This window comes from Diceros bicornis, chromosome 25 (genome assembly GCF_020826845.1).
Source record: "Diceros bicornis minor isolate mBicDic1 chromosome 25, mDicBic1.mat.cur, whole genome shotgun sequence".
Lineage (NCBI taxonomy): Eukaryota > Metazoa > Chordata > Mammalia > Perissodactyla > Rhinocerotidae > Diceros > Diceros bicornis.
The window spans coordinates 46849230-46967517 of record NC_080764.1 but is presented as its reverse complement, the minus strand read 5'-3'; the positions used below and the strand labels follow the sequence as shown (position 1 = coordinate 46967517).

At 36.5% G+C, this 118288-nt stretch overlaps 1 protein-coding gene across 1 annotated transcript; it reads left to right on the top strand.

Moving 5' to 3' along the window:
- Positions 1 to 38505: 38505 nt before the first annotated feature.
- On the top strand, positions 38506 to 114369 carry TBC1D15 (TBC1 domain family member 15). The gene is made up of 17 exons (XM_058568775.1): positions 38506 to 38584; positions 59564 to 59662; positions 60091 to 60165; positions 71173 to 71311; positions 76728 to 76938; positions 84446 to 84548; positions 86704 to 86901; positions 87905 to 88033; positions 88546 to 88649; positions 89674 to 89768; positions 96520 to 96636; positions 102787 to 102887; positions 106633 to 106732; positions 107123 to 107220; positions 109248 to 109364; positions 110463 to 110549; positions 111464 to 114369. Exons 1-17 carry the CDS (start codon positions 38555 to 38557, stop codon positions 111683 to 111685), a joined length of 2025 nt encoding a protein of 674 aa, XP_058424758.1. The 5' UTR covers positions 38506 to 38554; the 3' UTR covers positions 111686 to 114369.
- Positions 114370 to 118288: the final 3919 nt, after the last annotated feature.

The following is a 118288-nucleotide window of genomic DNA, read 5'->3' as shown; positions in this document are numbered from 1 at the left end:
TTGACCTCTGGGTTGTGTGTGTTTGGGGAGGGTGGGTGGGAGGAGTCAAGGAGATAAGCTAATATTGTCTTTTGTTATGGGATGACTGTATTCTGTGCAGTCTCTCGGTTTCCTGTGAAGTTAGTGTTTATACAGGAGGTGGGGGGAGGCAGAGGGAATCTTGAGTACAGACACAGATACAGAAAATCTGTTTTTGCCCTCCTGGTTCTTTCAGAGATAGTAAAGAAAGCCTTGCCATTTCTACTGTTGTAGATGTAGTTGGAAAATAGCTCTTCTCCATTGGAGTGAAATATGTTTTTTAAACTAATTAGAGATGAAATGGAGCTTTATTCCAAAAAGTAAAGTCATAAAGCCTGATAATTGGCGAGTTGTACTTTCGATGTTGGACCCTGTATTAATGATATCAAGTCCAGATAGGAACCTCTGCTCAAGTAGCCAGATAATTATTGGTGGGGTATAACTGCTCTCTGTATTTTTTTCCTTTACGGTCCCTTGGTTTCTGAGTATCTTTCTTAACCTCAAGCATTTCATTCTTCTTTTTTTAACCTGTAATTTAAGCTAATTCAATAGCAAGAATAGGTAATATGGCATGCCTGTCCTTGCTCTAAGCCCAAAAGGTCTTGAGGTAGAAATAGAGTTAAAGGGTGATGACAGAGGACCAATCACTTGCAGTGTGTATACAAAGGGAAGATGCAGAGATGATAAACCAAGGCCGAGGGAATTTTTCTGATAAATTTCTTCACCTTTCTAATATCTTTTGTGTTCTTGCCCTTATAATTGTGCTGTTAGGAAGAAGACACAAGTTATGTTGTGTATTAAAAGTAGTAGGTAGGTAGGACCAATGTATTTTTCAGCTAGTAGTTGTATACACTTAGTAAATATAATTAAAAATTGATTTAAGATAGTCATAAAAAAATCTGAATATTATGTTAAAAGTATACAATCATTGTTTCTGTAATGGGTATTCTGCTTGTTTTGCTTTGTGATTATAGAGGAAGATTATTGTTTTCAAAAATGTATATTGCAACAATTTTGGGGTAAACAGTAATCTGAAAAGAAAAAAGCATCACATTATTGTAGGAAATATGAGTGTTTGAATTTGTTTTGTTCTGGGGATATCTCCTGAAAATACACCTAAAGCTATGGCTGTTACTGCTAAATTGAATTTTTTTAAAAATATTAGCCATATATTATTAGTGATTACTTTTTATTTGGCGTTAAAGAAAGAAGAATCATATTTTATTTTTAGATTTTCAATAAGAAAAGGTAAAATATGGAAAATAGGGAAGGAGGGTAGATATGGAACTCTACAACCTGACAGTTTCTAAATAAGGCAAGTTATGCATTGTGCCAAATATTTAAAAAAATGAATTGTGATACTATTTAATTTTTAATACATAATTTGCAATTTTCTATATTATAAATGCTACTAGGAGTCTAGATCATTGATCTTATATTATCTCCAGATGATATAAGTTACCCTTATAATTACCACTTGCATTATCTGTAGAAGTGGTTTGATCTGTGCCTTTAACTTTTGAAATTTATCTTTTGGTGTCTGCCATTGTGGTTTTCACAGTTTTCTTTATAGATATAGTGTGACGAAAAGGAAATACTTAATTTGTGACTGTTTAAGATGCTGAGATCTTCTAGAAAAGGGTGTAAATAGTAGTGACAAGCAGGAGCCTTACAATAATGTCTAAAGATGATATAGGTTGAGTAGATCCTTAAATGTTCTTTTCTAAATTACAAAATGCATTACCTGGATTTTAATAATTAAAAGCTAGGATTCATTAAACATACACGTTTACTTGATTTCATAATAAGCATTGATTCTGGTATGTAGCTGTTCTGTAATTTTTAATCAGCTAAAATGGTAATACGTTTGGTGTTGTGGACCAAATTCATGCTACACGTATGTCTGACCTTGACGGCTTTGTCCTTTTCAAGAAAGCAAGTTAATCACAATTATAAGCAAGTTTTCCTAAGTGTAAGTATTTTAGTATTAATCATATGTAATGAAAAAATTTAGAAATACTCTTAGGAGTTTCCAATTTTAAGCAAAAGTGCTTCGCTTCTAAACAAATATCACTTTAATTTGATAGACCTTTAACACTGCTTGTGCTATCTGAGATTTATATGTCATCTCATTTCTGAGAAGCGGCGTGTGCTTTTTGTTAACCTCTCTCCTGCAGCATTTTCTCTGCAGTAGATAGTGAACATGGCAAGTTAATGTTACATGGCATACCCAGCAAGAAGCTTCTTCTTAAAGTATCTTGTCCTCTTTAGAAGCCAGCACATGCTTTCAGATGCATCACATTAAAGCCAGAAGATGGGCCTGCCTACTTTATTCCTTTATTCCCACTGTATTGGTTGTCACCTTGATTTTGATACTTCCTGGTAACTGTATCATCTCTTTATTATCAAATACTCAAGATAAAGCTAATATGGTTTCTTTAAATTTGAGCTTGTGTAAAGCAATGAGAGAAAGGTGAGGGATAGCAGGGATAAAGTATGATAATGTCAAAAAATAAGTAACAGTGGTATTTGCTAAACTGTTATCTTCGGTAGCAAGCTGTTTTAAGGAACCGTCATATGTAGTACTTCCTAGAAGTGTGAAAGTTTCTCATTTTGTATTTATCTAAGTAAGAATATATTTTAGGAAAAAGAATAAAAAATATAGGCATTGTGAAAGTGCCCCTCGGGCACCCTGTCCCAAATGGTAACTATTGCTCTGAAGCATATACTCTGCAATTACCTTTTGCTATGCATTTATATACATATATGTTTACCTTTAGAAACACGTAGTTTTGTGGGTTTTAAATTTTGACAAATTGTGTCTTAGTATGCATGTGTTTTGCAGCTTGCATTTTTCTCCTCCCAACATGTTGAGCTCTTATGTCAGTGTAAACAGACTTGCATTTTATTTTCTCCCACCTCTCTTTGGGTGTGCTTTGCCTTTTTTTTTTTTTTTTTTTTTTGTGAGGAGATCAGCCCTGTGCTAACATCCGCCAATCCTACTCTTTTTTTGCTGAGGAAGACGGCCCTGGGCTAACATCTGTGCCCATCTTCCTCCACTTTATATGGGACGCCGCCACAGCATGGCTTGCCAAGCAGTGCGTCGGTGCGCGCCCGGGATCCGAACCAGCGAACCCCGGGCCGCCGCAGTGGAGCGCGCGCACTTAACCGCTTGCGCCACCGGGCCGACCCCTGTGCTTTGCTTTTTAAAATAACCTCTGACTCTCCGTGAAACCTTCCCAAAAGGAATCTGGTCTATTAGGTGGATTTCATTAGAATCAGAGTTTAAATGCAAACCAGTGCTTACTTTAGACAGAATCAGGGTCTCCCTTAAGCATGTGAATCAGGAAATTAGAAAGGCATCTGCTTACAGTTTCTTTGAAGTACATTACTTTGGGCCTGCTGTTGACTGATTAATATATAAAGTTCAGGAATTCACTTGAGCAGATTAGATAATCTAGAATAGGTTTTTGTTTGAGGGAAGAAGGTGTAGGTTGACAGGGAAGGAGTACAGAGTCCACTGATGCAAGTGTTTATACCACTCCAAGTAGTTACATAACACAGCACTTCATGCTACCAAAAATTAAAACTTGTTTGATCAGTGCCTTAAAAGAGTAAAAAATGAAGGTCCCTTTTCAGATCTCCCTTCCTCCACCATCCCACATCCCTCTTTAGAGGCAACCATTGTTAACAATTTGGTGTTTGTCTGTATCTCTATTTTATATAAATGTCTTAATTTATATTTGGCCTTTATAAATTTTCAGTTCCCTAGAAGCAACTTCTACCCTGAGTCAAATTCCATCCTCAGTCAACTGACCAATTTACCAAAAACAAACCTGAATCATAACTCCTTTAAAGAAAGTTAAATCCAGTAGTGACAGGTCTGGAACTAGAAGTTAACTACCTGACTCTTAAGATATTTTGTGTTTATCATAAATTAAGGTTAAAGAGTAACTGTAGCATTCTGGGGACGTCAAATCAAATCATTGGTTTCTGTCCCCTCTGGAAATAGGATTGGGAAAGAGGAGTGTGCAAGTCCAAGCTCCTTAATACCCGTGTAATTCTGGGTTGGGCTCATTCTCTTGGTGTATTTTCTTACTTGGGGGCATTGCGGTGTCCTCAACAATTACTTTATAGGTACTTCTCTGCACCATCAAGGCTATAGCTTAGTACCCGAGTGCTGTGACACAAAGTTAAATGTGTGTGCCCAAGAAGAACAGATTCATTCATATTCAACTTTTAATGGAAATAATTCAGAGAGCAAGTTAAGCACAAGTGTACATGATTTTGTTACTAATTGTTTCTGGAGGGGCTTTTAAATTTAAAATATGTTCGTTCATTATGACTGTCCTATCAGTTTCACTCATTTATTGAGTGCCTGTTCTGTGCCCAGTGCACATACGGTAGGGGAACCAGCCTCCCTTTATAGTTAAGAGCTTAGAGATGGGAAACTGATAACCATTGCCCACAGTCTAGGATTTAAGTAGTTTATCTGTGCATGTGACGTTAAGTAAGCACACATGATCATTCTGTATTTGATCAGATATGTACCAGTCAAACTTTTGGGGTGAGGTAATTAGAATGACAGTAGTTGAAGTTGATAGTGAATTTGAGGTAAAGCTGGACAGAATGATTTTGAGTCTTGCAAATAATACGTTTTCAAGCCCAATTAAAATAGAATAACTCTCGTTTTCTAGCTTCAAGGAGCAAGTAAGTGGCTCTCAAGCCCAAATTGCTTTTCCAAATTTTTTATAAGTGAAGAAACACATGCCTTTTGCTTATTTAGACAGCTGTTTGGTTTATTTTAACTTAGAAAAAATGCATTTTAAAAAGTAGTCATGGGGCTGGCCCCATGGCGTAGTGGTTAAGTTTGGTGCCCTCCACTTTGGCAGCCCAGGTTCTCGGGTTTGGATCCCCAGTGCAGACCTACACCACTCATCCATGGTGCTGTGGAGGCAACCCACATACAAAGTGAAGAAAGATTGATACGGATGTTAGCTCAGGGCTAATCTTCCTCAAGCAAAAAAAAAAAAAAGAAAAGATGCTTGGCAACAGTTGCTAGGGCAAATCTTCATCAGCAAGAAAAAAAAGCAATCATATTGTTTTCTTTGCCTTTGACATATGTTGCCTTGTAGCCAGACAGTAACCCAGGAGACAGTCCATTCCTGAGACATAATAGGCCCATTTGGAGATTGTAACACAGTATGATTTGTGTATTTCTAAATGGACTTGCCAATTTGAAAGTACAGGTTTCCTTTTTGCTACCTGGAATTGAAGACATAGGCCAGAAAAGTAGCTTAATGAGTCTTGTGAATTTTCTAATAATCTTTCCAGTGCCTTTTAAGGATATTTTTGAGGTTACAGTATATTATTAAAGTTAGCTCAAATTATCAAGGTCCCTACTTGTCCCTTTTGGAGAGAAAATAGAGTGAAGTCATGGGTTTTTAAAAAAACTATTCGTGAGCCAGTTATCAAGAAGTAACTTCTTTTCATCTGCAGTAATTCATCTGCACTAATTTACAACAGGTGAGTAATTTTAATGTTCTAGTGACAGTTTTTCAAAATGTAAAAGCCCTGTAGCAATAACAAGATATTCTGAGGACTTTTGGCTGTCCCCTGGGTAACAAGATTACTATTCTTATCCAAAAGCTATACAGTGTAAGCTCCCTCCCCCCATGTTGAATCCCATATGATATTTTTAAATCTGAAAATATTGTCTAACTGAAGAAGTGGCATGAGTAGTTCCTACCCCTCAAAGATTTTAAAGCCAACAGTAGTGGCACAAGAAATTTGTTTATGAAGAACATAATTTTGGGTGAATTTTATTGAAGATGGTCAGATAAGACATTGCTAGCTTACTGAGTCCTTACCTTTGGCATGTTGCCTTGAGGTTGACATTTGACAGTCCTTATCCTTCAGCATTTGGTTCATTGCTTTGCCAGAACTATAGCTATGCTGCTGCCTCTTCTAATCAAAAATTTTAAAAGTTATTAACTGCATATAGAATTATTTGCAAAGTAATCACCTTGTATAAGCAATTCTCATCTCTGGATTCTAAAAAATTAGAGGAATTTACTTAAATGCAGAACTAAGCTAAAGCTTAAGGGTGTGGTGTTGATTGAAAGCTTCATTCAATCTGATAAGTGACTTTCGTTTGTCCTTTTCTGTTGATAGTGACTTCTAGGTATATGGGTGGGTTTAATTAGAGAAATAAAAATTGCCAAGATTTATGACTCAGAATATTAAATGCCAAGAATCCAAAAATAGCCATTTAAAAATATATTGTCAAAGGATTACAGCATTTGTAGAGGTGCTTTTTTTTAAAAAAAAAAAAGCAGCTCTAAGCCAAGCACTGCTTTAAAAAAGAAAACAGCGTGTGTTTAATGATAATGGAGGGGGAAGTTTGGGGATGTCCCTAGCCTGGTAATGACTGAGGCTGACATTATTTAAAGTCAGTTTTAACATTAGGGAAGATTGAGATAGATTCTATGACCTTTAGTTAATATGGTTAACTAATATCTTTTTCAGAGTCAGACCCCCTCCCTCTCCAAAATGCTGCCTTTCTCTGTGATCAGTCAAGTACACAGAAGCTTCCAGCTACTTGGCATTTGTATGATGGATTCTAAACTTTGTGTGTGTGTGTGTGAGGAAGACTGGCCCTGAGCTAACATCCATGCCCATCTTCCTCCACTTCATATGGGACACCGCCACAGCATGGCTTGACAAGCGCTGCGTCGGTGCGCGCCCGGGATCCGAACCTGGGCCGCCGCAGCGGAGCACGCACTTAACCACTATGCCAGCGGCCTGGCTCCTCAAACTTTTCTTAATGCCACAATTTTTGCTAATGCTGTCCTTAAATTTCCTTACCGTCTTTGCTCTCTTTTTTTCCAAGCTGATTAGGGCACTGCCTGTTATCTTTTGGAAACCCTCGAACTAGAGAGCTTGAGCTGTTCAGCACCATTTTTGTGCTAATGTTGAAAAGTGGGTAAAAGTTAATGTCCCCAAATTCTTAATCTCTGATAGAAATTTTTAAAAAGTGAATATTAAGTTTTTATCATCTTTGGTTTTTCAAGATAATTCATCTGTTTTTCTGGTTGCTTTGCAATTAAAAATTGCACATGCCAGTTACTCGTAATCAATTTAATAAATTTAATAGGATATTCGAAGAAAATCCTTATACTTACCATATTAACTCAAATGAATGTTAATGTACAAACTCACCAAGCAATGCTAAAGAGAACACCTGCAAGTTCTGATGGGGCACCCCAACTGAGAATTAAGCAATGAATGGACAGGAAAAGAGGCAAAGAGTAAAATAACCTTGAGTCGTCATCTTAGGTTGTCACTTACACTGATTAGCCTTGTAGATGGACATTTATCTATTTATCCAAATAAGGAATACTTGAAACTAATTGCACTTATTTCATCTGAGTATTGTGGTCAAGATTCACATCCTGCTGTTATTATGAACTCATTGGTTAGACCTCCAAATCTGTTATCTGCCTCTGATGGTCTTTGATGGTAATCTTAAAATAATGGTAATCTTAAAATAATAGCACATTAGAAAATGTATGCCTCTTTTTTTTTTGAGAGTTGGGGGTGTGGTATGCACAGTCAGTATAAGATTCAAGGGATATAAGGTACAAGGAAGAATTAGTTTTTGTAGTGAAAGAACCTCATCATGAGGTTTGAGAGGAGCTTTAGGGTTAGGCTGGGAGATAATGTCTCATGGCTCTGTGAGGAAAATCTGCAAGTACCCATTTTGTTGGGCAGTTTTAAGAGCTACTTTCTGTCTGTACTTTCCTGAATTTTCATCTTACTTCACTGAATCACACTGTTGCTAGCTTTACTTCACCTTATGAAATTTTAATTTAGAAGTTAAAATTTTTACGACATTTGAAATGGCCTGGGAAAGAAACATGCTTTCTCAAGTAGAACTTCTGATTTGATGTTATTTTTAAGATAGACACATGACTGATTCATTCTTCCTGTTTAGGTAACTGGTGTACTTTAGAAATGTTTTAACATAAGATCCCTAGAAATAAAGTAAGAAGACTGATTTTCTTGTATGGTTTATAGAATTTAATCTTCTGTTTCATGCATGTAGACGTTTGGTTTGGATCTATTTGATTTTAAGCTTCAATGTCCATTTCCCCCCTCACACACCTAATATGTGTAGTTTTTAAATCATACATACCGTTAGGAACACTGCTATGGACAATGTATGAATATCACCAAGAATGTTTAAGCAAACCTGAGACTAAAAATTTTAGTCTTTGCCCGCAATTTCTTATGTAAATCCAAGGAAAAAACTTATAAGCTAAAAGGCCTTCTTTGTTGCAAATTATATATATGTGGCACTTTAAAAGGTTTTATTGTAAGAGGAGAAAAGAATTAGATGCTATGAATGGACAGAATTTATTAATCTCTTTTTAGAAGAAAATCAATTTTGGTTTCATTTGAGAGTGGGGCGTGACAACAGTGGTGTGAATATATGAATCAGGCAGATTCAGAATTATCAGGCCCTTTGTGTTTCTGTTTTTATAATAGGGGTTAGTCATAAACCATGCTACACAGAGCATTTTGCTGGTGCTCTGAGAGGTACACAAAATGTACTACTGTAATTCATGTCCTCAAGGAACTTAAAAACTTAGGGAAGAATTATCTAACAGATGTGAGAGAATTTAGAAACATTGAAAATGGAGGAGATAAAATTAGTAGTTGTAGACAATAGTGCAAAGCTTAAAGAGAGTCAAAGTATCCTAAAAAGTAATAAAGTCATTGGGTATAAAATTAGTCACAGAAAGTAAAAGCTTTCATTTGTATAAACAACAGCCGGTTAGAAGATATAAGGGAAGAAAAGGCCCCTTTTGAAGTAAGAACAAAGGAGAGAAAATTCCTAGGAAGAAACAATATGCAAGACAATTAAAAGAAAACTTTATATTTCTCCTGAAAAGAAAGCTCAAACATATGGAAAAGTATATCGTATTCTTGGATAGGAAGACTTACATCATATGCATTCCAGCTCTTTGTAATTTAATCTATATATGTAATGCAATCCCAATAAAATACAGGATTTTCTACAACTAGAAAGCTGATTCCAAAGTTCCTATGGAAAAAGAAGCAAGACTAGCCAGAAAAGCTCTGAAAAAACAATGAGGACAGGCTAGTCTTACAAAATATTAAAATAGAAAACTCCAATAATTAAGAGTGTGGTACTGGCATATGACTAGACAGATCATTAGAACGCAATAGAAAAGTCAAGGACCGAGGTATGGGAATTGCATACAGGATACAGACAATGTTTCAATTCAGGGGGAAAACATGGTTTCCTCATTAATAGGTGTTAGGACACCTGAGTAGCTATTTGCAGGAAAAAATAAAGTTGGATTCGTATTTCATATTATACCAAAATAGAATCCAGTTTTAAATGTGAGATTGTAAATCTTTAAAGGATTGAAGAAATCATGAGAGAATCTTAAAAGATTTTAGTGTGGTGAAGAGTTTTCTAAATTTGATATAAAATCCAGAAACAATAAAAAAGATAGATTTTCACTATAAATTTATAATGATAAATCATATCACTATATAAAATCTTCATGGCAAAAACCATCATAAGCAAAGTAAAGAAAAATGACAAATTTGGAAAAAATATTTGCAAGTCATATCATGCATTTCTTGGGATATAAAAACCTCCTAAAATTCAATAAGAAAAGTTCAACAGTCCAAAAGGAAAAAGATCCCAAACTATAAACAGAGTTTTCACAGAAAAGGATACAAATGACTTAAACTGAAAAAAAAATTCAACTTCACTATTAAGAGAAGTACAAAATAAAACTATACTGAAATACTAGTTTTTTAATCTATTTGATCAAGAAAGATTTTTTAAAAATTTGTAAAACACTGTTATATCCTAGATATTATTGGTAAGAATTGGGGAACAAGTATTTTTGGATTTACAAGTATGGATTTACTCACTCAACCAGCAATTTACCTTCCTAGTCAGAGAGGTTGGAAAATAAATACATTTCCCAGATTTTGTGCAGCTAGGGTTCTGGAAGCTAATTAGGTTTTCCCAATTATATGTTCTCCACATGATTTGAAAAAAGAAGTGAAGCAAAAGCCCTCTTCTTGAGGTTCTTGAATGTTGCAAGGTTGTGGGAAACATGTTTCTATGCAGCAGTAATCAAGTGTCCATCCTCCACCTTCCTGGATATGGAGAAGTAGTGGCAGAGGCAGCAACTTCTTAATCTACATTTTAATCCCTGGATTGTGGTACCCAATCTTCTTTCTCCATCTTCCCAGGAGTGAGAGGTTGTGGTGGTGGCCTCTGGCTTCCAGCATGGCTCCATGATGACCCCAGAGGTAGCAGCTCTCTCAATGAATTAGTTCTGTATCACAGTAGGATTCATTCTGGGAGGCTCAACCTCAATTCATATACCTACTCCTTCAGCCCTTCCAATGACTTTGTAAGTACCAAATTCCCTGTAACAAGTGCCTTCCTGTTTAAACTATCTAGAATGGTATGTGTTTCCTGTGTTGAAAACTGACTGATGGATTTGTCAATAGCAATGAAAATTGTAAATATATTTCCTTTTGACATAGCAATTTTACTTCTAGGAATATATCCTATAGATATGCTTGTATATGAAGGAACTGAGTTTGTACAAAGTTTTTCAATGCATTGTTTATAAATTGACATTAGTAGGTGAATTGTAAAATCAATTATAGTGCATGTATATAGTGGAATCCTAGGTAACTATAAAAAAGAATGAGAAAGCTTGGTGTATTTAAAAGAAACAATCAACAAGGCATATTAAGTTTAAAAAAAAAAAAAGCCAGGGGACAGAACTGTGTATATTGCTTGTTTTAAAAGTTTTCATAAGCTTTGTTGAAGTATAATAAAGTACACATATAAAGTGTACACTTTGACAAGTTCGACCCGTGGAATCATCACAGTCAAGATAAGGAACATATCCATCAGCCCCAAAAGTACCCTTATGCTCCTTTGTAATCCCGTCCCCCATTCTTGCTTTCCTTTACAATAGATTAGTTTGAATTTCCTAGAATCTTATATAAATGGAATTACACAATGTGTATACTTTTGAATCTGGCTTCTTTCACTCTACATAATTATGTTAAGACTCATCCATGTTGTTGTGTTTACTGATAGCTCATTTCTTTTTATTGCTAAGTAATATCCCTTTATATGGATATACTACTTTTTGTTTATTCGTTCACTTATGGATGGACATTTGGGTTGTTTTTCATTTGTGGCTATTACAAATAAAGCTTCTGTTAACATTTATGTACAAGTCTTTGTAAAGCAGGTGCTTTTCTTTCTCTTGGGTAACTACCAGGAGTAAAATGGCTGGAATATTTGGTAAGAGTATGTTTAACTTTTCAAGAAACTGCCCAAGTATTTTCCATAGTTGTACCATTTTACATTCCCACCAGCAGTATGAGCTTCTGTTCCTCCACGTCCTCCCAACACTTGATATGACCAGTCTTTCTAATTATAACCATTCTAATAGGTGTGTATATTATCAAGGTTTCAATTTGCATTTCCCTAATGAAAAATGACATTGAACATTTTTTTCATGTGTGTATTTAACTTCGGTATATCTTCTTGGTGACATCTGTTCAAATCTTTTGCTCGTATTTTATTGTTTTTTAAAAATTATTATTTAGTTTTGGGAGTTCTTTATATATTTTGGATACAAGCCCTTTATCAGAGACATGATTTGTAAACATTTCCTCCTACTTTGGCTTATCTTTTCGTTCTCTTAGTGTCTCAAAGAGCAGAAGTCTTAAACTCTGATAAAGTCCAGCAATCTTTTCCTTTATAGATTGTACTTTGCTGTTGTTTCTAAGAACTCTTTGCTTGGCTCATGGTCACAAAGATTTTCTTGTATGTATTCTTCTAAAAGTTTTATAGTTTTAGGTTTTACATTTAGGTCTATGATTCATTTGGAATTGTTTTTTGTATATGGTACAAGGTATGCATAGAAGTTAAGTCTTTTTTGCTGCAGCACCATATGTTGAAAAGACTCTTCTTTCCCCACTGAATTGCCTTTCCACCTTTGTTGGAAATCAGTTGTCCCCAGATGAGTCGTTCTATTTCTGAACACTATTTTATTTCATTGATTTATTTGTCTATCTTGATGCCAATACCATACTGTCCTGATTACTGTAGTTTTATAGTTGGTTTTGAGATCGAGTAGTGTTAGTCTTCCAACTTTGTTCTTTTCCAGAATTGTTTTTGGCTATTCTAGCTTCATTTACATTTAAATTTAAGAATCAGCTTGTTAATTTCTATAAAAGTAGTTTTTAAAAACTCTGCTAGAACTCTGATTGGGATTGCATTGAATCTATAGATTAATTTGGGAAGAGTTGACATCCAATAATTATTTTGTCTTTCGACCCATAAAAATAATATAGCACTCTATTTACTTAGGTCTTCTTTAAGCTCTTTTGGCAATGTTTTGTAGTTTTTTTTTTTTTGTTTTGAGGAAGATTGGCCCTGAGCTAACATCTGTTGCCAATCTTCCTCCTTTTTTCCTTTTTTTCTCCCCAAAGCCCCAGTAGCTAGTTGTATGTCATGGTTGTACATCCTTCTGGTTGCTTTCTGTGGGATGCCACCTCAGCATGGCTTGATGAGTGGTGCGTAGGTCTGCACCCAGGATCCAAACCAGCAAACCCCAGGCCGCTGAAGCAGAGTGCATAAACTTAACCACTATGCCACCAGGCCGGCCCCAACATTTTGTAGTTTTTAGTGTACAGGTTTTTTGTCAGATGTATTTCCAAGTATTTCATGGTTGTGATGTTATTGTAAATGATATTTTTTATTTCAATTTCTAATGGTTCATTGCTAACATATAGAAACACAAATGATTTTTGATCTTGCATTCTACAACTCTGCTGAACTCATTAGTTCAGCAGTTATTAGTTCTAATAACTTCTTTGTAGATTACGTAAATATTTTTACGTAGATATTATGTCATCAGTGAATAAAAACAATGAGGTTTCTTTCTTTCTAATTTGGATGTGTTTTCCTTCTTTTTCTTACCTTCCTGCACTAGCTATAGCCTCCAGTACAATGTTGAATAGAAGTTGTCAGAATTGATATCTTTGTCTTGTTAATGACCTTTCTTGTTGTTGAAAAAGAAAAAAAGAGTAACTATATGTACATATTTGCCTCTACAGACCTAGAATATCTCCAAAAAGATACATAAGAAACTGATAATATTAGTTGCCTCTAAGGAGAGAAATTGGGTTGAATGGGGGAAGGAGTGAAAAGCGAAGTTTCCACTGGATATGTTTTTGTATTTTCTTTAAGTAGGAGCCATGCAAATATATTGCCTATTCCAGAAAGCTAATAAATAAAACTTAAGAAAGAAAACTTAGGTGGTTTATAAACAGAGCATTTGCTAAAAAATAATATTTTTGCAAAGAAACAATAAGAATGAGACATAAGAAATCACAAAGTCAAAAATTAACAAAGGTAGATTTAATCATTCAAGAACACTTGGGAATAGGTAATATTTGCAGTAGACTTTGAAAGAAGGGAGACATGAGTTGAGAGTGAAGGAGACATTTTAAGAGGAAGATATACGCAAAGGCATGAAAATGGGAAATGGCAAATTTTAGCCAGCAAATTAACTTGACTGGGGCTTTGGGCCTGGTGAGAGAAATAAGAAGGAAAGGTAAGATGGGGGAGTGCTTTGCAGAAGAATTAAGACTAACATGAATGGCAATTTCATATGGTTCAACCCAATACCAACCCAACTCAAGGCACATATTTACCTTCATTATCTTAACTCAGCTAACAGATCTTTTGAATGAGGGCCTGCTATTCACCAGGTCCAGCGCTGGATGTTATATGGGTGTCCAGCCATGAACCAAATGGATGTGATTCCTATTCTGATAGAGCTTATAGTCTAGTGATCACCTCTGGGCCTCGACAAAATGAGCCACCTCCATGTTCCTTTTTGTTTCAGAATTCTGGCTACATATTCAATCTGACACTCTTTAAAAACCCCTAACCCTTTGACCATACTTAGACACCTCCATCTCCATAAAAATTCAAGTCATGGGGCCAGCCCCATGGCCTAGTGGTTAAGTTTGGTGTGCTCTGCTTCAGTGGCCCGGGTTGGGTTCCTGGGCATGGACCTACACTACTCATGGGCGGCCATGCCGTGGTGGCGACCCACATACAAAATAAAGGAAAATTAGTACAGATGTTAACTTAACTTGGGGCAAATCTTCCTCAAAAACAACAAAAAATCAAGTGGTGACTCAAACCTCTTGACCTCCACTCCTCTCCTTTCATACTTCTTGTCAGTGTATGATACAGACTGAGACTGAAGACTCTGAAGCCAGATGCCTGGGTTTGAAATTTTACTCTGCATTTCCCTGTGTGACTTGGGCTATTTAACTTTCTGTGCCCCAGCTTCCTCATTTATAAGATGGAGATATAAATTGTATACAGCTCATAAGTTGCTGAGAATATTAAATGAGTTATTACATATAAAGTGCTTAGAACACCCTGACACATGGTAAGTTTTTAATAAATACTAGTAATTATTACTATTAGCAGAAGATCTTGCTTGTGTCGTTTCACCCAAGGATAGCACTTCCCACCAATTGTATCCCCCCTTCTCCCACGTGGTGGTCTTTTTATAGATGACCTCATTTTTCCCACACCATATTGAACAACATTCTCTCTACTGGCCCTTTTCCTAGAATTATAGACTTGACAAGAACCTCCCACTTAAAACAAAATCCATCCTTAATTGTGAGCATCTCTTCTTCTTTCCTGTTTTATAATCAAATTTATTGAAAGCCCAGACTGGTACCTCCATGTTTTCCTATTTTCCCTTCATTTCTCAACCTACTGCAATTTTCCACCTGATGGAATCACTCCACAAAATTGCTTTTACCAAGGTCAAGTACAATGATTTTCAGGATGTCTTTCCTCTGTTTTCCCCTTGTACACCATGACTTCTCAAACACTTTAAAATTATAACTTTTTCAACACTTCCTAGCCCCTCTAACATAGAATAATTTTTACTTACTTATTTTGTTTATGTCTGTTTTCCCTGACTAGAATGTAAAATCAGAGACGACAGGGATTTTGTCTGCTTTGTTTGCTGCTGCATCTCTAGCACCTAGAATAACGCCAGAACATCATAGGAACTCACTAATTATGTGTTGAATGAATGACCCAGAATTGTGATTATCTGTTTTCCTGTCTTCTACATTAGACCAGGAGCTACTTTGAAGACTGGAACAGTTGTTCTTATCTCTTTATTAGCCTTGTTAGTTACTGTACACCACTGTAGACTTTATAAACACTGCTCAGATAGGATACACCAAATTGATAAAAAATGTTTTTCTTTCTTCAATAATAAATTAACTTTAGCTTACTGTAACTTTTTTACTTTGTAAACTTTTTAATTTTTTTAACTTTTTGACACTTTTTTAATAACACGTAGCTTAAAACATAAACATATTGCACAGCTGTACAAAAATATTTTCTTTCTTTATTTCTTTATTCTATAAGATTTTCTCTCTCTATATATATATATTTTTAGGAAGATTGGCCCTGAGCTAACATCTGTTGCCAATCTTCCTCTTTTTTTCCTTTTTTTCTCCCCAAAGATAGTTGTATGTTATAGTTGTACATCCTTCTAGTTGCTCCATATGGGATGCCACCTCAGCATGGCTTGATGAACGGTGCGTAAGTCTGAGTCCAGGATCAGAACCAGTGAACCAAGCCACCAAAGCAGAGAGTGTGAACTTAACCACTACACCACTGGGCTGGCCCCAGCTTTTTTCTATTTTTAAAATTTATTTTTATTTTACTTTTTAAACTTTTTTGTTGAAAATGAAGACATAAACACACGTTAGCCTAGGTGTACAGAGGATCAGGATCATCAATATCACCGTCTTCCAGCTCCACATCCTGTCCCACTGGAAGGTCTTCAGGGGCAATAACACACATGGAGCTGTCATCTCCTAGGATGACAGTGCCTTCTCCTGGAACGCCTCCTGAAGGACCTGCCTGAGCCTCTTCTTGAGGAGGTGTTGCTCTTTTCAGAAGTATGTCCATGTTGGTTTGCTTGGTTTCTTTTTTTCCATCATAGATTTGCTTGTAAGCAGATAATACACCATGAACATTCCTCTCAGTTAATGAAAGCTTTTTGGTGTTGGGGTCCATGTTTTCAAACTTTTTAAGGAGCTTGTTGAGGTCTGTAAAAGCTTCTGCTAAACCCTTCACTGCGAATTTTCTGGACGGATCTTCTTTATCTTCTCCTGCAATTTCCTTTTCTCTTGCCTCTTCTTCAGCTATGCATTCCCATTCCAGTTCCAACAACTTCTCATTAGTGAATTCCTCAGGGACCACATCTGGGAGCTCCTCAATGTCATCCTCATCCACACCCAGGTTAAAGTTGTTTGCCATCTCAACCACAGCCTTGTGGATTTTTGCAACCTCCTTATCCTTGGCAAATTCTTTGAAGTCATGGAAGAACCTCTTGAGTGTCTTCTTCCAAATGCCATTCTTACACTCCTTGGTGACATCACCCCAAGCCTGAACAAGGTTCTTGATGCAGTCGTAGAAGTTGTAATCCTTCCAGAATTGCATCAGTGTCTTCCTCAGTTGCAGCAATAGCCTGGGTAAAGGTCTTCCTCAGGTAGAAGGTCTTAAAAGCTGCTATAACTCCTTGATCCATTAGTTGGATCAAAGAGGTGGTGTTTGGAGGGAAAAACACCACTTTGGTATTGAGATAAAGATCACCAATAAAAGGAGGATGTTGGGGAGCATTATCAACAATGACCAAATCTTGAAAGGTATGTTGTTCTCTAAACAGTACTTCTCCATTTCACTGGTATAGCAATTCAGGAGGGCATCTTGGAAGAGGAGCTGGGTCATCCATGATTTCTTATTGCTCCTGTAGTACACTGGCAGTGTGTGCTTACTGATATGCTGGAACACCCTGGGGTTCTCACTGTGCCAGATCACAAAGGGTTTCAATTTGTAGCCTGCAACACTGCCCCCAAGTGAGACTGTTATGCTGTCCTTAAAAGCCTTATACCTGATATTGACTTGGCCTCCTTATGGATGAAAGTCTTTTTAGGTGTCCATTTTCAGAATAGGGAGGTTTCATCCATATTGAATATTTGCTCTGGCAAGTAATTTTCCTCCACAGTCAGCTTATCTAGAGTTTCCAAAAATTCTCCAGCTGCCTTCATATCAGCACTCACTGACTCACCACTCACTTTCACATTGTGTAATGAATAATGAATCGTTTAAATCACCAAGAACTAGCAGTAAATTCAATGTCATAGTCAGGTCCAGCCTTTTATTTCACCACGGCAAACAACATTTTTGCTTTGGCCATGAGCATCATGATGCTGAGAGGGAGATGCTTCTGTGTCTGGTCTTCAATCCAGGTCATTAGAAGCCTCTCCCTGTCTGATATAGGCACTTGTTGAATTTTTGTTAGTCTTGTTACCTTAAATGAAGCAAATCCTTTAACAGCTTCTGTCACTTTTTTATTGTTCTTCAAGATCATAGCTATGATAGAATGGGACATGCCTGACCAGCAAGCAATAACCATCAATGATTTGCCACCTTCGTAGTCCTTAATCACTTTTAATTTTTTTTCCAGTTCAATCACTTGACAAGGTCTCTGACTGGCAACATTAGCAGTGGATTTTTTATGCTTAGGGGCTATGACAAACAAAACAACATGAGATTAAATCAAGCACAAGAGAAAAGGATGCAATCAAGAGATGCAGTAAACACGAGATGTATGAGGCTGCTCCTCATGTAACATGACATACTGTTTTACAGTAAACTTTCTTTAGGTAGAAAGAGTACACTCTAAAATAACAATAAAAAGTATAGTGTAGTAAATACATAAACCAGTAACACAGTCATTTATTATCATTATCAAGTATTATGTACTGTCCATAATTGTATGTGCTGTACTTTTGTATGACTGGCAGCACAGTAAGTTTGTTTACACCAGCATCACCTCAAACACGAATAACACATTGTGCTACGACATTAGGATGGCTATGACGTCACTAGGCGATAGTAATTGTTCAGCTCCATTATAATCTTATGGGACCATCATCATATATGCAGTTCTTCATTGACCAAAATGTCTTTATGGGGTGCATGACTGTAATTCAATCCGAGTCTGAAGGCCTGAGAACCAGGGGAGCCAATTATATAAATCCCAGTCCCAGGGTAGAAGAAGATGAGACGAGAAGTACTACTTCACTCAATGAAGCTGGACAAAGGGACAAATTCTTCCTCCACCATTTGTTCTACTCAGGCCTTTAACAGATTGGATGATGCCTAACCATGCTGGAGAGGGAAATCTACTTTACTGAGTCCATCAATTCAAATGCAATCTTACCCAGAAACACTCTCACAGACACACCCAGAAACATTGTTTTCTCTGGTCACCTCGTGGCCTATGCAGGTGGATGCATAAAATTAAACATCACACTCTTGTCCCTTTAATTTGTATTACTTATTAAAATTCTTTGAAAATAGTTCTGCTGCTAAAATGTTTGAAAATGATAGGTTTAAACCAAAGACAGAGAAAGGAAAGAAGTACAAAGAAATAACAGAGGAGATAGTTCTCAACCCTGAGTGTACATTTGAATCACTTGGGGTGTTTCTACATTGACACCTAGACCCCACTCCCAGAAATATTGGTCAGGGCTAGGGACTGAGCATAGACATATTTTTTAATTATTCAGAAGATTCTAATGTACAGCTAGGGTTGAAAACCACTGGAATAGGTAATCCTTGATTACAAGGGAAGGCTATGAGGGAAGAGGAAAGTTAGTCTGTTGAGAGAGACAAAATATCTCCAATGATTGCTTAAGTTTCCCTTTAGTAATAGTGGGCCATAGACAGCCCCTGTGACAGGCTTTTTGTAGCTATGAGTAGTAATTGGACCCAGACACTTGAGGGGGCATAAGAATAAGACCAAGTACTCACTGGTTACTTTATAGGACACTAATAGCAACTAAAAAAAAATAAAAAATCCTTCTTCCTTGAAGCTTCCTAAAAGATTATCAACCGGTTCTTTCAACCCTTGCATTACTTTCTGAGAGTGAATTAGAAAGAGGAACATGAATTCTATTAGGAGATTGTGGTACTACTATAGGTTAATTTGTCCCATTAAATGGTACCCTGTTGTTCATTTTTCACCACAAAGAGGCTAACTCAGTCTTTACTTCAAGCTTGCATATTGAGCAATTCTGGATAATTGCAGGTGGGATGATAACTTTTATAACAGGTACAATTCAATACAGAGAAAACTTCATTCTTGGAATGCAACTTCAAATTCAAAAAATGAAACTTGTTATCTTAGAAAAAGAGTGTATGAGTTTCATGGTGTAGTAGTATTATTCCTAAGGGAAGCTTCCAATATTCATGATTCGATATAGGCTCAAGAAAAATATATGCTACTGGCACTACCTGAGGCATGCTAACGAGTTAGAATTTGACTTATTAGCAGATAAGTGGGGTTAATCAAAGGTTACATAAGTTTGGTCACAGGTACCTTGTTTTTGTTATTATTCTCTTTATGAAAATATATTTCAATAACAGAAAAACTCCATGTAAAGAAGGACATGTTATAATCCAGTTCTTGGTAAACAGGACATTATTTTCATAAGATATATTGGAAGTTTTTTTCCATTTAAATTAACTATTTCTTGTGAGTAAATTTGATGAAATTGTTTACCACAAAAATTGCCCTTTAAATTCTAAAACAAAAGCATTAAACAAAAGTTGACTTTAACAGAAATGGATATTGCATTATTTCTTCTGCAAGTGCCTGTACTTTTTATTTTGCATGATTTGTGTTCCCTGACATGCTTTATCTCATGCTTGACTGATTACAAGTTTGAAGGAGCTTAAATGTATTCGCTGTTGGCAATTTAACATTAATGGTAATACGCTGTAATCCAAATTAAAATTTGTCATTTCCAGTCAAATTGTGAAGCACCATGATCGTATTTTAGAGTTCCACTGCCATTGATTATAGCTACCTCATTTGTGTTTTAATATAACATGACAAATTTGTGCATAGAAATACAATCTTGTAACAACCCAAGAAACAAGTATTGTTCTTTCTATTATGACAGCAAGAAAATTATTTCTTAACAAATGAAAAAAGGAGATGGTAAGATGATAACAAGGATTCATTTAAGGATGAAAAAGACACAAAAAGTCTTCTATTTTCTAACAGTGCATAAATATATATAAGCCATAGATTTTTTTGAAAACACTTTTAAATCAAATATTACAAAAATAATTTTCAAATTAACATTATTTTTAAAATCTACCCATACTAATACAAATTGCTCTAGTTTATGTATTTGAGTTGCCATATAGTATTCCGCAGATTATATAACATTCTTTCTCTGGTGATCATTCCTGTTGTTTGTGAGTTTTCACTATTATGAATAATGCTGCAATGAATATTCTTCTACATCACTCTTCATACACGTGGAAGATTCACTAGAGAATATACTTAGAAGTGGGATTTCTGGGTTGCAGAGTATGCATATCCTTTATTTTACTTTTTATTTTTACTGTGGTAAGAACACAACATGAGATCTACCCTCTTGACAAGTTTTTAGGTATACATTATTGTCGACCATAAGTACAATGTTTTACTGCCAGATTGCTAGAGCTGATTTATCTTACTTGACTGAAACTTTATGCCCATTGATTAGTAACTCCTCATTTACCTCTCCAGCCCTGAGCAACCACTTTTCCACTCTTTGATTCTATGAATTTGACTATTTTAGATACCTCATGCAAGTGGAATCATGCAGTATTTTTCTGTGACTGACATTTCACTTAGCATAATGTCCTCAAGGTTCATCTATGTTGTCACGTATTTCAGATTTCCTTCTTTTTAAGGCGGGACAGTATTCATTGCGTGTATATGCCACATTTTCTTTATCCATTCATGTGTCAATGGAAATTAGGTTGTTTCCACATCTTGGCTATTGTGAATAGTGTTGCAATGAACATAGGAGTGCTAATATCTATTCAAGATCCTGATTGAAATTATTTGGCTAACTACCTAGAATGGGATTGCTAAACCACATGATAGCTCTATTTTTAATTTTCTGAGGACTCTCTGTACAGTTTTCCCATAGTAGCTGCACCATTTTGCATTTCCATCAACAGTGTGCAAGAGTTCCAGTTTTTCCATATCCTCACCAACATGTGCTGTCTTTTGTTTTTTGTTTTTTTTTTTTTTTTTTTGATAACAGCCATCCTGACAGGTGTGAGGTGATATCTCATTGTGGTTTTGATTTGCATTTCCCTGATGATTAGTAACAAGGAGCATTTTTTTTCATATACCTGTTGGCCTCTTCTATGTCTTCTTAGAAGTAATGTCTTTCAAGTCCTTAGCCCATTTTCTAATAGGGTTATTGGTATTTTTACTATTGAGTTCTAGAAGTTTCTTGTATATTTTGGATATTAACCCTTTTTCAGATATATAATTTGCAAATATTTTCTCCCATTCCATAAGTTGCCTTTTCACTCTATCATTTCCATTGCTGTTCAGAGGCTTTTTAGTTTGATGTAGTCCCACTTGTTTATCTTTTTTTTTTGCTGCCTGTGTTTTTGATGTTGTCTATGAAAGCATTGCCAAGACCGATCTCATGAAGCTCTTCCCCTATGTTCTTCTAGGAATTTTACAGTTTCAGATCTTATGTCTTAAGTCTTTAATCCATTTTACGTTTATTTTTGTATATGGTGTAAGATAAGAGTCCAATTTCATTCTTTTGCATGTGGATATCCAGTTTTCCCATCGCCATTTGTTTAAGAAACCATGCTTTCCCCATTGTGTATTCTTGGGACCCTTGTTGAAGATGAGTTTACTTTATTTGTGTGAATTTATTTCTGAGCTCTTTATTCTGTTCCCTTGGTCTATATGTCTATCTTTATGCCAATACTGTACTGTTTTGATTACTGCAGCTTCGTAATATATTTTGAAATCAGGAAGTGTGACGCTTCCATCTTTGTTCTTCTTTCTCAAAATTGATTTGGTTATTTGTGGTCTTTTGTGGTTCCATATAAATTTTAGAATTTGTTTCTATTCCTGTAAAAAAAAATGCCATTGGGATTTTAATAAGGATTGCATTGAATCTATAGATGGCTTTGGGCAGTATGGACATTTTAACAATATTAAGTGTTTCACCCCATGAACACGGATGTCTTTCCATTTGTTTGTGTCTTGCTTAATTTCTTTCATCAATGTTTTGTAGTTTTCAGTATACAGGTCTTTCACCTCCTTAGTTAAGTTTATTCCTCAGTATTTTATTTGTTTTGATGCTATTGTAAATGAGATTGTCTTCTTAATTTCTTTTTCAGATAGTTTGTTGTTAATGTGTAGAAATGCAACTGATTTTTGTGTGTTTATTTTGTATCTTGTAATTTTATTGAATTTATTTAATAGTTATAAGTGTTTTTATGGAGTGTTTAGGGTTTTCTACATATAAGATCATATTGTCTGCAAACAGGAAAATTTTTACTTTTTCCTTTCCAACTTGGATACCTTTTATTTCTTTTTCTTCCCTAATTGCTCTGGCTAGGACTTCCAGTAGTATATTAAATAAAAATGGGCATCCTTGCCTTGTTCCTGATCTTACAGGAAAAGCTTTAAGTTTTTTACCATTGAGTATGATGTTAGCTGTGGGCTTTTCATATATGGCCTTTATTATGTTGACGTAATTTCCTTCTAGTCCTAGGTTGTTGAGAGTTTTTATTATGAAAGGGTTTTGAATTTTGTTAAATGCTTTTTCTGCATCTATTGAGACAATTTTGTGATTTTTATCCTTTATTCTATTATTGTGGTGTTTCACACTAATTGTTTTTCATATGTTGAACCATCCTTACACCCGAGGGATAAATCCCACTTGACAATGATGTATGATCCTTTTAATGTGCTTTTGGGTTCAGTTGGATAGTATTTTGTTGGGGATTTTTCATTTATATTCATCAGGGATATTGGCTTGTAGTTTTTTTTTTTTTTTTTGTGGTATCTTTGTCTGGCTTTGGTGTCAGGGTAATGATGGCTTCATAAAATGAGTTTAGAAGTGCTCCCTCTTCCTCTATTTTTTGGAATTGTTTGAAATGAACTGATATTATTTCTTCTTTAAATATTGGTAGAAGTCACCAGTGAAGCCATATGGTTCTGGGCTTTTCTTTGTTGGAAGATTTTTGATTATTTATTTAATCTTCTTATTAGTTACATGTCTATTCAGGCTTTCAATTTCTTCATGATTTAATCTTTGTAAATCATGTTTCTAGGAATTTATCCATTTCTTCTAGGTTATCCAATTTGTTGGCATATAATTGTTCATAATTTTCTCTGATGACCCTTTTTATTTCTGTGGCATCAGTTGTAATGTCTTTTCTTTCATTTTTTATTTTATTTCTCTGTGTTTCCTTTCTTTTTTTCTTAGTCTAGCTAAGAGTTTGGCAATTTTGTTGGTCTTTTCAAAACGTTAGCTCCTAGTTTTACTGATTTTTTTCTATTTTCTATTTCATTTATTTCTGCTCTGATTTGTTATTTTCTTCCGTCTGCTAACTTGGGGCTTAGTTTGTTCTTCTACAAGACTTCAATGAAAGAAATTGAAGAAGACACAAATAAATGGAAAGATATTCCATGCTCTTGGATTGGAAGAATAAACATAGTTAAAATGTCCATACTTCCTGAAGCAATCTACAGATTCAATGCAATCCCTATCAAAGTGCCAATAACATTTTTCATGGAAATATAAAAAAGAATCCTAAAATTAATATAGAACAACAGAAGACCCCAAATAGCCAAAGAAATCCTGAGAAAAAAGAACAAAGCTGGAGGTATCACACTCCCCAATTTCAAAATATATTACAAAGTTATAGTAACCAAAATAGCATGGTACTGGCACAAAAAGAGACACACAGATCAATGAAACAGAATCAAGAGCCCAGAAATAAACCGACACATCTATGGACAGCTAATTTTTGACAAGTGAGCCAAGAACATACAATGGAGAAAGGATAGTATCTTCAATAAATGGTGTTGGGAAAACTGGACAGCCACATGCAAAAGAATGAAAGTAGACCATTATCTTACACCATACACAAAAATTAACTCAAAATGGATTAAAGACTTGAATGTAAGACCTGAAACCATGAAACTTCTAGAAGAAAACATAGGCAGTACACTCTTTGACATTGGTTTTAGCAGCATATTTTCAAGTACCATGTCTGACTGGGCAAGGGAAATATTAGAAAAAATAAACAAATGGGACTACATCAAACTAAAAAGCTTCTGCACAGCAAAGGAAACCATCAACAAAATGAAAAGACAACCTAAAAATTGGGAGAAAATATTTGCAAACCATACATCTGATAAGGGGGTTAATCTTCAAAATATATAAAGAAGTCATACATCTCAACAACAAAAACCAAATAACCCAATTAAAAAATAGGCAAAAGACCTGAACAGGCATTTCTCCAAAGAAGATATACAGATGGCCAACAGGCGCATGAAAAGGTGTTCAACATCACTAGTTATCAGGGAAATGCAAATCAAAACTACGATGAGATATCACCTCACTCCTGTCAGAATGTCTATAATTAAAAAGACAGGAGATAATAAGTGTTGGAGAGGATGTGGAGAAAAGAGAACTCATACACTGCTGGTGGGAGTGCAAAGTGGTGCAGCCACTATGGAAAACAGTATGGAGATTCCTCAAAATCTAAGAATAGAACTACCATATGATCCAGCTATTCCACTGCTGGGTATTTATCCAAAGAACATGAAAACATGCATGCATAAAGATATATGCACCCCTAGGGCCGGCCCCATGGCTTAGCGGTTAGGTGCACGCGCTCTGCTACCAGCGGCCCGGTTCGGATCCCGGGCGCGCACCGATGTACTGCTTGTCCCGCCATGCTGAGGCAGCATCCCACACACAGCAACTAGAAGGATGTGCACCTATGACGTACAACTATCTACTGGGGCTTTGGGGGAAAAAAAAATAGGAGGAGGCTTGGCAATAGATGTTAGCTCAGGGCCAGTCTTCCTCAGCAAAAAGAGGAGGATTAGCATGGATGTTAGCTCAGGGCTGATCTTCCTCACACACACACAAAAAAAACAGATATATGCACCCCTGTGTTCATTGCAGCATTAGTCACAATAGCCAATACTTGGAAGTAACCTAGGTGCCCATGAAGGGATGAATGGATAAAGAAGATGTGGTGTATATACACAATGGAATACTACTCAGCCATAAAGAAGGATGAAATCTGGCTATTTGTGACAACATGGATGGACCTTGAGGGTATTATGCAAAGTGAAATAAATAAGATGGTGAAAATCAAATACTGTATGATCTCACTCATAAATAGAAGATAAAAACAACAACAAATAAATGCATAGGTACAGAGATTGGATTGGTGGTTACCAGAGGGGAAGGGAGGAGGGAGGAGGGTGAAAGGGGTGATTAGGCACATGTGTGTGGTGATGGATTGCAATTATTCTTTGCATGGTGAACATGATGTAATCTACACAGAAATCGAAATATAATGATGTATACTCGAAATTTATGTAATGTTATAAAACAATGTTACCACAATAAAGAAAAATAAAAATAAAAGAAGAAAGTCTGAATAGTAATAAGATAAATGTTTAACTCAAGAAATTAGAAAAGAAACCACAGAATAAACCCTAAAGAAATTAGAAGGAAGGAGATAATAAAAATAAGAGCAGAATTCAATGAAAGAACTAAGATATAAAAAGAGAAAAAATAATTTCAGATACTGGTTCTGTGAAAATCTTAAAATAGAAATGACTTCTGGAAAATTTTTCAAAGAAAAAGGAAATCACATATAAGCAAAAAATATGAATGAGAAAGAAAACATAACTATAGTTACAATAGAAATGTAAAAGATAAAAATATTATCAATAATTTTATGCTCATAAAGTTGAAATGGGTTAAGAATTCAGAATATCTGCAACAATGTGACTTGGATAAGCCTGTAGACTACCTATGTCAACTTGACTGAGTTGTTTGTTCAAGGAAATTTTGCCTGGAATGAATACAATGAATAATTTCACCTCTTTAAAAAATTCTCACAGGGGCCGGCCCGGTGGCGCAAGCGGTTGGGTGTGTGCGCTCCGCTGCGGCGGCCCGGGGTTCGCTGGTTCGGATCCCGGGCACGCACCGACGCACTGCTTTGGCAAGCCATGCTGTGGCGGCGTCCCATATAAAGTGGAGGAGGATAGGCACGGATGTTAGCCCAGGGCCGTCTTCCTCGGCAAAAAAGAGGAGGATTGGCGGATGTTAGCACAGGGCTGATCTCCTCACAAAAAAAATAAAATAAAAATAAATAAATAAAAAATTCTCACAGATCAATTATCTGAGACAGTAGACTGCTCATTTCTGCAATTAGCTTGCAGATATCTACAGTACACACTTGTAACAAAAAGGGTCACTTCAAGATTCTCTCTTCTTTTTGTCTACCAAATCGTAAACAATTATGTCACAAATCTGCCTGATCCCAATCAGCTCCTTGCCTTGAGAGCCCCATCTTAAACCACTCAACTCAGGACCCAAAGCCCTGTAAGTATTTAATCTCTGACCCCCCTCTGACACACTGCCTAGACTCTGTCAGGTAGTGTTCTCCCTTCCTGAAGTCACTTCTAGTTATAGCTTTGCTTTAGTAATAGGTCTATTGATGTTTTGGGGCATTCAAAAGAATAAATTTCTTCTTTTTCTGGAATTCTCTATATAAAAATAAACTTCTAGTGCTCTTTGCTCTTTGCTCTTTGCCCAAGCAAGTCACAAACACAGCTCAGATTCAAGGAGTAAGGAAATATATTCCACTTCTTGATTCAAGAGCTGTAAGGTCCCCTGCATACAGGAAGGGATGGATCAGTGTGGCTGTTTTTGCAATCTACCACGTGGATCGAGAAATCATCTGACTCAGTCTTTGCATTTTACTGAAAGCCCTAATTTAGAGATTGGTTGCTATGTCAAAGGTTACACAACTGTTCAGTAGCAGCAGTTCTCTTGAGTCCTTTCCTAGACGTTCCTCTTCAGGGCTTCTCCTAGGTGTTCTTGACTCTCATAGTTCCTAGCACCATGTATTGACATAGTAGGCACTAAGAAAACGTAGGATTAGTGGATATCTACACTTTAAACAGAGACAACTAAATCAATTATTTAGAAATTCTTACTCTGATATCCCACTCTTCAAGTAAAATATTCAGATTTATTTATATAGAATAAATGGACTGAGGGTTTGGGAGATTGAATTCCTCGATTCTCCTCATAAAAGAAGATACAGACAGAATCACCAGACAAAATGTCTGTAAAATATTCTGATTATTTGATGATTTTTAAAGTAATATAGAGCCAGTATAATGGAGAGGGAGGCTTTCTCTGGATTTTCCCCATCCTCCAATGTTATGGGAGCCTGGTGGGGCTCCTAGAGGAAAAGTCAGTGTAAAGGTGGGAACTCCCTGCCCCCCACATGACTACAGCCTCCAGGGGCTTCACACTCTGGAGTTGGTCCATGCTTGGCCTCCAGCAATTCATCCAGATTTCTAGATTGTACTTCTTACTGGTTTGTTTTGCATTTGGTGACTCTGTCCCAGTTAAGCTGCCGGGCTTCTGACTCATAACACAAGTTCAGGAGCTTATATACCGTCACATTTGAAGATTAAACTACTGACAGGCTGAGGGAAGAAATTCCAGAAGATGAAATCACTTTCCCAGGGTCGTGTTGCTGTAAAGATTTACCCAAGATTGCCTCAAGATACCAACTCTTTACCACCCTCCACTGCCACCAGGGAATCCAATTTCAGTATAATACAAGAACTTTCTAATAACGGGGAAAAAACTATATAGACAGATTGTTAAAATTTCAAACAATACAATTTGTGTAAAGTCGAGGGTGGAATTCTTCTAACAATCCTAGAAGTTTGGTGTTTGGTGTAGAATCTACACTGTAGATTCTTAGGGCTTTTTATTTCTTCTCTTTTATTCTTTATGCCCTTAACAGAAAGGAAATCAAATAGTTCACTTAAATAGTTGGCTTAAAGCATTGTTAAATTCCAATAATAGGATTAGAAGGCATGATTCCTGAATCTATCAGCTAATTGAATCAGGTTCCATATATATTGTATGTCTTTTCTTAATGTCTAATATTGACTCAATGTTGGGGGCATGAAGTAGAGAAGGTATACTAATTTTGTATACACATGCTGCTATGTAGGTAATGTTCACAGAGAATGCTTACATAGCTTTTGTAGAGAAGCTCAAACTTTGGATGGAGTAGTTAGACTGCAACTACTGTTCTTTTTAAGGGTTCAACTTATGCAAATGTTTGAATTTGCTAGTTTTGTTTTTCATTAGCTTCATCAGAGTATGAAAGAGAAATGCTGTAGATTCATGCCAATATAATTTTAAGTGATTATTACATTGATATTTCTTTTTCTTCCCAAATAGCTTATAAATTTCCTGTTTTCTTTCTTCCTTTCATAAATAGTTTTTTTTAAAAAGTATTTAACATAAAGCTTCATGACATATTAAAGGAAAGAGAAATGTAAGTGAGTAAGCAATTAGGCTGAGAAGGAAGCATTTGATACTGGGTAATGTGTGCCTTGATAGAAGAAAACAAGAATGCATCTCAGCCTTCAACAATAGCTCCATTTCTCAATAGTTAGCTACATTATGATTCAGAGATAAATGGAAACATTTCATGAATAATCAGCAGTTTGGGAAACTATTTTTTATTATTTGCCTAACAGGTCTTTCATTTCAAAAGCATCATAGCATCAGAGAGAAAAAAATGTGGTATGTACAGGCTGTCACTGACATACCAACAATTGAAATTCAAAAACTCCCTACATAGAACCATGCCCCAGGTTTGAGTTTCTGTTTATCTGTTTTTCAACAGCTCTTCATTGCTTTTCCAGCTCATCCCTACAGTTCTATTAGTAGAGACTCTTTTGCTTATCATTACTACGATGAAGAATTGAGAAGCCTTCCAGGAGAAAGATTTGATGTCCTGGTTGACTGTGAAAGGATGAGGAGCCATTTCCTAGATGAAACGGGTAGGTTTGGGAATGGAAAGCAAGGGCGTGCCAGGCTGAGGGGACCTCATAAGCAAAGAGTTCAGAGAACCATAAACAGTTTGGGGTCATTAGAGTATAAAGTTCTTCGGGCAATAGTGGAAAATAGGCTGAAGGAGCCTGGATTTCATGCTGTCAATGCTGACAAAAAATTAGCTGTTGATTCTAGGGAGTTAATGACATTGTGATTTAGGAACGAAAAAGAAAAGGTAAAAAGATCAGTGTTCTTCATCGTGAAGAAGGGATTAGAAGGGAACAACATTTTAGGCAGGAGTATGAGGAAGTTGCTGCAGTCATTTATGGGGAGATGACAGTGGCCTTAGATATAACAGATACTACAGAGCTATGGCTTTTCAATTACATTAGGAGCTAAACAAATTTTTCAATTCCAGCTGTATATATGGTGTTGCAGACACATAGCCATTTTGAGACCAAGTAGACAGTTTTAGGGCAAAAGCCAACAATCTGGAAAAGAAAAAGCAGAAGTTTGATAAGAAGCAGGTATTTGATGACCATGTTGAGGTGGTGAATTAACCCTGAAACTGCCCTATCTCTTGAATTTTTGTTATGTGAGACAAAACAAAATCCACATATTTAACATATATTTATTCAGATTGTCTGCTACTTGCAGCCAAAGCCTTCCTAACTGATATGTATGTGAAAACATGTAATTGAATTAAAAAATTCCAATATGTATATATATAAACTTTGGAAATTTGCAAAAGAAAAAAATGGTACAGGGAGGTCCCACATACCTTTCACCTAGTTTTCCCCAATGGCAATATCTTATATAACTATAGTACAATACCAAAACCAAGAAATTGACATTGATAAAGTCCACAGAATTTACTCAGATTTCACCAGCTTTACAATGCACTTATTTGTATGTGTGTGTGGATAGTGTGTATAACATGCAATTTTATCCCACATGTGTAGATTCACATAACCATCACTACCATCAAGATACAGAACTGTTCCATTATCACAGGGCTTCCTTGTGCTATCCCTTTATAGTCACACCAACCCCTTTTTCCTTCCTCCCCAATCCCTAAGCCCTGGAAACACTAATCTGTTCTTCATGTCTATAATTTTGCCATTTCGAGAATGTCATATAAGTGGAATCATACAGCATGTAACCATTTGGGATTGGTTTTTTTTTCACTCAGCATCGTTCTCTTGAGATCCATCCAAGTTGTTGCATGTTTCAATAGTTCATTCTTTTTTATTGCTTTGTAGTATTCCATGGTATGGATGTACCACAGTTTGTTTAATCATTCATCTGTTAAAGGACATTTGGGGTGTTTTCAGCTTTGGCTGTTACAAATAAAACTTCTATAAATATTGATGCATAGGTTTTTGTGTGTACATAGTTTTCATTTCCCTTGAATAAATGCCCAACGTTACAATTGCTGGGTCATACAGTGAGTTTAGTTTAGTTTTAGTTTTATGAAAAACTGTCAAACTGTTCTCCAGAGTGGCTGTACAATTTTATATTCCCACCAACAATGTATTAGTGATTCAGTTTCTCCACATCCTTTCAAGGATTTAGTGTCACTGCTATTTTTTATGTTAGCCATTCTAATAAGTATGTAGTGATATCTCACTGTGGCTTTAATTTGCATTTCCCTAGTGACTAATAAAGTTGAACATCTTTTATGTGCTTCTTTTGCCATCTTTATATCTTCTTTAGTAAAATGTCTATTATAGGCAGAACAATGCTTTCCCAAAGATATCATGCCATAATCCCCAGAACTTCAGAATATGTTACCTTACAAAGCAAAGGTACTTTGCTGATGTGATTAAGATTATGGACCTTGAGATGGGGAGATTGTTGTGAATTGTTCAGGTGGGCCCAGTCTAATCCTATAAGTCCTTAAGTGGAGAATCTTTCTTGGGGAGTTGTGACTAATGAAGAAAAATTAGAGATGCAGTCATTGCAGAGAGATGGAATATTGCTAGCTTTGAAGATGGAGATGCGGGCCATATGCCAAGGCATGCAGATGACCTCTAGAAGCTAGAAAGGCAAGGAAACAGACTCTCCTCAAAGAGCCTCCAGAAAGGACTACAGCCCTGCTGACACCTTGATCTTAGGCCAGTGTCTTGACATGAGTACAGCCATGTTTGGCCGGTCCATGAACCTACAGCCACCAGCACACAAAGAAATATAAAGCGGCTTTCTGTGTGGTAGGAACTGGCCCTTGTCCCACAGAGATAGTTGCAATTTATAAGATTACAAGACCCTTTGGGCTTCATAGCCTGGGATGGACTGGCCATCTGTGCCAGGCTAGGGCGATAACCAAGGAGCTCAATGCACATACACAACTGATAACCATTTGTACATGAGAACACCAAATGCTTACTCTGGAGATCACTCATACTATATAAGCTGCTGGAAATTGGGGCCTGGTGAGAGTCTCACCTGTAGGGGAGACACCTTGCCCAGGACCTCTTTCAATCGGCACTTTCACCTAGCCGTGCCAGTTAAAGGGACTCTCTCCAGTGTAAGGGCGCGGATGTTGTAAGTACCCAGTCTGATGTTTCTCTCTCTTGATCAATCTGATGTTGTTTCCTCTTTTTATTGACGTATTTGGATGTTATAAGTACCCAGTCTGATGTTTCTTTGGATATAGCTACCTCCTGTATTCTCCATATCTATTTGCTAACTTTTGCCTTTACTCTTCCCTATATAATAAAGTGCACTCAGGGGCCAGCCCCATGGCTTAGCAGTTAAATGCTCGAGCTCCGCTGCTGGTGGCCTGGGTTCGGATCCCGGGCGCGCACTGACGTACCGCTTCTCCGGCCATGCTGAGGCTGCATCCCACATACAGCAACTAGAAGGATGTGCAGCTGTGACATACAACTATCTACTGGGGCTTTGGGGGAAAATAAATAAATAAATAAATAAAATCTTAAAAAAAATAAATAAATAAAGTGCACTCAGTCCATTCATTTGGGTTGGAAAGTTCCTTTTTAAGTCTCCGATCGAATCCATCGAACCTCTTACAACAGCCAGTGAGACCTGTGTTTGACTGTAAGAAAATAAAAATCTGTTTTATTTTTAGCAACTAAGTTTGTGGTAATTTGCTGTGGAAGTGATAGAGAATTAATGCAATGGTTTTTTTTACCCATTTTCTAATTCGATTATTTGTTTCTTTAATGTTGAGTTTTGAGAGATCTTTTGTATTCTAGGTATTAGTCCTTTGCTGAATATGCAGTTTGCAAACGTTTTACCCTAGTCTGTAGATTTTTTCATTCTTTTCACAGTCTTTTGGAAAACAAAAGTTTTTAATTTTGATAAAGCCCAATTTTATCAACTTTTCCTTTATGATCATGGTTTTGATGCCAAGTGTAAGAACTCTGCTTAACCCTAGATCCTGAATATTTTCTTCTATTTTTTTGTAATTATTTAAAAAATTGTAAAATACACATGACATAAATTTTACTATTTCAGCCATTTTTTGTTTTTTGGTGAGGAAGATTGCCTCTGAGCTAACATCTGCACCAATCCTCCTCTACTTTGTATATGAGACACCATCACAGCATGGCTTGATGAGCAGTGTGTAGGTCCACGCCCAGGATCTGAACCCACAAACCTCAGGCTGCCGAAGCGGAGCATGCGAACTTAACCACTATGCCACCAGGCTGGCCCTATTTTAGCTTTTTTTTTTTTTTTTTGGTGAGGAAGATCAGCCCTGAGCTAACATCTGATGCCAATCCTCCTCTTTTTTGCTGAGGAAGATCGGCCCTGGGCTAACATCCATGCCCATCTTCCTCTACTTTCTATGGGACGCTGCCACAGCATGGCTTGACAAGCAGTGTGTCTGTGCACACCTGGGATCCTAACCTGGGAAGCCCATGCTGCCGAAGTGGAGCGTGTGCACTTAACTGCTGCACCACTGGGCTGGCCCCTATTTCAGCCGTTTTTAAGTGTACAATTCAGTGGCATTAAGTACATTCACATTTTTGTGCAAACATCACCACTACCCATTTCCAGACTTTTTCATCATCCCAAACTGAAACTTAGACAATGATTCCTATTCTCCACCACCCCTCCGTGACCCTAGACCACTATTCTACTCTCTGTCTCTATGAATTTGACTGTTTTAGGTGCCTCAATAAGTAGAATCATACAATATTTGCCATTTTGTATCTGGCTTATTTCACTTGGCATAATATTTTCAAGGTTCATCCATGTTGTAGCATGTATCAGAATTTCATTTCTTTTTAAGGCTGAATAATACTCCATTTTATGTATTTTGTTTATCCACTCAGCTGTGATGGATTTTTGGGTTATTTTAACCTTTTGGCTATTGTGAATGATGTTGCTGTGAACATTGGTGTGCAAATATCTGTCTCTGCTTTAAATTCTTTTGGATATATACCTAGAAGTGAAATTGCTGGATCATATGGTAATTCTGCTTAGTTTTTTCAGGAATTGCCATACTGTTTTCCACAGTGGCTGCACCATTTCACAGTCCCACCAGGAATGCCCTCAAGATTCTCTTTTGCATTGTATCCCCTGTGTTTTTTTCCCATTTTCTAGATTCAATATGTTGCCCTCTCATAATTAACTGTCTCGTTTTGGTGTCACACAGCCTCCAGTTGCTTCCTGAGAAAGGGTGCATAAAAGATCACAATTTTTTTGAACTTGTGTGTCTGAAAATGAATTGTTTTACTTTCACACTTGATTGAGTATTTGGTTAGGTATGACATTCTAGGTTAAAAATATTTTCAAAGGCTTTACTACATTGTCTTACAGTTTCCAGTGTTTCTACTGTCAAGTTCAAAGAGATCTTTATTCTTGTCCTTTTCATATAACATGTTGGTTTTTTTCCTCTGAAAATTTTTATAACCTTCTTTCAATTTCCATTGTTCTGAAATTTCACAATTATTTCCCTTGTTGCTGGTCCTTTTCATCTACTCTGCTGGGCACTTGGTGGGCTGATTCAATTTGAAAATGCATGGCTGACAGTTCTGGGAAATTTTTTGGAATTATTTGTTTAATCATTTCCTTTCCTCAATATTCTCTGCTCTCTCTCCTTTATTTGGATATTCGATATCCTGTTCTAATGCGCTAATTTCTTAACTTTTCTCTCTTATTTCCATGGTTTTGTCTTTTTGTTTTAATTTCTGGGACATTTCCTCAGCTTATCTTCCAATCCATTTATGGATTTTTTTTCATTTGTTATCATATTTTTAATTTCTTAGGCCTCATTTTGGCTTTCTGAATATTCCTTTACATGGCCTTTTATTCTTGTTTTATGGACGCAAAATCTTCTCTCATTTCTATAAAGGTATTTTTTAGACTTAAAAAGTTTTATTCTGTTCTCTGCATTGTTTGTTTGTCTTCAATTGCTTTTTTGTTAGTTTGTTCATTTTGGTCTTTGCCTTTCAGCTTGCAAGTTTTCTTCAAATGTGGAGTGACCCATGGTTAGCTCTTCATATTTAAGAGACCAGAACCAAAAGCTGATTGGAAGTTTTAGAGATATAGGTGGAGTTTATTGATTTCTGTTCTTCACTGTAGGATGATGTGGTTGGGTCATTTCAATGGAGATCCCCAACTGTCAGTACCTATAGGTCTGATTTCTTCTGTTGTCAATTTATCCAGAGAGAAATCCTGCAGTCTCCTGGCTGTCAGCAAAGCATATGCTATCTTCATGCTACTATTTTGTATAGTTAGGCACTGAAACAAAGTTTTTAGTCTGACTGTTCAAGAGGTCAGGAAAGGTAGAGATCAATGAGTAGTGGTAAAGTTGGGGGAATCTTAATAGATGATGTGTGACGTCATCATAAATCTTGAAAGACAAATAGGTCAATCAGAAACTGAGGTGGACAGAATCAGATTGAACAGGTAATTAATCGCTGTAGTTTAGAGATGGGCGTGATCACTTTCAGCTGATAGTGTAGCACAGCTGACTAAGACACGTATCTGTAATGAAGTCTCTATTTAGCCATAAAGCAGCTCATGACTTTGGCAAATCATTAATGTCTAACAGACTCAATTTCTTCAACCGAAAAACCTGGGGAGACTATCTCTCAAGTCCCGCCTGAGTCTAAAGTTTCTTTAAGGTACTTATTAAGATTCTTTTGCATCATATGACTTTTTCAGTGATGTTCTAATTAGTGAATAACTATGTAGTTCATGGGAGTGAACTTAGAAACTATAAAACCACTCTCATGAAAACAGTAATTTAAGTTATAGGGAACTTGATGACTTTATTTACATTAAATTTATAGGCACACGGCTTTAAAAAACTTGTCCCCTTGTTATACGTAAGTGCACTATGATTTTTTTCTTTCTAATATAGTAAAAAACTAAAATATGAAACAAACTATGTTGAAATCCTGACCTAGTTCCTTCCTTTGCATATAGACAGAGAATATAACTAAAGAAGGAAAATGGTCTCTTTCCTCTTGAATGTAAAGTATAACTGTGCCATTTCTAAATGTGGAGTTGATTTAAATTAATTTGTTAAACAAACCCTTATCTAGTGTCTACTATGCATCAGGCATTTGTGCTAGGTTTGGTGGTCACAGAAATGAAAAGCACCCTCCCTGCCTTGAAAGCAGTTCAGTAAATCACCAAGTATTTTACACTATGATACCCTGGGCGTGCAGAAATGGAGCCTCTGTAATTGATGTCTGCTTTGGCTTGCTCAACAGCTACTTCCTTTTTTTCTGGAATGGTTCCGGGATTTTTCTCTGGGAAATACTCTTCCTCTCATTCCACGTACTTTGAACGGAGCTGTGGGCATATGATTCAAATCAGGCCAATCAGAACATCACATCCTTCGGGCCACGGGATTGGCTCAGGAATGGTCCCATGATGCAGGCCAAGTCAATCTGCCTCAGTCAGAAGCAATCTTGGGATGCAGCACGGCACATTCAGGGAACAGCAGATATTCGGCTATGGCTGGAGAACTGGGTCTGAGTGGGGAAAGTTGGGAGATAAAGCTAAAATGGTAGGCAGGAACAGTTTATGAAGGACCTTGTATGCTATGCTGGAGAATTTGGACTTTTTCTTCAAGAGATGGGGAGCCATTAAGGGATTTTAAGCAGGGAGTTCACAGGATCACATTTATGTTTTAGAAAGATCAATACAGCAGGGATATGAAAAATGGGTTAGGAGGTAGATGAAGTAGAAAGCAAGGGAATGAATTACAATGCCACAGTAGTTGTCCAAACCAGAGGTAATGAGAGACCTGAACCACGGAAGTGGTAGTGGGGACATGGAGGAGAGACATAGTGGGGATATCTCCCATGAGCTCTCCAGAAGACATATCAGAAAGGGGTAACATAATAGCAACCATTTCCTGGAGAAATTGCGCTCTGACTGCATTTCTAGTTCAGCAAATGCCAGTAATTTTCAGAGAACAAAAGCAAAATTTAAGTTTCATTTAAGGCTGTGCTTCTCAAAATTTAATGTGCACACAAATCACTTGGGGATCTTGTTACAGTGCAGATTTTGGTTCAGTAGTTTTGGGGTGGGACCCGAGATTCTGCATTTCTAACACACTCCCAGGTGATGCTGGTGCTACGTGTCTGCAGGCTACATTTTGAGTAGTGAAGGTTTAGGATTTTTTGAGTTGTGAGTGGGTCAAGTAACACCGTCCAGCAGGCAGTAGGTGTAGGCTCTAGAGTTTAGGAAAGAAAGAGAGACTCAGCCTGGAGCTATTTGAGAGTCATTAGCACATAGCAGGTGGTGATGCCAGAATATGAAGATAATGGCTCAGGAATGTGTTTGGAAAAAAAGTAAAAGAAGCCCAAGGATTGCCCATGGGTAGCACCAGCATTTAAGGGGCAGTTGGAGGGTGAGGCTTGAGAAGATCAGGAAGTAGCTGATGAATGTAGGATGCCAAATTTTCAATGAGAAGCCTTTAATTCCCAAACTTATACAAATACTAGCTACCATTTATTGAGTGTTCTATTCCTGACACTGTGGTAAGGGCTTCAACTTTTCTCCAGAACACTGGTGTAATAAATGTCACACTAAAAATTTTCTCTAACCACAACCCATTACTCTGAGCTGGTGGAAAATTTAATCTGGGTTATTAGGGCTTTATACACCACACCCAGGATTGTGTGAAGGTTCTAGGGGTCTTCCTCAGTCCAGTCCATTTAGGGAAGACCTTCAAGTCTTCACTCAATGCTGGTTCCCACTAATACAGTCATTTCCCAGCTCATTTATCCCTTGCAGGTGAACTGCTTTGCTGATTCAATGTCAAGTTCAGGCCTGCGGTCTTGGCCATGGTTGGGATCTCTCACGCCTAGTGCGCAGCTTCCCTAACGGTGCTACACATTCATTCCCATCTAAGGTCCTGCCACCTCTCTCACCCGTGACGTTCCCAATATTCACAGAACATGCAACCCTTTTTTTCTGTTATTCTCTTTGGTTGCCACTTAACCAACCTCAGAAGCCTCTAATCTCTCTCCACTCTGTGATGAGAGAAGTACCTCAATGGGCACAGGTGTTGGGGTACAAAAGGGACTTTTATTTTGCCCTGGGGCAAGGAAAGTCCCAGATCTTGTGCCAGAGCTAGGGTTGTATCCAACCATTCTCTGACATTCTTTTACAGCGCTGAGAACAAAGCAAGGTAATATCTTGATATCTCAACAAATCATCTAACCTCACATCATTGTCCCATAAGATCACTACAACCACTCTATGGGTAATTCTCATTTTACGTCCTGAAAGCTTGCGTGAATTTAAACTTGTTTTCAGCCACACAGTTATTAAGTAACTGCAAGAGCTATGAGCTAGGCAGCGAGGGCGTGGTATTATCAGTTCCTGCCAAAACACCACGCTGAGGGTCACGTGTGAGGGGCACTCAGCGAGTGACAGACGGGAAAGGTCTCTGCGCGTTTGTGCCTCTGATGGAGGGCTGGGATTCCCTAAATCTTCACCGCGGCCCCACGATCCCAATTCTACAGAGGAGAACCAGGCTGAAGGTGGAAGTGATTTGCCTGTGGCCGCAAAGCCAGGACCAGGTTTGCTAGCTCCTAATACGGTGTTTCCCTCATGCTGAACTGAAGCGGCCTGCCAACAACAAATCTCGCCCCCTGGCAAGCCCCAGGGCAAACACACGCCAACTCAGGCGGGGCCCGCCTAGGAAAAATAAATTGGCACACGCGCAGTATGCGTCAGAGCCTCTACCCCAGAGGCCTCCGAGCCCACTCAGCACGCATGCGCCAGGCCCTCCTCCCGCCCCGCCCCTTCCCTGGCGCCTTCCCGCCACTGCCCGCCCCGTTCCCGCCCGGATGTCAGCTCAGTTTCACCGGATGTTGTTGTGAGTCCAACAGACACGTGAGGCGCTGCTACGTCATCACAGGCACGCGCAGGAAACATGGCGGCAGCGGGTGTTGTGAGCGGGAAGGTGAGTAACGGCCCAGGGCCACCTCTGCTTTTCCCTGGGATGGGGGTGCTTTTGCTGCTTGGAGGCCGCGGCGGGGGCCTTTCCGTATCAGGAGCAGCCTGCGGCGGATGCGGGAGAAGAGGACTTGGTGGGGTCAGCCGTTCTCCCGGGGGCGCCGGCTCGGCCCGAGGGTAGAGAGCCGGCTCCTGCGCCCCCAGCCGGCCTCGGCGCGGGCCTGGCCGCCCTGCGCGGGGCGGTGGCTGCTGCTGTGCTGAGACCTTTCCTGAGGGCGAGTGGTGGCTTAGCTCTTTTCTTTTTCTGGCTCACCGTTTCTGACTCGAGTTATTTTGTCTGCTCTTCGGACTCCTTCGTCTTTTCCCTGTTCCTTTGAGGGTAATCTAACTTGCCCTGCCTTCCTCTGCTTCCCTCTGATGAGGGTTGAAAACAGGTGCTCCGCAGTTGTGCGCTTAGAAGAGTGTGTTGGAGCCATGTGGCCAGACTGCCGAGTCGGTTGTTGGTTGTTAGCAGGAGGGCATGTTTCCACTCAGGGAGTTGGAGATTTACACCATCCCACGCGTGTCTAGGAAGCGTTAGTTAAGGTACTTATTTCCTAAATGTTTCTCTGATGTTCCTGCGGCAGTGTCTGTGGTGCTGTCTTACGGAAGTGGGCAGTGATCCCCCTTCCGGTTCGCTAGGAACTAGGATTAGGGGCGGAGGAGGTTTCGTTGTACAGTGCCTGTTACCCTTCCGAGGGCACATCTTAATGCCCGTTGTCTAGGACTGTCGTGACATGCCACTGGTAGCATTTCCCATTGCGGGAGTACTTCCTAAACAGTGGCGTCTGGTAATGACTCATTCAACGCTAAGGACTATTTCCTTGTCGTAGTACTCCCTCTATTCCTTGAGTTGCACTTATTTTCTCCATACTCCTCTCCCTATCCCGTTTTGAATTATTTGACATCGTTTTGTGGTTTGGTGTATAGACCACTAGACTAGGCGGCAAAATAACAGTTGGTCTTTGTGTTGCTGTGAGTCTGACATGTAACCTTGGGAAATTGAGAAGCATGACTTCTTTGTCCTTCATATTCTTTATCTCCAGAATGGAGGGGATGCCAGTCATTATGTCTTGGATTTGAGTTGTTACGATTACATGAAATAATAAAAGCATCAAAAAAAGATTACATACTTCTACATGCTCGGTATTTGAAATAATAGGTTGGTCATCGTTTTGGGGTTATTCACGCTCTTTGGTTGTCTTGTCAGTTTTGGTGTTGAGAGTGGATGCTGATTGTCTGCTTGACTCACTACATATTTGAAGGTTATCCTGTTTGATATTCCATCTTGACTGATCCAATCCATGTCTTTGCAAGAATGGATCCTTTCCATTTGAACTACACTTCCCATTTTCAGATGTGGGTTGATTTTGAAAGAACTCTTAAGGTGATGACACAGAGTTGTGAAATGTAAGACTTCTTTCACCCTTTGCTTCAAGCCACTACCTTTCATAATCTGACTTAAAATTAGTCTTTTATTTCATAACTCTGCTTCATCACCTCATTTATTCTCACTAATTGCAAATTCACAACCATTTCTATCACTCCATGTAAACTATTTTTCCATGCCAAAAGCTGTCCTTCTTCCAGACAATACTATCATGAACACCAAAACCTACTTATTCTTCCCTCTGTAAGTTCAGATCTAGTTTAATGGCCTCATCATTCATTTGGTTGCTTGTAAAACAAATTTAGAGACGTGCGTTTCTATAATAACATCTAATCAATAACCAGGTCCTACCAGTTTAACCTTAAAGAGTTTTCTTAAATTTGCAGCATCCTCTTTAATGCTTAGTTTATTCAGGCCTTTAGTCAGCCTCTAATCTTGAGTTCTTGGCTGATTTTTCCCCTTGTCTCCAGTCTCTGCCCACAGTCCTCTCTACACCACCACTAGTTATTTTTTTAATGCATAAATCTGATTGTCTCTTGCTTTGAAAAAACAAACAAAAAATCTTTATATTATTACTCTTACCATGGAAATAATATTCGGGGCTGGTTAACATGACATAAAAAGCCATGTTACCTTTCTGGCTTTATCCTCTGCTTCCCGGCTTCCCAGTCTTATTTCTTTGGGAATGGGGAACAGGGAAGAATCTATATATTTCAGAGTGTGTCTGTATTTATTTATTTCCCCCCTAAAGGTTCAGCTAAGACCTGTCTAGTTTAGAAATGTAGGGCAGTGGATGTTAACCAAGGCTCACAAGGATCATATGTGGTACTTTTAAAAAATACTGATGCTGGGCCACAACCCAGCTCTGTTGAATTAGAATCTCTTTCTCACTGTTAAGATCTAGGATTTAGGGTAATTTTTCTAGTAAGTCTTCTTTGCTTACTTTGAACTCTGAGTGTAGGAAGTGATGGAAGGAGGAAGTTAATCTCTGTCATAGGGAGAAGCAGGGAAAGATTTAAGAGCTTGGACTCTGGAGCTAAACTGGTTTCAAAAACTAACTTGACACTTACTAGTGACTTCAGTCAAATTACTTAACCTATCTGTGCTTCAGTCTCCTTATCTGTAATGTGGGGATGATTATAATACCTACTTCATGGGATTGTTGGGAGGATTAATAAGTAAATATATTAGAACAAAGCCTGGCACATAACAGATGCTGTGTAGGTGTTATTCATCATCTTAAATTCCATGCAAATCATTCGTTGGGTATGGCAGAATTTTCAAGATTTAGAATGCAGTTTTTAGTATGGGTGTGAAATTTATTTTTGAGGTTGCTTCTAGTTTTAATTCTCATTGTTATTTTAAGAATTGAAAAATGCCTTGTTTTAGAAGTCATGCAGTTGTTTGTTTTTTTTTGCAGGGAAAGATTTGTCCTGAGCTAACATCTGTTGGCAGTCTTCCTAGTTGTAAGTCCTTCTAGGTCTTCTGTGTGAGCCGCTGCTACAGCATGGCAACTGACAGATGGGTGGTGTGGTTCTGTGACCGGGCAACAAACCGGGGCCACCAAGCTGGCTAGAAGTCATGTAGTTTTGATGACTGCAAAATCATCACAATAGGGCAGTGGTTAAGGAGATGGAGCCTCATTGCCCGGGTTCAAACCCTAGCTCTGCTTCTTTATAACTGTGTTACTTCTGACAGATTTCTTAATGTCCCCATGCTCCAATTTTCTCATTTGTAAAATAGGGGATGATGATTATATTTCCATCATGGAGTTGTAGAAAGGATTAAATGAGTTAATATTTGCAAAGTTTAGAATAGTGCCTTGTGTCAAGTAAGTGCTCAATAAATGTTAGCTGTTATTATTACTGTTGTTGAGGAAGGTCTTTCAGACTGTCTTAAGATTTAAGGTTATGATTCGTTTGGAAATAGTTGGATGTTTATTTTTGCTGCCTTTTTCCACAAAGAGATTAAGGCTGCCCACAAATATAAAAGCAGTATAGTCATGTAAAATGAATTAGGGGGAAAAAGGAAGCAAACGGAAAGTAAATAAAGGTAGGAAAGGTAGAAGGAATTGGAAGTACAATTATTAAATAAACTGTATGCTTTAGTGAGCTACGGTTTGGCTCTAAGTTTTCTAGCAGCCAAAGTAAAGAGGGGAACTTGATCAATTATAAGCATTATAGGATCCACGGGAAAGTAAAACCAAAAGCAGAAACCCAAAAGACTAGTTTCTGAAGATTACATCAAAGAGTAAAGTCCTGTAGTTTCTTTATAGTGTATAATATAGTGAATCTGATTATGTGGCATATTGTATCCTTCTGATAAAAAAAAGTACCCTATAATGCCCCTTAGTATGCTGATGGTTTTATGCCAGTGGGTAGTTCAGTAGTTCAGTAAATACGGGGTACCAATTTGATATATTCAGTTCTCTGATGCTTTGACTAAATTCAGGGGTAGATTTTTGTTGACATGTGTGATGGACTCAGTTTTGCATGTATATTGTTTTTTTAGCTGAGCTTTTGAAAGTGAGTTTGAGTTTGATTATAAACCTTAATTAGTTCTTAGAGTTCAGCTGTTCTTTGTTGCTATATATGTGTAGAACCATATGTTTTCATACTCAATCAAACAGGGGAAAGAGTGACATCCTCTTGTGAATACTGGGGGAGAAATAGGGACACTGCCTGTAAAGGCCATTCTACTTTTTCTCTAACGGGTGAACAGAGTTGAGTTAATAGAATGAGTTGAATTTACCAATTAGAGAAGGTGGGAGAGAGGAGGTTTTAGCCTTATACCCAGTGCCCCTGATAATGGTTACAGTTTACTTTCATTCACTTATTCAACAAATATTTATTAGGCATCTAGTTTTTTCCAGGTGCTGTATTAGGCATTGGGGATACATTAAATAGCCCTTTACCTTGAAGTGTGTAGACTTCATTTCTTCAGAAGGAAAACATGCACCAACAATCACCCCTTTACCTTGACTGAATAAGAAATGCAATATGAGTTTCAAGTCCTTGAAGTGGGTGATATTTTTAGTGATTGTGTTCTGAAGACCTGTAGACTGACTCATCATTGTGAGGTCAGGGCCTGAAATGTTTCACCTGCATCTAGCATAGGTTCTGGCACATAGTTGATATTCAGTGAAGAGGAATGAGCAAAAAGGTAGAGAAAATGAGGGGGACTGGAGTGAGAGAGAGGGGTTCATTAAAGCACTCTTGTTTTGGAGTTAAAAAGTCCTATTTTAGTACACTTGCATTTCACTCTAGGTCTTTGTTTTTATTATGATTATATTAGAATTTGGCTCTGTTGACAATAACTTGAAACAATTGGGAACTCAGCTATTTCCTGTTAGAGTCTGTTTTGATATCATTCTTAGTAAGAATTTGTTTTGTAGCTTAAATTTGGCCCCTTCCAGTTCCTTTTAGATTTGCTTGTAGTCCTGCAAAACCCTCGTCCTTAAGAAAGATAAAGAATATTCTTAATATCTAGTAGATTTTCCTGGAGAATTTTTCTTTTCCTGGACTAGATCTTGTAACATGGTAGTACCTTCCTCTTGTAGGATACAATATGAGTATGTCTTCTTTCTTTATTTTTCTGGCATTCTTTAGGTTAACAAACATTCGAGTACTTTCTGTGTGCTGAGTTCTTTGGACACAAGAATGATTAAACACAGACTGTATTCTTGACACAATACAATGGTTTGCAATTTTAACGAATTATTTCAATTTGTGAGTTAATAAAAACATGGCTTTTTTGGAAAAGAATTTAAATGTTAAGTCTGCTTTGATGTAACATAGCTCCTGGGACTAGATGAAAAATTGTAACCTAGCCTTTTTATTTTCACTTTCTGGTGGAAGAAAATGGTTATGAAATTTATTTACTGTCTGTTATTGTACAATACTATAATATGTAGTTGTTGGTATAGTGGTATAAGAGAAGTCATTCATTTAGTCCTTGTTGTACCTCCCCAGACTGCTAAATTATTCTTGCTCTCCTGTCTGACATTGTTTGGCACACTAATCCCCTTAAGAGGCAATAATAGTTCTGCTGGCTGCCCTTCATCAAGAATTGTACCATGCTTGCTATCTCAGTATCTTGGTTTGTTACCCTTAAAACCACCTACGTTATACATTTCTTTAAGAGCTCCATGGTCATTGCTGCGTAATATGTTACAAGTTGTTTCCTTGCCTCGTTCTGTATTCTCTGTCTCCCTGATTAATTTCATCCACTCAGTTTTGTTCTTGACTCCTCTCCCCTTCACCTCCAGCATCTAATCAGTCATGAAGTCCTGTCATGACTACCAGGTACATGCCATTTGACCTTCTACATATCTTTCTAAGCCATCTGCCTTTCCTTATTCCTACTGCCACTGCCTTAGTTCAAGCCACTATGAATCTCTCCTTCCCTGGATTATTGTAGCTGTTCATTCTTGGCGCTACAGCCAGTGTGTTGGCTTAGAAAAGTCAAGTATGACCATGGCATTCCCCTGCTAGGACTTTCTAATGACTTTTTAGTGGCAAAGATTGTCTTTAGGATAAATTCCAAACTCCCAAATTCTTGAGCATGGCTTATAAAACCCTTTTATGATCTGATCTGGTCCCTACTCTTGTCTCAAAACTCTTTAATTTCTACTGTCTGATCTGGGTTGCAGCCATGCACTGAACTACTGCTCTGTATAGAATGTATAACCTCTGCCACAAATATACACCCTCTTCTAGTTAAAATTGCCATTCTTCAGGTCCCAACTTGTAAGTCATTCTAGTTAAGTCTCATCCTCCTTGAGCCCCGTAAGTCTAGGTTAGATATTGTTTATTAGGGCCTGCTGTGACAGCCTATTCATACTTCTATCATATGTTGTAATTATCTGTTTTTTGTCCTAATCCCCAATTATATTGTAAGTGCTATTGAGGGCAGTGACTGACTCTTACTTATTTATACCTGGAAGCTTGCTCTGTGCCTGGCACATTGTAGGCATTCACCATGTATTTATTGAACAAATAACTGAAAATAACATCTCATTCAGGATCCTGTGCGTACTTCCATCACACTCTGCTGTGTGTGTAAAGTACGCACTTTACCATTGATTTATTGGTTTACATGACATTATTAGTTTAGTCAGACGCTTTTTTTGATGCGTGTTTTTCCACCAGCGCTTTTTATTCCCAGCATCTAGTTGGTGCTCAATAAATGTGTTGAGTGTATGAGTAAAGAAACTTCTAAATCAAATTAGGTGGAATGGGGGTGGTTGGAAGAGTTTCGCAGGCTCTTGTGCCTTTTTGAAGAACTTAGTAGAAGTTATTTGCAGAGAGAAGGTGTAAAATAGTGTTCCAGGTAGCGGGAATAGATTGCACACAAAAACAGGCACAAGGCTTTGAGGGAACAGGTGAGTTCAGAGTGGCCCAAGCAGGAAGTTTGTATGTATTGGGGAGTGTCAGATGTTGTGTAGCTGGAGAGGAAGAGGGTGGATCAGAAGGATTTTAAGCTCGGGCATGGCATGTCAGATGTACATTTTATAAAGTTCAGGTTGGGCAGTGGTTACTCATTACATACGTTACACAGATTATTGGAAGGTGACCAAATTGGGGGAAGAGGGACCAAAATGTTATTATTAACCCAGGCTAGAAGTGATGAGGAGTCAGTGTCAGAGGTGAAGATTTGAGAAATTAGGAGATAGGATGGGGATGGTGAAAGAATCATTTAGAATAACTGGGTGGATAGGTTGTCTTGGACTGAGTTAGAAATATCAGAAGAGCAGATTTAGGAAAAACATACCAAGTTTATGATGCCTGTGGATTTTTCAAATGGAGAGATCACGCAGGCGCTTAGGTATTTGGGTGTGGAGTTCATTAGAACTTCTGGGCTCACACTGACATTTCCTGGGGATACCTTCTCTAACCATAAGTTTGTTTAAATTATCTATATGCTGAGCCGGTCCCGTGGCTTAGTGGTTAAGTGCTCACGCTCCACTGCTGGCGGCCCGGGTTCGGATCCCGGGCTCGCGCTGATGCACCACTTCTCCGGCCATGCTGAGGCCGCGTCCCACGTACAGCAACTAGAAGGACGTACATCTATGACATACAACTATCTACTGGGGCTTTGGGGGAAAAAAAAAATTATCTATATGCTGAATGGTTTTAAAGAAATGGAATTTTTGTAACTTTTTGTTGTTAAAGTTAGGTTATAAAATTCACATAGTTGCTAAAGTTCAAAAGTGTGTTATTTATGGTGGGTATTGGATTTTCAGGTTTGGACAGAGATTTAGGGCAAGAATTTTATCCCTAAGCTTAATAGTAAATTTAATACATTGCAAACAAGGGTACACGTTGTACATTAGTAGTAAATTTAAAACATTTGGGTTGATTGTTGTCATTTCTCTTTAGTTTTTGAAAACAGAGATTATAATAATTGTAATGCAAATAAAAATCCTGTCCTACTTAAGTGTAGGAACAGTATAAAAAATTACTTGCTACTATGTTATACAACTTCCTCATCTTTTTCAGCTTTTTCTGTCGGGAAGTAGCATGGTGAGTTGAATTGTCCCAAGAACATCTCTTTTTATCTAGAAATTGAATTTATCTGTTTGCCTGCTTCTTTTTTGCCTTTTAATTCTAACTTTTGCTGAATTACGGGTCAGTAAGTTTATTCTAAAACATTTGCTGTGGTCCCCAGAGCTCTTGTAATAAGTTTTACCTGACTTAGTTCCTTTGCTGAAGGAAAACTGCGGTTTCTGTTGCTGTCAGCAGGACATCGTTGGAAGTTTTATAGATAATGCTTACCTGCCTAGGCATCTCAGCAGATATTTAAGAATAAACAAGAGCCTTACTTAAGAATAAACAAGAGCCTTACTTAAGAATAAACAAGAGCCTTCGACAGTCTTATTCCAAATAGAGAACTTTTCTGCTTTCTTTGGCACCCTTACATGTTGTTCCTGTGTAAAGATTTTACCTTTTTTTTAATAACGCCACCAGATACATAGTTTATTTTTCTGCTCTCAATGGTGTCTGGTGTATAAGTGCTTAATAAAAGCTTGTTGAATCGTTGATATAATTAGTTTAGTACTACCAAGTGACAAGTCTTTGAATGCCCTTTATAGTTTGTTGCTTCCTCTGGACACTTAATCCCCAATGAAGAACAGATAGGGTGTGATTTTTAATTTTTTTTTGAGGCAAATCAACTTATTTTTCTTCCTTTTTTGTTTTTTTACTGAAATATCTCTAGTTATGTATTTACTTTTATGTAGGGTTTTACAGTTTAAAACAATAGATTTAATAGACTTTCTTTGTAGGTTATTGTTTCTATAGCTTTATTGAGGTATAATTGAGGGACAGTAAGTTGCTATGAACCTATCAACACAATCAAGATAATGACGTTTCTACCACTCAGCTTCCTCTTGACTCGTAACCTATCACTGCCTTCACCCTGTCCATGGGCAGCCACTCAGCTGCTTTTTGTCACTATAGATTAGTACATTTTCTAGAATTTTATGTAAGTGGTATTATATAGCATGCACTCTATTTTTGGTCTTTCTTCGTTCAGCATAATTATTTCAAGATTCATTTTAGTTGTTGGATGTATCATTAGCTTGTTCCTTTTTATTGCCAAGTGATATCCCATTGTATGGGTAGACCACGATTTGTTTTTCCCTTTACCTTTTGATAGACATTTGGGTTTTTCCACTGCGGGCTGTTAACAGATCTACTGTGAACACTGGTAAATCTTTGTATGAAAATATGCTTTGTAGTTTCTTGGGCAAATACCTAGGAGTAGAATAGGTAGATCATACTGTTAGTAGCATGTTTAGCATTTTAAGACACTGTCAAACTATTTTCCAAAGTAGATGTACCATTTTACATTCCCACTGGTAGTGTATGAAAGTTCTATTTGCATGTTAGTGTTTTTAATTATAACCATTCTAATTGATGTGTAGTATTTCATTATGATTTGTTTGCTTTTCCCTAGTGACATTGAGCATCTTTTCGTGTGATTATATGCCATCTCTGTGTCTTCTTTGGTGAAGTGTCTTTTCAAACCTTTTGCCCATTTCATTTTAAACCGTGTTGTTCATTTTCTTGTTACTGAGTTTTGAGAGTTCTTTTTACGCTCTGAATACAGTTCGTTTAGTGGACATGTGATATGATTTGCAGATGTATTTTCCCTTCCTGACCCTTGGCTTTTCATTTGCTTAACAGTGTCTTGAAGAGCAGAAGTTTTCAATTTTGATGATTTCTCAGTTTTTTAATTTTATGCTTTTAGTGTCATTTCTAAAATATTTTTGCTGAATCCAAGGACACAAAGATTTTCCCTTATGTTTTCTTTTTAAAGTTTTGTAGTTTTAGGTTTTACATTTAAATGTATGACCCATTTTAATTTAGTTTGTATATGTAGAGCGACATATGGATTGAAGTTTATTTTTTGCACACGATATTCAGTTGTTCAAGCACTATTTGTTGAAAAGACTATCCTTTCTTTGCTGAATTGCTTTTGTACCTTTGTAAAAGATAAATCTATCATCTATGTATCTTTGTGTTTCTGAACTATTTAATCTGTACTGTCAATCTGTTTCTCTTTACGTCAGTCCAACACTTTCTTGATTACTGTAGATTTATACTGAGTCTCATCGTCAAGTATGTTAGTGCTCCACCATGACTCTTTTGTAAGGCTGATTTGGTTAACCTAGGTCATTTGAATTTCCTTACAAATTTTGGAATCAGCTTGTTAATATCTCCAAAAGAGCCTGCTGGGATTTTGATTGGCATTGTAGTCAATCTACAGATCAGTTTGGGGAGAATGGACGTCTTAACAATATTGATTCTTCTGAGCCATGAACATGGTATATTTCTTATTTAATTTAGGTCTTTTATTTCTCTTAGAAATGTCTTATAATTTTCAGTTTAGAAGTCTCGCACATTTTGTATCAGATTTATAGCTGAGTATTTGATATTCTTTGATGTTATTGGAAATGCTATATTTAAAAATTCTATTTTGATTGTTCATTGATATATATAGAAATGATTTTTTATATTGATCTGGATCTTTACTAAATAAATTCACTTAGTTTTAGTAGCTTTTTGTAGATTTCATTGGATTTTCTACATAGACAATCATGTCATTTGCAGATAAGTTGTTGTACTTCTTCCTTTCCAAACAAGATGCCTTCTATTTGTTTTTTCTCTATTTCAGTGTCTAAAACCTCAAGCAAAGTATTGAATAGAAGTGGTAAGAGTGGACATCCTTATCTTGTTCCTGATCTTAGGAGAAAGCATTCAGTCTCTTAAGTATGTGATATCAGCTATAGTAAGTGTTTCATAGATGCCCTTTATCAGACTGAGGAGATTTCCTTCTGTTCCTCATTTGCTAAGAGTTTTGATCAGAAATGGATGTTGGATTTTGTTAAATGCTTTTTCTGCATCTTTTGAGATGATCATATGGTTTTTCTTTTTAAAAATTTTCACTATGGTGAATTACAGCGATTTATTTTTGAATATTAAAGCAGCCCCTAGTAGGGTAAACCCCACTTGGTCATGAATTATTTTCCTTTTTACATGTTGATGGATTCAGTTTGCTAAACTTTTGTTTAAAGTTTTTGCATCTAAGTTTATGAGAGAAATTCATCTACAGTTTTATTTTCTTATAATGTTTTTGTCTGATTTTGGTGTTGGGGTAATGCTGGCCTCAGAATGAGTTGGGAAATATTTTTCCTCTTCAGTTTTCTGGAAGAGTTTGTGTAGATTGGTCTTACTTCTTTCTTAAATGTTTGGCAAAACTCACCAGTAAAACCATCTGGACCTGGAATTTTCCTTTTCGGAAGGTTTTAGACTACAAAATCAATTTTCTTAATCCTGTGCTACTCAAGTTATCTTTTTCATCTTGAGTGAGCTTTGGTAGCTCTGTCTCTTAAGGAATTTATCTATTTTGTCTCAGTCATCAAATTTATTAGTCTAAATTATTCATAAATTTTCTTAGTTTCTTCTTGTCTTGTGTTTTCCTCATCAGTGTGAGTAGAGTTACCAGTTTTATTCTTCTCAAGAAACTAGCTTTTGGTTTCATTGATTTTTTCCCCCTATTTTTCTTCTATTTAATTAATTTCTACTCTGCTCTTTATTTCTTTTTGCTTACTTTGGGTTTAATTTGCATTTCTTTTTCTAGTCTTTTAAGGTAGAAGTTGTGGTCATTAATTTGAGGCCTTTTTTCTTTTCTAATCAAGGCATGTAGTGCTATATATTTCCCACTCAGCACTGCTTTAGTGGCACTACACAAATTTTGATGTGGTATGTTTACATTTTCATTCAGCTCAAATGCTTTCTGATTTCCCTTTTGATTTCTTCTTTGGTCCTTGGGTTATACAGAAGTATGTTATTAATTTTCAGATATGTGGAATGTTCCAAAGATATTTCTGTTACTAATTTGTAGTTTAATTCCATTGTTGTCACAGAACATACTTAAATTCTTTTAAATTTACTGAGGTGTATTTCATGGCCCAAAGTATGATCTGTTTGGTAAATGTTTTGTGTACATTTGAGAAGAATGTGTATTCTCCTGTTGTTGGTTGGAGTGTTTTATAAAGTGCTAATTAGGTCAAGTTAATTGATAGTGTTCTTCGAGTCTTCTGTATTGTTCCTGATTTTCTGTCTATTCTTTCATCGGTTATTGGGAGAAGGGTACTGAAATCTCGAACTTAATTGTGGATTTGTCTGTTTCTTCTTAAGGTTCTATCAGCTTATGCTTCATATTTTTTGAAGGTCTGTTATTAGGTGCATAAACATTTAGGATTCTTAGGTCATCTTAATGTGTTGGCCATTTTATCATTATGACATTATCTTTGTACCTGATATTTTTTTGCTCTGAAATTTACTTTTGTCTAATATTAGTATAGCCATTCTAGCTTTCTTTTGATTAGTTTTAGTATATCTTTTCATCTTTTTGTTTTAAGCCTATTTGTGTCTTTATATTTAAATTGCTTTTCTTGTGGGTAGCATAGAGTTTGGTCTTAACTTTTCTATCCAATCTGACAATCTCTTTTTAGTTGGAGTCTTTAGATGATTTCCATTTAATGTGGTTACTGATGTGGTTAAGTTTGCGTCTGTCATCTTGCTGGTTGTTTTCAATTTGTTCTATCTCTTCTTTGTTCCATTTTCTTTTTCTGCCTTCTTTGTGGTTAATCAAGTAGTTTTCATTATTCCATGTTTATTTCTTTTGTGGACTTATTAGCTATAACTCTGTTATTTTAGTGATTGATTAAGGGCTTGTGGTATATACATCTTTAGCTTACCACATTTATCTTTCAGAGTTATTATACTACTTCACATAAAGTATAAGAACCTAGAACAATATACTTCCATTTCTCTTCTCCTGGCCTTTGTGCTACTTTTTGTCATTTTACTTTTGCATATGTTACAAACCCCAGAAAAGAAACCATGTATATAATTTATTTAGTCTTTAAACAAATAGATTTGATTAACAAGAAATAAAATATATTTATCCACATAGTTACTATTTTGGATGGCTTTCAGTTTTGTGTGTGGATCCAGATTTCCTTCTATAGTGTATTTGTTCTCCCCAAAAGACTTCCTTTAACATTTTTTGTAGTGTAGGTCTGATGGTGATGAGTTTTTTAGCTTTTATATGTCTTAAAAAGTCTTTAGTTTACCTTCTTTTTGAAAAATACTTTCTCTGGGTATAGAATTATAGGTTAACAGTGTTTTTCTTTCAGTATTTAGAGAAGTTGCTCCAAGGAGGCAGGAGGAGACTGTGTACAGAGGTGTGATGGATGTGTTTATGGCCTGATAATGATGGTTCCACGAGTGTACACTTATCCCCAGACTCATCAAGTGGTATACATTAAATATGTCTAGCTTCTTATATGTCTATCATACCTCAATAAAGTGGTTTAAAAAAGATGTTACTCCATTGTCTTTTAGTCTCCATTGTTTCTAAAAAGAAATCTGCTGTAATTGTTACAGAGTCATGGGCCACACAGCAATGTGTGTAATAGACTATATCATCTAGCTTTGTGTAGGTACACTCTGTGATGTTCACAGTGACAAAATTGCCTAGCAGTACATTTCCCAGAATGTGTCCCCATCGTTAGGCAACACTTAATGTTTTTCCCTCTGGCTGATTTTAAGATTTTCTCTGTATTTCTGATTTTGCACAATTTGATTATGATGTGCCTTTATATAGTTTTCTTTGGGATTCTTGAATTTTGGAATTCATTGAGCTGTTTAGATTTCTGGGTTTATAGTCTTCATCTAATTTGGAAAATTTTCTGCAATGATTTTTTCAGAAAAGATTCTTTTTCTGTTTCTCCCTTCCGTTGTCGCCTTCAGGTACTTCAAGTATATGTACACTAGACCACTTGAAGTTTTCCTGTAGCTAATTGATGCTCTGTTCACTTTTTTCTCAGTCTTTTTTCCTTTCTTCATGTTTTGTTTTGAAAAGTTTCTGTTGCTCTAACTTTGAGTTCATTATTCTTCTGCAATGTCTAATCTGCTGTTATCTCATTCAGTGTATTTTTCATCTCAGATGTTGTAGTTTTCATCTCTAGAAGTTCAGTTAGGTCTTTTTTTATATTTTTGATGTCTTCTCTTACCGAGTTCTAAGTTTTCTCCAGTGTCTCGAACATACGGAATTCAGTTATAATGCTTTAATATCCTTCTCTACTAATTGAATTATTTGTGACATTTGGGGTCATATTTAAACTTGTTGATTTTCCTCCTCATTATGGGTTATATTTTCCTGACTGTTAGCATGCCTGATAATTTTTTTTAATCAGAGTCAGATATTGTAAATTTTATCTTGTTGGGTGCTAGATATTTTTGTATTCCTATAAAATATTCTTGAGTTTTATCCTAGAAGGCACTTAAATTATACAGAAACAACTTGATAGTTTTGGGTCTTGCTTTTAAACTTGGTTAGATGGTATCAGCACAGCATTTAATGTGAACTAATTTTGCCCCACTGCTGAGGCAAAACTATTCTGAATACTACCCAATGCCCTGTGACTTATGAGGTGCCCCACTCTGGTGGGGACAGCTCTATGTGAGCCTGCAGATGGTCTCTTACAGTAATTTCAGGTGGCTTTTCCCTCTCGCCTTAAGTAGTTTACTGATACACGTGCAGTGATCAGAACTCTGCCTAGTACTCGAGGACCTCTGCCCATCTCTTGAGGTCTCTCTCTCTGCTCTTCTCTCTTCTCCAGTACTGTGTCCTGTGAACTCTGTCTTGACCTCTCCCAGTTCCCAGCTCTGTGTCGTCAACTCACAGAGACCACTGGGCACTTTCTGGGTTTTCTCTCACATTACCACAGCTGGAAACTCTCTCAAGACAGTGAACTAGGACAGTTGTATGACTTGCTTCATTTGTGGCCTTTCATTCAGCTGTCGCTGTCCTTCATTACCTCTTGAAAACCATTCTTTCATACGTATGGCTTTTTTTTTTCCCTGGTGGGAGGATAAATCCAGTTTCTGTTCACTCCATCTTGGCTGGAAGTATAAGTCATTATAGGGATTTTTTTCCTCTCTGTTTTTGGCGGGATTAATACCTATGTCTTCCATATATCTTTTTTGCCCTCAAGCCCAGGATGAATGTTTATGTTCCAAATTTGTTTCCTTTGTTGTTATGAACTCTGAGATGGTGTTTTTCTTCCAGAGTTTTTGTTAATAACCATTTCTTTCCTGTTGGTCTACATTAATTCTCTTCTGTCGTGTACTTTCTGAGAGATGACATTGTCAACAAGATATTCAAGAATGTTGTCAGATGCTAAGTATTTAGAGAATGCCAATAGATATTTGGGTAGCTGAAGGTTGTCATCACATCTGTAGGGTGGCTTTATGCCAATTTGTAATATATTTTAGAGTATTGTTTTTCCCCATTTCATTAGTAGTTTATATATACTCGCCACAACAATAGCATCCCCCCCCTTTTTTTTTTGCAGGTATTCCTTAGCGGTAGGGAGACTGCTCCCTCAAATCTGCTTGATCTGTCCTCCTTCCTTTTCTTTTTCTCAATGTGTATTCTTCTATTGTTGAATTCATGTCATGATTTCCATCTCCACTACTCTTGAGATTTGGTTTAAATTCTATTTAAAACTTCACATTTTGTGTTTATCACCAGTAATTTTTAGCATTTTGATTGTAAAACAAAACTTATATATGGAAAATCACACTTACATAACTTAATGAGTGGTAAGGCAGACATTCTTGTAACCACCACTGTGTTCAAGAAATAGACCTTTGCAGCCACTCCAGAAGGCCTTCCATGCACCCTTCTTCCCTAAGTAACCACTGTCCTAACTTGTATGGTACTTACTTACTTGCATTTTTTTTTTTTTTTTATTATTACTGGTATTTTTTAAACATTGCTGTTGTGTCATTTTTTTTAAGTCCTTCTTCTCTTTCTCTGCTTAGTGTTACTGGGTACTTCTTCCAGTTTTGTTTTTCTCAATCAGTTGCACCTTTTGTCTTTTATGGTATTTGATATCTTATTTTTCTTTGGATAGTTTGTTCATTCTCTTTGCGTTTCAATTTCAGTTCTTCTTATCAAACACATTACTTCTGGATTTTGAAAGATTGGACCATACAGGAACCATGGTCCAAAAAAAACAAAACAAAATATCCCAAACCACCCAAATCCTGATTTTGACAACAGCTATGTATCCTGTTTGTATAGTCTTCATACTCAGCTTTCTCTGCCAAATGAACTGGAAGATGAAATAAAAACACCATTTATATCTTCATTAGACATGTATTCCAGATATATTTTTATCATATAATTTATTCCCTTGTAAAATATCACAAATTACTAAGTTGCTGGGCTTGCAGAACTGACATAGACTTTTAGTACTGTCTGGAATATATGTGCAAGGGAAATGATTAGGCTGTTTTATTTTTACATTTGGTGCCTCTGTATCCCTAAGGTAGCAATCATGGAAAGTCTTTACTGCCTGCACATTGTCTTGCTATTTGGAATGCTTGGTGCTGATAACTTAGAGTCTGGGTTCTCTGTGGCAAGAATCTCAAACATGTTGTACATCTCTAGTAGTGCAGACTCTTGTCTCAGTCTTTTTCTTTTAGCTTCTATTTGACAGCTTCCTGACATTAGTTTTCATTGCCCTTCACCTCCATGGAATATAATTTTTTCTTGTCCTTTTTCTTGGCTTATATATTTTTTTTCCTATTATGCCTATGAACTTTTCATCTTCTCTGAAATCTTAGGTAGTAGAAAGAAGGTGAGGCATTGCTGATGCCCTTTCTTTGCTTCCTGTAGCATAGAGAACCTCCTCATGTTCATAGCTGGTGACTGGTAACTCCTTCACTGGTAACTGGTGACTCCTTCAGGTTGAAATACTAGCACATAGGATCCTGGAACCATTTTGTCAGTGTCCATGGGTGCTGAGCCTTAAGTTGATTGCCTTTTTCATTACGTATTTTTTGGACAAATAAAGCTTGTCAGAGCAGACCTCTGAGTCTCTACCCCAGAAAGAACCTTGCTGAAGTCACTTAACTTCCTTGCGTTTTTTCTCAGTTACAAAGTGGGAATGATAACACATATCTAATTGAGTTGTGAAGATCAAATGTGATGATGTAGAAATGCTTTATTAAAGTAATGCATAGTAGACATATTACATGGCCAATAATAACATTTGAACCTTTCTTTTTACTTTACATTAGAGATCGTGAATAAAACCAGAGAGAGAAGTTAGAAGCCTGTTTTACTAAAAGTATTACCTCAGATGAAATTTCTAATATCATAATTATTCCCTGTAGCAAAATAATTTTTCATATCAAACAAGCTTGGAGATAGCTTTTCAAATATTAATTATTACCATTGGTAAACATAGGAAGCAGAATATCCTATGGTGGAATGATACTCCTCAGGAATCAATTCACTGTAGAGTCTAATGAAGAACAAAATATCTTCATGCTGTTGTATAAGATCAAATTTTTAATTGGACCTGTTTTTGTACTTTGAACTATTTTAAGTAGTTGATACCTGTAGAGTTGTATTTTATTATACACATGTCCCCAGAAACTGGGGTGATGAGCAGACATGCTGTAAATAAAAAAATAAGTAAAACCATTCCCTTAAAAAAAATACAGTTATGGGCTGTAATAGTAAAATGAATGGTTCAAACCAAAATGTTATAAAAGGGACTAAGCTTCTTGTGTGGAATGTTTAGGAGTTCAGATGGGAGGGAAATTAAGGGTTTTTGTTTAATGGCCAAATTGTTCAGCGGTTAGCTGCTACACTGATTTATAAGTTAAAGACATTTGAAATTGTTTTTAGTCCTGAAGCAGCATTATTTTCTACGTCTAAGCAGTTTCAGAAACTGCTTTCCTCTAGGGAAACCATGTGGAATTTTTCTGATAGTTTCTTGAGGTAGTGATAGTTGAGATTTAGTAGATGAAGGTCTCAGGAGATCTGAAACGCACTCCTTCCTTTGGTCTGCATGTGGCCTTGAACAAACACTGAACAGCTTAGTCCATTCTGTGAAGTGCAGATGGAGATGATAAGATCTGTTCTGGCTCCTTCAGTTTGGTTGTGAGGATTAAATGAGATCAGAGTGCTTTGAAAACCAAGTGCTATTCGGTTAAAACTGTTGTCATTAAGTTATTTTATATTTGAAGTAAGTTATGTACTGATGCAACTAGTATTTTTTTTTCTGAGCCTTTTAGTCTTATAAGACCTTGTAAGGTTTAGTAGCACATAAAGGTAAATTTATTAGTTTTATCCTGTGTACCATTTCTGGCAGAATTATTAATTTGTATTGCTTAACATCACACTTTTCAAGTTAGAAAGCTGACCATGACTGCTTTCTAAAGACAGTAGGAGTCTGGGTTTGGAATTGTGAATTTTTGGACAGGTAATTTTTCACTTAAAAAGTTCTAGACTTAAGGAACACAGGGTGAGTGCAGCTTTGACTTTTTTGTAAGGTGCCTGGTACTTTAATACTTTTTATTAAATTACTAAATTACTTAGGAAATTATTTAGCTAATAAATTACTTAGGAAACTCAACCTTTTCTTAAATGAGAAAGAGAATAGGCAACACTTGACCAACATATGTATGGGAAAGAAAGAGTTGCCTAAAGTGCTTCAGTAGGTAAAGTGTTTGATTTGATTCTTTGGGGTTCACTTAACTTCATTAAAGTTCCAGAATCTCTTTAGTGTTAATAGTATCACAGAATCTTAGATTGCATAGTTAATGATACCAAGCTTTTGTTGGCAAGTGAGTGTCCCTTTTTCTACTCTGAGAACTGTGAAGTTCTTGATTCTTCTAATAGCTGAGTCTTGGTGAAAATATGCTAAAATGTAGTTTCTGGATATGTCTGTGATCTATTTGCACAAAAGCTTGAGATTTTAAGGGATTTCTTTTCTATAACCTTTTCATACTTCCATTTTATGGCCCCAGATATAATTATGTAGTTCAACCTCCTGTTTTACAAATTGATAAACTGAAGTCCTGCAAGGTTATAGTTTATGTTTCTGGAATTCTTTTTTTTCACTTTACTCCTTAAAATTATTTTTTTAATTACTGAAGCAATATGTAACTGTATTTTAACTTTGAAATATTGAAATGTTAGAGGCTTTAACATAAAAAGTTAACAATTCCTCTTTCAACCTTTCCCCATCCCATTCTCTCATCTAAAAGTAACCTCTGTTAACAGCTTGAAGTGTGTTCTTCCGGAACTTGTTCTGTGTATTTTACACGGATAAAGAAAACTTTTAAAAAGTATGTCATCATACGGCATATAATTGGCAATTTTTTCCATGTCTGTCTTTCTGTCCATTTAATCTCCCTCATCCTTGCGTAACTCCTGAATAATATCCTCCGTAGAATGAATATCCCAGTATATATTTGATCATTTCTTTCTTTGTCGACATTTTGATTCATACCTTTCCTTTCCTCCCTCCCTCACCCCCTCTGATATTATAAATAATACTTGTGAATATTCGTATGCATATCTTTGTGTTCCTGTGTCAATAAATCTGCATGCTTGAAAAATTTTCATCTCTATACAGACAATATAGCATTGTCTCCCACCGCTCCCTAACTCATACTGTCAACCGTCTTTGCCCTCTGCTTAATGCTAGTCTGTTGCTTAACGACTATTTTGTTGAAGTCCATCTTGGGTTTTTGAGATCAGAACTTCTCTGGTGATCTTGATTACTGGAAAGACTCTTTCCTGTAAGAGATGAGACATTGTATAAGTCCATATCACAAGTGATTAAAATAACACAGGAGAGGAAGTAAAAGTAATGTGGGAGCTTTATAGTGTAGTGGCTAAGAACACAGTTTTATGATGTCACGCTGCCTGGGTTTCAATCTCCACGCCACTCCTAAACACACCTTACTATTTGTGTCATCGACCTTAGGTGAGTTATTTAACCTCTCGTTCAGTTTCCTCCTTCACACAAACAGGCTCCTCATCCTAATGATGTAGTAGGATATAGTTATATAACCTGTGGTCCAGGGTTATAACATGGAGTTCCTGGTGCAAAAGTGTTCCAATAAATGTTAGCTAGAAACAGGACGATACATGCCCATTTGCAATCATCAACTAGAGGGTGATCATGATGGGCTCTGGTGGTGCTTGTCCTGTATTGTTGGTCCCCATGCTCTTCTGAATAGTGATGTGATTGTATTAATAAAAGGTCTACATAAATAGAAAGTACACTCTGTTCCAAACTTACATATGTCAAAAGTACGTAGGTCTAGAAATGACTATTTTTATTTCTCTTTTACTTATTTTCATAATGAAAAGATTTTTTAATGGTTTGAAATGGCTCCCAGGAATGGATTCTTAATTTATAACATGCTTATAGAAAATAACGCTTAACTTGAAATGTTTCAGTTTACTTAGAAATTAACTTAAGTCTTCCCTATATTCCCATAGGACATTGTTCATTAGTCATGTCTTAATCATATTAATATATCTATAGTCTTTTACATGCTTTTACTTATAGAAGCACTCATATTTATAAATATTTGTGTGCTTGAACTATTTTAAACAAGTCATTTCTAAAAGTCCTCATCATTACTCTTTTAAAATTCCCATATTTTTTCCTGAATTTCTATGCCACCATTCTATAAAAACACACCCAAATGATCTTACAGTAAAAAATGTGCTATTATGAGAGTAGTTAGAAAGCACTGATTCCTCATTGTATTTCATCTGTTCTTATTCTTGAATATTTTCAGTTTGAACCCAGTATTTTGCTTAACATTTATTACAAATGTATTTTAAGTGGGATTTGCATATTGAGACACATAGCATTTAGCCTGATATCTTTGTTTATGGAGAAGGTCAAGATTGTGGTTATCACTAAACCGATGAACTTGCATGCATGTTCATAAACTGGAAACTTCCTTTCCAGTTTATCTTTGTTTGAAGTGCTCTTATGTCTGAGTGATGTTTTTTATATAATACCTTTACATATGAAATAATTGGAAGCTTGGTTCAGGCATTATAGGAAAACATCTCTTAATTTTTTTTTGACAAATGTTGAAGTAGTACTGAATAAAAGTGGTGTGATTAATCTTATTTTTGCTGTTCCAGGTTATATATGAACAGGAAGGGGTCTATATTCACTCATCTTGTGGAAAGACCAATGACCAAGACAGTTTGATTTCAGGAATATTGCGTATTTTAGAAAAGGTATGTTTCTGGTAAATGATTTTATTTAATAATTATTTATGGTAGTGATTCATCTTTGGGACATTATCAGCAAATTTGAATTTTGTGTGTAAAATAAAATTATGTAGTTGAGCTGTAGTTGTAAATTTAACATGGAAATGATGTTAGAAATAAAATACTTGAGATAAGCCAGTGAAATGGCATGGAATATTTTAAAATTTATGTAAAATTTGCAGTAATATAACTTTTTTATAATGAAAAGTAAGCAGAATTGAAAAATCTACATAACATTGGTTGTCGAGTAGTGGTTACATATGATATTGCGTATGTAAACTGCTAATATTTAAGAAGTTAAAATTTTCTTTTTGGGTTCAGGGTATTAAAAATAGGTAACTAAGAATGTAAGATACTGCTGAATAGTAAATATGGTTAATAATTTCTTTCTCTAGGATGCTGAAGTAATAGTGGACTGGAGACCATTGGATGATGCATTAGATTCTTCTAGTATTCTTTATGCTGGAAAGGTATTTAAGAAAAAAAGTACGACTAAAGAAATGCCATTTTTAAAATAACAATATATATATTATTGTTATTACAATAATAATATAATATATATTGTTATATATATTGTATAACAATATATTGTTATATATTGTTATAATATATATTATATTGTTATTACAATAACAATATAATATATATTGAGATATATTTCATATACCATAAAATTCACTCTTTTAAAGTGTATGATTCAATGGTTTTAGTATATTTACAGAGTTGTGCAACCATCACCAATATCTAATTTTAGAACATCTTCATCACTCCTAAAAAAGAAACTATACCTTTTAGTAGTCACCCCCATTCCCACTTAACCCCAGCCCTTGCAACTGCTAATCTACTCTCTATCTCTGAGGATTTGCCTGTTGTGAACATTGCATCTAAACGGAATCATACAATATGTGGTCTTTTATGAGTGGCTGCTTTCACTTAGCCTAATGCTTTCAAGGTTTCATCCATGTTATAGCACCTATTGGTACTTTCTTTTTTTTTTGCTGAATAATATTGCATTTATGGCTATACCACGTTTTTGTTTATTCATTAATCAGTTGATGGATATTGGGATAGCTTTCACTTTTAGGTTCATATAAATAATGCTATGAACATTCATATACACATTTCTGTGTGGACATATATGTTTCTCTTGAAAACCCTGGGTTATATGATAACTGTGTTTAACATTTGTATCGTGTTGTCTTCTCTCTATGGAAGGTAGAGATTTTGCTGTATCTTACCTCTGATTCACCTTGAAACTCTGGCTCAGTTGTCCACATTTCTTCTCAAAGTATTTAAGCACATAGCTGATCTTCTAACTTCATCTTCGTGGAGACGTGTCTCCCAGAGCCTTCTTACAAGCTCATTCTTAACTGGTTGCTCTTTTGGTTTGCCGCGCAGCAGTTATCCTGGGGATTCTTTTTGCCTCTTGCCCATATTTTAATCCCTGTTTCCTGTATCCCATGCTATCTTCTGTTCTGGTTTAGTTCCTTGTTTTGGTACAGCTCCAGGGCTCCTGAGAAAAAGGATACATATGGGAGCAGAAACATTTCTTTTTTTAGACTTTCTGTCCTTATTCTGAATTGATAGCTTGGCTGGTATAGAATTACAGTTTGAAAATAAATTTTCCCACGTATTTTTAAAAATTAACCCAGGTTTGTCTGGTTTCCATTATTGATGTTAAGTCTCATGCATTCTAATTCCTGATCTTCTGTGTGTTTTTTTCTTCTTTGGAAGGTTTTAGAACTGCCTCTTTGTTTCTAGTGTTCCAGATGTCCTGGTAATGTGCCTTTATGGTCTTTTCTGTCAGTGTGCCAGGTATTTGATGGGCTTCTTTAATATGGAAATTTGTCTTTTAGTTCTTAAGAGATGTTCTTGAATTATTTATTTTTTTATTGATGTTTTAATAGTTTTTAACATTGTAAAATTTTGGGTTGTACATTTTTGTTTGTCCATCACCATGTATATGTCTCCCTTCACCCCTTGTGCCCACTCCCCACCCCCATTGCCCCGGTAACCACATTACAGTTTTCTCTGTCCATGTGTTGGTTTATATTCCACATATGAGTGAGATCATACAGTGTTTGTCTTTCTCTTTCTGGCTTACTTCACTTAACATAATACTCTCCAGGCCCATCCATGTTGTTGCAAATGGGACAATTTTGTCTTTTTTTATGGCTTAGTAGTATTCCATTTGTATCTATATACCACGTTTTCTTGATCCAGTCGTCAGTCGAGGGACACTTAGGTTGCTTCCATTTCTTGGCTATGGTGAATAATGCTGCAATGAACAGAGGGGTGTATAAGCCTCTTTGGATTGTTGATTTCAGGTTCGTTGGATAGATTCCCAGTAGTGGGATGGCTAGATCATAGGGCATCTGTATTTTTAATTCTTTGAGGAATCTCCATACTGTTTTCCATAGAGGCTGCACCAGTTTGCATTCCCACCAGCTGTGTATGAGGGTTCCTGTTTCTCTACATCCTCTCCAACATTTGTTGTTTTTGGTTTTGATGATTATAGCCATTCTAACGGGCGTGAGGTGATATCTTAGTGTTGTTTTGATTTGCATTGCCCTGATGATTAATGATGTTGAACATCTTTTCATGTGCCTATTGGCCATCTGTATATCTTCTTTGGAGAAGTGTCTGTTCATTTCCTCTGCCAATTTTTTGATCGGGTTGTTTGTTCTTTTGTTGTTCAGTTGTGTGAGTTCTTTATATATTATGGAGATCAACCCCTTGTCAGATGTATGTTTTGCAAATATTCTCTGCCAGCTGGTAGGTTGTCTGTTCATCTTGATTCTGGTTTCGTTTGTCTTGTAGAAGCTCTTTAATCTGATAAAGTCTCACTTGCTTATTTTTTCTTTAGTTTCCCTATTCTGGGTAGGCATGTCATCCGAAAAGATTCCTTTATGACCAATGTCAAATAGTGTGTTGCCTGTATTTTCTTCTATGAGTTTTATAGTTTTAGGTCTCGCCTTCAGGTCTTTGATCCATTTGGAGTTAATTTTTGTGAATGGCGATAGCACATGGTCCACTTTGATTCTTTTGCATGTGGCTGTCCAGTTTGCCCAACACCATTTATTGAAGAGACTTTCCTTTCTCCATTGTATGCTCTTAGCTCCTTTGTCGAAAATTAGCTGTCCGTATATGTGTGGTTTTATTTCTGGGTTTCAATTCTGTTCCATTGATCTGTGTGTCTGTTTTTGTACCAGTACCATGCTGTTTTGATTACTGTTGCTTTGTAGTATGTTTTGAAGTCAGGGATTGTGATGCCTCCTGCTTTGTTCTTTTTTCTTAGGATTGCTTTAGCTATTCGGGGTCTTTTGTTGCCCCATATGAATTTTAGTATTCTTTTTTCTATTTCCGTGAAGAACGTCATTGGGATTCTGATTGGGATTGCATTGAGTCTGTAGGTTGCTTTAGGTAATATAGACATTTTAACTATGTTTATTCTTCCACCCACGTGTATGGGATATCTTTCCATTTCTTTATGTCATCATCGATTTCTTTCAATAATGTCTTGTAGTTTTCACTGTATAGGTCATTCACCTCCTTGGTAAGATTTCTTCCTAGGTATTTTATCCTTTTTGATGCAATTGTAAATGGTATTATCTTTTTGAGCTCTCTTTCTGTTAGTTCATTATTAGCATACAGAAATGCAACTGATTTTTGTAGATTGATTTTGTACCCTGTGACTTTGCTGTAGTTGTTGATTATTTCTAATAGTTTTCCAACAGATTCTTTAGGGTTTTCTATATATAAAATCATGTCATCTGCAAATAGTGAGAGTTTCACTTCTTGGTTACCTGTTTGGATTCCTTTTATTCCTTTTTCTTGCCTAATTGCTCTGGCCAAACCCTCCGGTACTATGTTGAACAGGAGTGGTGAGAGTGGGCAGCCCTGCCTCGTTCCTGTTCTCAGAGGAACTCTTTCCCCATTGAGTATGATGTTGGCTGTGGGTTTGTCATAAATAGCCTTTATTATGTTGAGGTACTTTCCTTCTATTCCCATTTTGTTGAGAGTTTTTGTCATAAATGGATGTTGTATCTTGTCAAATGCCTTCTCGGCGTCTATTGAGATGACCATGTGGTTTTTATTCTTTGTTTGGTTGATGTGGTGTATCACGTTGATTGATTTGCAGATGTTGAACCATCCCTGCGTCCCTGGTATAAATCCCCCTTGATCATGGTGTATGATCTCTTTTTTCTTTTTTTTTTTTTTTTTGGTGAGAAAGATCAGCCCTGAGCTAACATCCATGCTAATCCTCCTCTTTTTGCTGAGGAAGACTGGCTCTGAGCTAACATCTTTGGCCAATCCTCCTCCTTTTTTTTCCCCCAGAGCCCCAGTAGATAGTTGTACGTCATAGTTGCACATCATTCTAGTTGCTGTATGTGGGATGCGGCCTCAGCATGGCCGGAGAAGCGGTGCGTCGGTGTGCGCCTGGGATCCGAACGAACCCTGGGCTGCCAGTAGTGGAGCGTGGGCACTCAACTGCTAAGCCACGGGGCCGGGCCTGTATCATCTTTTTAATGTATTGCTGTATTCGGTTTGCCAATATTTTGTTGAGGATTTTTGCATCTATGTTCATCAGCAATATTGTCCTGTAATTTTCTTTCTTTGTACTGTGTTTGTCTGGCTTTGGTATCAGGGTGATGTTGACCTCGTAGAATGACTTAGGAAGTATTCCATCTTCCTCTGTTTTTTGGAATAGTTTGAGAAGGATGGGTATTAAATCTGCTTTGAATGTTTGGTAAAATTCGCCGGAGAAGCCATCTGGTCCTGGACTTTTATTTTTCGGGAGGTTTTTGATTACTATTTCAATCTCTTTACTTGTGATTGGGCTATTCAGATTCTCCATTTCTTCTTGGTTCAGTTTTGGGAGGTTGTATGAGTCTAAGAATTTATCCATTTCTTCTAGATTGTCCAATTTATTGGCATATAATTTCTCATAGTATTCTCTTATAATCCTCTGTATTTCTGTGGTATCCGTTGTAATTTCTCCTCTTTCATTTCTAATTTTATTCACTTGAGCCTTTTCTCTTTTTTTCTTAGTAAGTCTGGCTAAGAGTTTGTCCATTTTGTTTATGTTCTCAAAGAACCAACTCTTTGTTTCATTAATCCTTTCTACTGTTTTTTGGTCTCAATTTCATTTATTTCTGCTCTGATTTTTATTATTTCTCTCCTTCTGCTGACTTTGGGCTTTGTTTGTTCTTCTTTTTCTAGTTCTGTTAGGTGTAATTTGAGGTTGCTTATTTGGGCTTTTTCTTCTTTGTTAAGGTGGGCTTGTGTCGCTATGATTTTCCCTCTCAGGACCGCTTTTGCTGCATCTCATATGGTTTGGTATGGCATATTTTCATTTTCGTTTGTTTCCAGATAGTTTTTGATTTCTCCTTTAATTTCATCAATGATCCATTGGTTGTTCAGTAGCATGTTGTTTAATCTCCACATTTTTGTCGGTTTCCCAGTTTTTTTTTCATAGTTCATTTCCAGTTTCATAGCATTATGGCCTGAAAAGATGCTTGTTATGATTTCAATCTTCTTAAATTTATTGAGGCTTGCTTTGTTTCCCAGCATATGGTCTATCCTTGAGAATGTTCCATGCGTGCTTGAGAAGAATGTGTAGTCAGCTGTTTTTGGATGGTGTGCTCTGTATATGTCTCCTAGGTCCATCTTGTCCAGTTTTTCATTTAAGTCTACTATTTCTTTATTGACTTTTTGTCTGGATGATCTATTCATTGGTGTAAGTGGGGTATTAAGATCCCCTACCATTATTGTGTTGTTGTTAATGTCTCCTTTTAGGTTTGTTAATAGTTGCTTTATGTACATTGGTGTTGCTATGTTGGGTGCATATATATTTAAAAGTGATGTGTCTTCTTGGTGGAGTGTCCCTTTTATCTTTTTATGTTTCCCTTTGTCTTTCTTCACCTGTTTTATCTTGAAGTCTGCTTTGTCTGATATGAGTATGGCAACACCTGCTTTCTTTTGTTTTCCATTAGCTTGGAGTATTGTCTTCCATCCTTTCACTCTGAGCCTGTGCTTGTCTTTAGAGCTGAGATGTGTTTCCTGGAGGCAGCATATTGTTGGGTCTTGCTTTTTAATCCATCCTGCCACTCTGTATCTTTTGATTGGAGAGTTCAATCCATTTACATTTAGGGTAATTATTGATATATGAGGGCTTAATGTTGCTCTTTTGTCACTTATTTTCTGGCTCTTTTGTGTTTCCTTTGTTTCTTGTCCCGTTTGTTTCGGACTGCCAATTCAGTTTGGTTGTTCTGTCTTATGACTCTTCTAGTTTTCTCTTTGTTTATCATATGTTATTTTGTTTTGATTATTTGTTTAGTGGTTACCTTGAGGTTTGTGTAAAAAATCTTGTGTATGAGATAGTCCATTATCTGATGGCCTCTTATTTCCATATACTAAGTCAATTCAGTCACTTTCCTGTTCCCCTTCTAAGTTGCTCTTGTTATACCTTATTCTATCTTGTGTTGTGGCTGTGTGTTTACAGTGATGAGGTTAAATTTATTTCTGGTGAATTCCTTCCTTTGGTCCTTGATTTTGGTATTTAAGTGGTTGCCAGCCTATTCCGGTAAAGATCTACTATTTTTCTGAGTTTGTCCACCTATTTTTCTCCTTGCTCCAAGCCTTCTATTCCCTTTCTCTTCTTTTTTTCAGGCCTGAGGGCCTTCTTGAGTATTTCTTGTAGTGGGGGTTAGTGGCCATGAACTCCCTTAGCTTTTGTTTATCTGACAGAGTTACTATTTCTCCATCATATTTGAAGGATGTTTTTGCTGGATACAGTATTCTTGGCTGAAAGTTTTTGTCTTTCAGTGTTTTGAATATATCATTCCAGTCTCTCCTAGCCTGTAAAGTTTCTGTTGCGAAATCCGCTGAGAGCCTGATGGGAGTTCCTTTGTACGTTAATTTTTGTTTTTGTCTAGCTGCCCTTAATATTGTTTCTTTGTCATTGACTTTGGCTAGCCTTACCACTAGGTGTCGTGGAGAGGGCCTTTGCCTGTTGATATAGTTAGGTGACCTGTTGGCTTCACTTACTGGTATTTCCTGCTCCTTCCCCAGAATTGGAAAATTCTCAGCTATTATTTCCTTGAATAGGCTCTCTGTTCCTCTTTCCCTCTCCTCTCCCTCAGGAATACCTATAATTCTTATGTTACATTTCCTAATAGAGTCAGATATTTCTCGGAGACTTTCTTCATTTCCTTTTAGTCTTAGTTCTCTCTCCTCTTTCATTTGGAGCATATCTGTATTCCTATCCTCTAAAATGCTAATTCTTTCCTCCATATTGTCAGCTCTGTTCTTTAAAGATTCCAGATTCTCCTTTATCTCTTCCATTGTGTTCTTCATCTCCATCAGCACTGATTGATTTTTATGATTTCAATCTCTTTTGTGAAGAAACTCTTAATCATCGAATTGTTTGTCTGTGTTGTCTTGTATTTCGTTGAGTGTTTTTATGACAGCTATTTTGAAATCTCTGTCGTTTAGGTTATGGATTTCTGTGTCTTCAGGGTTGGTTTCTGGGTGCTTGTCATTTTCCTTCTGGTCTGGTGATTTCATGTATCTTTGCATTGTGGTTCCTGTATTGGCTTTGTTTTTCCTCATCCTGGAAATCTCTGGTTGCAATTTCCACCCTCCGCCACTGTGTGGGGGTAAAGGGCTGTGTAATCTGAGCCCCCTGTGTTCTGCGGCGGTTTTTCGCTGTCATCCGTGGGTCGGGTCGCTTGGTCTGGTCTCGTTGGCTGAGCTGCAGGGTCCGGTTTTCAGGGAGAGGGGGGCTCCCTCTTTTGCCTGCTGGGTCCCTGGCGTGGGGGCTTTTCATTTGCCCCTCATTATCCACTCTCTGGGGTGCTCAGATGTTGATGGTACCCCATAGCAGGTTCTGAGTCCTCTGTGTGAGAGTTTCCCACTGGCTGAGAGAGTCCGAAGAGCTACGGTTTCCCTGCAGAGGGCCGCCCCTCCCCCCTCTCTGGGAGCCACGCGGACCGGGATCACTGATCTTTTGGGGAGGGAGAGGAGTTCTCCTTACCTCTCCTCACTTCCCGTGGGAGCCCAGCTCGTTCCACTCTCAGATGTGCGGCTGTGTGGATCTTTCTGATCTTGCTTTTCACTGTCTGGAATTCCATTGTTGGTCTGTGAATGTTCCTTTTGTTGTATCTTATCGGGGGAAGAGTTTACGGAAAAGTTCTCTCCACCATGATGCTGACGTCACTCCTTGAATTATTTTAGTGATGATTTCCTCTTCCTTTCCAATTTCTATTTTCTTTCTTTCTGGAACTCACTAGACCTTCTGGGCTGATCCTATAATTTTTAAATACTTTCTTTCCTATTTTCTAATTGTTTGTGTGTGTGTACTGTTTTCTAGGAAATCTCTTCAGTTTTATGTTCCAGTTCTTGCCTTTTTCATTTTTACTGTGTGTGTGTATATATATATATATTTTTTTTTAGTGAGGAAGATCAGCGCTGTGCTAACATCTGCCAATCCTCCTCTTTTTTTTTTTTGTATGAGGGACACTGGCCCTGGACTAACATCTGTGCCTCATCTTCCTCTACTTTATATGGCATGCCGCCACAGCATGGCTTGCCAAGCAGTGCATCGGTGCGTGCCGAGGATCCAAACCGGTGAACCTCAGGCCACCGCAGCAGAGCATGCGCACTTAACCACTTGCGCCACCGGGCCGGCCCCCTTTACTGTATATATTTTTTTGGTGAGGAAGACTGGCCCTAAGCAAATATCTGTTGCCAATCCTCCTCTTTTTGCTGAGAAAGATTGTACCTGGGCTAACATGTGTGCTCATTTTCCTCTATATTTTGTATGTGGCAGGCTGCCTCTGCATGGCTTGATAAGCAGTGTGAAGCTCCGTGCCCGGGCTTCCAAACCTGTGAACCCTGGGCCACCGAAGCAGAGCATGCAAACTTAACCACTATGCCACCGGGCCTGCTCCTCATTTTTACTATGTTTTTAATTTCTAAGACATCTTGTTGGTGTGCCCCCTTCCCTCCTTTTTAAAAATATCATCCTGTTCTTTGTAGATGTAATATCCTTCCTTATTTCCGAGGTGCTTAATGATAGTTTTTTAGATGTTTTCATCTCTCTATAGCCCACTTCCTCTAATTGACTTTTCTTTTCTTGTTCCATTTGGACTTTGTCTTTTGTGTAGACACTTGCCTTTGACGTTTGGTGGTCTTTGTAGTGTGATGCTCATATTTAACAGCAGACAAAAAAGCGATTATACTCTCTCTAGGTATGGGTGTGCTTGGTAAGAGTAGTGACTCAGGGTGACCTGGCTAGGTTGTTTCCTTGGGGAATACCTGATGTTGAAATGTGGGTCTTTTCTCTTGGGCTAGTCATTGCCAGAGAAGAATCTGCAGATTCCTGCCTGGAGAGGGTAAGCCTGGATTCCAGTGTTCTGGAAACTGAGTGGAGGAAGAGAGCAGAGAGTCTTGCCAACTTATCCTATAGATGGACTTTCAGTTAATTCTCCTGTTTTCAGTGTATTATCCTTTGCTCATTGTGCTTGGTCTCCCCTAAATTAGAGGTAGTCTGTTTCACCTCCTTTAATGAGTAACCCTCCAGCCTCTGGACTTTTGGTAGTAGCCCTCTTTTCAGCTTGACCTTGTTCTCATTTCCAGAAGTACCTGATCTACCAGGGTGCCTGGAGTGCAGTTCTGTAGATGCTTCTTAGCTCTCCCCACTATTGACGGTAGAGTGGATAGTGATGATGGTAAGGGTTGCATTTTTTAAATCGGGCAAACAGGGAGGGCTCCCTGAGAAACGATATTTGAGGAAGGACCCAGAAGAGAAAACAACTCCACTTCATAATTTCATTCATTCTGTTTTCTCCCTATTTTTCACTCTGTTTGTGTTTCTTAATTTTTCTTGTGCCTTTATAATTTCTTTCTATTCCTACAAGTTTTCCTTTTACTCTTTGGTAAAAGAATTACACTAGCAATACGTGAGTACATTCTTGTTGTAAAAATTCAAATGCTAGAAAGTCGAAGTCCTACTTGACTAGAATCCTGTTTTTCATCTGTCCCTGTTTAGTGTATATCTTCCCAGGTTTTTATCTGTACACATTTCATATCTATCTATCTAGATCCAGTTTTCTGTGTGTTTCTAATTGTGTATGCTGCCGTGTAGTTATACTGCACACCTTGCTTTTCAGCTTTGTTTGTTATGTATTGAACATATATAAATATTAACATATATCGGTCTTTAAACTACTGCCTAGTATTTCGTTGGCTACCCCCTAATTTATTTACTCATTCCTTCATTGATGACTATTAGGAGATTTCCAGTTTTTCACTTTTGCAAACAGTGCCGCAGTGAAAATTCTTGTATGTGCCTCTGTGTATGCGTGTGTGAGTATTTCTTGAGGGTAGATGATAAAAAGAGAGTTACTGTGGTGAAGCACATGCATATTTTGAATTTTCGTAAATATGGCTATATTGCTCTTTTGGAAAGTCAGTACTAATTAGCACTGTCATCAACAGTATCATCAATAGCATTTCTTCACACTCATATTTTTATTTTTTAATTGAATGGGGCAAAAAAATTGAAATTCATTTTAACTTGCTTTTCTTTGATTGTTTCTGATTCTTCGATTGTTTCTGAAGTGGGACATCTTCCTATATGTTTGTCACTTCATGTTTTTTCTTTGACTTGCTTGTTCATACCATTTGCTTATTTTTCTGTTTTGATATTTGTTGATTTCTAAATAAATTGATAGGAGCTGTGTTTGTATTCTGCATGTTTTTCTGTCGCCTGCCATATAGTTTGGAAACATTTTCACCCAGTCTTGCTTACCTTTAACTTACGTGTGGTATCTTTTGTTGCATAGAAGTTAAAGTTTTTGATTTAGTCAAATTATTAATTCATTTTAGACTTTTGGATTTGTTCTCTTTTGAAATAGAAAGTTCTATGGATCTGTTTTATAGATCATGTCCATCTGTTATTTGTAGCTTTCAGCTAATTTCGATTAAGAAAAATATGCAACTAGTGGTGGCTTAAATAAGTAGCCACCATTGGCTGTTTTCCTCAAATAATCAAAAGTCTGGGGGTTGGGAGCTATTTGCAGTGGTTCTCTTGCTTTTTCTCTTGTGGTTATAAGGTGACTGCCATACTTTTCAGCAACACAGCTGCATTCAAAGCAGGAAAAAGGGGAAAAGGGATGAGGTTTTTATTAGGAAAGCAAAAGCATTTGCAGAAGCCCTGCAGTTGACTTCTGCTTGTGTTTCATTGGCAACCCTAACTGTAAGGGAGTCTGGGCAAGCTTTCCTTGTCTTTTTGGTAAAGATGAGTAAGGGAGAAAAGGAAAGGATAGGGAATAGTGTTTGGTTTTCCCACCAGTGATGTCTGCCACAACCCACAAGTTTGTGTTTAATTTATGTAGAAACTGAGATGTTATTGATTGAAATTAAATTCTAATTTTAGTTCCTTAATGTTTTATATATTACGATTATTTTAGGACTCCAGTTCCGTTGTAGAATGGACCCAGGCCCCAAAAGAAAGAGTTCATCGAGGATTGGAACATCTGAACAGTTACGAAGCAGAGTGGGACATGGTTAATACAGTTTCATTTAAAAAGAAACTACATACCAATGGAGGTATGAATTCAGTCTTTGAAATCTTAAACTGATTTGCTACAATATAATATAAACAAAAGCGCAAAGAAAATTCTTTAATGTTCCTTAGTCAGAGGAAGGATGATTTGGTGCTTTGATTAATATGTGTAATTCTCATTTTAGTTATGTATATTTTTTAGTATATTTTTATTTTTCTTTGTTGTTTTGTTGTGACTTCATAAAAAAGGCTTTAAGAAGACTTGTTCTGTTTGGTAGTTATTAATAGTAGAAAATAGAAATTTTCTATTGCTTTGGCTGTCTCGTGCACATTTTTCTTAAACTAGTCGGGTAAAAAACATCATGTTATTTCATCCTAAATCACTAGGGGGAGTTAGAGTATACCACTAACCCATACTGTTCTAATTTCAGTAGTTACCTGGATCCTCATAGCTCATTGCAGTCTCTCCTTTATGTATGTTTAGTGACTATTCTCTTTTATATATCTTATATATATGTTTAAATCTATGTTTGCTATGTGGTGAGTATCTACATGTAGATAACAAAAAAGAGCCAAGCTAACGGCCTGATAGAATACATATACTGCACCAAATATGATTTAGCTAGCCAGTCTGTGATGTGGCCAGCCTAGTTGTGATCTCTTTTAAAAATATTAAACACTTGCATAAGTTAAAATGTTTTTTGTGAATTGATTCCTTTGTGTTTTATAATTAAAAGGATATTTTATCTCTTAATGATTTTGGTCTGAATTTAGAATTTATCCACATTTACCAGACTCAAAAAGGCTGGTGAGAATTTACTGGAATACGTGTTGCTACATTTATATAGCATTGTTACTAAGTAAAATTGGTTTTCATGTATGCCCTGGGGAATCATTCTCATATACAGTAGTTTTGCTTTGTACTGTATCATTCTTGGAAACATTGACAGTTGTTAAGAAGTAAATAGTAATTCACAAGCTTTTAATAACAATCAGCTCATGCATGTATGTGTGTCTCTTTTTTTTTTTGGCATTCCCTTTCTACTGAAGGGAAGTTTCTTAGCAGAACAATGCAAAGTATTAAGGAAGGATAAAACCACAGGATTTTAGTATATTTGGCATGTGAGGGATTTTTAACTTCTCTAGACTAGATCTTCAGGATTTGTTTTATGTGAATTGCTGTTTTTTGTTTGTTGTTGCCTAATATTGTTAAATCCTTGAAAATGAAGAAGACAAGCCACAGGAATGAGCAAAAGTGAATCAATGAGTGACTTTTCAGAATTTCATAAAAGAAAGATGCATTACATATATATGAGAAAAGCATAATCTGACAATGAAGATCTTTTTATTTTTTTATTTATTTGATTTTTTTTTTAATTTTTTGTTTACTGCAGTAACATTGGTTTATAATGTTGTATAAATTTCAGGTGTACATCATTATACTTCTATTTCTGCATGGATTACATCATGTTCTCACATTCACCACCCAAATGCTAATTACAATCCATTACCAGACACATGTGCCTAATCATCCCTTTTGCCCTCCTCCCTTCCCTCTTCCCCTCTGGTAACCACCAATCCAATCTCTGTCTCTATGTTTTTGTTTGTTGCTGTTATTATCTACTACTTAATGAGTGAGATCATACAGTATTTGACCTTCTCCCTCTGAGTTATTTTACTTTGTGTAATACCCTCAATGTCCATCCATGTTGTCACAAATGGCTGGATTTCATCGTTTCTTGTGGCTGAGTAGTATTGCATTGTGTATATATACCACATCTTTTTTATCCATTTATCCCTTGATGGGCACTTAGGTTGCCTCCAAGTCTTGGCTATTGTGAATAACGCTGCAATGAACACAGGGGTGCATGTATCTTTACGCATTGGTGTTTTCAAGTTCTTTGGATAAATACCCAGCAGCGGAATAGCTGGATCGTATGGTAATTCTAGCCTTAATTTTTTAAGGAATTAAAGATCTTTTTAGATTAGTGATTTTCAACTTTAGCTGCACATTGAAATCACCTGGGGAGGTTAGGCTTTTTTAAAAAATACCAATGCCTGGTTTCATCCAGCAAAGTAAATCAGACTCTGGAGGTGGAGCCTGGGCATTTGTAGTTTTCAAAAGTTCTCCTGGTGATTTTATTTTTTTATTTTTTTATTTTTTTTGACCCCCAAAGCCCCAGTAGATAGTTGTATGTCATAGTTGCACAGCCTTCTAGTTGCTGTATGTGGGACGCGGCCTCAGCATGGCCAGAGTAGCAGTGTGTCGGTGTGCGCCCGGGATCCGAACCCAGGCCGCCAGCAGTGAAGTGCACGCACCCAACCGCTAAGCCATGGGGCCGGCCCATCTTCTGGTGATTTTAATGTGCAGAGTTGAGAACCTCTGTGTAGCTTAGCAAAAAATGACAGATGTAATTACTGCTTATGTAGCTTGGCCATGCACTGTGACTTATAAAGTAAAGAGCCTTTATTTAGCAATTATTAAAAGTTAAGGAGACATTTTCTTTTTTCTTTTCTTTTTCCATTCAGTATTTTAAAAATGTTATGATTGTGCACAGCTGTAAGAAATACATTGAACAGTATGGCCCAGTATGCATACACATGCACATATTTAACAGAACAAGGAGTTATGAAGTGCAGTACATTCTGTTCCATGCCATCCCATCTTATCCTAGACTGTCTATCTCATCCACTTATTTTTCATCAAAACTCCTTCCTAAAGGAGGCATTTTCTAAGCTTGATGTTTCAGAATTCAAAGTTATGCCATTATGAAACATTTTTTATATTTTTAGAAAGCATTTTTTTCAAATAGAATTTTTACTTATTTAGTTTATTATAACCTTCACATTTTTTACTTTTTTACTTTTATTTGTGATTCACAAGGAAACTTGGGATAGACCTTTAAAAAAATTGACTATCAAAGACTTGCATAAGTTTATATTTCTTAAGAGTTTCTCCTGCTAAGTCTTTGTTTTCATATACCAGAGCAAATGTTTTGAAAATATGTCTTTCCAGAACAACAGACTGCCATCATATTCTGGAAACCTATCCAAATAAAGTGTCAAGTCTGTGATGTTATTAAACGACGTATGGAGACTTATTGAACTGTTTTGTTTTGCTCTTCTGCTGTTGGGTTCAGTTTTCCCATGTCAGTGTGTTGGAGATATTTTTTACATGTATTTGGTAATATAGTAAGTTCATCGGAACTAATTGCCTTTCTTTAAGGAGAAAGAAGGAAATTTTGAGTTGATTCTTGGATTCTGTTAGTTTTTGTTTGTAATCATTTCTATTTGTGGTTAGCTATTGATGGTAGACTGAATTGCAGATTACTGTTATGTTGAGTTGGTACTAGGTTGCTCACTGCTTCCACACTTCTTTGAGTACCTGCTGTGTGCTGGTCACTTCTCTAGGCACTGGGGGTATAGTTTTGAGCAAAATGAAGTTCCTTTTGTCATGAAGCTTATATTCTAGTAAAGGGACTTCTAGAATTGACTTGTGATATTTCTCTCATTGTTTATCAGAGCCTTAAGTGAGGAAATGCGTGAGGCATTTCCTCTTGTACTTAGTGTGTAATGTGTGTCTCTTCCGTCAACAAGTGAAAGTCAATGAAAATTTTTACTTTTGAATATACACAAACTCTGGATAATTCATATAGCCTACATGTATTATTTAATATTCTCCATATAATTTTATTGCATTAATTTGGATTAAATACTGTTTGTATAATTGAAGAATTTAATTAAAAAGTCTTTATATCTAGTTTTTCTTTACTGTTTTGCTGTGAAAATGTTTTTGGTCTTTGCAAATAATCTAGTAGTATGTGTCCTTTCTAGGTAATCCAAGTACATTCACACTTACATGATTCGTGAAGATGTTGGAATTCTAGAATTGTTCTCACTTTGATATTAGCTTGTAGTAGTGTTATGAGGTCTGTAATATAAATTTCAGTGAAACATGATGTATAGTAGTCAAGTGGGCACATGGCAGTTAATCCAGTACCAGCCTTAGATATGAGTTTACCATCTGAACTGTTCTGGAAGCTAGGCAGATCACTGTATAGATAAGTTACTTTAGCCTTTCTGAACTTCCTTTGAAATGATACTTGTTAAAGCATCCATGAAATAATGATGGTGCCGGCATTCCTTGCAGGTAGAGGTTTCTGTAAGTTGTAGATCTCTCTGTGTCAGTTTAAGAGATCTTGTTGGAGGTAATGGAGCTACAGTGTTCCTGACTATGTAGGAAGGTGACGTACATGCAGGTCAACACCGACTGATCTACCTTTTGATCAGGTTTTGTAAGCAGATATCTTCTATGTAGTTTATCTTTGCAGAATTGATAGTGTGGGGTGGAATTAATGAAGAGCTCGAATAACAGGATAGTAGGACACTTTTTAGGAAATAACCTTAGAAAAAAGGTTTTTTAAAATTTAAGAGACATGATATACATATGTCTGAGTTAAAATGTTAAAATAAAATGCCATTTTAACATTAGAAATTAATTACAAGTGTTAGTGAGAAGAAAGATAACATTTTTCCTTTGTTCTTTACATTTTTATTTAAATAGACAATCTTTAAGTTGCTTCTTATCAATTATGATGTTCTTCACAAACCTAGGATTTTCAGCTTCTATAAACAGTCCACAGACTCAGAAAATGCTTTATTTTACGTAACTGTAGTTTGTTTTGAACTGAGGTCTTAATTTAGTAGAAGGTAGATTTAGCAGGAAGATTGAATGTATTCGTTTTCTTTGAAGCATTCACAACTTAATCTTTTCATCCTCAGTATCCCCCTATTCTTTGGGTTTTTGCAAATAAAATGTCTGTATATTCACTGCAATGTTATTTTTTATACTAGTATACTTAGCTTCACTCAGTGCAGTCTAGTAAAATTAATTGCAAAAGGAAGTGAGGAAATAAAGCGTTTCTTTTTCTCCTTTTTTTAAAAAATAACTCTCTTTTAAATAGCATCATGCCATTTGTATTTGGAGAAGATTAACATTTGTTGAGTATTTGGTGTATACTTGGTACTATACTAGTTACTTGGCTAGTATTATCTCTTTTAATTCTTAGAATAACCTTGGGAGGTAAGTATAATTATCTCTGTTTTACAGATGAAGAAACTGAGGCTCAGGGAAATTCAGTTATTTCCCCCAGATCATTCAGTTAGTAAGATGATGGTGTTGCACTTCAAATCCAGCCTGCCTGTTTCCAAAGCTGTGGTGATTTTGGGGCAAAGCTTGTATTTTAAATAGGGATAACATTTTTCAATTTGTATGCAGTGGATAATTATTTTAAAAACTATTTTTTTAAGAAAATGTGTGTTGCCATGTCTGATACAAGTGGAAGCCATAGTAATATGCATGTTATAGTCATTCCTTAGGTTCAACAAATTTCTGTTAGGCAGTCAGTGCTTTTTAAAAAGGTGAACAAAAATATTTTGCCCCACTTTCTTGTTTTTAAGATGCTCCAAGTCATAGAAATGGGAAAAGCAAATGGTCATTCCTATTCAGTTTGACAGACCTGAAATCAGTCAAGCAAAACAAAGAGGGTATGGGCTGGTCGTATTTGGTATTCCGTCTGAAGGATGATGTCGTGCTCCCTGCGCTGCACTTCCATCAAGGAGATAGCAAACTGCTGATTGACGCTCTTGAAAAATACGTGGTCTTGTGTGAGTAAGTATCACATTGTCTTCCACTTCGTGAAATTGGATTGTTGTATTGGTCCCAAGGCAAACTATTTTTACTTGTCATTGGGTATCAGTGACCTATATGCATGTCAGGGCACAAGCAGCTATGTTTTTTCTGGAATATTGACTGCTTTGGATGAATGACTGAATAAAATTTTGCCATTTTAGTTATTTGGATCTGCAACTTATCACCTTATTACTGTTTTAAAGAAAAGAGTGGTCTGATATTTTTTATACACATTTAAATGAATGGTGCATCAGCAACTTATGGATTATATATTTACTGAATTTACCTTTTATTGTGTAGTTTCTGTTAAATATAGAGTTTTATTTGTAGTGTTGCAAATTTAAGTCAGGCCTAAGCCCTTTATAAAATTACTCTGTGTGGAAGATAGGGCTTTCTCATTTTCCAGAAATCTTATGTCTTACATTTCTTTACCTGTGTGCATTGGTACACACGTTCTTTCTTGCTTTCACTCTCAGCAGATATGTTTTGGATGTGTTTTACGTTCTGGGCACTATGCTTGCTATGTAGTCGTGAACAAAACGGCATGTTGTTGTGTACCTGAGAGCTTATGGTCTTGTGAAGGATACCGACCAGTAAATGGCAATAAAACTCAAGAACTAAGATGAAGAAAGTACAAGGTGCTTTGGGAGCTCCCAGGAAGGGAAGAAGAGTATCTCATTCAGACTGGGGTTGGGGAGGGGTAAGGGATGACTTTCTGGAGGAAGTAAAATCTAAGTTGAGACCTGACAAATGAGTGAACATTAGCGTGAAAGAGAAGGAGAAATTTAGAGGGAGAGATGTTTTAAGTAAAGGGAAGAATACAAAACATGGTATAATCACAGAACAGAGTAGTTCACTATCACAGGTCTGCATAGTGGGAGAGGAGAGGGTGCCAGATTTAAAGATGAAGACAGAGGTGAGTAAGGGCCAGAGCATGAAGGATCTTGTAAATCACGTTAGCAGGTTGTTCCACTCATCTAGATGAGATTTTAGTGGCATGAACTAAGAGAGTGACAGCAAAGATAGAAGTATTGGAGGAATATTTAGGGTTAGAGTTTGTGATTGATTGGCTATGTGGGTGAGAAGAAGGGAGAAGTTGAGATTTTTGAGCTTGGGGAACTATCGGGATGATTGTTAACTTCGTTAATAAAGTCTTTACTTTATAATAGAGTAACATCATGCCTAAATTTCATTATATAAAGCTAGGAGTGATCCAGAAGTTGAAGGATTTTGACTATTTGTTTTCTGCCATGGAATTCTGCCCCCTACCATGTTGACCACCTCTAGCTGGCACTAGGCATGCTGATCAGTACCAGTAACCATAAGAAAGTCAGGCTTAGTTGGTAGTATGTGGGTCTTGGATCTTGAAGTGAGAATCTGTGAATAGGCTACCACCCCCGGGGGGTTAAGTAGGTTTCAGGAGGCGCAGTGTTATGATCGGGGCAGAAGGTTTTGCTGTTGAATAGCAGGTGTTAAAGACATGGGAGTTTTAGCGCCACGGCAAGTTCAGTGTCAAGCAGTGCAGTGATGTAACTGTTGCGAAAGCACTCGTTTGAGACTGTTGATTAAAGCGTAGTATCCAGGATGAAGTGGTATTACCCTTCTACTCTTGACTGGTAAGATCATGCTTTGGAGAACTAGGCTTAATTTTAAGCACTGCATTTTAAGTGTGTTAGACGAACTATACTACATGGAAAAGATGACTAGTGTAATGAGAGGGATAAAAATGGTATCATGAACAACATTAGAAGGATGTGGGGATTTAACTTGAAGAAGAGGAGTTTAGGTGCAACATTAAATAAAATCCAAACTTCATTAAATAAAATCCAAACTTCTCCCTGTGACCAGTGAGGGCCTGCCCTGTCTTAGCTCTGTTTGTCTCTTAAACCTCATCTCATGCCTTTCTCTTCTATATTTGAGGCACATGGTTTTCTTTCAGGTCCTGAAATGCCCTAAACTCTTTCTTGTCTTAGGGTCCTATATGTGTGCTGTTCCTTTGGCTTGGAATATTCTTCTCCCTTTCTGATCCCTGAGGTCTCAGTTTAATGTCACTTCCTTGGAGGGGCTTTTCTAGATGCCCCCCTCTCCCATTTAGTGTAGATTTCCACCTCCATTCCTTTTCGCTGTCTTGTTCCCTTGTTTGCTTCCTTCATGGCTCTTGACAGAGTCCACTAATGTTGTCTGTTGACTTCTTTTATGTTCTGCTCTAAAATATAAGCCCATAAGGCAGGGGTTACATCTGTCTTGTTTACATTTCCTCCTAAGTTCCTCGCCACTGTTCTGGCACATATTTGTGCAGTAAATCTTAGTTGAATGAATAAATGGCATGGTACTTATCAATTCTACAAATAATTTTGAAAGGATTGTTATAAGAAGTAAATTGTAGATTTGTTTTGCATGATTCCAAAGAGAAATTAGAAGGAAACAGGTTTTAGCTCAAGAGGTAGAGAGTTTTCTATCCTGGATGGGTTCTAGAATAGACTCAACAGTCACTTAGGTGTCTGTAAGGGAATGTGTACTTTGAACGTGTGTTGGTGATGTTTTAATGAGGGTTGTGAGTGAAACTTTGTTTCCTGTTCTATGTTTGTAAACAAGTGAGAAGTAAATATAAGAATCAGACAGATGGTGATAAAAATATCATTATTGGTGAACTTAGATATGCAGCATCATGATTCACTCCAAATTAGTTTTGAATTCACCCAATTATCACTTTTAGATAATCACAGGTCTCCCTAGTGAGGACAGACCACTTATGATGTGAATGAGAGCAGACTAGAAACCACCTTCTCTGTTGGCAGGCAGATCCTAGAGAAAGAGAGAGCCTGGAAGGGGTTATGCCAAATATGCACCTTACTCTTTCCTGATCTCAACAATCACATATGTCCCTGTGAAAAAAGAGAGTTTCTTTAGTAGAAGTACGTATTTCCTTTTGGAAACATGAAGCCTTGGGAATGGTGTTCCTCCATATATCTATATTTTCTCATTCAACAAGAGTTTTTCATTTTGTTTTGTTTTTTTTTTTTTTTGAACACCTGCTATGTCCTACACACGGTACTAAGTGCTAGAAAGGGAGCAGTAATCAAAAAAGATATGGCCCCTACCTTAAAGGAGTTTGTACTATTGTGGGAGAGACACACATTGCTTATATAAATAAATGTAAATTTTCAGCTGTAGTAAGTGCTCTGGCCCCGTGGCTTAGCGGTTAAGTGCATGCGCTCCGATACTGGCAGCCCGGGTTCGGATCCCAGGTGTGTACCGACGCACCGCTTCTCCAGCCATGCTGAGGCCGCGTCCCACATACAGCAACTAGAAGGCTGTGCAACTGTGACATACAACTATCTACTGGGGCTTTGGGGAAGGAAAAAAAGAGGAGGATTGGCAATAGATGTTAGCTCAGAGCTGGTCTTCCTCAGCAAAAAGAGGAGGATTAGCATGGATGTTAGCTCAGGGCTGATCTTCCTCACAAAAAATAAATAAAACTGTAAAAAAAAGAAAAAGATATAGCACTATGAGAGCACATAATAGGGTAATACGTAAGTTTTTTGTGTGTCAGTAGTAATCAAAGCTCTGGGAGAGAATGAGATTAACTAAGGGGAGGATAAAATGGGACAGGACATGAGCATAAGTGATTAATTGCAACCTTTAATGACCCAGTCAAAGAGAAAAACCTGGTGGAGGAGACTCTCCCTACACTTTGTTCTCTTCTCTCTTTCCATTGGGCTTTTATCATTAAGTTTATGGTCAAGTTTGTGCCTGTTCTTCCGGGAAGAGATAGCTGTCTAAAAGTGAGTCCTTCAAAAGCTACACCCCTAGTACTAGCCACTTCTCTGTTGTGTATTCTCCTGTGACACTGTTAGTGAACCAAGTGGGCTTGCCTCCTGGTGAGTTAAATAAGACTCCATGCCGTGGAAGTTGTCTCACAAAGTAAAGTGTATTTGTAGCAAATAGGAGGCCATGAGGAATCATTTCCAAATTCATGGCATCCTCGAACAAAAGGAAGCAGGAACTTTTATTTTGGATGGGGAATGAATATTCAGAAGGGAGAGGCGGGTATTCATATTCACTTGCGCAGGCTCAGTTGGAAAACATGCTTCCACAAAATGAGGCCTAATCTCCTCCTGGAGAGATTTTTTAGTTAAAGGTAAGGCAAAGGTCGTGGGTGTAGCTCTTGTGGTCAGGCTTGGTCAGTTTCAGGATGGTTGGTGGTTACAACTCCTTAACATACAAAAGGAAAAAACAACTTGGGAAAACAGTTAATTGCTTCCAAACCCACCCTTGAGTTTCTCGAGGTGCCTAGTTAGTGACAACACTGGGGGCTAGTTTATTCTTTGCTCCCTGAATGGTCTGAAATGTGTAAGAATAGTATGTCAAATATTTTATCTCCAAGGCCCGCCTGTACCCTAGGCTGAAAGTAAGCACTCTTTATTCTCTTTCTCATTATAAATTATGCCCAATTACGTTACGTCATATAGCTCACCGGAGATTATATGTTGAGTCCAAGTAGTAGAATGTAGATACTCCAAATAAACAATCACCAATATAAAAAAAGTCCCAAATTTGTATAAGCCATCTCCCATTATCAGATTCTTAGGGAGATATTGAATCTTTATGTTCATCAGTTATGATCCAAATACATGAAATTCCCGATATATTAAAGCCCAAAGAAATGAAAATTCCCAAATAGCTCCAGTTTTTTACTCTACTAGGTGTCAGTCGTATAAATATAAATTATATAACTGGGAATAATATATATATATATATAGTTTTGTTGTAAATATTCTGTACCTTTTTATTTTTTATTAACCTTTTTTTATTGATATTCTTAGCAATGATATTTTTATTTATTTTTTTAGTTTTCCATATTGGTCATTCTCAGTAGCAATGTAAAATAGTTATTGCTACATCTCAGCATATAACCATTCTTCTACTGTTATAGTTTCTGAAGTTATCCTGAGATCTTTGGGAGAGCTCACTCTAAAGCCTGGGAAGTACTTCGGAATTTTCAGTAGATATGCTTCTGGAGTTTTCTATAGAAAACTGTGGTTTTCTTTAAGCCCTTTAGTAGGCTCTAATAGAATTGCTGATGTTAGCATCGTTAAAAGTTCTATCTTACTGCTGCAATGAGTTTGAAAGTCTTGAATACTGTTGTCATGATGTTACCGCCCAAGGTGGGGCCTTCTGCTCGCCGCAAGACATGCCAATAGTCAAGAGGCAAGGTGGTGGGAGAAAAAGGACTTTTTTTATTACACCTTGCTAGCAAGAGGGAAGATGACTGACTAATGTCCAAAAGAACCATCTTAAGGGGGGACGAAATCTTACAGCAGTTATATAGGCCATTGGGTTATTGGGGAGGGGGTTAGGAATGTTGACCTTCTGGTGTTACAAACTGGGAGTGCCACACCAAATCTTTCAGTTTTCGCTGATGATGTTTATTACATAGATTCTCTGTTCGAGGGTCATCACATTCCTAAGGAACTCAAAAAACCAAAGTTATTGTCTTATCGCAGCTGGGAGGTACATGCATAAGCAGGGGTTGTGAAATCCACAGAGCAGTTAGATCTCTTGGAGGGTGCATATGCAGTTGGGTTAGTTTGTCAGAGGTCGTTCAAAGTTACAAGAGTTTTTCTTTTCTACAATATGGCTTCCCCTATGTCAACCTTGTCTTGAGCTGGTATAAACGAGAGATCAAATTCTCAGAATCCATAATATTCCCAAAATACATAAATATAATGTTTATGAATACATAATATTTAATCTTCCCAGATTAAATCAGTGTGGTAACCTGGCAGGTGGAAACATAACGATATTCTGGAGTGCCAGCCGTCCTTGTGGTGAGCTCTGCAGTTGCTTAGCAATGTACTGCTTATCCTTTGACTGATGTAGTTTTAAAATGTGTTGTTGATTTCTTTAGGGGCAACCCAGTCTTACGTTTTTTTTAATCTCTCCTGCTCTTAGAGCTTTCCCCAGCCACTCATCACAGAGTGTTGGCAATAAAAAGTGAAATTCTTCCTTTTTAAGAAAATGTCTATGGTTGCTTGTTGGTTGGACAGTTTTTTCTTCTTTCCACCTCCAGTTCAGTGACTGCAGTATCAGAGCTGGAGCTGCACGTTTGTCCTGCTTCTACATGCATAGCCAATATTTTGAGTTTCATGACCATTTTTTCATTTGGATTTTAAAGAAATAATTTGACTTAGTTGATTGTTAGAAACAAAATAATAACCGCAATGCCAGCAGCACTGTGCTAGGAAAAAATATGTTCCTATGTTAGTTAGTTCTCTTTTTCTGCTACTACATTTAAAAGTTGACCTATCATTAAAAAATGTCCCATGAGAACCGATAGGTCTTCATATTAAGCATGACCCCAAAAAGTGTTCAGAAAAATGGTGTTTAATGAAAATTGAACATTTTAGAAGTTATTATATTTTTCCTAGTTCAGATGACTCCACCTCAGCTTCTTGTAAACAGCCAAGGGGCTTATTAAGCCTCCGTTGTCTCTGAAGATGGAGTGCTATTTCTGACTGCGTGAGAGTAGGATCCCATTTTGGGTTTCATATCCTCCCTAGCATTGCCGTTACATCCTGTAATGTTAGAATTAAGAAGAGATAACCATTATTAAAGTTCTTATCTCAAACATTTATAATAAACTAGAAGTAGATAGCAGCAAAATAACACATCTAATTTTTATTTTAAACACAGAAAAGTTGTGAATTTCTTAAGGCTGACTTACTAAGTTATAAAACTTAATGAACAGAAAAAAGACTGAATAATTCATCTGATTACTTCGAATTAGACAGATGGCTATTTGGAAAGCATTTTATTTATTTTATAGTTATTAAGAAATGGGGAGAAAAACCTGCTTCCAGAGCTTAATAAGGAAGAACTAAAAACATACTGTTACCTGAACTGTACATTATAACCTTGTTAAATATGTTCGTGTGTGTTTATAATTATGGTTAGCAAAATTAATGATCTTTAACAAATAATCTATTGTATCTTGTATTTTTTAACATCTTGTATTGCAGTACTACCAAGCTGTGGAATGATGTTGTTGGAAACCATTTCAAAACAGGATATTTTCCTGTGGTGTACATATTATATATCCTGATGAATTCTAAACTGTGGTTTGACTTTAATTTTTACAATAAAGGCAGATATATTTATAAGGTTTTTCTGTTATAATTCTAAACAATAATTTGGGTTCATTACAATTTAGTCCTCTTGGTTTTACCTAGAATAAAAATATATTTCAATCCCTTTATATTTGTTAATTTAGTGTTTCCTGTTTCATGTAGTTTTGGAACTCATTTAAGATAGTTACTAAGTACTTGCTAATTTTGTATGAATAGGAAACAGTTCTAGAACTGGACTTTTAAGGGTTTTTGTTGTGGTAGTGGTTAAGGAAAAGTAACTACTTGTTAGTAATTATTCAGGTAGTGATTGGTGGAGTGTGCTAGTATTTTCTACAAATCCCTTTTTTTAATTACAGATCTCCACAAGATAAAAGAACACTTCTTGTGAATTGTCAGAGTAAGAGTCTTTCGCAGTCTTTTGAAAATCTTCTTGATGAACCAGCATATGGTTTAATACAAGTATGTTTCTTAACCTCTATCTTGTATTAATCTGTTAATTTGATTCCATTATTTTATGTACCTCGTACCTCTCACTTTCTCAGAGATTATACAGAATGAGGCAAGTGTCTCTGTGTGTGTAAACTTTATGGATCTAGTCTCTGTAATTTTCTGGAGATAGTGTTTCATTATTATTAGTAAGACTCAGAAGCTTCTTGGTTCTTAGTTACTCTTAAGACAGTTTTTTCCTTTATCACAATACTGAAATTGGACATCAGTAGATTTTTATCATCATAGCTTTCATTGAGTAGGTGAAAGGTCACTGTGTAAGCGACTTTGGATTCATTAAGGATAAACTTAGGCAAAAATCTGGTTTGAATTTTTATTTTCCATTTAAGTAGGTTCATTTGGGGTCATGATAATCTAATTCTCCTTAAAGTATTTGAGTGTATTCTTGCATTTGGCTAAACATGTGCACTTAACACAGGTAGAAATAAAATTAATTTATTTTACACTCAGATTTCTATGTAAACTAATGAAATGATTGTCTATTCGTTCATTTATTCACATATTCCTTCAGCTAATGTTTGAGTGCTTACTCTGTCCCAGGTGCTCTCTTCTTGGTTCTAAAGATAAACAAAATAAAGAGGGAACTTTTTAGGAAGGAGGACAAGAGAGCTTAACACTCATTAAAATAAAAAGTGAGGGAACAGTTTTTCTTATTGTGAAAATAATCGTTTTAAAGATAGACCTTTAAGAAGTAAATATTTTTGCTAAATGTGAATAAGCAGGCAGTTTTGTAGCCGGAAAAACCGGGGAATCTGTCATCGTAGCCGAATCAATGAACACAATGACCAAGGATCGAGAAAAAGAAAAATGGTTTAATTTTGCAATGAGGCTGTGGTGGGCTCGTGCCCCAAAATCCACAGTCCTCCTGAGGCATTAGGAGTTGGGGCTTTTAAAGGAAAGTCTGTGGGAAAGAACGGACTGTCTAACCATTTGTTGGGGAAGTATGCTGTGGGGGTTCCAGACCTCTGGCGCCAGGCCAGCTGTCATCTCTATCTCCAGCAGGAGATGTAGGGCTCCATCAATCCATCTTCTCGAATCCCCTGAAATTTGGCCTTGGGGAGTGGAGGGCAACTGCTGCCAAGTAACAATTACGGTTTACAAGGTTTTAGGTGGGGGAGGGGGAGCTGTGGCTTTGCAGTTCGGAGTCCCCCCATCAGCCTGCGTTTAGCTGAGTTAGGGAAGCTGCAGGTGTCCTCTGTTTTGTCTGTCCCTGTGATAAATGCTGGATTTGGCGCCAGGAACTGGGAGTTGGGGAGCTTCAGCTTCTTGGTAATTTTGAGATAGCAGTCTCCCTGTAACAAACTTCAAGAACTGGTAATTAGCCAGAGTTTCAGTTTGTAGCCACCTGGGCTTTTAACAATTTATTACCTCCACTTGGCCTTGTGGAATTCAGGGACACAAAGGATAAAACAACCAATATCTGCATGTGAATGTGACTTAGAGAAACAGGGAAGGGGGAATGAGAGCTTTTTGGTTTAACCCCATATATGCTGGGTTTAATGTAGGGGAACTGATATCAGGGCCGGCATCAGTTTGAGCTTTAGAAGTAACCCTAGCAATAGAAAAACCTTTTGCTGTTTTCCAGGACAGCACCGTACAGAACAAATTACTCTTGTCGGCATAATTTACTAGTCATATAATTAGATTAAAATGGCAGCTAATATTTAAATATTGTGAGCTTTTAAACTTAGCTATCAGATATTTTGTGTGAGACTAGTGTGGTACTGCACACTTCAAGAAATATTTTTTTTTTGTGAAGGCAGGACTGCTAGACAGAAGAAAGCTGTTGTGGGCCATTCACCAATGGAAAGTAAGCACTGCATATATTTCTGATGTATGCAGATTGAGTGACGCCTGCAGATTGTTTGTTTATCTTCAATTCAATCAGTAGCATTATCTTGCCAGTTAATATACTGTTTTAACCAAAGGAAAAGATTGGCTTAGAAAATTTAAATATTTTCCCCAGGAAAAAATAAAATTTTAAGATAATTTTAGAACACTCCATTTTAGTTCTGATTTCTCCCACTTTAAAAAACTTTGCCCATCCTGGGTTATTTTTATTCTTTATTTGATTAATAATGCTAATATTTTTCTTCCTACTACATAGAAAATTAAAAAGGATCCTTATACAGCAACTATGGTAGGATTTTCCAAAGTCACAAACTACATTTTTGATAGTTTGAGAGGCAGCGATCCCTCTACGCATCAACGACCACCTTCAGAAATGGCAGATTTTCTTAGTGATGCTATTCCAGGTTTAAAGATAAATCAACAAGAAGAGCCAGGATTTGAAGTCATCACAAGAGTGAGTGAAGATTTATATTAGTATAGCTTTTATATTTTAACAGGAGAAATGCGTTTTAAATGTGTACCAAATACTATAGAAACCTAATTTTGGTTGTCTGCCTCTTTCTCATAATCCTTTCTCTTTTTTTGCTAAATAATATATCTAGCAACTAATGCTTGTCCTGCCACCAAATTCTCGGTTTGTTCTTCGTTGATGACTACTTATACTTTGTGTTCGTTAGTGTTAGATCTCTTTTCTTTGATTACCTGTTGATAATAATGAACAGGCTGTTTCACTGAGTGCATAGTTCAGCCTGCGTGTTGCCCCTGCTTCTGTCCTTGGTTTCTGTGTTTTCTCAGTAGGCACAGGACACCACTCTAGGGCTTTTATTCTTGTGTGGATCTTTCCTTCTCTAACTAAGATGGATTTTGGCCCTGAATTGTGGCAAATCTCAACAAGATTTTGAACTTACTATAATTCTAGGCTGCACATAGTTAGAACATTATAAATATCTAAATTGTGGGCCTTAAGTAAAGGGCTTATCTTGCAAATGGCATTTTTAAATTACCAACATCTGTTAATTGAATAAAAAACTGTAGAAAATGCCAAGTGGAGCTAATGGATCATGAATCAATTCTGAGAGCTACAAATTTTAGTTTGAAAGAAAAGCTAATTTTAGAATATGATTAATGGAATAATACTCTCTTTTTTAATAATATAGCATACCATTTAGTTTGAAGGGTCTCTTACAAAATTTACATGTTGAGTATTCTGTACTTAAGTAATTGAAACCCAAAATAACAAATGTTTTCCTACCTCTGAATTTATCACCCAGTTTGTGTTTAATAGGAGGGAAAACGTATGGAATGCTGACTATTATAGTTCATAAAGTAAATATTGGAAAATAAAGGAAGATATTCAGAAATGAGTTGGAATAGTATTTTAGTTTTAGTTTTTATATACCTTGATTTCATTTCACTGATTACAGCTACGTTCCTTATTGCTTATCTTCTTGTTTTAGATTGATTTGGGAGAACGACCTGTTGTTCAGAGGAGAGAGCCAGTGTCTCTGGACGAATGGACTAAGAACATGGATGCTGAAGGAAGAATTTTAAATGTAGACAATATCAAGCAGAGGATATTTAGAGGGGTAAATACTTTAATATGGATTGTATTTTGAACTACTAGTATTCACATTTTCTTTCCTTTCTCTCTTTTTTTTTTGGTGGGGGGTAGGAGAATGAACTCCTTTTTGATGAATGATGCCTTAAAATCCCTGTAGGACAGAGTGAGGTGCTTGTGCTGTCCCTCAGGGTTGGCTGGAGGTCTACCATTAAGCCTAGGGAAAGATACTCTTCCTTCTTGAAGTTCTGGGGTATGTGAAGGGAGCATGTTTGTACCCCAGTGGTCATTGCCTTACCCGGTAAGGATCCCTCTGTCTGCTCTGCAGTCCACTGTAGACTCTGCATTGTTTAAGCTTCCGCAGCTGCTTACATCTTCAGAGTGTAGAAGTCAAAACAAGGTAGTATTCACTGAATTGAGCTATCTTTATATATAAAACTCTTAAATATTAGTCTTCCTGTTTATTTATATGCAAGTTTTGTGAACTTAAAGTATTGCATTCTTTTTTACCAATGTGTTTAATATGCATGTTTTCTTCAGGGACTTAGTCATGTGTTGAGAAAGCAAGCATGGAAATTTCTTCTGGGTTATTTTCCTTGGGACAGTACCAAGGAGGAAAGAACTCAATTACAGAAACAAAAAACGTAAGTTTTGGTTTTTTGTGTGTTCATCAAAGAAATGTAAATAACTGACCCATAAGTATAGAGTTCCTAGGTAACAATTTGGAATAGACTAGGGTATGGGAAAATAACTTTATTTTCATCTTTTTAATTTAAAAATTATGAGCACTGTAGTTATTTCAGATCAGAAACACTTATTAGAAGGACCTCATTGCAATTATGTTGGTGAATATGTAGAAAATGGTAAAAAAAATTTCCAGTCCCCTCATACAAATGTTTTGCATACATGAAAAATAACTAGTTAGATAGAGATTTTTAAATATGTCTCATTCATCTTGATTCATTTCAGCAATTTGTTACAAAATTATAAAAATGGCTCATAAGAAGTGTATTTGCTATTTAGGTTAATTACCTTTAAATTATTTTCCTCCTGCTCTTGTAACATAAATTGGTCTTTCATTCTTTTTGGAAAAGTGTTTCTATTTTAAATAATTTCTCAGACTCGAAAAGAAGAAACACAGACCAACTTTCGAGGTACACTTCTTATTCCCAGTTCGTCAGTCTAGCCTTTGATTTAAAGCTCACTCTAATCATTATGTGCATATTCAAACTCTTGGACAGTCTTCTCTCTTTTCAACACCTTTGCTGGTCCTTCTAAGACATTTTCACATTAACCAGTTTCTGCAATAAACTGGTTGGAAAATGGAACTCTTATGTCACGTTTAAAAAAATAATCTTGTAGATTTTTATTTGTAATTATTCAGAAATATTAGTAGTTAAAATATTTAATGACTGGAATAATTTTAGGTATGATATTAAGGATTGAGATAATGTTTCCTTAAAATCATACCTAAATTATTCTAGTAGTTTAAACACAGTTTATGACATGTGTAAGGTTATTTTATTTACCTTTTATTTTCACTTACTTATTATAACTTGAAACATTGCATCATAATTGCTTTGATACCTTGTGTATAGAAAACTCAAATTTTTTTAAAAATAAAGTGTTCAAATAGCTTTTTTTTTAATGTAAAATTGCTTTCTATAGTGATGAATACTTCAGAATGAAGTTACAGTGGAAATCTGTCAGCGAGGAACAAGAGAAGAGAAATTCAAGGTTAAGAGATTATAGAAGTCTTATCGGTAATTTTTTCTTAATTTTGGAAATGCTTGAGAGGGGTTTACGTTGATGTCTTGATAAGATTTAAGAAGTGAAGATATATGCTACAGAATTAGGGCTCAAAAGAGAAATCAGAATTGGCGAGTACCTTAGAATGTGTGTTGAATGTTCTTCGTTGTTCCTTTTCCAATAGGAATATGAATTCAGTCAGTATATTTATAAGTACTGATATAGTTTATTTTTAATTCCCAAATGTGAATTTTAAAAAACGAGCGTTTAACTTTATTTGCTTGTTGAATTAATTTCATTAAAAAAACATTGTCTTCCTTATTATAAAGAAAAGTTTGTTTATTATAGAAAAATTAGGAACCATAGATGAGCAAAAAGAAAATAAAAATTAGTTTTGTTTCTGTCATCCATAGATAACTACGGTGAATGTGCTTTGGTTTATAGCCCTTCAGACCTTCTCTAAATATGCATATATTTCATTTTTTTTGAATTAAATAAATGACTCCATATAGATAGTAAATTCTTGTCAGTATTTGAGAATTGAATAACTATTCACCTGGGAATAATTATTCTCTAAAAAAGAGATGCTTGATAGACTTTTACATTAAAAGAATTAGACTTATTTCCAAATAGTGAGTACTGGGTTGTCTGCCTCTTCTGATAAAGGCCAGGTTGGTGTAAGTTATTGAAGGAATGCATAGTTCCTACTGTACGTGCCTACCTGACAAGTTTCAGTTCATAATCTCTATTTTACAGATAAGAAAATGGCAGCATTGAGAGCACAAATGACTTGTCCAAGGTCTCATGGTTAATAAGGGTTTGGTTAATAATGCCCAGTTTTAATTACTTAGCCTCTGTAATTTGAGGATAGCTTTGGATAGTAGTGGAACTTATTTTATAAGTTCTTATATCGTATGTGGATTTGTTTATCTATAGCTTCATAAATAAAGGTAGAGGGATGTTGTTTTACCACCCTAGTCTCACCACCATCCCATGGAAGAAAAAGATCTCTAACTTACAGTTCGAAAGCCCAACATAACAGACTGATTTGGTAGCTTTTGTAGAAATGATGGCAAATGCTGAGATCTTGTAGGCAGTCATACTTTAATTGAAAAAGAACTTTATTTTTCTGAAAAATAAATTACACCAGAATAAACGGTGTCCTTCCTCTGGTTCAGGCAGAAAGTTGGGGATCTTGAGGCATGGGATTATCTGAAATTTCCAGCTGAAGCTCCTGCTATTTTCAGTTTCAGTAGGGAAAATGATAATGAACTGTTTTTTCCTGTTTGGGCATAAAAGATTTGAACTGGAAGGGATCTTAGAGATCAACTAATTCAGTATTTTAAGTGTTTTCTTTCCACATGCCATATCCTCTTCCCTTTTTATCAAGCAATGCAGTGATGGCTCTGATGTTCTCAATCATTCTTCTGTCCTATTCTCACTCTTTCTAGGAGATTGGGGGAGAAATTTAGATGTTTTAAATCCCCATAATATAATTTGAATTGTGACATACTTTAGTCCAGTTTTCTCATTTTTAGCAGATAATAAAATTGAAGCCCAGAAAAGTTTAGTAGATTGTCTTTAGTCATCTATCTAGTTAGTTCCATAGCCCAGACTCATTTGTAATCAGATCTAATTCTTAATTAAGTGGCCTTTCAACTATACCATGGTTTCTACCAGTTAAGAAGTATATATAAGTTGGTTTTAAAGCATTTTTTTCTATAATACTTTTTCCCAAAAGTATTCTTTAAGAGAGATTACTGAAAGCTTTTGTTTGTTTTTTAGTATACATTCACTTTATTAAAAAAATACAGGTAAGCTGTAGGCCTTGTGAGTCATGCCAAGAAGTTGGATTTTATGTTAAGTATCAAAACTATTGGAGCGTTTTAAGTAAGACTTTCGTATTTATATTTTAAAATGGTTTTTCTGCTGTGTGCAAAATGGGTTGAATGAAGGTGAAAGTAGGAACAGGGAGACCAATTACTAGGAACAACTACAAGCAAGAGATGATGGTAGCAGAGAAGTAGAAAGTAGATGGAGTCAAGTTATATTTTGGTGATAGAATAGATAAGACTTCTTGACCTAGTAAATGTAGGGTATGAAGCAAGGATGGAGCGTTTCTTGACTTGGGAATTTAGGTAGTTGATGGTGCCACTTACTGAGATGAGGAGAATGGGGTATGGTGAAATTGGATTAGATGCTAGATATATGTACCTTAAGGTGAGACATACAGTTGGAATGTCAAGTGGCTAGTTGAATAATCTGGAGTAGTCTGGGTAGGAGATATAAATTTGGGTATTATCAGTATAAATATGTATGAGAATAGATGATGTCACCTAGGGGAAAAAGAGAGGCAGATAAGAAGGCCTAGGAATCCCAGTCTTTAGAGCAGTGGTTCCTAACTTTTGCTGAATCACCAGGATCTTTTTGAAAATCACACTGTTTTAAACGTTCATACATTTGTTCGTTCAGTAAATATTTGTTTAGTGGCTATTATGTACTAGGCTCTCCTCTAGGCATTGGGGATTCATCAGTGAACAAAACAGACAAAATTCTTGCCCTCGGGAGTTTCCATTCCTACGGGGTAGAACAGACAGTAAATAAGATAAGTGACATATATGGTATGTTAGTGATATGTGCTGAACAGAAAAATAAGGCAGGGAAGATGGTTAGGAGGTTTATGTGTGCTATTGCAGTCTTATCTTGGGTGACCAGAGAAGGCTTTTACTGAGAAGGTGATATTCAAGTAGAAACTTGAAAAAAGGGGATGAGTAAGCTATACAGATGTCTAGGTAAAGGGCATTCTAAGCAGAAAGGATCAACATGTGTTAGACTTATTTCTACCCCAGGGTCTCTGCATGTATGAAGTGAATGTGGCTGGAGTGAGTTGGGGTAGAGTATAGAAACTGATGAGGTCAGAGAAGAAATGGTGGAGGAATAGGTGCAGATTGCATAGAGCCTTGTAGTTCGTTGTAAAGACTTGAGCTTTTACTCTGAGTGAGATGGGAAGCCACTGGAGGATTTTGAGCAGAAGAGTGACATGTTCTGACTTTTATTTTAACAAATCACTCTGGCTGCTGTCTGGAGAATAGCTGTGGGGGGCAAGGGTGAAAGTAGAAAGACTGTTTGAGGCTATTGCTATAATTCAGGTGAGGGATGATGTTGCTTGATCCAGGGGGCTAGCAATTGAGTGAGGGAGATTTGAATAGAAACTTGAAGAAGCAGAGAGTGTATGCCATACAACTGTCTGGGTGAAGGGCTTCTGGGCAGAGGAGCAGAGCACGGTGTAGACTTGTTTTTGCCTCAGGACTTTTCCACATGTTTGGAGAACAGCAAAGAGAGCAGTGTGGCTGGAGTGGAGGAGGAGGTGAGCTGGGGGCTGGTGAATGGGTGCTAGATCTCAAGGTTGATTTCTACGTGTATTTTGAAGTTTTAACAGCTATATCAGTGTCAGACAAGAGAAGCAAAGACAAAAGAATGACTCTGAGATTTTTAAGGAGCAACTTGGAGGAATGGAGTGTTTTTTACTAAGACAGAGAAAACTATGAGAGAAGCAAGTTTGGAAGGGAACATTTGGAACTTAGTTTTGGACATGTTAAGTTTGACAGTGCCTATTGGCTGTCCATAAATTAATATATAGAGTAGGAGGTGGATATATAGGACTGGAATTCAGGGGAGAGATAGGAGCTGGAGATAGAAATGTAGAGATCATCAACATATAGATGGTAGGAGACTAGATAAAATTGTCAAGGGAATGAATGCATTTTGAAAAGAAGAGGTCCAAGAACTGAGCCCTGAGGCACTGTAACTTACAAGTAGGAATACTTAGGAGAAATCAGCAAAAGAGACTGAGAAAAGAGCCAGAGGAAAAAAGAGAGAAAACCTGAGAGTTTGTCCTAGAAGTCAGTGAAGAAAGTATTTCAGGAAGGAGTGACTGGGATGTCAGGTAAGATGAAGAGTTGGATTGACCATTGCACAGAGTAGTAAGGCAATCACTGAAGATTTTGGTTAAGGAGGAGTTTTGGTGGAGTGGATGTTACATCCTGATTGGAGTGAGTTCAAGAGGGAATGGGAGGAGAGGACTTGGAGACAAGTTTATACAGCTCTTTCAAGAAGATCTGCTCTAAACAGATGGAGAGGAAATGGGGCAGCAGTTAGAGGGAAAAAAGGTTAAGAAAGGTTTTTATGATGAGAGAAACAATAGTGTGGTTGAATGCTGGGTGGGAGTGGTCCAGCAGAGAGGAAAAACTTATGAAACTAGAGGTGGAGACAAGAATTACTAGAGCAGTGTCCTTGGGTAGCCAGTAGGGGATGGATTTCATGCACAAGAGGAAGAGTTGATCTCAGCTCATTTATAGTGATATGAGAGGAGACTGTATGGATACAAATGCAGTTTTGTTGTTAAAATGGAACCTGTGGAAGTTCTCTTTGGATAACTTCCATTTTCTCAGAAATAGGAAGCAAGATCCTCATCTGAGAGGTAGGGTGTGGGAGAAGATAACATGTTGGAGGCTTGAGGAGAGAGAAGATGTAAAGTAGCTATACGATATGAATAGGGAGAGAGAATGGATGAGGGAAGTAGAGCATGATTGCCAGTTAGTATTAAAGGCCCGCTTAGGTTAGTGATGATGAATGTGAAATGGGGTCAGTCTTTTTAAGCTACGTCAGGTTAGACAGAGAGTTGGATTTAATGAGGGTTTTTTTTTTTTTTTTTTAACTTAAGTACAGTACCCCACCTTATCCACAGGAGGTATGTTCCAAGACCCCCAATGGATGCCTGAAACTACAGATAGTACCAAACCCTATATATACAATGTTTTTTCCTATATATTGTACATATTTGAGATGCAACAGCAAAACTAGCATGAATTTCTTTTCCTCCTTCACAATTTTATGGATAGAAGATTCGTTGTTACCGTAGATCTTAGGAACCTCAGCATGTGTTGTTTTTTCTTACTAAGTCGAGAACTTTCACCTTTTCACTTAAAGGAAGAACTTTATGGCTTCTCTTTGGCATACTGAATTGCCAGCATCACTACTCTTGTGTTTTGGGGCCATTATTAAGTAAAATAAGGGTTACTTGAATACAGGCACTGTGATACCTTGGCAGTCTATCTGCTAACTGAGGCACCTACTAATGGACAGGTAGTGTATACAGTGTGGATCCGCTGGACAAAGGGATGATTCACATCCCAACAGGATGGAGTGGGACAGTGCGAAATTTAAAACTTATGAATTGTTTACTTCTGGAATTTTCCATTTAATATATTCAGACTGCAGTTGACCACGGGTAACTGAAACTAAGGAAAGTGAAACCGTGAATGAGGGGAGGCTACTTACTCATTTTCTTTCTAGAGGTAGTTTCTAGAAGTACTTGCCTTATAAAATATCATTTTTATATATCATTTTTGATCCCTTTCCATTTTCTACCTGGCATGTCATTACTAAATATCTATACAAGAGGAAAGAAATACAGGCACTGATTCATGAGGGTACAAATAACTTCTTACCATGTTTAAAATGCCTGCTAAGGCAGATGTTCATATTGGCATTATGACTGTAAATTGTGCTTGAGTTATTAAAAAAATAACTTATTATATACCTCTTTATTAACTATGATATGAGAATGAAACGTTTTGACATTTTTAAATGAAATTTTACAATTATAGCATTTGATATTGCTTTTCCTTATTTGTTTGAAAAATGGATCCACAGTTCTGTGGATATATGCTTGCTTTTTATTAAATCAAATGTAGTGTATTTTAACAAAAAGCTAGAATATTGTTCTCATACTTTTTTAAAATGCTCTAACAGAATCTAAACTCATGTCATCTCCTATTGTTAAATTCTACTCTGTTGTAAAATACTTCCCTGTCTATTCATAAGTATTGAGAATGTTTTCAAATTATTCAGTTTAATGGGGTCATCAGGGGAGAAGTCAGTTATAACTTTTAAATAGACTTGGTTATAGAGTAAATTAATCATTTTGAGTTTTTAAAAATTATTCCTAATTTTCTGAGAGATTCAAGTTTGGGGAATGCCTTTTTAGTTGTCAAGTCCTTCACAACAAGATTCATTTAATAGGTATCAGTGTTTGTGAATTGAGTTGTAAGTACAACTTGAGATACACTTATGGTGATGTTTTCAAATCTATTTTTAATGTCTTGAAATGAATTCTAGCAAAATGTGGATTTCCATTTTTTCGGAATTAAAATAAGTTGCTTATACTAATACATAAACATGAGAATAAGGAAATAATTTGACTTGAAGATGATTATGGAACATGACAAAGAAGTTGATAATACTTCTCATAATGAATTAAGCAAATCTGAATGAAACGAATCTCTTTGATTATGCTTGATTGCATAGTAGTTTTTTTCACTACTGTTTTCGGATAATACTGCCCACATACATTCATGACTGGCATTTTTATTGCTAACTAATGTGAATTATTACTTAGTGCTGATTATAATTAATTGAAAGTGTTTCCTACTATTCAATGAAAAGATTTCTATGTTTAGATAAAAATGGGAAAATATTTAAAAATATACCCATGAGGAAGTAGACTGATTTTTGAAAAATATTCCAAAATGTTACTTTACTGCATATCTGAAATGGAGTTTGATGTATTTTTTCATTAAGGAAAAGCTTGGCAAGAGAGTAAAATTAATAGCAAGAAAAATAATTCTGTACTTGCAAGATGTGAGCTTTATAAAAATCTGTTTTTCAAAAGGTTTTCAAATATGTGGTGATTTTCCTTCTCAGAAAAAGATGTTAACAGAACAGATCGAACAAACAAGTTTTATGAAGGCCAAGATAATCCAGGGTTGATTTTGCTTCATGACATTTTGATGACCTACTGTATGTATGATTTTGATTTAGGTAAGTTCTCCTCTAATATCTTAATTTAAAAAAGATTTATATGTATTTATTTAGACCCAGTTAGATGTATGTAATATCTCTGTGGCCTGGTTTTTTGTTTTTTTTTTTGTTTTTTGTGGTGAGGAAGATTGGCCCTAAGCTAATATCCGTTGCCAGTCTTCCTCTTTTTTGCTGAGGAAGATTAGCCCTGAGCTAAGAACTGTGCCCATCTTCCTCCACTTTGCATATGGGACACTGCCACAGCATGGCCTGATGAGCAATGCATAGGTCTGCGCCCGGGATCTGAACCCGCAAACCCTGGACAGCTGAAGCGGAGCATGCGAACCCAACCACTACGCCACTGGGCCGGCCCCCATGGCCTAGTCTTTATAGAGGTTGTTCCACAGGAGACTGGAAAGTTATAAGGCTGTGGCTCCCAAATTGTGCACTGAGGAGCACTGCGTTGCCACAGCAAACTCATGGGGGCAACGTAGGATGTTTTAAAGGTTTGAGGGAAATACAGTGATGTCTGTAAGACACTGTTCTATTAGCTGAAGTAGTTCAGGGTTTTAACACTAGATTGCCACGTTCCTTCTGTTGATGTTGTATCTTTGCAAAGCAGGGTTTTTTGCCTTACTATGATAAGCGAATACTGTGTAAAAGACAGATGAGGAACAGGAAATGAGGATGGTGGTATCCAGTTGGATTCCAGAGTTTGAGAAGTAGCGCTGTGCCCAACAGGGGCAAAGTTCATAGGACATAAATGCTTATTCAGTTGTTGGGATCTAACTACTTAATAAATGGAAACGTTAGTTATTTTTATGAACCCAAGGGTGCCTTGGAGAAAACTACTGAGTCATTAAGGATGCTGTGAAGTGAGCAAGTTTGGGAAACTTGCTTTGATATGCTTTCTTCCTTGTGAAGAAAAATACTTATTTGATATCTTAGACAAGCAGTGCAGATAATTATCTAGGGCATGTGAGACTTGACTCTCTTTTCTTGGTAAGTCCAATTCCTACCAAGAATGGGTTGGAAAGACTGGGGCTGGAGGTGGGAGTGGAGGATTGCATGGGAAAGGGATCCTAAGGGGTAGAAAACCTAAGAAACTAATATTTTAAGGGGCAAGAGTACTTGAGCTGTTTCTTTTGGTGACTTGAAAAGCCTCAAAATGAGTTTATTCAGGACTAGCCAAAAGAATTGCAATTTGGGATGTGCATACTATGGCAAACCATGGGCAAATCCAATAAAGAAGGGGAGCTGCCTTTATAGAGAAAAAGAGGGAGTAGGGACGGGCTGTGCTGAACGAAAGTCCATTGGAGGAAAGTAACAATTCAGGGTGGCAACAACTTCTCATTGGCTGGGCTGTTGCTGGGAGGGAGAGAAATCTTCCCTCAGTAGTCAAGTGGTTGTGCTTCCTGTCCAAGATGCAAGCATCTGTCTCTTCCTGGTGGTGTAATTGATGATGTGTGATAGCTCCCCCTACAGGCCTTCCTGAGTCCAGTTTAATTAACATTCCTTTTATTAATTTCCATACTTTAAAGAACCAGCAAATTCCTTAAGCATCAACCTTTAAATGAGTATAAATAATGAAAAATTTCTGAGTTACCTGCCATGTAAGTGACTCCTAGGTAGAAACTAGTGGAAATAGATGTTTTCCAGATTACTTTAATAGAGCTTGAGATGTCTTTTGGAGAATGTAATTGGATATTTAGCATATTAAACTCAAGTGAATCTTGAATTATGGGTATGTTTTCTTCTCTTGGTATCTATGTGAATTCCTCTTGGCTTCTTATATGTAAGTTAGGGGAAGATGTAAACTCTGTTGTGGATTTTGAGGCATCAGCCTCTTTGGTGACAGTAAGTTGAAAATCACAGATTTCTCTTTAAAATGTAAAATGTAGCCAGTCCTGTCTATCACACCTGTAGTGAGCCTCAAATTGGATCATTGAAAACATATTCATAGAGTGCTTTTCAGGTTACAGAGTGCTATCATACTCGATTTTGATTTTGATTATAATAGAAGCCTTTTGGAGAAGCGGGGAAATAATCCCCACTTTATGAGTAAGGTTATATAGGTTCAGAGAGTGACTCAGGGTTGCACAAGTAAAAAATGTTGGACTGAGGTAGAGACCCAGGTCTTTATTTCATGCTGGCATTGTTACCTCTACACATTCAGCACCCTGACACATTGCCATTTTAGTTTCTGTTATCACTATCGGGAATAGGACCATCGTTCTAGGGAACAAGAGACATTGCCCCAAATTCGTAGATGGTAATCTTGAGATATGCGTTCATGCATATTCTCGGAGTTCTTCCGTGTTCCGTTTTTTCTAGGCATAGTCCCAGACCAGTTAACTGGATAAATTGCGATCTTCATTTGTCTGTATTAACCCTGTATTCTTTCTAGTCAAATATCTAATTTATCTGAAGCATAGCCAAGATTCCCATTAAGAACTCTGGCCTTATGAGAAGCCAAGGAAGTTCTCATAAAGCAGTGGACCAAATTTCTTGACTTTTACTCAAAGCAAAGTAACCTGGGCTGTAAATTTATAGGTGATTCTCTCATATTGAGTTGTCTGGCGTCTTAGCCCATAGATGAGGTACAGGTGTATTTGCGCTGAATACAATCTCATTCATAGTGAGGAAAGAGACAGAAATGATCAAAAACAGACAGAAGAACTCAAGGAAGAGTAATTTTTACTTAGTGTGAAGACACTACACCTAGGATGTTTGTATGGAAAGTACCTTTTTTACAGTGTATGTTCATAATGATGATCCTGAATAACCAATGAGAGTTTAAATTATACTCAAAATACTGTATATAAGAAGGCAGGAGAGTGTCTAATTTAAAAAAAAATGATTTCCAATTCCTAAGATTTTTTTTTTTATTTGATAATCTAAGGGATAAGCTTCAGTTAACCTGGAAAATTGACCTATATGTAGATGAATTTTTTTTCAGTGTAAGAAAGTATACAATAGGATGATAAGGAGTTCAGTTCTCATGCCTCCCCACTGAAACAAATTTGCTATGAAAATAGTTTCGGGGAACTGCTTCAGAAATTCTAGTAGTGCTGAGGAAGATGTGTCTCAGCCAGCACTAGTGCCGCCTTGAGTGTCATTGAGTGCTCATTTACACAGCTTTCCTCTGTCTTTAATTAAAAGGAATTTGTACACTAATTCCACCCCTGCAACTCATGACATACCCCAAAGAACATCATGTATAAAATAAAATAGATTAAAAACAACCAGAATATGAAGATTAATTTGACTGCTTGCTTCAGCTAAGACTTACTGAAGAAATATGGTGGTGATCCCATATGAAAGCTGAAGACTTAAAGGATTAAGTTAGCTTCTTAGAAATTTTTATTCATTATAACTTTATAATAAAGCACATTTTTCCCAAGAGGAAATGTGCTTTGTAAATCTTTTGAAATATTTCTATTATAGACCATATGCAGTCAGACCCAGTAAAGTAGTACTCTTTTGCACTGTGTTGAATTCAGATCAAATTTCCTTCGTGCTTTAGTTGGTTTAGCCTTTATATTTGTCATTGCATTCACCGTGTCAGTGCCATGTAGGAAAGTTTTGATAACCATTTAGTCTTCCTTCCAACCTATTTATTCTTTTCTTAAGAGTGTTGTATTAGTTAGGTTTCTCCAGGGAAACAGAACCATTAAGATTATATATTTAGGGCCGGCCCCGTGGCTTGGCGGTTAAGTGCGCGCGCTCTGCTACTGGCGGCCCGGGTTCGGATCCCAGGCGCGCACCGACGCACCACTTCTCCAGCCATGCTGAGGCCACGTCCCACATACAGCAACTAGAAGGATGTGCAGCTATGACGTACAACTATCTACTGGGGCTTTGGGGGGAAAATAAATAAATAAATAAAATCTTTATTAAAAAAACGATTATATATTTATTTATTTACACACACACAAACACACAAAGAAAGAGAGGAAGGGAGAGAGAGAGGGAGAAAGAAAAGGATAAGGTATTGGCTCACGTGATTATGGAGACACAGAGCTCCCACAGTCTACTGTCTGCAGAGTGGAGATGCAGGAAAGCTGGTGGTGTAGTTCAAAGGCCTGAGAGCAGGAGAGTTGATGGTGTAGATGTTGGTCCAAGTCTGAAGGCATGAGAACCAGGAGCACAGAGGACAGGAGAAGATCAGTGTCCCAGCTCGAGCAGCCAGACAGAGAGCAAATTCACCCTTCCTCTGTCTTTTTATTCTGTTCAGGCCCTCAGTGAATTGGATAATGCCCACCCACTTTGGGGAGGGCCATCTGCTGTAATCAATTCACCAATTTAAATGCTAATCTCTTCTAGAAACACCTTCACAGACACTCCTAGAAATAATGTTTAACCAGACATCTGGGCATTCCTTGGCCCACTCAAGTTGACGTATAAAATTAATCATCACGTGTGTATTATTTTAAAAAGCACCTGCAGTAAATTTGTATAAATGCTTACATTTAGATATCATGTCACATGCCATTATCTCTGGCACTGTTTTCCAAATGTCTTGGTAACTCCATTTATTGGTGCTATAATAATTGGCTGCTCGCCATGGGAACCCCAGTGTTCTTTGTGCTAATGTAAGTAGAGTCCTCCTTTCCACAGGGTATAGTGTAGACATAGTGAGGTTGATAGGGACTCGGCATAACAGGAGATGGTAGTGCAGAGGCTCAGAGCAGCTAGAGCTAAACTTATTTGGAGGGAGACCCTAAGGTGATCTGAGTGCCTCTGTCTGTTATATATTTAATCTGAGTTTTCTCAAGAGACTTGGGCTCACATGTTTCCTGGGGTCATTTTTAAAGTTTTGGAACTGCAAGTGAAAGACTGGTTTCCACAGACTTCCCAAACTACCATTGGAAAAAAATCTCTCTGTAACTTTAGCAAATGTGCAAAAGTTACTGAAGTTAGGGGCCGGCCCGATGGTGTAGTGGTTAAGTTCACGCGCTCCATTTTGGCTGCCCAGGATTCGCAGGTTCGAATCCCAGGCACGGACATATGCGCCACTTATCAAGCCATGCTGTGGCAGGCATCCCACATATAGAGGAAGATGGGCACGGATGTTAGCCCAGGGCCAGTCTTCCTCAGCCAAAAGAGGAACATTGGCAACGAATGTTAGCTCAGGGCTAATTTTCCTCACCAAAAAAAAAAAAAAAGTAACCAAAGTTAAATGATAATATGTATGTGAAAAGGCTTAATGTGAGCTCTTGTCCCTTTCTTGATTCAAGAATTTGAGTCATAAGTCTGAAATCTAATTGTAAAGTGGTTAAGAAAATTGAAGGTTTTATAAGATGGAACTAAAAAACAAGAAGCTTGACGTGTTTAGGTGAAAAGCAAAACCAAGACTTTTTGTGAGGGGGCTAATTCTTGAACTTGCCAATTTTTCTTTTAATCAAGGGCTGTAATTAGTGTCATGACTGAGAAATTGTAACAAGCATCAAGAGAAAGGTGGTTAAAGTGATAGTTTTAGGTACAACATTCTGATTGGATTAAATCCAGTTGCTACGATTGGTTGGGTATAGAGTAACAGGAAAGAAAAGAAAGAAGCACTTAGATATGACTATTTAAAAGAGGTGCATCATTTTGTTGTGACTCTTTTTGTTTAGATTGCCATTGATCTGGTTGCTAAAGCAGTAGGACCTTGGACCCTTTTTAGTTCTTATTTTACTTGGCTTATTCATGCAGTTTGGTGCTGTTGACTACTCTGGCCTTGCAACTTTCTTCCCTTGTCTTCTGCAACACCCTTTGTTCCTTTGAGTTTTTTTTCCTTACCTCTCTGACTATTCCTTCTTAAATCTCCTTTAAGAATGTACTATTAAATTTGATGTTCCTCTGGGTTTTCTCTTCATGTCTCTTCTTTCTCATAGTGCTTTTGCACATTATTTTTAAAGATATTAGCCACTCTTGATAGTGATACCCACATTAAAACACATACTAGCAGCTATATATCTGCTTAAATCTCAATCTAAACTCATCTTTCTCACTTGATTGCTAGACTTCCTCCTTCTTGTTTATTTTCTCTTCTTGGTGAACATCAGTATCGACCAGTTTCTGAAACCAAAGAAAAGACGTAAATTTTAAGTGAAATGGTAGTGGTATGCACAGAAGGATACATAAAGCTTAAGTTTTTAGCGACATTATTTTTTCTGTTCTTTTTAGGATATGTGCAAGGAATGAGTGACTTACTTTCCCCTCTTTTATATGTGATGGAAAACGAAGTGGATGCCTTTTGGTGCTTTGCCTCCTACATGGACCAAATGGTAAGAACAGAGGTTCCTTCCTTTAATCAAACTAATTTTGAAAATTTTAGTTGTATAATCTTATAGATTGATGTTTATATTTAGCCAGTTAAGATGGAACTTAAAAAAAATTTGCTCCATGTTGTTCGTTTGTTTCTTTTCTAAATAGTCTTTTCAAGAGGCTTGGCAATACTGGCATTGTTTTTAATACAAACAATAGATAGTAAGTGCCTGTGGAACAGGAACAATCAGGATTTAATGTCAGTAAATTCTTATGTTCTGCAGAAGAGCCATGAGTCGTTATAGAATGTTGATGAAATAGATCAATTCAGTTCTTGTGAAGTAGTTGAACTTTCATATCATCTGTTTTCAGAGATAAAGCTTAGTCATGCCGAGTAATATCCTTACCTTTTGTGAACATTTTGGGTTTTGTTATTATAGTAACTGATTTTTCTCCGGATGTGTTTGAAACTATTTGTAATGTCGACACTTTCTTAGTACTTCACTGTTATTTTCTCAGAAGTGTGTGGTTATTAGAGTTGACCTATGTCTATATGTACCTATTATTACAAAGAGCATTTAATCTATTATCATTGATATACCTTGAAGAGAGAGGCTATTAACAGGGAACTAAAGTAGAACAGTCTTCTCAAGTAATCTATTAGAAAGAAAAGAAAAAGCAGAGGGGCTGAGAGTAGATAAAGGCATATGAAATCCAAAGACCTGACTACATAGGTCATTGTACTGTTTCAAAATAAAAGTAATAAACTTGATGCTGGGACTTGATGTTGGATATTGAAATGGCTTGCTTGCAAGGGGATAACGATTTTGAATGTGTAATCGTATAAAATGTTTCCGCCTGAGTTAAACTCAGAGTTTCTGGGATACAGATGTGAAATTTGGAAGTGGTACTCTTCTCTTTTTTCATTACTTTTATTCTTCCCCTCTTGCCTGCCTATTTTTCTTTCCCCTTCCAATTTTTCCCACTTTTATCTGTTTCCTCAAGTCTCTTATCCCTGGTTCCAGCTCATCCTCGCTTCTAGTCCTTTTCCAAATGTATATTTGATAAGATTTGATAGTTTCAAAATGTTCTTTTACTATTAAATTAGTAAATATTAAAGTTATGTAGTCTTTTACCATGAATTAATGTTTTTGGATTATTTGGAAGGATTGTTAATTGCAGTAATCTGGTAATATATCATGGTTTGTCTTCCTTACCTTTTTGATTGATTGATTTTACCTGCCTTCTTAGTTTCAATTACTCCCAAGTGCTCTAGAAACCTGAGGCATTTGTTATAAAGGTCTGTACAACTCATACTAATTGTGTAAAACTGTTGTCTGCCTTCCTGTGTTTTTGTTGTTTATCCTCTTTTCACTAGAGCTAGTATGTCTTTGATAAAGGAGTCATGTCTTTGTTTAACTAGTTCTCAAAATTTTCCAAATGCCTGACATGAGGTTTTTGGTCAACAGATTTTTGTGGAATAAACACATGAATATTTCCCCAGTGCTTAGTTTGAACCTTTATGTAGATATTCCAAAAGAACTAACATGAATATACTGCATTTAGTTTTTTACAGTAAGTTTTTATAAAACTGAGGCAGTACTGGCATGTTCCAGTATATTGGTTTATGATGCCAAATACATACATACGTGCATACATGTGCATGTATTTCGGTCTTAAATGTGAAGACTACTTTCTGAACATCTGTAATATACACTTTGCAGTCTATTTGTCATTTTTCTGTGTGGAAGTTGAAGTTCTTTTTTCTGTCTTTCACAGTAAGTGTTCTCTGTGTTTACCTTTTCCATTGAGGGTGATCTGGGGATTTTTCTAGTCTTTATTCTAAAAAGATCTCTTAATATATTGTTTACTAACTTTTTTCCCATAATATTGAACACAAGGGCAATATGTTGCAATAAAATAATCTGCACAATTATTTTTCACTATATTGCTTTTGTTTTGGTGTCCTTAAGTCTGTGCTGCAGTTGGTGGACTCCTTTTTGTTTTACAGCTTTATTTCATGTAAGTTTTTATTTCTTTTGTGATGGCTGAACCTAATGTCTGTAGATTTACTCTTGTTGATATTTACTCTCATCTAATGTGGGTCTAGGCATAGACTTGGTCTATTATGGAAATATTTGCTGTCATCTCATGAACTTTCTTATCCCACCACTGCTTTAGTTTACAGATGTGTATGTGTACACACATGTGTTTATTCACAGATACAGTGTAAGCCTTTCTATAGCCATTGTTGATCTCATGTCCTCTTCTCCAGGAATAGCTACTTCTCCAAAGTTGGCTTCTGTCCTTTTGGGTGTGCTTCTTTGTAGAGCAGAGTGGGTAACAGTGGCTATGCTGTGTTGGTACGCCCAAACCATCTCTGATCTTTGGCTGTGTCACAACAAAAGTTATGCTGTTAATAAAAGAATTAATTCTGCCTTTCCCCTACAGGTCCATGTGGTAAATGTGAAGAAACTATATCCCAAAGCTTATGTTAGTCTATTAAACTAGTTCTTTAAATCATTAAAGAGAAACCGGTTTATTGAGAATTAGTAGCCTTTAAACATTCTTTTTTTTTTTTTTTTTACCAAGAATGAATGACTTCCAATTTGATAGATACTTCTAATAAAGCACTTCGTCATCTCTAAAACTAAAAAGTGTGAAGGAGGGGATCTTGTTCTTAGACTTTTCACAAGGGTTAGGGCAGTTGGTCACCATAGAGGGGTTCGAGCACATTTGAGTTAAAGGGATCAGAATCATCTAAGAAACCTTTCATTTATTTTGTTTTCGCTCCCTCCCAACCTCCCCTGACTGAAGTGTTGGTAGAGAATCTCGTCAACTTTGAAGGTTATTTAAAGCATGTAAACCACAGCAGCTCTCAAACTTTATGATCTCAGGACCCTTTCACACTCTTAAATATTATTGAGGACCCCAAGAGCTTTTGTTTATGTGGGTTATATTTATTGATGTTTATCATATGAGAAATTAATAGTGATAAATTTATAAATATTTAATTCATTTAAAAATAACAGTAAACCTATTATACCTTAACATACGTAACATTTTTTCATGAAAAGTAACTTTTCCAAAACAAAATTTATTGAGAAGAGGGATTGTTTTACGTTTCCCATTTTTTTTAGTGTCTAGGTTAATAGAACACAGCTGGATTTTCACATCTGCTCCTGTATTCAGTCTCTTGTGAAATCACATATCATATATATAGCCTTTACACGTGGGAGAATTTAAAGTGCAAGATGTGTATAATCTTTTAGTATTATTGTGAGAATGGTTTTGACTTCACAGATTCTCTAATGCCATCAAATCTAAGAAATAATTAGTTAATTCTTTAAAATGAGATACATATTAAAGCTAAAATTAATTCTATTTCATTTAATAATTTGAGGAAATATTTAACAATGGAAGTGATTTGATAAAAGTTTATTTCCCAAGTGTGTGTTCCTTTCACCAGGTCTCTTATTCTATGTAAGAAATAAGTATATCAGTCAGTCTACAGCTGCATTCTTTATCTAAACCAAATGCGTGGAGGGAAAAAATAATCCTTAGTTTGAGACCACGGATTCGCTTTCTTTCCTTTTTAATGTTGCTTTAGCTTCTTATAGTTGTGATTTTTTTTTTTTTTAAATATAACCAGTGTGTATAAGTCCACCATTTGTCCTTAGACTCATGGTTTAATTATCAGTGAACATGTACTATAAAATATATATTAAATATCACTTATGTGGTAATATTTGTTTCCTTTTAAAGCATCAAAATTTTGAAGAACAAATGCAAGGCATGAAGACCCAGCTAATTCAGCTAAGTACCTTGCTTCGATTGTTGGACAGTGGATTTTGCAGTTACTTAGGTAAGTTGAGTGAATCAAAACTACGCCCAGCAAATTGTAGGGTAATACACAGAAAAAATGTAAAGAACTCTTTTAAAGACATATATATTCTACCACTGTTGCCTGGGTTCCTCTGAGGGATAAAAGTGGGACCAAACTATCTTTGTATGATTCTTCCTTAAAACAGCTTATTCATGAAATGAATTATTTGTTGTTATTTGGTGGTTTTCTTTTAAAGAAGTTAGCCTGAAAATTTGAATTGTTTCATTGAATTAGTAGAAGGTAATTCAATTTATAAGACTTTTAATAGCCTAAGATGCATAAAAAAAATTTGAGTTTGAAGTAAGTTCACTGTATTCTGAGATAATTAGCCTAAGAGTAAGCTATATATACATTTTTTCTTCTGTATAGAATCTCAGGACTCTGGATACCTTTATTTTTGCTTCAGATGGCTTTTAATCAGATTTAAAAGGGAATTTAGTTTTCTAGATATTCTTCGATTATGGGAGGTAAGTTCTTAAATTATTATACAAATGTGATCTTTATTATGGAAAGAAAGAAATTTATTCTATAGAATATAAATGGATTGTCAGAGCCTAACTGAAGCTTCTAAAGCAATTATGTTCCAAAATTCTGATGGTTTTGTGGTCTCTCCTTAAAAATTAGTGTTCTTTAACTGAATATCTGGGCTTCTGGTCTTTGGAGTTTTTTTTCTGTAAATCATAATCCTACTGAGATTTGGAGCCAATTGGTTGTTTCCCGGAACCTGTTGTCTAGACCGTTTTTGCCTGTGTTCTCTCCTTGGGAGACTTGACTTTCTGTGAGGCTTGGCTGCATTTTGATGCAGATTTATATAGAGTTCAAGGAAGTTTCCACAAGACGGTCACTTGAGATGGCACATTATTTGTAGTCTGACGTATTGGGAGGGAGCCAGCTTGTCTTTTGCTTTTTTAAAGAAATTTAAGTTAGAGCAAAATACTAAGAATAATATAACAAACATCCCACCATTCATATTTAACATATGTGAACATTTTGCCATATTTACTTGTATTTTTTTCTCAAGGAAAAATATTTAAAGATATAGCTGACATCTTTTTTAATCACCACTCCAAGTCCCATTCCTTCTCCCCCACTCTAGAGGATATTTATGATCATGTTTTTGGTGTGTGTCCTTTTTTTCTGCTTTACACCCAGGCAACTCTTGGTGAAAAACAGAAAATTATTATTTTCTTCTCAAATATCTGTTAGTTGTTAACAGATTGTTGTGCTTTAAAAATAGAGTATGGGTATAATGACTGATTGCTATTTATCTTTACAAAAATAAAGGATTACAGAAATTCTCCCAAGGAAAGAATAGGGGAGATAATCCATTTGAGTGATAAATAGACTTTTATACAGTGGAACCCCAGTGCCATCTCAGGCTTTTGCGCCTGAAAATTGATTCCTATACTTTTGGTGACTGTGATACTGTTAGAGAAGGTGATGCTCTGATTGAAGGACCACTGCTTTGTGGAGGATCACTTCCTCTTTTTGAAACTAGAGGTAAAATTCACATGTTCTTGACCTGGAATCATGTTTTAAAGTTTATCCACTTTGTCAAATTAATATCTCACCTTCTTTTTTAGAGGATGAATTAAGAATATTGTTACCACATAGCTAGAATAACTCTTCGATCTGTGTTTATCAAATAAATTGGAACTTTTAATGAAACCTTTGAGGTTAATTGCATTATAATTAAACTTTCAGAAATAGTATTTAGTCTGAAAATTATTCAACTTGATTTACTCCTGGTGAAAGAAATACAAACACAGGTATGCTTTAATAGTATTGTTTATGTGGGTCTTTTTATCTCTGCAGAAAAGACATTATTAGGTACATTCACCAGGGGGAAATATCAAGGCCTTAAATTTGAGAGCAGTACCTATATTTAGGAAGAAGTGCAGCTATTGATCGAACGTTTTGTACGTTTGGTTATGAACTTTGGGTGGTTGATTTAGTTTTTCTCACTATCAGGGATACTCTGAGTTATATAATATGATGTTTAGAATGTAGAGCTATCTCTGGGTGTATTTGAGTCCATGTACTAAATAACTGAATTTTTTTTTATTTCCGGGATTTAGTTTTTTTCCCCCCCAGAGACTGAAGATGATTTAAAGTGAGAAACTGAAGGTTCAGAAAAATATTGAAAATGCCTCTAACCCTTACATCTTAAACTTAACCTCATGGCTGTGGCTTTTTAATTAATACCATTTATCATATTGGTTAGGCTCAGTGATTTGCTTGTTGTAGTTACCTAAAGAGCCACATTTGGAATTCATGGTATTCACATAATGTTAAACTTGATGTTAGTTACTTTGTAGGTGAAGGTAAGACTTCCTTTCCCCACCCGTCATTTCCTAACTAGGAAAACAGTGGACTACTCCATTTAGGCAACTTCTGCTTTGTGTAGAAGTCGTTCAGAGTTCAGCATTGTATCTGTGAGGATAATATTTTAGAATTGACATAGTTTACTAAATAGTTGTTCTGTTTTTTATAGGTAATGTGGACTGAATTACCGTGTAAAAATTTCCATCTTCTTCTCTGTTGTGCTATTCTGGAATCAGAAAAGCAGCAAATAATGGAAAAACATTATGGCTTTAATGAAATTCTTAAGGTAGTTATTCCTTTAATTTAGACTTTAATATTTGGCTCTTTCTTCTGTTTGGTGGTACTGATATACAAAACATTTTCTTGGAGCTTTATTGAATTCCTTGAATAACTTAAATTGTATCAGTAACCCTTAGTACTAGGACTGTGTGAGAATGGCAGTTCAACAAATACATATTGGCCAGTTATTTTTACATGGCTAATTAGGAAGAAAAGGAAAATCAAATCCCCTTTATGTTTAGTTTTCTAGAAGAATAATTGTTTTTTGCTTATAACTTTGAAATAGTAGACTTGGGGTAGCTGCTGGATTTAATGTTCCATAAGCTTATTAGCTATTTTTTAGCTTTAAAACTTGAAATAAACTAAAGAAAGATATATTGAACTTCCTGTTTATTTGTAGTATGTGGGGGCTGGCCTGGTGGTATAGTGGTTAAGTTCGCACGCTCTGCTTCAGCAGCCCAGGTTTTCACGTTCAGATCCCTGGCACGGACCCATACACCTCTCATCAAGCCATGCTATGGTAGTGTCCCACATACAAAATAGAGGAAGATGGGCACAGATGTTAGCTCAGTGACAATCTTCCTCAAGCAAAAAGAGGAAGATTGGCAACAGATGTTAGCTCAGGGCCAATCTTCCTCACCCCCAAAAAAAGAATTGCTGTTTGTAGTATGTGAATATTTTTATTTTAAGGATTTTTTTTGTGTGTGTGTGTGAGGAAGATCAGCCCTGAGCTAACATCCATGCTAATCCTCCTCTTTTTTTGCTGAGGAAGGCCAGCTCTGAGCTAACATCTATTGCCAATCCTCCTCCTCCCCCCCCCCCCCCCGCCCAAAGCCCCAGTAGATAGTTGTATGTCATAGTTGCACATCCTTTTAGTTGCTGTATGTGGGACGTGGCCTCAGCATGGCCGGAGAAGCAGTGCGTTGGCACGTGCCTGGGATCCGAACCCGGACCACCAGTAGCAGAGCGCGCACACTTAACTGCTAAGCCATGGAGCCGGCCCTATTTTAAGGATTTTATCTGCAGTGAAATGTAATTGGCAATAAATTGGTAGAATTAGTGCTTTCAGTTTGGATTATCATTTTATTTTATTGATTCATTTTAGCATATCAATGAATTGTCCATGAAAATTGATGTGGAAGGTGTACTATGCAAGGCAGAAGCAATTTCTCTACAGATGGTAAAGTGCAAGGTATACAGTGTTTTAAATAATTGTAAGATTTTTTTGTTTGTATGTTTTTGGTGGGTTGAGGTAAAGAAAATTTTTCTTCTTAGAAGTAAAATAAATGGCACTTTTAGGAAGTTGAAGGCAGACGAAGCATTGGCTGGCACTTTGTTTACCATTATAGATTTAAAGCACTTAATTGAAAACAGTTGATTAATTATGCTAGCTAGGAAGTATGTAATAATAAGACAAAATGGCAAAAGTAATGCAAACATTTCTGCAACAACTAAGGAGGCTGTGGAATTGAACTAAGCACTGATGCATTATGCAGTTGAATAGTGAATGCAGAACAGGACCTCATATTAAATATGTGGTATCCTCAAATAAAGACAGACGCTAATCGGAAATAATTAAATGGATAGTATTTAGTCTATATTATTACATTCGTATCAGTCAAGCTCTTAATTATTTCTAAAAACAAGGCAAATTTGTTGTATTATGATCTGAATTCAAACCAAATCATTATGCTTCCGATGTATTTTGGGTTTTGTATTTTAATGAGAATTTTTATTTGGTCTTTGTGTCATTTGTTCATGGTTCCAAATACTTATTTTGGTTCAGTTCTGCAGATATTCATTCGATAGCTGTTTTGTTCAAACCATGTCAGTGAGATAATTTTTACCTTTAAGGAACTTCTGTGTATTGAGGGAGAAAGATTGTGTAAATAAGGAGGATGAAATAAATGCTAAACATTAGGAAACAGTATGTTTGTAGGATTTCATTTGGAGTGGAGAAGGAAGATTTGAGAGAACATGACAATGACCCTGTTAGAACAAACGTTCGGATTCTGGAGTCAGTGCATTCTTGAGCGCAAGTGTTACTTTGTGATTACTTTTGCTCTGTAGTGAAGGATGGTTTTGTGTTTGATCTTGCATATTCAGGAATTGCCACAAGCAGTTTGTGAGATCCTGGGGCTTCAGGACAGTGAAGTTGCAACCCCAGATTCAGACACTGGTGAAGATGAAAACGTTGGCATAACAAGTTGTCCTGCATCTGCATTTCAGAGTGATTCCTTGCCTGTACTTGCTGCCAGTGGAGCCAGAGACGACAACCGGACACAAATATCAGTGTCCCCAAATGTCAGCAGATTAACACCTGCATGATCGTTCTTGCTTAATTTTTGAAGAGACACTTTGTTGCAACTTTTTTTCAAGTACTTGAAAGGTGGAAATTTAAAATCTTGGTATTGATCATGCTTTAAGGTTTATGGAAGGAAAGTGTACTGATGTTCTTGCATTAAAGCTTTACAAAGATTTAAACTAATTATTTTTGTAGTTCTTCTACCAAATAGCCTTTTGTCCCCCAATAACATTCCTTAGTATTTTTATAGCCAAGTACATATTATTTTCTTGCTGATGAACTGGAATTGGGTAAATATTACAAGTGGATGAGATGGAAATTATGCACTTTGAAGAACATTCACTTTATTTACTCCAAGTTTAGTGGGTTTTGGATTTGATTAAATTAAAGTTTGAGGCTTGCTGTAGCATTCTAAGCTGAGAAGTAGATTGTTACCCAGTGACAAAATTCTTTTGTTTTTCTCTATTGTTTACAACAATACTCAGCTTAAATATTTATGCTATTGAATGTGATTTAAATTGGACATTTTCATCAATTCAGTGTAATGTGTAGATAAAGAACTATTTCAACCATAATAAGTGGATTGGCAGTATATTTTTTACATTGAACTTTTCTTCACTTGTATATAAAGACTATGTAAGTACCTATTTATGAGTATAAGAAAGGGTAAGCATATTTTCTTTTACTGAATAAACTTGACTATTGATTTATATAACCAGATTTGACAAAGTTAATACATAGCTTCAATATGAGATCTTTTTCAAAACTATTTTCTTAACCAAACATTTATTTCATGAGACCACATTCAGCCCTATGCCTGGTGTAATTTTAAAATTAATTGCTTGTAACCTCACTTTACTGATAATGTTTATTATCTTTCCTAATAATGCATTAACTGATTAATCAGGTCTTTAAATTTTTATAAAATACTCTTTGCATAAAGCTTATGTCAAAAATTTCAGTGTACTATCATAAATCTCAAAATAATACTTTTTTGTATATGAACAAAGCTCTTGTTTTTACTATGCAGTGTTGCATGATTTTAAGTTACTTGGAATTAACATAACTGATTCTGTTTTCATTGTAATTTAACTCATGTACATATCATTAAAATAAATTTGAAGTCAAAGTAGTGTTTTCAGTTAAATTACACTTAGAAATATTCTGCTAGTTCTTCATAAGGAGAAAAAAATCCAAGATGGACCCAATACATCTCATATTTTTATGTGATTGAAACAATCATTTGAATGAGTTGTGAAAATGAGAAGAAACATGACCCCTTTTATAACTGAAAAAAAATTTTCATCAGGATGAAATTGGGCTGTGTAGCCTTGGAGGATATAATTATCTGACTCAGTAAAGCAACTGCCTACAATTGATGCTAATAATGTAAAATAAAAGTTACATAGTTCTAAATCAGTCTAGTAGATAGATTTTTTTTTTCCCCTTAGAAAACTAGGGAACTGAATGAACATTTTTTCTCCTTGAGCATTACTGACAATCATGACAGGAGAACCATTAGATTTTAGTTTTTAATATCATATGTATGTTATCTTTCATCAGTTAATAAAAGTAAGCCTATTCAGGAAAAAAAAAGTAAACTGATCAAAAACTCGGACTCTCTAGCCTTTCATTTCCTGTTGTTCAGGAAATTGCTTAGAATATCTTGATGTCCTTCTTGTTCTTCCTGGACAGGGAGTTTTGGGGAGTTTTTTCGTGCTACATAATGTGATATCTATTTCAGAGTTTTAAAAGTCTTAATACATTTAGTAAGTTGAACTTTTATCAAGTTTTATTAAAACTACTTGTTAAAACATTGAATTTCTGTCTAGCACATTTTTGATATGGGAATGATAATAATATAGTGCTAGATAAAATCTTTGAGTCCACAAAATCCAGTTAACAAATACTATGTAAGCTTGAGCTATTGAGATTGCTAAAATAGATCAGGTAAATGCATTAGTCTAACTTTTTAAAGATTTATTTCAGTTTTCACAAGATGCTCTCTGTCCACACCCTGATAACATGTAAAATATTATGTGCTATATTAGGTGATATTTAAAGTTGTTAAAATTCAAGTAATTTCTAATTTAATTGTAAAAAGTATTTTCAATTCTGATATGAGTCTATGGGAAACCTTTTTGCATGTAAGAACATCTCTATTTTGATTGTTTCAATGTGTCTAGGATTCTTCATCTCTTTATATGTTAGGAATTTTAGTCTCAGTGATGTCTAAAGCTTTGTTGAGTGAGGAAAACAGCCTTTTGGGGATAGAAAGTGAGTGATTCTTGCTGAACCTGACATTTCCAAGGGTTTTTATAGATGCCAACTAATTCTTATGGAAAATGCATATGATTATGCCATTATTAAAGATAGTTTGTATAAAGTAATCCAAAATGTTTATTGAAGAACCTAGAATGTCATTTGACTTGTGTGCAACTATGTAACAAGGTAATGTCATTCTAGCGTGAATTGCTTTACTTGGGGTTTTCAGTAGATGTGTGAACTTCTTACTGTATTTGAAGTCTTGTGTGCATATATGCATATTTTGGGGAAGAGGTCACATGGTTTCTCGAAAGTTTCTCTGATTTTCCCCAGAAGTTGAGAACCATTGTTATAAATTATTTAACGTGAGAAGAATAACATAGTTTAGGACTCATGCTAATAAGTTTATGTGCTGAACCTCAATTAAAATATCTTCAAAGTGCTCATTTCCAAATCCTTGGTCTCTGTTATCCATCAAAATACATGTCCAGGCTCTACTTCACACCTACGTAATCGGAATCTGCATTTTAACAGGCATTTAGGTGGTTCCCGGGCCTCCCTGAAGTTGGAGAACTGCAGTTATGTATCGTATTTCATAGGTTAACACCTCTACTTATGGTCAGGTAGACAAGTCCCTAAGTTTTTAAAAAGTAGTTCCTTGATTTTCTAAGGTGGATTTGCCCCAGTTTTGGTCACCATTTTGAGTAGAAAGGGATGACATTTATCTTAGCCTATTTTATGTAGATTTCCCCCTCCTTTCTTACATTTTGAAGATAAACGTTCAGTGTCACTTGTCAACACGAAACAGGATTAAATTTGAAATGAATCTGACAGATTTCCATCAGTATCTAATGTCATTACCTGATAGTAAACATCTGTACTTACTGGTACTTTTAGGGTGAATACAGTGCCATTTGAATGATGCAATGTATTTAGTCTGTTCTCCCTTTAGGTCCTTATGATACAGTGATTTTAAGTTGTAGATTTTTGAGGATTGTTCCAATTACAAATATTTTTCTCACTGTTTTGTAAGTAGATTCCTGTTTTTCAGGCTGTCTTTCTTGACATGGGGGAAGCGGTGTGTTGCCCTTTGCTGCAAAGGTGGGGTGGGGTGGGGCTGTTGGACGGGACCTAGTTCTGTAGCTGTTTTTGGATATCGAAAGCACTCTTTCAGCCCATGGGAAATTACACTTTATGAACTCACTGTAAAGAAAAACAGATTATAATCAAAGTCTCTTTTTCTAAGAACTATCAAGATTCAGAAATATCATATTTGCCTAGTGTAGTTCAATCCCTAAAGTTAGAATTGGAATGGTAGAATAATAGGTCAGCTATTAAATATGCTTTTCCTTCTCAAATATCTCTATGACATATTCCTCCTCACATATCTCTCTCTGTGCAAAAGAAGAATGAAAAGAACAAATTCCAGTAAGCTTAGCTGTGATCAATGAGGAATGTGGTTTTGGTTCAGCTTTTTTAATTAAGAAGACTTATTAACCTCAGAGATGGGCTTTTGCAGTTAATAATAGATGTTCCCAACACTGCTCTAGTCTGATTGGAGGCACAAGACCCAATGGCTTAGTAGACTGCATTAAAAACACAACTAGGGCTGTCTTGATTGCTTTAGGTGTTATATGGCCTGATGGTACAAGGGACTAGAATCTTCCGTGAGTGTCACAGGCTTGCTTTGCAAAGCAAATTGCTTTCTGGTGGAGAAGCCATCAAGGTACTTCTGAGTGCTCAGTGTTTACGATGCATGGCACTATCACTGTCACAGTGGCACAGTGTGCAGGATACACGCGAAGAAAATTTGGGCCACATGTTTTTTGTTAACTGAGTCGTGTTAAATGAGAAAAATGGACTATTTGCTGACTAGGAAATCATTAGCAGTTGACAGCTTCTAACCCAAATAGATATGTAAAGACTAAATTGATATGTTTTCTAAGTGAAATTGTTCCAGTTCTTTGACTTTTTGTACTCTTAATAGAAGTAATGTTATTATAAACACATACATGCTCTTATACTCTCCTCTCCCTCTTCCTCCCAAAACAAGGACAAAACTCAAGATATATTCTCTTGCATATGTCAGGATATAAAGAAGTTAGTCGAAAATTTGAATTTTGTTAAATTGCTCAATTTAAATTCAATTTCTGAATAACTTTGGGACAAATATTTATTCTCTTTTGGTTTACAGAGTTTTTAAGGATTCTATAAAAGGCTAATGGATTTCCCAAAGGAGGGGAAACCCAACCTTAAGGTTCACACTAGCTTCCTTCACATCCTGTTAACAGTGTTTTCCAAACTAGCCTTATAACTCTCTGTATGGTATGACTTGTCCCAGAGTTGTGTGGATTGGTGAGGATAGAGAGGGAAAGAATCCCTCTCATTGACATTTCATACCTAAGGAATGACAAGAGAAACCCTAGCTTTATAAACTACAGCTTACAAGCTGGGTGGGTTAGCCTTGACAGAGGCACAGCTTTTCTTAGGGAAGGAATTCGAGGATTGAAAATGCATAAGCTGATGCCCAGCAGATTGAATTCAGATGGCAGAATCCTGGAGTCATCACTCAGCCTCAGCCGAATCCTTCCTAATCTGTTCCCTTGGTCCTAACAGGACTACAACTGAATCATTCCAGACATGGGAATCCACATTACCTCCCTCTTTTTTTTAAGCACCTGTAGGAAGATCCTTTACCACAGAAATTCTCGGGTTTTTTTTTTTTTTTTTGGTCACTGTCTAAAGTGATTTTGCAGTGTTTTTGAAATATGTAGGTTGGTGAGTTTTCCATATCTCTCTTCAACTGTATAGTTCAGAAGTAGACATAAAGAGGTGAGTTTAGAAGAGTGGGGATTGATTCTGTGAGAAGGTGCAAACAGTTGTGAGCATTTTATTTCACAGCTTCACAGTGTGGAGTGAATCCATGAGAAGCCTGGCCTTCATCTAGGGGATCCCTCTTATTTTAATCTCTTTCCTAAGTTTGCTAGGTTTTTCTTAAGGACTCGCACATTGTCTGAGAGCATCACTATGGATTTTTTTAAATGTTATATGATCTTTGTTAAACTAGCTTTTAAAAACCATAGAAATTTTTCATGCCTTATTTTTCTTCTAATTTATCTGCTATCACGGACTTAAAGTTTCTTGGTTACAATTTAGAGTTTCTTACCTATGTAAACACAAATACTGAGTTATGTTAATAGGGGGTATTTCTGGATAAATAACACAACTTGCTTGAGATGTTTGTTTCCTTAAGGAGTTCAAGATGGCTTGGCTGGGGTGTGGATGCTTTGATCACCTTATAAAGTGCTCTATGTTCTTGCCACAGCCATGGAGTTTAAGCTCTGGGAGTCAGATGTCAGAAAAATTCAGTCAGACTGAATTGTTCATACTACAAAATGTCCACTGTACTTATGAATGTGAAACAGAAGGGTTAAACTATTTGAGTAAGAGCACAGGTTTTAGAGTCAGTCATGGACATGAGACCTGGCAAGGTTGTCTTTTAGTTTTGTGACCATAATGGTCACAAACCCTGAGCCCTCGGTTTCTCTCCTGTAGGTGGGGGTAATACCTACCCCAGTTGTGAGGAGTAAATGGAGTACATATAAAATGTTTAATATGGTGCCTGGCATGATTAAGCATTAATAAATGCTCTCATTATTATCTGATGGCCACTAAATAGATACTGGCACAGGCCGCCTCTTTTAATCTTACAGCTCTGTGGTTCATTTTTCCTCCCAAAATGTACTATCCTACAGGAACAGCCTTGGGGCACCATTTGTTTTGTTTCCTGTTGACTGAGGCCTTTTTGATTTTGAATCTGAACTGTGTATTCTGGTTTCACCTGAGCCACTGCCTCACTGACCCCAAAGTAAATCGCTGTCCCCTTTGTGCTTGCAGTGCTATCCTCTTCAAATTGGGCTTAAATTTGCATGCCTTTTATCAAGCTCTCTTTATGAAAGTTGTAAAAATATAATGAGAACACAAGTGTAAGCTGTCTCATATTTTGCTTATTAATGAAGTCTGATCATTCTTAAGTCAACCCTCTTGGTCAGTATAACAAATAATCAAAGAAATTTAAAACAAACACATGACATGTCTGCATTAAGCATTTTTAGCAATATGGTAAATTATAGTGTCTATTTGACAGTCAACAAACGTTTTATCAGGGAACAAACTGATGCCTAAGGTTGTGGGTAGCTGTTTTTGGTTATTTTTCAACATTAGGTCAGTTCAGTCAGACTTTTATACCAAATCATCCTTAGTGACTTAATTTCTGATTATATTGTCTAGAAGTCTGGCTGGTTGACACAACCTCCTTGCAAAGTTTAAATCTTCCTTTATCTTTGTTTATACTTTTTTCC

Bases quoted from the DNA above. Each gene is read 5' to 3' on its own strand.
- TBC1D15 (XM_058568775.1), top strand. From the start codon at position 38,555: ATGGCGGCAGCGGGTGTTGTGAGCGGGAAG. The intron at 38,585-59,563 runs GTGAGTAACGGC...TTGCTGTTCCAG, and splicing joins CGGGTGTTGTGAGCGGGAAG to GTTATATATGAACAGGAAGG. The intron at 107,221-109,247 runs GTAAGTTCTTAA...TGTTTTTTATAG, and splicing joins ATATTCTTCGATTATGGGAG to GTAATGTGGACTGAATTACC.